The 144,179-nt window shown below is 42.2% G+C and overlaps 1 long non-coding RNA gene across 1 annotated transcript; it reads left to right on the top strand.

Moving 5' to 3' along the window:
- The first annotated feature begins 41,032 nt into the window (after nucleotides 1–41,032).
- On the top strand, nucleotides 41,033–123,800 carry LOC115093205. Its single transcript, XR_003857223.1, has 3 exons — nucleotides 41,033–41,150; nucleotides 95,471–95,591; nucleotides 123,433–123,800. It is a non-coding gene; the product is annotated as an uncharacterized LOC115093205 (long non-coding RNA).
- The last annotated feature ends 20,379 nt before the right edge of the window (nucleotides 123,801–144,179 follow it).

Below are 144,179 nucleotides of genomic sequence, written 5' to 3'. Positions count from 1 at the left end.
AAGTTAAAATTAGTGTTCCCTTCTATAGTATCAAAACTGATTAAATCACATTCTTTTATCATATAAAATATATATATTGTAATTGAATCTTATTCCCTGTGGAGCAAAAGGAGCAATATTAGTGCTTTCAGGATTATTGCACAGTTTGGTCGAACAGTCACAGGAGAAATAAAGTTCTGAAAGAGCCCTTATTCAAAAATAACTATTCCGTTCTGTGCCTCCTTCCATAAAAAAAATACAACAAGGGAAATAATATTATAGTAATTTGCAGCAAACGACCCTAAGCATTCTTTGTGAGTGTCCAAATCAAATTCTGTATGTAAAATGTACCATTATTTATGTTTTATTTATCTTTTTCATTTCAAATGCTAATCATAAAATTCAAAGTTCTCTTTAGTGACAAATGATAATACTGAATGTAAATTATATTGCAACTGCTGTTACCACAACCTGTTTCATGCATACAGTATGCAGGTAAGACTGTCTGTTACATTACCCCCACTAACTATGGGGGTCATTTTGTAAGGCTTATCGCGTGCAATAAGCCGCTATCGCACGGGAAAGGTCCCTTTTCGCGTGCGATAGCTTGCCGAGGGCGGAGTCAGGGTGGTAAGGGAGGAGTCGGGGCGGCGAGGAGGTGGACGCGGCAGTATCTTCGCTGGCGGCGATAAGGTAAGCACCGTTATCGTCGCCAGTAGCGCGCCCAATGGCGCCACCTTTCACGGTGGCGCTATTGGGTGCAAAAGCCGGCAGCGATAACACCGCGGTGGTGCGATGGCTGTCGGCTTTCGCAGGCCCGCCCCCCCCCCCTTCACCCCCCCTGCCCCTCGTTTTCGCTGGATTCACCATTCTGCGATAGAATGGTGAATCCAGGCCTATATCAAATAGGTCTGATCCTATTTCAGAATTCAGCCCATGGAAAGTAGTTTATTAAAAAATAAGGCCCAGTATCTTGCCAGAGGCATTATTTCACACAATTGTAGCATTATTTTAACAATGTTGTTATCTCATTAGTATAGACCCTTTTATGAAAGAGTTGTTAGGATCAAAGGAATCATCTCATTATAAAAAAAAACAGTGATATTTACAATATTGCATAAATTGTAGTTTAAGTTTCAAGTGAAAATAAGGCAAACAAAATGGCAAAAAGCCTGAATCAGTTTGCTTGTACAATTCTGCCCAAGGATTTACATTTTTGTGATCTCAGAAAGGAATCATTTTCAACAGAAAGTATCCTGAAAGCAAATCTTGTGTAAAATGCCCTAAGAGCCTTTTATTTGATTAAGTTTAATATTTTCAGGTAAAAATCTTTTTGCACAAGGTTGCAGAGGTTTTCTGAGGATTTCTTTTCCCCTTTTAGAAAATGAAATCCTTGGCAAATGAGGTCCCTTTTCAAAATTCTACAAACTGATATGTGGGCTTTTTGCAATTTTTTTCTCTACTTTTGACCAAAACGTAAATTTGGACCAACAAATCCTAAATAACATTCTTGAATTTTTTTCAAAGCTGAATCTGTGGAGGCCTTCTGGATTTCTGACAATCTGTGAATCAAAAGTGAAATACTCATGTAAACCCTGGCGGGATGTATCCTTCACTTAGCACCCACTGGGGGCACATAGAAAGAAAAGTAGAGATGGCCTTTTGGCCAACTCTTATCAGTCTCTATACAACTTATTCTCCCTACCGGATAGCTTTCATCTGAGTCCAAGAGTTCCAATATGTGGGGACAAACAATAGCTCTTATACCCTGCTTCTTTGCAATTAAGATCCTGTTTCTGTCTTTAGTTCCTAGCATCAATACTTTACACTGTCTTTGCATCCAATAAACACACAGGAGAAGAATGGTGCTTTCCAGTTTCTTTACTGATAGTTTGATAGATGATTGAATAATATTTACATTTTTTTTTCATTTGATTGATTAGCAACAATAAATAATAAGACAACAGACAGAATAAACTTGTGACTTCACGTCTTCTAGCAAAGTTTCTTAATCATTTTGGAAGCACTCCTTATTTATAATGAATTTTTCTTCTTCTCCCAATTACTGAATTTCCTCAGATTTATGCAGATTGAAATTGGTTCAATCCTACTTCATCTCCCATTTTATTTCTTTTACCTCTTCCCACTGAAGATGGATAGAAATTATACAGTCCCAATATTTAATTATAAATGAGTCCCAAATTTAATATTCTTCCAGAAATCCTCTTAGCATACTTTTAAGTTCTTATGCAGCACCTGTAGGGTACTTACTCTCCTTTGTATTTTCCTGAATTCTTTCCATTCCTTAGGCAGTGCCAGGTGGGCACTTCTCACTCCTTATGTAAAACTTCCTTTAATAACAACAACGTTCTTGATACCTTTAGTAGTACCTTCTTTGTTTCTCCTGGGATCTCTTTCTTTAGATGGAAGATGTACAAGCTGTATCTTTCTGTATTTATTTATTTAAAAGTTTTTATATACTGCACCCTTCTCAAAATTTTGATCAACTTCCCTCTTCCAAAGATTTGGTATACTGACTCCCAAGTACTTAGTGCAGTTAGTGTGGCTGTGTTTAAAAAAGGATTGGATAAGTTCTTGGAGGAGAAGTCCATTATCTGCTATTAATTAAGTTGACTTAGAAAATAGCCACTGCTATTACTAGCAACGGTAACATGGAATAGACTTAGTTTTTGGGTACTTGCCAGGTTCTTATGGCTTGGATTGGCCACTGTTGGAAACAGGATGCTGGGCTTGATGGACCCTTGGTCTGACCCAGTATGGCATGTTCTTACCATGGTTATCAGTTCTAAGTGGAAAAAATATTAGTTGAACCCAAATATTAGTTGAACCCAAAGGGAGAAAATTAAGCAAGAAGCAGGAAGGATGGAATAAAACTTCCTTGCCTCCAATATAAGAGATAGCTCAAAACAGTTAATGCAAAAATATGCTTCTCCTGCAGCAGGTTACTGTCACTGTGTTTGCTCGTTAGGAGACATAGCACAAGCAGGTCTTCCTTACCCCACATCCAGCCTCGAATATAGAGGCGCCCCTATCCACTACAATAAGGGGGATTGGGTCTCACAGGGAAATCTCAAAAATTGGCTTAAAAAGAGTTCAAAAATTCTTAAAGGTAGGTAGAAGAGTCAACAGGAGACCAACCCATAAATGGAAATTTCCTTACTCCTATCCCATAAATTAGAAGGAAAATTTAGAAGACAGGAGACAGAGAGCTCCTACTCCAACAAAATCCAAACTAAATTCCACAATGATAGCAGGTGCTGTGGACTGATAAACAGCTGGGACACACCATCTGTATGTTCTCCCCCCACCCCCTTCCTCATTCTCATGCAAATCCAAGGATCCACGGGCACATTTCCCCTCTCCAGTGTCCCAGATTTGCCTGTCAAAAATCTGGTAACCTTAGTAGTCAGAAACCTCCGGGGAACCTCTAGCACTGCAGCTGAGGCAGAGATCCTGTCAAGTTCACCAGGATTCAGAGAGCAGGTTAACACGGGGAGTTTTGGGAGGGCATTGGGGGAGAAGAGGGGCCCAGTTTGGTCCCTTTTACTCTGGGAATCTAGAGAAGCAAGTATGTGGGGCTCAAGCAGGTACCCTGGCATTTCATCACACAAATCTTTCTGAGCTATCCTTATCTCCTCAGACTGCCAGTTTTCTCTCCCTCCTCCCGCAGTCACGGTGTGCTTGTCTCCAGGGCTCAGAGGGAATCTGTCTCTCTCTGACAGAGTGTCAGGCTGCTCTGGACCTACAGAACTACTGCCTTGTACTACAAATTCTGGCTCCTTACAATGTCTACCAAGAAATGTCTCATGCTCATAAAACTGGCTGTCCAGCTTGGTTTCTTTAGCAACGGTTTCCAGCCATCAGGTAAAGCTGCTCTCTTGCTCCCTGTCTGGTAAATATGCTTGGGATGGTGGCTGACAGCAGGTCAGTGCAGTCTTAACTGTCTGTCAAGAACTATTTGGAGCAGAAACAAACCCAAGTAACAGGAATTTCCAAATTAGGGAGTGGGAAGACTACATATTTCCTTAGAATGGGCTGCTGAGTTGTCATTCTCTGCAGTCGCATATAAAAGATTACTACAGTAAAAGAACAAAGCTGAACAGTCTATTCCTATGTACAAACAACACAACTGAATTTGAATTTACTTTATAGCAATGGCTTATTCACTTTAGCTTGGATTTTAAAAGCCCTGAGCGTGTAAAATCTGGGAGATACACTCGTGGCCGGGCCCTGCACGTGCCGAGTGCATTTTCGAAAAGGGCCTAGCCACACACGTAACCCCTGGTACGCGCAGACGTGCCGGGTGATTGAAAAGGGGTGGTCCGGCAGGGCGGGGAGGGGGCAGGCTGGGACAGCGCTATTAGATGCTGTCCCAGGGAAGCACGCGCTGGCAGTCGGCCAGCACGCAGAGTTTACTTCTGCTCCAGAGGAGCAGTAAGTATTATAATCAAAAAATTAGGGGACAGGTAGGGTTAGTTTAGGGGTCGGGGAGGAGAGGGGAAGAGGGAAAAAGAATAGGGTTAGGGAAGTTCCCTCCAGTATGCTTCTTAATTGGAGTGGACTGGGATGGAACTGGTTTAGGCCAATCGCGTTGCCACGCGTATTATTCTAAATTCCCCCCTGTACGCGGAGCAGGCCACCCGTGTTAGAAAATTGGCGCATGTTAGAAAATTGGCATGTCCATGTGCGCACACCGGGATCCCTGCACAAATGGACACGCGCATATGCCTTTTAAAATCAACCCCCTTGTGTCTATCCTAATCTGGGCTGAGTCTGCTAAGAACTAGTGTGTAGATCAGTTAAGTTACAGCAGAAGATTTGCAACAGCTTGTTGTCAAGACAAGGCACACAGAGTCCTGTTATTCTGTCCCCACCCCATTTCCTATGTGCAACTTAAAAAGACAGAGAAAAATCTTCAGAGGGATAGCCATGTTAGTCTGGTGTAGCATAAATGACAGGAGTCGAGTGGCACCTTATAGACTAATCAATTTATTAAAGCATGAGCTTTCAAGGACAGCGTCCACTTCGCCAAATGCATGAAGTGATGTGCAAGAGATGGGTAAAATATATACAGAGCAGAGAGAAGGCATTGGATTAGGCAGGACATGGTGTGGAGAGAGAGTTAATAGCATTATGATATAGCCTACTGAAAAGACAGAATGATCTGATATTAGTTAAGTTCATAGATAGTTTTAGTGAGTCATGAAGCCATTCTCTCTGGTCAGACCTAGGGTGATGGTGTTAAGTTTCTTAATGAGTTCCAGTTCATCAGTTTCACCCTGGAGTGCTCCTTTGAAATTTCTCTATAGGAGAATGACCAGGAAGGTTGAAATGGTCTCCTACTGGTTTCTGAATGTTGCCATTTCTAATGTCAGATTTATGCCCATTTATTCTTTTTCTTATAGATTGACCTGTTTGTCCTACATAGACAGCAGAGGGACATTGCTGGCAAGTGACGGCATATATTACGTTGGAAATAGAGCAGGTGAATGAGCCCCAAAGCACTGACAACATCCAGGGCTCTTTCACCTGCTCTTCTCCCAATGTAAAATATGCCATCATCTGCCAGAAATGTCCCTCTGCTGTCTACATAACTAGCACATACATTAACCATTTGGAATGTGGCATGGTATAGGAAGTTTGAACTTCACGTGAGTGTAGCAGCCTCAGAACAAGGTTCCAGCCCTCAGTGAGCCCCTCATAGAATAGATTCTGATTTAGGCATAGGCTAATTTTTTTATAAGCAATAGAGCATTGTCACCATTGCCGTGCTGGTATCCAGGCCTGCTCCATGGCACCAGCCCCACACCAGCAGCATCCAGAGAAATTCAATACAGGATCTCCTGTAGCCATCATGAATTAGCAGGCCCTGCAACATCCCACCTCTCACCTGGGTTTCCATGGTAACAGAAAGCCTTTGTGAGAGAAGACAGCAGGGTACTCAGGGCATGTCAGCATACAATGGCTACAGGAAGCCCTGTGCTGAACTTTTCTGGTTGTTGGTGTGGGTGTGGATCTTAGAAGTGAGGAGGGGAGAAGGGGAGCTTGGCCTGAGAGGGGAGGATATGGCCAGGTGCAAATGTGGCGGAGGGGACTTTGGTGTACAGTTCCTGGATGTATTTAATCAGCTGTTGAACCACAGTACACATTCAAAATGCAACACACAGAGATAATTTTCCCCAAATTAGATTAAATTATATTAAATTATGTTAGATCAACCTAGAATCAACTTATTCTGTTATAGGGGATACAATATTACATGAAATAATTATAACAATTTAGAAGAGAAATTAATCTAGAGCAATAAATTGCATTTAAATTGCATTATCCAAACTCACATAACATAATTTACTTGAAGTAAATTCGTAAACTTGACTCACAAGAAGAGGCCCTAAAGGGAAAATTTTTATTATAAGATATAATTTTCTTTGCACTGTTAAAATATCTTGGATGCAGTCAGTTTTGTACTTTAGAAAACTCATTTGTTAACTTGTAATAGTAAGGACCACTTCCTATAAAAATCATTTAGTGTTACTTAAAAGAAAATCTATATTGACTTATTGACTAAACAGGACATAATTTTGATCACTTACACTGGAAAAAAACACCTACGAAAAAAACATGTTCAAATCAGAAGTGCACTGCAATTGCCCCTTACCTAACCAGTCATTACTGTCTTACCATCATTTACAACACATGATGTTCTTCTTAATGAAACCATTCAAATATCTAGGGCTTTTTGTAATGGTAGGCTTTTGTTTTTTAATGTTGTGCTATGTATTGAAAATGTTTCTGTGGTTTTCAATAATTGAATTACAAAGTAATAGAGGAAAAGGATGAAGAAAGAAACATTTGATTCCAGAACTAAATGGGGAGAAGAGGTTTTATACTTTAGTTGAAACCTGGTGAAATTCCCTGGTGACTCTTATTCACTACCCTCCTACCCAGCTTGACCCCAGCACTCATTTCCCCTCTCCCCAACTGACCCCAGCACTCTGCTTAACTGCAGTATACTCTGACTTCAGCACACTCTAACGCCCTCCCCAGCTTGACCCCAGCACCCCCATCCCTAATCTCCAGACCAACCCCAGCACACTATTGGTACAAGAGTATTAGGCACCATAGATGAACCTTGCACCCCATCCCATTCCCCAGTTTCATCCTCTGCACACACAATTAAAAATTATACATTTATAACAGATTTTACATGAAAAAGGACACTCAAGGAAACGTCTTCTGAGGCAAAAATATCACTTACAACATGTATATTATATTTATAAGCACTACCAAAGAAAAAATCCTGCAAAAAAGTAAAAAGAAAGTTGGAACTCATATGGTATTAAGCCTATTGTAAAGTATGCTGGGGGTGAGTTTGGCCCTCAAAAAGCAATGAGTAAACAGATTTAAAATTACAATATAATAAACCTCCCATACTAAAACAGCACTAACTGCCAGCACTCAAACAGTGAAACCTTACCTATTAAAAAGCAACACTGCAATATTACACTACGCACTAAAATCACTGATGCACCTACTATTAGGAAAACAGAACAAGTCAGGCTGCTATACATCCCTACACAGAAACTACACACTGGCAGAATATCTCACCTCGGTCACACATGCGGAATACAGTCTACCTCACCAAATACAGAATAAAGAGACCATAAAGAATAAATAGAAACATGCAGATAAAACTGAACTGGAAACAGCAACAAGAAGACATACTCTGTAGGTAGTGCAACAATGGAAAAACAGAAACATTACAGCATTACCATTCCTCATAAAATATCAAGAAATAAAATCAAGAAATATAAAACCATACTAATAAAAAGAATTTTAAAAGAATTTCAGAGCAACTGATAAATAGAATAACATCCAATACCTAAACAGTCATATAAAAATGTTCCAAATGCCAATAGAATAGTACAAAACAGCAAACACATAAAACAACACTTAATAATTCAAATTAATACGGATAAAAAAAAATTCCCTTCTCTCCATACCTTGGAAATTTTGATTTCCAGATTCCCAGGGATTGTTGTGGATTATCAGGGGTGAGGAAGGGTGTTGTTGCAGACACATTTACTCCTCTCTCTCTAATACACACACACATGCTTACACACCTACACTCACATACACCTGCTGTCTCTCTCACCCACATCTACTTTCTCACATCTGCTCACATACATGCACACATGTACACACACACATACACATACATTCTTTCACTCACACTCACTCACTCACTTTTTCCCCTCCTGGAACTGCAAACAGCAACAGCAGCATCTCCTCCAGCCCCTGCGGCTAATGAGTATGACTCCTTCTTTGTGCTGTGGGCTGACCCTACTCTGGCATACTGCTTTTTTCCACAGCACCTGCCCCACTGCTTTTTCTGGCCTATGCTGCAGGTAGTTCCTCCTCCTGATGGCCACACCTGTGAGGCTATTTCTTCTAGTGTGGGGTGGGCTACTCCTTCTCCTGCCCCTGATGGCAATGGCAGGGAGGGCATGTCCTTCTTCCTACCTAAGCGGGCCATTGTACACTACTTCTTCCAGACCTACTTGGGTAGGAAGGACATACCATCGCTGCTGCTGCTGCTGCTGCTGTCCCCAGATCCATGGCACTCTAGGTGGCTGCCTAGTCCATTTAGTGCTTCTACCGGTGCTGTCTGATCCCCTCCCATCACCTGCACCCAAGATAGTTCCTCCCCAGCTCAATTCCAGACTTTCAGCCCTCTTCTCCCCATCCCGCCTGACTGGGCCCAATCCAAGCATTCCTCCCTTTCTCCCCCTCATATCTGCTATAATCTGATATTGCAATTGTAGCAACTATAACAAAATATTAGTTAATTTGGGTGATTGGTCTTCAAGAATTATTTGGTGTTACAAACTCCGGAGTCCAGGAAACCCACCCGGGGAATGGCAAGGGACTGCAAGGCAGGACTTGGGACTCGGTCTTCTGCCTGGCCATCCCCCTCCCCCGCAGGTTGAGCTCTTGGGTTCTGGGGACTCTGTGGTGGCAGTACATAATAGTGGTGAATCCACACAGGCAGGATCACGAGTAGGCATGACAAGGCTAAACAGGCAAGGCTGAAGGCAGGGCCGGACAGATACAGCTGGGCAGGCAAGGTCGGACAGGCAAAGCTGGAGACAAGGCTTGGATAAGGTGGGCTGGGACAAAGGCAAGCTTGGCAGGCAAGGCAAGGCAGGCAGACTTGGCAGGCAGAACAAGATAGACAGGCTTGGCTGGCAGAACAAAACAGGTAGGCTATGGCAAGGCTGGATACTAAGCAGGACCTGGAATTAGATAAGACAAGAGTGAGAAGGCAAGGACAAGACTCTGGTACAGGCAGGACTGGACAGGATACTGGAACAGGCAGGATAAGACCAACAAGGCAGGGTAGGGCTGGATTTAGATAAGTCAGACAAGGGAAACCCAGAACAAAGAACACAGAAGTCTGAAGGCAGCAAGGCTCGGGCAGACAGAATAGGCCCCAAAGCCCCAAGGCAGGATACAAAAGAGAATATGCTGAAGGCCTCAAGACTGAGTACAAGGCAAGATAGGCCCAAGAGCCTCAAGGCAAGGCAGAAGGCCCGTAGACCACAAGGCAAGATAAGAAAAAGGGTCTGGACACAGAGCCAGGTGAGACACCATGAGAAGAGAAGGAGCTTTTGTCAAGGCAGGGTTTTACAAGGCTTCGACTTGGGTGTGGCAAAGGCAATGAAGGAGAACTTGACAAGACTAGTGATGAGGCATACTGAGGCCCTCTGCTAGTGGGAAGGTATCATGAAGGTAGAATAAGGCTGCATAGCAAGTAAAATCCTACCATTTGGTTTAATTTGTAAGTCTTATTGTTTATTATGACTTGATTATCACTTTTATCACTAATTCTCTTCACACTAGTAACACGCCGATATTCACTCAGTTTAGGTATATACACACACAGAATTCCTATAGCAGCCAAAAAATGTTCATTTGTTTCATTTTGGATTTTTATCTTTTTTTTTTTTAGTGTGGGCTAAAATGAACTAGTCCATACTAATTTTTTTTTTTTGTGTACACTAAATCAGTTTAGTGTGGTAGACCTTTTCAGGTCCTGCCATCTTCAACTCTACCTATCACAAAACCAATACTTAGCACAGAGAGGAAGAAAGATTTTTGCAGTTTTTCTAAAGTTTTCTCACAGTTTTGCCTTGAGCCTTCTGCCAGGCAGAATCCCCTACTCAGTGGCTCAGGAGGGAGCTGTGTGCCTCTTTGCTCAGTTCCTGAGAAGGCCGCAGTGACCGTGCAGAGAGAAGTGTCGATGAGAGATTCAGTTTTTTTTTTTACCAAAAGCGAAGGAAGCTGTTTCTGCTACCCTTTCCTTGCCCTGAGCTGGAAGCTATAAGGAATGCTTACAGTAAAAGGCCTTTCCTCCTGGAGGGCTGCATCTGTATCTATTTTGAAGAGGAGTTCAGAAGGAAAAAAATAGAAGAAGGACATCTGGAGACTCCCAAAGGAGTCTCCAGATGTCCTCCAGTGGCCAATCCAGGCCATAAGAACCTGGCAAGTACCCAATGGTCTCTGTATAGCTCCATGGTGAGACCGCACCTCGATTACTGTGTTCAATCCTGGTCGCTGCATCTCAAAAAAATATAACTGCGATGGAAAAGGTACAGAGAAGGGTGACCAAAATGATAAAGGGAATGGAACAGCTCCCCTATGAGGAAAGACTAAAGAGGTTAGGACTTTTCAGCTTGGAGAAGAGACAGATGAGGGGGGATATGATAGAGGTGTTTAAAATCATGAGAGGTCTAGAATGGGTAGATGTGAATTGATTATTTACTCTTTCAGATAATAGAAAGACTAGGGGGCACTCCATGAAGTTAGCATGTGGCACATTTAAAACTAATCGGAGAAAGTTCTTTTTCACTCAACGCACAATTAAACTCTGGAATTTGTTGCCAGAGGATGTGGTTAGTGCAGTTAGTATAGCTGTGTTTAAAAAAGGATTGGATAAGTTCTTGGAGAAGTCCATTACCTGCTATTAATTAAGTAGACTTAGAAAATAGCCACTGCTGTTACTAGCAACGGTAACACGGAATAGACTGTTTTTGGGTACTTGCCAGGTTCTTATGGCCTGGATTGGCCACTGTTGGAAACAGGATGCTGGGCTTGATGGACCCTTGGTCTGACCCAGTATGGCATGTTCTTATGTTCTTAAAGAGCTATTGGTAACACATACACAGAGAGGAAAACACTACTGCAGGGGCCAAGAAGGATAGCCTTCACCCCCAGAGAAAGGACCCACACTTTGGGGGTTCAGGATAGGGGAATGAAGAGTATGAAAATTCTTTTATGGCCCTTCAGGATATGTACCACCTGCCAAGAAAGGGTTACAATAATAAAAAACCATCTAGAACCTTGCCATACCATTCCATAACAGCAGTAACTCTCAGGACTCAAACAGCAGCAACCTTATCTGAAAAGGTAGCAAGACAAACATTACACCAGGCCCTAGAACACTAGTACGCCACCTACTGGGCAAACAAGCCAAACTGCTACAAATCCGTACAGAGAAACTACATGCTAGCCAAAATAAAAACACACAGACAAGATTGAAATGGAAAACTCAAGAAACCAGACTCTGAACAGTGGAATACTGAAGAAAATGTAAAATACAAATATATAAGAAATACACATTCCCAAAGATAGCATATTTCAATTGCTGAAAGTCAAAATCATTTCTTTTACTTCGTTGTCTGATCTTATTTTTCTAATCAGCTGGTCACGGTCTCTTTTTTTCCTTGTCTGTCTTTTCTTAATTCTTTTTTCAAGGTTTCTTTTAATCTTTCTGTTTCATTTCTGTTCTCCTGTCTTCTTCCCTTCCTCCCTCATACATGCTCCCACTCCCACACTCTCTCTCACATGCAGGTTCCCACTCCCACATACACACAGATTCTTACTCTTACATGCTCTCGCTCACATGCAGGCTCCCACTCCTACATGCTTGCTTTCACTCACATCCACAGGATCTCATGCCCACATACTCTCTCTTTCTCTCTTTCACACACACCCCCACGCAGACTCTCCATTCCACAAGCTCTCTCTCTCAAAAACACATACAGATTCACTCTCACATGCTCTCTCTATCACACACACACACATGACACACAGGCTTCTCACTTCCAACTATGTCCTGTCTCTCACATACACATGCACCCAGGCTTCTCACTCCCTTGCACTCTCTCATGCACACATACACACACACAGGCTTTTCACTCCCATTCTCTCTCTCATGCATATACACATACACACACACAGGCTTCTCACACCCATGCTCTCTCTCAAACATACACACAGGCTTTTAACTCCTATGCTTACTCCCACACACTCTATCAGGGCTCTCCCTCTTTCCTGGGCCTCCTTCTAGCACCACGCAGGATGAATTCCATGATGGCCCTGCATAGGGTTTCCTCTTCTCGGGCCGCACAGGATGAATTCCATGACGGCCCTACTTCAGGCCTTCTCTTCTTGAGCCACACAGGATGAGCTCCACAACGGCCCTGCGTTGGGCCTCTTTTTCTCAGGCCACGCAGGATGAGCCATGACAACTCTGTGTTGGGCCTCTTCTTCTTGGGCTGTGTGGGATGAGATCTGTGACGGCTCTGCAATGGGTCTCCTCTTCTTGGTGCCAAACAGCACTAATTGGGTGGGCCTGAGCACAAAATGGGTGGGCCATGGCCCACCCTGGCCCATCTGTGGCTATGCCACTGCATGCAGTATACCCTAATATCCACTGTTTTGGCTGTAACCACATCTGTGTGTGGGCCACCCCATTGGATTCCTAGAGGCACAAAGCAGTCATATCACTGCTATTAAGGGTTGAACTGGCATTCTGTGCAGGTTACCCAGTACTTCATTACCATCCTTTGTTTCCAGGGATCTTCTGTGTTTATCCCTCTGTTTTTTTAATTGTCACTGTTTTTGTCTACTTCCTCTTCCAGAAGGGCATTCCAGGCATCTTCTACCCTCTCCTTGAAAAAAATACTTCCTAATATTGTTTCCTTTTCCTTGAAAAAGGTTTGCTTGAGCATTAATACCTTTCAGTTATTTAAATGCCTGTATCATATCTACCTCGTCTTTCTTAGAGAATACAAATTGATAATTTATTGTGGGAAAATCATGGTCATAAGTAAAAGTAACGTACAGAGAATGTTATATCGTTGGTAGGGAAGGCTCACATGTATAAAAATAAGTCTTAAACTAATCTCATCACTGTTGCATACTTTGGTTTTATTGCCTTACAAGCTGTGTATCACATGAAGGAAGAACATTTCATTTATAACCACTACTTACGGTTTTTTTCAACTCTGAAACTGTAGATTCTACTTCACCCCTCCTAGGACAACTTGTCTTAACATTACAACACATAAATAGAGTTGTCTAGTGCTCTCTTTGCCTGTTATACATCTAGCTGCCAGACAATAGGGTTGTTTCAAAAAAACAATGCATAGCATGTTGGAAACTACAGGCTTCCAGGTCAGCTTCTTGGAACTCGTTGTAACGGAGCTGACAAGTTCTCCCACTGGGCTGCTAGTAATATGAAGAAATTCTTCATTTATTTTCTTGTGGGCCTACTGGGAAGGCAACAATAATCTAAACATGTGAGAAGGTAAATAAGCAATAGGGATTATGGACAGGAAAGGGAGAATGAGTAAAGTGAGATATAGAGAGGAAAAGGATGAATGCAAGACTGAAGAGAATTATGGAGGGGAAACAGTGAATATTGAGGGCCTTCAGTCTCATCTCATAGAGCTTGTGGTGCAGACTCCTTATCATTTTGCTTGCCTTTCCCCTTACCGTCTCTAGCTTCTGTATGTCTTTTCTGAGTTATGGCCTTCAGAACTAAACACGGTACTCTAGCCTTTTCTTCTGGGGCTCTCCTGGGTTTTTAGTATATTTTTCCATGTTTTACTGTATCTTCATATGCAATACATTATTGTCTCCATTGTGATGCCATGGTGCCAGCAGACAAAGTATACATTAAAGATGTTTTAAATAGCATTTTTATGCCATGCTGCCTCAGAGCTCCACCTTGCAGCCCCCCATTTGGATGATCATTATGTGACCTCTCTTTTTGTTCAGCTTTGAGGCCCTAGCAGACTATGCCTTTCAACTATATTTACATTACAGGGTGCTTGTAGAAGGAAGAATATTCAGATGATGGTATCCTGCTAAATCAGGGCAGCCAGATTCCTCACTGAGTTGCTCCCTTCCATATTCCCATTTCTCATCGACCACAATCCTCTCATGTTGCTTTTTCAAGACCCTTACTGACATAGAAAACAGATGGACAGATGTTTGTCTTCTTTTAGAAATCTGTTCTTCTTTAACATTTTTGCCTGGAGTAAAATTTAAAGTGATAATGTTAATTTTTAAGGCTTCAAAAAACACAAAAGGCACCTAGTCTTAATTGTAAACCAGTGGTGGCGTGCAAACAATTATAATATTTAAAGCAAAAATATTTGTATAAAGGCAGGAGCCGCATCTGCAAGCCTGGTGACGTGTCTAACCTGACCCGGTCGGACCGTCCGGTCTGTTCTTCATCTACGGCTCGTGCCCGGCCGTGAGGCCTGTTGATGATTTATGGTGACATTTAAGCCTTAAAATTATTTTATTCCTGAAATAATGTATATAAACAATGTCCAATGTCCCGAGAGTACTGTAAACCAAGTTCCCGATAACAGCCGGTGTTTCGCTGCCTGTCTGGCAGCTTCATCAGGGGTGACAACCTCCTTCAAGACGGACTTCCAGTCTCAATGATGTCTTCACAAAACACCGGCCGTTTTCGGGAACTTGGTTTACAGTACTCTTGGGACATTGGACATTGTTTATATACATTATTTCAGGAATAAAATAATTTTAAGGCTTAAATGTCACCATAAATCATCAACAGGCCTCACGGCCGGGCACGAGCCACAGATGAAGAACAGACCGGACGGTCCGACCGGGTCAGATTAGACACGTCGCCAGGCTTGCAGATGCGGCTCCTGCCTTTATACAAATATTTTTGCTTTAAATATTATAATTGTTTGCACGCCACCACTGGTTTACAATTAAGACTAGGTGCCTTTTGTGTTTTTTGATTTGAAGTAGAGGACCTATTATACGCTCTTTGCTGTTGGAATTTTTAAGGCTTTACATTGGCTTGCCCCTAGATGTTTAATACAGTTTTAGGGATATACTGTCCTTTACAGCTGTCAAGGTTTTCCAATTGTAATTTATTAGATGTTCTATTAATGAAACAAATTAGGCTTGCTGAGTCATGAGAGCATTTATTTTGTGTATCTAATCCAATTTTGTACAATGATTTACTAGGCAGCCTTGAAACCGAAACATCTGTAATAACATTCTGGAAACTACTGAAGGTATATCTATTTTCTCAGACTTACAGTGATTTAACTTGAGTGGGTTGTTTTTTTGCTGCAGGATTAGTTACTGGATTCACTGAAAGGATGATGGAGTGAACACAGTTTAATATATGGTATAACAAAGACATCAAAATTAAAGAGAACCAGAAAAAGTGCATGTATACAAAGTCCTCCAATATTAAATCAAAAATATTTAGATGGAATTACTACATCTATAATAGACACTTCCAGTGTAGTACTTTCATTTGCCTTATTTTTAATCATTGTTCTATGTCCATCAATAATTCACAAACTTTTTTTGAAACTTTTTCTGTGTGCATATAAAAATGTAAGGAACTATTTATTTTATTTATTTATTAATTTAAGGCTTTTCTTTACCGACATTCGTCAGGAACATCATGCTGGTTTACACTGAACAAGGGGGAACAACATGGAGAAATCAGTTACAAAAAACAGGGAGAAGCAAACTGGGAGATGCGAATGTGAAATGCACAATAGAAAGGAGTAAAAGCATTAGAAAGTTATCATCAAACTAATACAGAGGCATTAAATGGAAGAGAGTAACATTAGAGAACTATATACAGGTCATACTATACTATATACAGGTCATACAATATACAGGTCATACAACTTATATTTTTTTATTAATGCAATTAGTTGCCATTGGGAAAACTAACTAGTTCTTCGTTTTATCTCATATCTTTTGACTAGTTATCTGTCCATGGTAAAACCTTGATATTAAGTTGACTATAGCAGATACAGTTGGATAAACCAGGACCCAAGAAGGTAAACTTACTTGCCTTAGATAAGTGGTATGCCATTCAGCATTCCAACTGAGAACATGTAACAGCAATAGACATTTCTATCTAAGGGGGTAATTTTCGAAGACTTACATGGGAGTTGTGTGTGTAAAATTGTCATATACACACAAGTGCATAAGAACATAAAACTTGCCATACTGGGTCAGACCAAAAGTCCATCAAGCCCAATATCCTGTTTCCAACAGTGGCCAAGCCAGGACACAAGTACCTGGTAAGATCCCAAAGGGTAGATAGATTCCATTCTGCTTACCCCAGAGATAAGCAGCGGAGCTCCCCAAGTCCACCTTACTAATGATTTATGGACTTTTCCACCAGGAACTTGTCCAAACCTTTTTTAAACACAGCTATGCTAATAGCTTTCACCAATTCCTCTGACAATGAATTCCAGAGACCCTCATAATCTTGAGCCTTATATGTTTGCTAAAACAGCTGTTTCAAATTGCATCTCACATGGAACACTTAGCATAAGCTGTGCTCATAATTCTCTAATCATTGGTCTCTGGTAACCCTTTTTATAAATATATTTTTATATCAAAACTGTGATAGTGAAAAAAGTGAATTAAAAATTGGAAAAACTTTTCAATTTATATTGATCATGCTTGAATTCACACAGTGAAGTGGAAAAAGCCTGAAGGGTCAATTTCAAAATCTTCATCAGTTTCTCAGTGTTCCCAAATGAAGAAATGAATCTCAGTCTTTCAATGCAAGAACTCCATCAGTACAAACTCCAGATGGAAGTTCAAGGGAGCCTGACACACTGCATGTTTCGACTCTTCTTCAAGGGCAACAGGACTCAACTGGAATACTACAGAATATACAATATATTAGCTTGCTTGATATTTATATAATACATTGCATATTAAAAAACACTTTAAATGTTCACATATCAGGGGAAAAAAACACCACAATGTTCCACAAAGCAATAATTCTCCCCAACTATACAAAGTTTTATTGGCAGGTTATTTTAAATTGAAGTTATTGAGGCATTTAAAACCATTCTTGGCTACCTTTGATTTTCATAACTTTGTATAAGCATTTGTCTTAACTTCAGTTGACTATTGTAACTCATTATACATCAGGCTTCCCAAAGTTTGGCTACAAGCTTTGCAACCTTTACAAAACTCGGCTGCACGTTTGATCCTGGGAGTGTCAAAACATGAGCATGTGACTCCCATACTAAAGCAGCTACATTGGCTACCAATTAATCAACTATTTAAATTCAAAATGATTATGTTAGTTTTTAAGTCCATGCTGGAAAATGCTCCGACTCACCTGCCTAATATATTTAAAAAGTACCAACCAGCAAGAATGCTGATGTCTGCAACTGAGCAGCTTTTGGTAATACCGTCAATTCAGCCCACCTTCAGTAGACCTGTAGTCGTGCCTTTTTAACCTAGCAGATAGGTTAAAAATGTGCATGATATTAAGCTTTATAGAAAACAGCTAAAGGCGCTCCTATTTTGAGAAGCCTTTGACTAAATTTAGTATGCATTTGTAAAGGGCTCAAGCTGTCTGTTTTTATGTTTTACTTGTATTTATATATTTAATATTTATATTTAATATTTATTTATTATTTATTATACAATTTTACAATTTGTATTTCATGAATTTATGCAATCCGCTTAGTATGACATTGTCACTTAGGCGGAATATAAGTTTTTTTTAAAATAAATTATCTTGGAAAAGTTTAAATCTTTGTAGGTTGTCATACCTTTTAGTGCCCCAATAAAAATATCTGGTAGTACATTCGTTAAAGACAGTTGCCCACTTTTTGTTATTTCTTCAATTTTAGTGCAGAAAGAAGCCATTCCTTCCTTTAATATTGTGTACTGGAAAAAGGGAAAATTCACTTCTATGTGTAGGGTAGGAAAGGAAAGCATGTATGAACACAAATAAAATATATTACAGGCACATGTCTATAAAACAAGGTTATAAACTCTATAAAAAAAAAACTCAGTAACACTGAAAACTGTTCAATCTTCAGTCATGTGTTTTATGGTACACTGTATCACTCGAAGCCCTGGGTAGAATTTACAGCTGCATTGTGGATACCAGCCTGCAATTTATTGTTTGTAATAGTTTATTCCTAGGATATGAGAGCACTGCTAGTGAATTATTCATGCAAAGACTGTAAAGAGTCTGTGACTAGTTTAGAAAACCTGCATCTAATTTCATATCTGTTTATTCTCATTAATTTGATATAGTTACTGAGTCAGTATGTGTGCTTCAGTATGAAACTATCCAGTAATGCCCAAGAAGAATAAAGCATTATTATGGGCTACCTTAAACTGCATCTACAGTGAGATTTTAAGTCATTTCATTTCTTAAAACTTAATACTTCTTTGCAGCAGTTGCAGCTTGCCTATATGGACAGACACTGAATTGATAGTATCTAGCATAACTCACCGGATATCTACTTTGATAAAAGACAGTGTCACGTGTCTGGATTTCCAGTCTCTTCTCTTTATAGAATATATTAATGATAGCTTTAATGACATTTTTTTTATTATCTATGGGGGTTATTTTCCAACTCTCATTATGGCCTTTTTGCATGCGTTAAGGCGTTTTTGAATGCGAAAAATGCTTTAACGCGTGCGAAAATCACCATAACGCATGGTGCAATGCTAATTTGGAAAAGGGGGAGGTGATTGGGGTGGGATTTCAGTCAAAGTGGGCTGGCTTTGCAGTTTGCAAGGCCATATCGCACAGTTTTAATGCCAGAAAGCTGTGCGATATGCCCATAGCGCACTTTGCGATCTTTTCCCAGGCCTCTACCCTGGATTGCTTTACTCCTGTTCTTAGCAGGAGTATGTCTGGGTGGACTTTCTTTTGCCAGCTTAGCTCCCATTCTTTTACATAGGACACAAAGTGGTTCATTTTCAGATGGTGTCCGGTCAGCAAAATTAACCAGATAAACTTGTAGGGTCAACTTTGGCAAGATAGTCAGTGGGGCAGCCACACTGTTGAATATTCCCGACTGTCTTAAAGTTAGCCAGTTAAGTTTAACCCGATAACTTTAGGGTTGCTCTACAGCACGACCAGAGTTAGCCAGATAAGTTGTCTGGGAAAACTTGGAGTTAGCAGGCAAACATATCCGGCTAATTTATCTCAACCACAAAGCCCCTGGATCGCCTCCAAGTTATCTGGCTAAGTTTTATCTGGCTAACTACTTAGACAGATAGCTTGAAGGCAGTCAGCCAGTGGGAATTTTCAAATCTCACTATTTGTCTGACCAAGTGTAAACTTACAAGGCAAAAAACCATATGAAGAAAAAACACTGACAGTCCAAACTTACCGAGACAAATGGTACCGAATATTGACTTCAAAATGTATGTTTATTTAATTTTCCTCCTAAGAAATCATGAGTGCCAGACTGCATGTTGCAAATCTGTTATGAATCTGTTGCAAAGAGTTAGCAATCTGTTATCGATCTGTTAAGTGCTCTGCTAAGATATAGCAGAGAGATGTCAATCTGTTGACAAAGCTCTGTGATGAAGCTGGTAGTTAGCAATCTGTCAGAAAGCTCTGTTGATAAAGCTGGTTGTGGGTGGATCCTTGGACCAGTGGCAGGTGACCATGCCCTCGGGGGAAATCCCGAGAGGGACCACTGGTCAGGCTTGGTGTAGGAGACAGACACACACTAGTTCTTTTATTAGACAATATAGTAAACTACCAGAGGTGGCATTAGTGAGCTGGAAGCGCCCGGCTGGCCTGTAGTCCCTCAGGTACTGGAACAACGATCCACAGGTGGATGAGCTGTAGAGAAACTAAGAAAGTGAATAAGCAGTATAGGCAGAGTTCTGGAACAAGTCCTTGATGGTAACACTCACACAATAGTCTCTTAAGACAGCCCAGGAGATGGTATGCATTAGGCCCTTGAGAAGAGAGTACCTGGTCCAGGGAAAGCTCTGAGAGATAGGTAAAGACTCACTGATGTTAGGCAATATGTTAAACCACCAAAGGTGGCAGTAGTGAGCTGGAGGTGCCCGGCTGGGCTGTAGTCCCTCAGATACTGGAACAGCGATCCCAGGGTGGCTGAGCTGTGGAGAACTAAGAAAGTGAGTAGGCAGGATATGCAGAGTTCTGGAACAAGTCCTTGTTGGTAACCCTCACACAATAGTCTCTTGAGGCAGCCCAGGAGGTGGTATGCATTAGGCCCTCGAGGAGCGAGTTCCTGGTTCCAGGGAAGCTCTGAGAGATAGATGGAAACTCACTAATATTGTAAGCAGCTATGACTTCTTAGCAGAAGTAGTATCCAGGGGCAGGTCCGGGACGTGGGCCCTCGAGAAGCGAGTACCGGTTCCAGACTGTGACCTGAAAAGGAAAAGAGAGAGTGAGGCCCCCGAGGAGCGGGTACCTCTAGTTAAGTCCGAGGAGGCAGAGTAGCTGGGTTTGCGGAGAGTGAATCCCATCCACAGCGACCAGGAGGAAGTGAACCCTTGCTAACTCGTCTTGTTAGCGAAAACTGAGACCTTTAAGTATCTGGAGCTGGTGACGTCATCTCAGGGGGACACCCCCGAGGTTCGTGCCAACGCTGGTACATCAGTCGGGCCGCGCACATGTGCCCTTAGGCATCTGGTCAACATGGCGGCTTGCAGCATCTAGCCGGTCCGGGAACGCTGGAGGAGGACGGCCAGGAGACACCGCAGCAGTCAGTCTTCCATCAACCCTGAAGGGAATCGCCAACGAGGTTAGGTGGGTGGAGCAGAGACGTCGGACAGCGACGGACTCAACACTGCACTCCTCTCTTGTCTTTACCACTATCCCACCCCTTTGGAATGAAATCGAAAAATACCATCATGAAAGAGTTGGCAAAACTCCAGTTTTGGAACTCTTTCCTGCTGCTTTTAAAAATATAGTACCACAATGGCCACAGCATATATGCCAATTTTGTTCTGTGAGTGGGAGATCCAGCTAGAGGAAGGAATATGGTCACTTGACACAATTGAAAGACATCCAATACTCATTTCATACCTTTAACAATGGCTATAAAGAGGGTGGTGCTTTTTTTTCTACTTCATCTAACTAATATGAATATGCATGTAATGTATACTTTAATGGCTCTAAGACTGCATCTGCTCTTTCATACATATCAAAGGAGACACTGAGACTCCTGCAACAGAGTATTTGTCCCTGGGCAAATTTTGAGGAGATTACTGAGATAAGGGACCCGAGCAGAGTCAAGTTAACCAGAGTTCTCATCTCCCAGCTCTATGAGAAAATCCTTCCTTATTGGCCACCTTTATGGCTTGTCTGTTGAGGTGAAAGTGATGGCCACTCTGCATTATCTGGTGGGAGACACAACAGGTATTGATCAGTTCTGGGTTTCCAGATATTTCAACTCTTTTCTGGAGGCCATGCTTATTTACAAGCCTGATTATATCCAGTATTCCTGTCCTGAGCAGGAGAAAAAGGTGGTAAAAATGGAATTCTAAACACAAACAAGCTATGGGATGCCAGAAGATGTAGTCAAGGTGAATAGCATAGCAGGGTTTAAAAAACATTTGGACAAATTCCTGGAGGAAAAGTCTATAAAACATTATTATCCAATTGACCTACGGAAAGCTATTACCATTACTGGGAGTGAGCAACAAGAAATAGATTTACTTTTTAGGATCTGTTAGGTATTTGTGACATATACTGGCCACTGTCAGACAGGATGCTGGGCTTGATCAGGGCGGGATTTAATAAGTAGAATCCATAGGCAGCGGGGGGGGGGGCCTCACAAACTAACTGACTAGCAGTGCCTAGCCCCCTCCTCCTGCACAGGTTTCCTTTTACCAAGAGAACCCATGCGAGGTGCAGGGTGCCAGCCATGATGCTGGATCTGTTAGCACACAGTCATTTCACTGAATTTTTATGAAGTAGCTGTTGTTGCAGGCCAGTGTCATAGCAGAAGCAGCTCAGATACAGGCAAAGAAATGGCAGTAGAAGAGGACCGGCAGGCTCATCTGCATACTGCTCCCAGCATCCCCTGGGAGAGGACACCAGAGAGCGATCCAGGGTTTGAACTCCACAGGCCCAGCTTCCAGAGGCCCTGCACCCTTTGCAGTAGTAGAGGACCAGAAGGCTCATCTGCGCACTGCTCCCAGCATACCCCGAGAGAGGATGCCAGAGGTCACAGTGAGCGATCTAGGGTTTGAACTCCACAGCCCCAATTTCCAAAAGCCCGCACCCTTTGCAGTAGAAAAAGACCAGAAGCGCGCCAAATTAAAACCCTTCAAGTCTTTGAGTGAGGATTAATTTAATGGTGGTTGAAGAGGATTGGTAAGTATAATTTTGGGAAATCTTTGGACTTAAAAAAGTTTGGAGAAAGGTGAAATAGTGGGATATATTCTTTAGAGTTTTCATGTATCTGAGATAATAAGCAAGCCAGAGATAGTTAATTCTAGAGTCTGTCTTTCCCACCAACCCACTCCTACTCAACCCTTGATTTCTAGGCAAGAGACACTTCCTCATTAAAAATCAATTAGGCTCCTATCTAAATCATACTATTGCACCAGCCCTTATTGAGAATTTAATCATCCTCTTATGGGACATTAGCAGATTAATTAGTAAATATACCTGTTAGATTAATTAGTAAATATACCTGTAAATTTAAAGTACTCTAATTCCAACTTAACTGGGAACTCAACAAAATTAAGATGAAAGCAGCAGTCCAGCAGCATGAGGGGGGCTTTCCAGTCTTTTGCACTGATTGTCACATACATGATTTTTTACCCACCAGTAAGAGACTGTATGTGTGCAAAGAGCTCCTGGCTCTCAGGGAATGAGTCCAATCTCTGGAGGCTAGAGTGGCAGACTTGGAGAAACTGAGGCAGACAAAGAGGTATATTGATGAGACCTTCAGGGATTTACCCAAGGGAAGTCTTGCCTTACAAATCTGCTACATTTTTTTGAAGGGGTAAATAAGCATATGGATAAAGGTGAACCGGTAGATGTGGTGCATTTGGATTTTCAGAAAATGTTTGACAAAGTCCCTCATGAACGGCTTCTAAGAAAACTAAAATGTCATGAGATAGGAAGAGATGTCCTTTTGTGGATTGCAAACTGGTTAAAAGACAGGAAACAGAGAGTGGGGTTAAATGGTCATTTTTCACAGTGGAAAAGGGTAAACAGTGGAGTGCCTCAGGGATCCGTACTTGGATCAGTACTTTTTAATATATTTATAAATGATCTGGAAAGTGGTACAATGAGTAAGATGATCAAATTTGCAGATGACACAAAATTATTTAGAATAGTTAAATCACAAGCATATTGTGATAAATTGCAGGAGAACCTTGTGAGACTGAATGATTGGGTGTCCATCATATGGCAGATGAAATATAACGTAGACAAGTGTAAGGTAATGCAAATAGGGAAAAATAACCCATGCTGTAGCTACACAATGTTAGGTTCCATTTTAGGAGATGCCACCCAGGAAAAAGATCTGGGTGTCATAGTTGATATCAATTGCTCAGTGGTAGTTGTGGTCAAAAAAGCAAACAGAATCAGGCTGTTACAGTACAGTGCGCTCCGACGGAGCACACTGTTAACCCGTGTTTGGCCACACATTTTCGATGCACTATTTTTACCTCTGTAATAGCGCGGCCAACCTCCCCGAAACTAATAGCGCCCGCAACATGCAAATGCATGTTGATGGCCCTATTAGTTATTCCCGCGTAATACAGAAAGTAAAATGTGCAGCCAAGCCGCACATTTTACTTTCAGAAATTAACACCTGCCCAAAGGCTGGCGTTAATTTCTGCCGACACCTGGAAAGTATACAGAAAAGTAGAAAAAACTGCTTTTCTGTACACCCTTCGACTTAATATCATAGCAATATTAAGTCGGAGGCCCCAAAATGTAAAAAAAATCAAAAATTAAAAAAGAAAATTTTAAATCAGCTGGCAGCCCGCGGGTCGGAAGACGGACACTCAATTATGCTGGCGACGTTTTCCAAACCTGTGGCTGTCAGCGGGTTTGAGAACCGACGCCGGTAAAATTGAGCGTCGGCTGTCAAACCCACTGACAGCCGCCGCTCCTGTCAAAAAGGAGGCGCTAGAGATGCGCTAGTGTTCCTAGTGTCTCCTTTTACCGCGGGCCCACATTTGCATACTCGATCGTGCGCCCAGGAGAGTGGCCTGGGCGCGCGTTGGGAGAGCGGGTGCTCGCCTCGGAGCGCCGGCTCTCCCGCAAATTTTACTGAATTGGCCCGTATGTTAGGAATTATTAGGAAGGGAATGGAAAATAAAACAGAGGATGTCATAATACCTTTGTATCGCTCAATGGTTAGACTGCACCTTGAATACTGTGTACAATTTTGGTCGCTGTATCTCAAAAAAGATGTAGTTGCACTGGCGAAAGTACAGAGAAGGGAGACCAAAATTATAAATTGCATGGACCAGCTCCCTATGAAGAAAGGCTAAAGAGGTTAGGGCTGTTCAGCTTGGAAAAGAGATGGATGAAGGGGGATATAATAGAGTTTTACAATATCATGGACTTGAACTGATAATGTGAAAAGGTTATGTAGTCTTTTGGATAATACAAGGACTGGGGGTACTCCATGAAGTTAGCAAGTAGCACATTTAAAACAAATCAGGGGAAATTCTTTTTCACTCAATGCACAATTAAGCTCTGGAATTCATTTCAAAGGATGTGGTTAAGGCAGCTAGTGTAGCTGGATTTAAAAAAGGTTTGGATAGGCTCCTGGAGGAGAAGTCCATAAACTGCTATTATTCAATAGAGAATAGCCACTGCTTGCTGCCGGTATTAGTAGCATGGGATCTGTTAATATTTGGGAACTTGCTAGGTACTTGTGACTTGGATTAGCCACTGTTAGAGGCTGGATACTTGGCACGATGGACCCTTACAAGTAAATTTTAAAAGGAGTGTACCTGCAAAAATACGCTCAATTTTATATTGTGCATGCAAGTACACATGTACCATTTAAAATAGTCCTACGGCTCATATATGTTGGAGCCTTTATATACGTACTCACGAGAGAGAGAGATAGGATCTTACACTCTATATATCTCCCACTCAGGTGGGTTTTGGGGGGGCAGTGCTACATGGCAGACCAATGTAACACCACCATCCCAAAAATACCTACCCTGAGTTGAAAGTGCCCCTCTTACAGTGGGAGATATATAGAGTATCAGATTATCTCTTTAAAAAAGGCTTTCTCTCTCTCTCTCTCTCCCCCAGTGTTCTGGATCCCTCTGGCCCAAAATCTCCAGACTTGCACGTCATCAGTAAAGTTACACAGGTAACATGGTACCCATTGCCATGGTCAGCCTTGCAAAATATGGGGGTTACACACATAAGCCTTGGCCCCACCTGCCTTGTTATTGTGTACACACACATTTCTCTGCTTCTTAAAATTCACATGGCCCACATATGCATCTATTGGACCATCTTTGCACAAGCAGCACTTTTAAAATCTACCTGTTTGTCTGACCTAGTAAGGCATATCTTATATTCTAAATCCAGGCCTGGACTCAATGGACATTGGTCTGACCCAGCATGAAATATCTCATCTAGTTGTTTAAAAATGTATATTTTACCTACTTCAAGAAAATTGCACAAGGTTGATTACACCATGTATATTAATCAACTGGTACACATTTAAATAATTCTAATAGCTAAACCATTTACTAAAACATTTCGATGCATACACTTGAATAAAAAATAGAAATCTTAAAAACATCCAAACAATGAAGCAATAATCCATCTATTCTTTAACTTCCCATCAATTTGTAATCTCTGGATAAGCCTCATTAAACAATTGCGTTTTCAGATGTTTATGAAATGTCTTCATATCAGGTTCTAGTCACCTTGCCAATGGTAAACTGTTCCATAGAACAGGCCCAGCATATAAAACATTTGCAGCTGCCATTCTTTTACCGGTGGCACTTTCAATTTCCCTTATATTCTTATGGGGAAGCCAAGTTTCCTGGTTCCTGCTATGATACCCATACATAGGGATGGTAAACTTTCAAACCGGCACGCTTGTGCACATACATCAGCCCGCGCCCAGGTATGCGGTCAATTTATTAGATAGCCTGGCTGTGTGCACATGTGCCCCTAATTTTTAGTGGGTGTACACATATGCATGCAAATCCCACTTCTACAGTGTAAATAAAAAGATTTTAAAAGGAGTGCATGCCGATGCCATTCCCAGTTTTACCAGTTCATCCCCAGTTTTCCCAGTTAAGAGATAGGTCCTCCCACGCCCCGTGGTTTGATAGCCTTCACTCTTCCCAGTTAGCCCCAACCCTTAAAACCCCACAGATCTGCCTAGTTTTCTTTAAATTTTAATTTACACAGCATACATAGCAGAGGTAAAATTACGCGGCAGAGGGCCTCAGCTTGCATCGGTTCACGTCAGTATTTACAGGCGCATTTAGTTTCATGGCCCGAAATGCTCATGCCCTGCCCAGACCACGCCTACACCCAGCCCTTTTTGAAAACTTCCAAAATGTGTAGGCTGCGGGAGATACGAGCATATCTTAGAAGCGAAGAGGGGCACTTTCAACTCAGGGGAGGTTTTTTTGGGGTGGCGGTGTTACATTGGTCTGCCTAGGGCAAAAGGGTCTGTAAATCCTTATATCTCAGTGCGTGTGAGCCCAACTTCTTCATGCCTCCCTCCAATCCCTTCACTTGCTCCCCCGGTCCCCCCATATTCCCTCTCTAATCCCCCGACCCTCTGGCGTATGCTAGTGACTGTCCCGCAGTGGTGGCTGAGGTGTTAAACAGTTAGGGAGTTTCAGATGGAACCAAAGGAATCACCAGGTAGAAATGTCAGGAAAGGGGAAGAAAAGAAGAAGAGAAATCTTCCTTCTGGGTCTCCTGTGAAATGGAAAAGGGGTCCCCAGAACCCACCCAGTACATCTCTCAGGAGATAAGAGGGAAGGCAAACTCCTGAAAATAAGAAATCAGATGCAGCCCAACTGAGATCTCGTTTATAAAAAAAAAGCTTTTAAAAAGTTCAATTGTATTAATGACCCTCAGAAATCATATGCAGAATTAGCAGCACCTTGACATTAAACCACCAGTAATAACTGTTAACACTGGTTTTGGTTTTTTATTCCATATATATAACAGCAAAGCAGATTAAAAGAAGAACCAGTTCTTGTAACTACCTAAAGAGCTCATTATCAGATAAGTTATTCCTTCTGAAAGGAACTTTGCTTTATTGCAATTAACTGTTTAATCATTGCTCAATGAAAGAAACTGAGTCTTTGTGTGTATATGTTGTGTTTTTCAGATACTGTGGATTACAGCTGTTTTCCAGACAGTAAGTATTGAAGTTGCGTGTATTTATTTATTTATAATTTTGTCTGTCTGAATTCTCTCAGCTTTTCTCTTTCTTTTATATATGTATGTTCCTCTTTCTCTTTCTGTTGTGTTTACACTCTCTATTACTCCGTACATATTTCCTCTTGTGCACTACTTCTCACTACAGAAATGTCTCAGCTAGTTTGATGGTCCAGCTAGACTGTGTGCAGTCTCTAGGTACTTTGATGGCACACTTGCTGGTTTTTCCTCCCCTCCACTGATGTTGGCTATCGATGCTACGGAAACACCTATAAGGGTCATAGCTTGAGCAGCTGGAATAACCACACGATCTATTGAGCGTCATATCCAGGCTTGAGTTCGTTCAGGGCCGGCACATCCTATTAGGTGAACAAGGCGGATGCCTCAGGTGCCAACCCCTAGGAGGCGCTGAACAGCAGCCATGTAGGGCCACGAGTGGAGCCTATCCCACTCGCGGCCAGTGGCATAGCCAGAATTGATTTTTTTTGGGTGGGCACAAGGTTAACATGGGTAGGCTGTAGGCATGCAGGTCTGAGACCTACTAGTTGTATTCTTATTGATAAATAATGCCATATACTGGTTTTCTAACAGCAATAGCCATTATGTATCATGCATGAAACTTTAAAATATTTTACCTCAATTATTTCAAGCACTTACCAGCATTAAAAATTCCTTATTAATCTGTATTTATTGTATATTTTATTCCAGTTTATAAATGCACAAGTATATCATATAAAAAGAGCTAAGAGAAACAGATAAGTATGAGAAAAAAATGTGTGAAGCTTGCTGGGCAGACTGGATGGGCCGTTTGGTCTTCTTCTGCCGTCATTTCTATGTTTCTATGTTTCTATGTTTCTATAAAAAGCATGTATATCATGTAAAAATCAGATCCAATCAATCATGTAATAAAACAAAATTAATGTATTATTTCATGAATCCTCTTTGCAGAAAGCCAGAAATCATCATAACTACAATAAAATATCATTAATCATCAGAACAGTGCAGAGCAGAGCTAGGACAAGTCACATTACAACTAAATTGAAAAAAAATATATTCAAATTCTGGTGTCACCTCAGCAAAAAATATCCCTCCACTGCTATTTTGTGAAGTAACACAAACTCCTGCAAAGAAAGAGACATCTAGTACCTTACCATACCATACAGTAACAGCACTGACTCTCAGGATTCCAATAACAGCAACCTTATGAAAAAGCAGCAATGCAAATACTACACCAGGCCCTAGAACATTAATACATCACCTACGGGAATAACAGAACAAGCTGGACTACTGCAGAGAAACTACATGGCGAGCAGAAATACTGCACTTCAGTCACACACACACCTTTACCTAATATAGAAATAAGAGACTGTAAATTAGAAACAGAAACATACATATAAAACCAAAATAGAAAGCCAGAGAAACTAGACTTTCAACAGTGAATACTGAAGAAAGAGCAAAATACAAAAATATAAGAAATGCACATTCCCAAAGATGGCATATTCAAATTGCTAATATCAAAATACATTTTTTTTTTTACCTTTGTTGTCTGATCTTTATATTTTTTTAATCAGTTGGTTATGGTCTCTTTTTCCCATTTTTCCCTTGTCGCTTATTTCCTAATTCCTTTTCAGTGTCTCTTTTCTCCTGCTATCTTCTTCCCTCACACTTACACACACGCTTTCTCTCACAGACCCTCTCACACACATAAGCTCTCACTCTCATATTCTCTCTCCCCCCACACAAGCTCACATTCTCTAAACACATACACAAGCTCTCACTCTACATGCTCTATCATACACACACTCACACAGGCTCTCACTCTCTCACCCCCCATCCCAGACTCCCATTTTTATGCACATACAGACCCACACCCAGGCTCCCATTCTTATATCGTCTGCAGTTCTCCTAGCCCGCGCTACCAGCGCAGACCCGCCGGGGTCCAGGGCCCGGATCGAGCACACATGGTCCACCGTTACAGACTTGACCCTCCGTTCGGGCCTGCACCCCTCCTCCTCGCGGCCGCTAATCCCGCCCGCTGACCAAGTCACCAGAGCGACCGGATTCCTCATTTAAAAAGACTCACAGTTGCAGGTACCTCACTCTCATCTGCCAGTCTCCTAGCCCGCGCTACCGATGCAGACCTGCCGGGGTCCAGGGCCCGGATCGAGCACACGTGGTCCACCGTTGCAGACTTGCCCCTCCATTCAGGCCTGCACCCCTCCTCCTTGCGACTGCTAATCCCGCCCACTGACCACGTCACCAGAGCGATTATATTCCTCATTTAAAAAGACTCTCAGTCACAGGCGTCGCGCACCTAAGGAGCGCGACAAAGGGGCCTGCCCCTTTCTGCGCCCCTTCGTGCAGTCCCTTAGTGCTGCTTGTATTCCATGAACTATACTCAGCTTCTCCCATTGATTCAACACTGTTCCATCTCTCTACAATCAATCCCTATCGTCTCTGAGCCTTGTTATCTTGAGTATACTGTAAGTAATGCAATTCTCTTCAGCAACATCACCTTTGGTGAGGAACGGTACCCCTGATCAGGCCTCCTCATCTGCCCTCAACCAGGCCCCCTGGCCCATTCAGCCTGATGTGCTACACCTCTACTTGGTGTGCTACACTTCAGCTGCTTCTCCAAACCACCTGCAGCTTCCACCTGAGGCTGATTACCTAACGATTTGCGCATTTGGCACTGACCCAATGGGGATAGTCCAATTCCTTTCACAGCTGGCCCTTGCTGGGGCCCGCTTCGAAACTCCTGACTCAGCTCATCACCCATCCGTTAGCTCCACTGGAGGAACTGAAACTCCTTACAAGCCTTCTAGCATTGCTTCTGTAGTTTGTATATTTCCTTTCTCCGCTCTCCAACATGATTACATACACCATACTCCGCATCCATTACCCCACCCACCGATATACCACCCCCCCCCATATCCAACCCCACTGCACACCACAAATGTTGTGACCGTCGCTGCCTGATGTCTCCACTCTGCCCACCTTACCTCTTTGGCAACTCCCTCTTTGGTTGATGGACGTTTGGCTGCCACGGCGTCATTAAACGCCTCAAGGAAATTGGCATCTCGGACACTGCCCTTCTCTGGTTCCAGTCTTACCTACACGACAGGAGCTATACGGTAAAAATCGGTCGCAATGAATCCAAACCAGTCAGGCTATCACAAGGAGTACCACAAGGCTCATCTCTCTCCTCAACCCTTTTTAATATCTACCTCATACCCCTCTGCCTTCTGCTCTCCAAACTGGGCTTCCAGCACTTCATATATGCAGATGACGTGCAGATACTCATACCTATAACCGATTCTATCCCTAACGCAATGAAGATTTAGAACTCTGCTTTGTCTGAAATAAACAAATTACTCACTGACAACTTTCTGGCACTCAACACCAACAAAACCGAACTACTCATCCTCTCGCCCCCCAACATTCCCACAATAAGCCTTCCTCCCCCCTTACCACCATGCTGCCCTCCCACACAATTTGTACGCAGCCTAGGCATATGGATAGACAACCACTTTAACCTCAAAAAATTCATATCTACCACTATAAAGAGCGGATTCTTCAAACTCCACACCTTGAAGAGAATAAAACCACTATTACACACTTCCGACTTCCGAACAGTACTGCAGGCCATGATCCTATCTAAACTGGACTACTGCAACGCTATCCTCATAGGCCTTCCAAAAAATACCCTCCAACCGTTACAGCTCCTACAAAATGCCGCCGCCCGCATTCTCACAAATACTCACCGTCATGACCACATCACCCCAGTTCTTCAATCCCTACACTGGCTCCCAGTAACCTCCAGGATAATCTACAAATCCCTCACCCTCATACATAAAGCCATCCACAACCAAAACATGCACTGGTTCCCCGAACATCTCCATCTCCACAACCCAACCAGACCAACTAGAAAGCAACACCAAGCCAAACTCCCTCACCCTCCCCAGCTCCCTCCCCCCCTGCTCCCTCCCCCCACCCTTCCCCAGCACCTTGCTGCCTCTCCCCTACCCCTCCCCTCTTTTCCTACAAACAGCCTTTCCTTGAAAGTGCCACTGCCTTAACGTTCTCCTATACCCCTACCCCCTCCTCTCCTTTCCCCCCCCTCGCTCCCCCTCTCCCCTTCTCCCTGCCCCTGCATTTAATTTTAATTTTGTAAATAAGTTCATATGTTAATTTCTTAAGTGTAAATGCATCCTTAACATCCTGATGCATACCTACTCTTAACATGGATAATCATCATCCAGTTCGTTTTTCAAAGTTGTATCCCTGCTCGTTGACTCTCTCTATCCTGGTTCCTAGTTCATTGTAATATCGTTGACTCTCTCTATCCTCGTTCATTGTAATTTCCTTTCTCAGTTAATTGTGAACCGACATGATGTGTCCTACGAATGCCGGTATATAAAAATTGTTAAATAAATAAAAAAATAAAAATAAAACATGCCACGATCAGAGAAAGATCATTCATCATAGCAGGCACGTCTCACTGGAACAAAATGCCACCCCACCTACGCCAGGAACCTTGCCATAAAAAATTCAAACAGAATCTTAAAACCTGGCTCTTCAAACTAGCATACCCCAACTAACCGTTTACTCACAAAGATACATTCCCGATCCTCACGCCCCCCCCCCCCCCGACTGACACGCCTCCATCGAACTGAACAACCATCTCCTCCTGTCCCCCTCCTGTTCCCCCTCCTCCCACCCTCCCACCCCTCACCCCCTCCACTATCCCTCCACCTCTCTCTCATCCCTTACATCCTGTCACCTTGTTAATAGTTAAAAACTCTTTCATCCACTCTCCTTAAGAGTTAATTATGTAACCTTCTCTACTCTACTCTCCTTAAGAGTTAATTATGTAACCACCTGTCTCAAGTTGACTTAGTTTTCTTACTGCTTGCATTACATTAAATTATTGTAAAGCTGGTTGCTATGTTACGTTACATTGTGAACCGAGGTGATGTTTTTAACGTGCCCCGGTATATAAAAAATCTTTAAATAAATAAATAAAATAAAAATTTTGCCGACCTCCTCCGGTGTTCCCGGACCGGCTAGACGCTGCCTTCCACCATGTTCTCCTGAGGCCTAAGGGCATGCGCGCGGCGTGGCCCTGACTCAAGTACCGGCTGCGGCGCAAACCTCAAGGGTGTCTCCCTGAGATGACGTCATCATCACCAGATCTTTAAGGTCTCTTGTTTTGCTAGCTAATCGAGTTAGCAAAGGGTTTCCTTCCTAGCTGCCTCCAGGTATCGCTGCGGATGGGATTCGCTCTCCGCTTACCTTGCTACTCTGCCTCCTCGGACTTTACCAGGGGTACCCGCTCCTCGGGGGCCTTGCTCTCTCTTTTGCTTTTCAGGTCGCAGTCTGGAACCAGTACTCACTCTTCGAGGGCCCATGTTCCCAGACCTGCTACTGAATATAACATCTGCCAGGAAGTCACCACTGCCTACAACACCAGTGAGTTACCATCTCTCTCTCAGAGCTTTCCCTGGAACCAGGTACTCACTCCTCGAGGGCCTACTTCATTCCAGCTCCTGGGCTGTTCCAAGTGACTATTGAGTGAGTGTTACCATCAAGGTTCTGTTCCTGAACTCTGCATACTTTGCCTACTCACTATCTCAGTTTCTCTACAGCTCAGCCATCCTGGAATCGCTGTTCCAGTGCCTGAGGGACTATAGCCCAGCTGGGCTGTTCCAGCTCACTACTGCCACCTCTGGTGGTTCTTTAAAACAGTTTAATAAAAGAACTAGTGTGTGTCTGTGTCCCAACTCTGAGCCTGACCGGTGGTCCCTCTCGGGATCTTTCCCCGTGTGCATGGTCATCTGCCACCGGCCCAAGGATCCACCCACAATTATCACAAATAATAACAGCAAATCCCTGATACCAGACTTGATCTCCCCCCTGACTCAGTTCCTTGACCTCACCCCCCTATCTATCGTACTCTTTAATGCCCAATCACTAATGAAAAAAACTCCCATCCTCAGAAATTCCTTCTGGACTGTGCCATTACTGAATCCTGGCTTAAGGACACAGACACTATCCTCTTAAATCAGCTCCCCACACAAACCTATGACATCTTCTCTATCCCTAGGCCCAATAAAAGAGGTGTGGTCTCCTAGTGGCCAAAAAACATCTCAAACTTAAACTCCTAAACATCAACATCACCCCCCACCCCCGGGCCTATTTGAACACAACCCCTCTCCCCTCATCGAATTATTATTATTATTATTATTATTATTTATTAATTTCTATACCGGCTTTCACGACCAAAGGTTGCATCAAGTCGGTTTACATTTAACAAGTCGTGTAATAAACATAGAACTAGGGTAATTGAACTGGTGCAGAAAATAATAGTTACAATGAACAAGGAAATTACCAACTGGGATAGGAGGAGAAAAGAGAAAAGGGACAGGAATATTTGCATAGTAAAACGCATTTACAGTGAATATTTACATAGTAAGCAATAAAGGATCTGTGTCAAGAGGATGTCAAGAGCTAAATGTAGTCAAGGACGGGGAGGGGTATGGGCTGGTGGGGTTTACACTAGGATAGAGGGAAGAGGGAGGTTAGGGGTGACAGATGGTGGTTGAAAGGGAACCTGGATCAATCTGAACTCTGGTAGGCTTTTTTGAAAAGCCAGGTTTTTAGTCTTTTCCTAAAAGTAGGTAGGCATGGTTCCTGGCGAAGCTCTGAAGGGATGGAGTTCCATAGGCGCGGTCCTGCTGTGGATAGAGCTCTGTCTTCGAGAGATTTGTGTTGGAATGTTTTGGCTTTTGGAACATGAAGTGATTCTTTGTAGTGTTCTCTAGTTGGTCTGACAGAGGTGTGTTTCTTGAGTGGTATTTGTAGATTTAATGGTGCGAGTTGATGTATGACTTTGAAAATGATGGTTATAGATTTGTACATGATTCTGTAGTGAATGGGAAGCCAATGAAGGGTTTTCAAGATGGGGGTGATGTGGTCGAATTTTCTAGAGTTGGTCAGAATTCTGGCGGCTGTATTCTGCACCATCTGAAGGGGTTTTGTATGAGCGGCAGGGAGACCTAGTAGAATAGAATTCATCTCTGACCACCTTAATATTGACATCCCTGCTATCATATTAGACTTCAACCTCCATGTGGACTCTATCCCCCCTCCTCCTCTTGTGAAACACTTCTAAACTCCTTTAATGCCCTCAGCTTCAGACAATTCATCACCTCCCCCATACACAAAGCAGGACACACACTCAACCTAATTTTTGTTACCTCCAGTATACACTCCCCCAATGCACCTACCTGTACTCCCGTCCCATGATCAGTCCATACACTCATTAAAGCACTCCTCTCTATAAAGCCCTCATCCACACATAGCCCCACACACAGTAATACCATACACTTCAGAAACCCTGTTCCAAAAATAACTTAATCTCCTTCCTTAATCTCTCCAACACCCTTGACAATCTAGACCTAACTAATCCTGATGCCACACTCTCCATCTGGAATATCTTCACCAACAACATTGCTAATGAGCTAAGCCCCCTTATCAGTAGAGAAATACATCATTCACACTAATCCAAGAAACCCTGGTATACCCCCCTAACTAAAAAAACTTAAACATGACCTCAGATTGAAAGAGAGAATATGGCGCAAAGACCCCACCCCTAAACAATCAGCCATATACAAACCCGCCCTTCACACCTACAGAAACTCCACCCTCAAGACCAAACGCGACCTAAAAGGTTTGGATAAGTTCTTGGAGGAGAAGTCCATTAATGGCTATTAATCAAGTTTACATAGGGAATAGCCACTGCTATAAATTGCATCAGTAGCATGGGATCTTCTTAGTGTTTGGGTAATTGCCAGGTTCTTGTGGCCTGGTTTTGGCCTCTGTTGGAAACAGGATGCTGGGCTTGATGGACCCTTGGTCTGACCCAGCATGGCAATTTCTTATGTTCTTATGTTCTTACTACGCAGCCAAAATTCATGATTACCAGTACAATGCCAAAGCCCTATTTTCATATGTAGCAGATCTCACAAAAACAGGACCCCCCCTCCCATCTCCGATGAGGAATCCAAAAGCAAATGTGAAGAACTTGCCCATTTCTTCAATATAAAAATAGCAAATATATTGCTCCGCTTCCCTACAACCACCCCTCATATGAACCCTCTCCCTAAAAACCCCAACACCAATCTAGAATCACTTGACCTCACTTTATCTTCTAAAATCGAATCCATTCTGAAGAAAACTAAACCCGCAACTCACCCTTCTGACACAATCCCCACGAAATCCCTCTTATCCATCCCAAATACTATTGCCAAACCCCTAGCCGAAATAATTAATTGCTCCCTCTCCCTTGGCAAAATCCCAGATTCCTTAAAACAGACCATAGTCAAACCCCTCCTCAAAAAACCTACCCTCGACCCCTCTGATCCAGCCAACTATCATCACATTTCAAATCTTCCCTTCCTAGCTAACATCATGGAAAAGTTGGTTAACTCCCAACTTTCAGACTACTTAGAAAACCATAATATACTATACCCATCCCAATTCGGCTTCCGTAAATTCTTCAATACGGAAACCCTCTTAATCTCCCTCACAGACACCCTCCTTAAAGGTTTAGACCAAGGTCAATCCTACATTCTTGCCCTGCTTGATATCTCTTCTGCCTCTGACATCATAAGCCACAATATCCTTATGAACCGTCTTTCAGAAATTGGCGTCACAGGCACAGCCCATCTCTGGTTTAAATCCTACCTTGATAAAAGAGACTACATAGTCAAAATTGGAAATGCGGAATGCACACCCATCCAATTAACTCAAGGTATCCCCCAAGGCTCTTCCCTATTCTCCACCCTCTTCAATATATACCTGATGCCCCTCTGCCAACTCCTCTCCAACCTTGGCCTCAAGCACTTCATATATGCGGACAATGTCCAAATCCTCATCCCAATACAAGAATCCCTATCCAAGTCCCTCAAGACTTGGGAAAACTGCCTCTCATCTATAAATACCCTCCTTACCAATCTCCACCTGGCCTTAAACACATATAAAACTGAGCTACTCATCATATCCACTCACCATAACATAATGATACCCCCCAGCAGTGACCCCCCCCTCTCCCCCCCTATCTCCCTCCTGCACATTGTACGGGATCTCGGTGTCACCATTGACCAACAATTGAATTTGAAAAAATATATCAATGCAACCATAAAAGGTTTCTTTAAGCTCCATGTTCTTAAAAAACTTAAACCTCTCCTCCATTTCCACGACTTCCGCACAGTCCTCCAAGCGACTATTTTCTCCAAAATGGACTACTGTAATTCTTTTCTTCTAGGCCTCCCTAACTCTACCATCAAACCGCTCCAAATGCTACAAAATGCAGTGGCTAGAATTCTTACCAACACCCGTAAAACTGACCATATTACCCCTGTCCTCAAAGAACTCCATTGGCTCCCTATCTCCTCTCGTATACTCTACAAAACCCTAACTATTATCCACAAAACCCTACACACTCATAACATACATTGGTTCGATGACTCCCTCCACTTCCTCTCTTCCAACCATCCCACTAGATCAGCCTACAAAGGTAGACTATATACACCCTCCCCCAAGACCACTCACCTCACTTCCACGAAAGAATGAGCCCTATCTATTGCAGGTCCTGCCCTCTGGAATTCCATGCCCCCTGATCTCCGCTTAGAGCCATGTACTCAGAAATTTAAGAAAAAGCTAAAGACCTGGCTTTTTAAACAGGCATACCCTGAATAGGGCCCCCCTTTTCCCTCCCTCCCTCCTGTTCTTCATTTCTCATTATTTTGATCTACCCTATGCCCTCCCTCTTCCCCTCCATTTCCCTGTACTCCATTGTTAGCCCTCACCCTTGCCCCTTTTCTCTCGTATTTTGTATTTTATCTTTTATTATCTTGTTCATTCAACCCCATGTATCGTACAGTACACCTCGTATATTATATATTATTTCTTGTTATCCTGTACATTATATCTCATGTATATTAGTTATTCCCCTGTATACTATATATCTCTTGTTACCTTGTATAATGTTTCCTTGTACATTTCCCCCGTTATTTTGTTCTACCCTTTGCTCCCGTTTCCTCCTCCCTGTTCTATGTATTTCATTAAGTTCTCTGTAAACCGATATGATGTATCCACGAATACAGGTATAGAAAAGCTTTTAAATAAATACACACAAAGACGCACACCCAGGCACCCATCCTTATACACACTTCCATTCTCACCCATACATGCACACATTCAAGCTTCCATTCTCATCCACATACACAGATTCAAGCTCCCATTCTCAGCAACACATAACACACATTCAAACTCCCATTCTCACCCACCCACACACACAGGCTCTCACACAGATACACATACATGCACACACAAACAGGCTCTCAGACACACACAGGCTCTCACTCATTCACACATACATATAAACTCACACACATCATGGTCTCCTGTTATCATCGGGTCATGTTGAGATGAACCCCACCACACCCCGAGAGCCTTCTTCTATCTTCGGGCCATACTGCCCACCGATCTTCCTGCTTGGAGAGTGGAGGGAGCGGAACCTGTGTGAGGGTGTGCATAGCTTCCACTCCCTCTCTCACCCCCCCAAGCAAGAAGATTGGTGGGCCATACGGCAGCAGGCAAGGCTGCAGGCCGCCAACTGATTAGGCTCTGCCGCCGACTTGAAGCCTCCTCAAGCACACCCGGTCACGCGGGATGGGATCTCGCGGAGGCCTTGCAGCTCCGGTGCTACTCTTCACCATCAAGGGAATGGGATCCCACAATGGCCTTGGAGCTCCAGCACTCCTCTTCGCTGTCACAGGGATAGGATCCTGTGACAGCATTGCTCTAATAGGCAGAGGGTTAAAGATTCAGCCATCCTGCTGGCATGCCCTGAGAAGCATACACTCAGTGGGCACGAATGTGGTAGGAGCCGGAGCTAGACCGGGGGGGGGGGGGGGGGGCCAGCACAATAGAGGGGTGTGATGGGGGCGTGCGACAGGGGAATGGGCATGACTAAGGGGGGAGGGCGCAAGGCAGAAAGCTTGCCTAGGGCACCTAATACCCTTGCACCGTCCCTGAGTACATCTATGACTAAACTTTAAATAAAAAAAATAGAGTCTTGCTATCTATTCTATCACCAAATTGATCTTCCACAGGTGTTCTATATTTGAGTTCCCTCAAACTGTGGTCTAATAGCATTAATGAACTGGGCTAGCTTAATAAATAAATGAACAGATAATCGTTAGCACCCTACTCTGGCTAAGGCACAGAGGAATTTCTTCACAAACAGGCTTATTCAATCAGGGTGCTAATCCTTACACGATAAGATGGATTTTCCTAAGAAAGATACTTGTCACTTTGACTGATGATGACATATCACTCTCAATTAGGATTCCAATAAATTAGAATAAGATCTCAAATTATATTTGGTAATCCCATATAGCATCAGAACTTGGAGCAGACCATTCTTTCTAGAGTCTCTTTACTTACTTGGAGCAGTCCATTCTTTCTGGAGTCTCTTTACTTACTTGGAGCAGACCATTCTTTCTGGAGTCTCTTTACTTAAACAGAGATTCTTATCCATGAGAGGACAGAAGTAGTTGGAGAGTATATTATATCTATTCAGGAGCTATATCTTCTATTGTGTCTGGAATTATTCCTACTTCCTTTGTTGAAGAAGAGATCAGTATACTTATGTATCTCCAGATAAAATAAAATAAAAAACACTACTAGTTGTGGTACAAAATGTGTAGACAAACTCACTTCACCAGGTATTTTTCCTTTTTATTCAGCTCACATCTCTCTATCGAGGACTGTCAAATTATCATGCATTAAAGGCACTGCTATTAAAATTAATCATTAAGCTAACTTACTCTGGCTCTTACCTGAAACACTTTGAATGATAACAATTTAAATATATTATTCACACACACATATATATATGACTCTCACACTCAAAAATAAATGTGTGCTTTCCTCGCTGTGCTTTACTAATACATTTAAACTTTTTTTTAGCAAGCTTTGGTAAAGCGGAAGCATAAAGCCCTTCTGCTCTGATGCTTTGCCAACTGTCACTCCGACGGAATTTTTACTGTAAGAGATTATAGAGAATTCTTCCTCCAGCTCTGACATCAGCTTAAATAGTTCTTTATGAGCCTTTAGGGACAGTTTTAATTGACTTTTTCCCCATGGACACTTCCCTTTTTTATATTACGTTATAAGAATGCAGTTGTTGGAAAGTTAAAACCTAATTATGAACTTGAATGTGACCCTGTTTACTCTACCAGTAAGGAACACATAGGTATCATTCCGCTAGCCTCTTCGCAATGCCCCCTCAGCTCTAGCACACAAGATGGTGGGGGACACTTCATTTACATAGATACTGACAGCATTCCAGGACAGCCTTGCCCTGAAATGGAGTTCTCAGTGTCAAAAATCTGAAGTGAATCTGAGGTGTTATTTGACTGATTCCCAATTTACTGAAAAATTTGACTCCAAAATCAATTTTATTTCCCAAATTGTCCTTTCTGACCAATTTAATGTGATCCACAGCTTTTCTCAAAGCCACACATAACATAATCTTTTGGTGAAAATAAAGAAAAGGACAGCAGAATAAAAAATTAAAATAGTTCCCACATTTTTCTTCAAACCACCCATTAGTTAAGGCTTTCCCAATCTCTCTCATCTGTTTCATATTGAATTTTCCTTTGTTAGACCATTTCTGAGCTTTCCTTTCCCTCCATTTTAGACATTTTTAATTTGAGCCAATTTAAAAGTTTTTAAACCCATTCAAAGTCACCTTGGGGGTAACAGTGCTGCTCTCACTTGATCATCTTCAGCAATAGAAGATGGAAAATATGGAAAATATAAAGGGGTATTACACCCAATATTAATAGGGGCCATCAAAGTCCATTTGGGGCCCTAAAAAGCATAGGGGCCACCTCAGTAGGCTGCCCTGACATGTACATAGCTTTTTGTAGGCCAATCTTTTAACTATTTAGGGAGATTTGGCTACTTTGGAGGTCAGATCAGATGACTTCCACCCAGAGCACTGAAATTAATGTGGGGGCTCAGACAGGGTCCCTCATCCAGAATCAGGCATTTTTTTTTTTTTTTTCACTGTTTAATTTGTTTTTTATTTAAAATTGAAATCGCTCCCCATTTCAGCCCTCGAACCAGAAGTGCCTTTGCGGGTCACTTCCAGATCACAGCCCACATGCTACCGGCACCAGGGACTTTCCCCTCTGTCCCCAGTGTTGCCAACCTCTCTTATTTCCTGCGAGTTTGGACTTTTTGTCTAGCGATTTGCTTTTTTTTTTTTTTTTTTTTCAATTCGCTTGTTGCTTATTATTGGGCGTTTTTTCTGTCAGTCTGGGGTTTTTGGGCTTGGTGGATGGGTCTTGTGCCCAGCTGTCCCTGTGATTGGCTGCTGCTGCCGATGAGGCCTGCTGTCTCCCATCAGAGGAGCACGTGGGCAGACAAGCACTGACGGCAAGCAACAGCGTCTGGTGACTAAGGAAGATTTTATGCAGCAGGGCAGGCTTGAATAATGAAGGGAGTGAAACACTCAACTGGCAACAATCAAAAAGAAGAGGTACCTGGAGGGAGAGGAATGAGTGTGCTGGGAGGGGGAATGAGTTTGAGGGGGCCAGACATGTTTGGAGGGGGGGATTGACTGTGGGGGGGGGGAAGGGGGGCAAGCATGTGCTTGAGGGGAGGGGGGGAATGAGTATGTAGGGGCCAGACATTTGCTTGGAGGGGGAAATGAGTGTGTGGAGGCCAGACATTTGCTTGTGGGGGGAGGGGGAATGAGTGTGAGGGGCCATTGTTTTTTTATTTTTCACTTTGAAGGAGCTACAGAGTTCAGTGGCTGAGACTGGAGTGGTGGTGCACTCGTCAATCATACAACTGGCCTGCATGGAAGGGTGGTTAAATAGAAGCCATTACTGAATAATGAAATGTGAGTTTGGAAATGTACTTTTAGCGCATACTGGGCCCGATTTTCAAAAGGTTCCGCGTGTAAATCTGCTGAATTTATGCGCATAACTAGCCTTATGTGCGCCGGGCCTATTTTAAAAAGGCTCGGCGGCGCGTGCAAGTCCCGAGACTTGAAAAAAGGGACATGGAGGGGGCGGGTCATGGGCAGTCCGGGGCAGGGTCAGCAGCTCCTGGCACAGCGGCCATTTGCTGCTGGGTCAGAGCTCGCGTGCCGGCAATTAGCCGGCACCAAAGGTAAAACTAGAATTTTGGGGGAGTTAGAGTAGGGCTAGGGGGGAAAGGTTAGGGGAAGGGGTGGGAAGGTCAGGTTAGGGGGAAGGGAACGGGGGAAGGCTGCGTAGCTTGGAGCGCACAAGGTGCTCAATTGTGCACCCCCTTGCGCGTGCCGACCCCGGATTTTATAACTTGCGCACGCCGGGTAGCGCTCGCACATGTACGCCCACACGCAACCTTTTAAAATCTACCCCACTGTCTGGAACAATAATGTCATGTAATCCACAAAAATCTGATGGACATTTTAGGGGTTTAAATACTATTGCAAGCCACTGTATTTCCTCTATTACACTCACAAAAGTATTTTTTTAAGTGTTTTGTGTGTATAAATACCTTCTAATAAAAGTAGTTTTCATCTCATGTGTTTTGGGCTTGTTTTTTCAGCAAAATAGTGCTTGTTCTTTCATGATTACCTGGCAACCCTGTCTGTCCCCGACACTCAAATCTATCCTCTCTAAGCAGCACAGCGTCCCCAGCGCTGCAGTAAACAGTCGATTTGGGCTTTTCCTTTCAGCAGTGATGATCGCAGCCCTATGTGTCGACTCCTTTCTGCCACCTTGGACGGGAAATGCTTGCTGCTGGCTGCTGATACAGCTGCACTGATCGCAGCTGCTTCAAAACAGCTGATGCTTCTTCTTGCTTTCAGCCGCATTGTGGATGGCTTCCTCCACCAGCCCCCCGAGGCTAAAAATAAATGCTGTCTTAGTTCCAGAGGGGTTATAACGGCCTCCCTGTTTACTAGCTACCACAGCACCAAGTTATGGGCTGGCATAGCCCCTCCATTAAAAAAAAAATCTCTCCCTATCTTTTATTATTTTAAAAATATTTTACCTGCCCAACTTCAATTTTTAATCCCAGGGTTACACTACCCCTAGTTTTATTTTTCAACCTCATGGGTTACACCTCATTCACTCTCTTGGCTCTTTCACCTTCACCAGCCAGCAGAGGAAGCAGGACCTGGGATGATGGCATGATAAGCAGGAAGCCAACATACACAGGGGTGGCAGAAGCAGTGGGACTGACAAGCATTCACTCTGAGATCCGTATTCGGTAGACCAGTTAGTAGATAGGTTATCTGGCTAAAGTTGTCTGGGTAACTTGTCCCATATATTCAGCGGGGGAAAATGTCCTGCCAAATATACCAGCCCTTATCTTTAAGTGTCTAGAGAATTTCCGAAGTTTGGGTAAGCTGTTTGGATACTTACTACCTTGTGTATTTCAGATGCTCTTTTGTCCATTTTTGTTTTCTTATTGGTGTTTTGTATCTCATTATCGGCTGAATTTTAAGAGGCCCGCACGTGCAAATACTGGGGGTTATGCATGTGGCTGGGCCCCGTGCGCACCGTGCGCATTTTCTAAAGGGCCTGGCCACGAGTCCCATTAGCTGCTGTCCCGGGGAAGCGCCGGCGAGGCTTACTACAGCTCCCGAGGAGCAGTAAGTATAAAAATAAAAAAAACGGGGATAGAAAGTGTTAGTTTAGGGGCTGGGGAGGAGAGGGGAAGAGGAAGGAAGGATAGGGTTAGGGGGAGGGAAGTTCCCTCCCAGTCCGCTCCTTAATTTTAAAATCCGGCTTGCATGTGTGTTCAGGAATTGTATTTTATAACATGCACGGGCCGAGAGATCAGACATGTTCTCTGAGAGCCAGGTGCTCTTTGAACTGGGTGCACATATACAACCTCTCACTGGCAGGTAAAAAATCATATATGTGACATTTGGTGCAGAAGAATGGAATGCCCTGCTCTTGCTTCTGAATAGCTGCCTTCATTTTAATTTTGTTGAGGGGTGGGTGGGAGAGGTATGGGAGGGAGAGAAAGACAAACATTCACAAACTCTAAGCTTTTTCCTACCTTTTGGCTTGCTTTTATAACACACAAACTCTATGCTTTTTCCTATATTTTAGCTTGCTTTTTATAACAAACACGTACATACACATACTAAAGTACTAGAGATGTGCTTCAGGTTGGAATCTCGTGTCTGGCTTCATTTCAGCCACCCCCCCAGGAATTTTGTTTTTCCCGCACTAACTCTGCCACATTGGTGCTCACTATCAAGAAAAAATTCAATCGTTTTTCAGTTCTCCCAAACCATTCCGAATTAGGTTGTAATTGCCTAATTTGGGAAAAACAATTGCACATCCCTATAAAGTACATACCTCAATAGTCTACCTCTCCCCAAAACTTTTTAAGTTGTAAAATTTGCCATAGCAATACTTACCAATCCTCTTCAGCCACCAGCAAGATGATACTTTCCTCTCAGTGTTCCCACCTGGAAATGGATATGTCCTAGCTAGTCTTTACTTTGGTTCTCATATTGCCTGATCTCTTTAGCACTTTTTCCAGCAAGGAATTCACATTTCTGAAAAACGTATCTATTGTCAATGTTTCCTTATTTTAGAATTACAAAGAATTTGTATTTTAATTTGTGTGGCTTTAAGAGAGGCATTGTTGGGCAGATTAATGGCAGTGAAATGTGATGTTATAGTTGTATAGTTGCATTCCAGAGGAATTTGCTATTTCATGTAATATATCACACAATGTGAAAAAATATGGTTATTTCATTAATCTGAATTTCTGTGAGGTTAAAGCTTTTTAACACCTTCCATAACCTGATTTCAAATAACATTCCCAGAAGGCTAACGAGGCTTAAATTGGATTTCTGACTTTAGCACAGCAGCAATGGTAAAACGGCACAATTCAGTCACTATTCTACCTTCCCAGAGTTGATACCACAAAGGAATTCTCGCCTTACCCTCAATCACAAAATTGTGAAGTTGCTTGTATTCAGTCTTCATAGAAAATTGAAACATCAAGATATGTCAATTGGAGCTGAATCTGGTTATTAAACTGTGTGGCAAAGTATGCCGGCTGTGCACTAAACAGAGCCTTGCTTTCTCCTGTCTTGAAAGTAATTGCAAGTGTGCTTGCACTTAATTGGGTAATTGATTGCCTGCTGGGTGGAACTGCTTGTTTTATAAATCTGCTTCAGATGAAAAGCATGGAAGAAACAGAGTGTGAGGGGAAGCTCTCCAAAGAGGAAGAGTGAGAGAGAATGAGCTCTTGCAAAGGCAAAGAAGCACAGTATGCTCCTGCTAGTATTGTAAAATACTTTGGGAAAAGGATATGACTATTAATTTTGAAGACACCAAGGGGACTTTCTCATGCTGAACAGACTTGCTTACAGGTCGATACAGTAAAGTGCGCTCTGTCGGAGCGCACTGTCAGCCTGCTCTGGACACGTGTTTTCCCTTACCCCTTATTCAGTAAGGGGAGGAAAACACGCGGCCCACCCGCGGCACCTAATAGCGCCCTCAACATGCAAATGCATGTTGATGGCCCTATTAGGTATGCGCGCGGGATCCAGTAAGTAAAATGTGCAGCCAAGCCGCACATTTTACTCTAAGAAATTAGCGCCGACCCAAAGGTCGGCGCTAATTTCTTCCGGCGCCAGGAAAGTGCACAGAAAAGCAGTAAAAACTGCTTTTCTGTGCACCCTCCGACTTAATATCATAGCGATATTAAGTCGGAGGTCCCCAAAAGTAAAAAAAAGTAAAAAAAAAAAATTAAAAAAAAAAAAAAAATTTGAATTCGGCCCGCGGCTGTCAGGCCGAAAACCGGACGCTCAATTTTGCCGGCGTCCGGTTTCCGAGCCCGTGGCTGTCAGCGGGCTCGAGAACCGACGCCGGCAAAATTGAGCGTCGGCTGTCAAACCCGCTGACAGCCGCCGCTCCAGGCCAAAAGGAGGCGCTAGGGACGCGCTAGTGTCCCTAGCGCCTCCTTTCCCTCGTTTGCACCGCGTCGCCTAATTTGCATGCTGGAGCATACTGGATAGCTCGCACCGGCGAAGGGCCGGTGCGTGCGCCGGGAGAGCGGGCGTTCGTCCGCTCTCCCGCGGTTTTACAGTATCGGGCTGTTAGAGAGAGAGAGAGAGAGAGAGAGAAAGCATACTGACTGATGAGCAGAAGTTGAGCAATCGACTGTTATTGCTACTGTTAGAGGATTCAGTTTGTTTAGTTAATTTGTTTTACATCTCATGGCTTCAGCTTAGTTCAACCTTGTTGGATCATATAACCAATTGGCTCAATGGGTTACACACAAACAAAATTAATTTGTAATACTAGGGCTCTTGTTTCTTGGGAGAGGGAAGACAACTCTTCTGGGCCTTCCAGTGGCAGACAGAGACTCTTTACACTCTCCCTTTAACACTGCAAGTAATAACACATTCAGTCATAACACATATTGCCAATCCTGCAGAGGACTGGCAATGCATTTAATTTACCATCCAAAACAAGGCTAATTCAGAAGGTGTTGAGTTGCAGCTTTCTTAGCAATAAATCAGTTCCAGCTGCTTGCAGAAGCAAGTAACTACATTCAACTATTCTCTCTCCTAAAATGCAATCTTCTCAGCTGTTGCTTTAAACAAGACACTCTGCTTAAAAAGGTACAGCCTTGGAACTAGAGAAAATGGAGTCCATGAACTAACTTCCATCAGGGGGATTCAGATGCATGCTGCTGACAACTTTTAAAGACTTTAGAACAGTAGTTCCCAACCTCTCAGGGAGCATAGAGTGACTCCTATTCAACCTCCACAAGTTTTGTGGCCCCCACATGCTTCTCTTATTTTCACCTGCAGTTATATATGGAATATGTATTAATGTAATGAAAAAGAAATAATGATATACACACCAGAATCGTTCACAAAGTATAAAACTTAATATTAAGTAATGCTTACTGATATAAACTGGTGCGGTATACTTGTGGGGGGGGGGGGGGGGGAGAGAAAGAGAGATACTGGTGGGGTTAGACTGGAAGAAAGAGATAGAGAGAGGCTGTCAGGGATTCCCTGGAGGGAGAGAGAGACTGATGGGGATGGACTGCGAGAAGAGAGAAAGACAGAGGAGTGGACTAGGGAGGGACAGAGACTGGTGGGAATGGACTGGGGAAAAAGAGATGGGGGAGATGGACTGGGAGAGAGAGACAGGGATTGACTTGGGGGGGGGGGGGTGAATGAGAAGAAGAAGAGGTGTTTGAGACAGTCCCATATCACTAAAAGGGATGGGTAGAGAGAAATATGGTGCACAGCCCTGACTTGATACCTTTTCATTTTCTTTCTTTATAGAAAACTACTTTTCCCTCCTACCCTGCATTCCTTCACCCATGACCCCCTTCTGAGTGTCATCCCTCTCCCCCAGCCTCTTCATATGTCCTTGCCCTCTGTCCCCTATGTCCCCTTCCATATCCTCTCCTTCCTGCCTTCCCTCCTATTTATTTATTAAAGTATTTATTAACTGCCCCTCCAAAAGAGTCCAGGGCAAGTTACAATAAAATATACATAATTCAGATAAAACATACAAACAATGGCCCCTTCCCTCGTGCATCTTTCTTGCCCTCTACCCATGTACCTCTGTTGTGGAGTTAGGAGAAGTACAGAGAAAGGTGACCAAAATGATAAAGGGGATGGAGCAGCTCCCCTATAAGGAAAGACTAAAGAGGTTAGGACTGTTCAGCTTGGAGAAGAGATGGCTGAGGAGGGATATGATAGAGGTCTTTAAAATCATGCGAAGGCTAGAACGGGTAAATGTGAATCGGTTATTTACTCTTTCGGATAATAGAAGGACTAGGGGGCACTCCATGAAGTTAGCATGGGGCACATTTAAAACTAATCGGCGAAAGTTCTTTTTCACTCAGCACTCAATTAAACTCTGGAATTTGTTGCCAGGGGATGTGGTTAGTGCAGTTAGTGTAGCTGTTTAAAAAAAGGTTTGGATAAGTTCTTGGAGGAGAAATCCGTTACCTGCTATTAATCAAGTTGACTTAGAAAATAGCCACTGCTATTACTAGCATCAGTAGCATGGGATAGACTTATTTTTTGGGTACCTGCCAGATACTTGTAGCCTGGATTGGCCACTGTTGGAAACAGGATGCTAGGCTTGATGGACCACTGGTCTGACCCAGTATGGCATGTTCTTATGTTCTTAGGGAAAAAAGCCTACGGAGGCTCAGAATTGCCCCTACATAGAATGGATTACAATGAATCATTGCCAATTGTGCATTGAGTGAAAAATAATTTTCTCCAATTAATTTTAAATGAGCTACTTGCTAACTTCATGGAGTGCCCCCTAGGGCACAATTAAGCTCTGGAATTTGTTGCCAAAGGATGTGGATAAGTCAGTTAGTGTAGCTGGGTTTAAAAAAGGTTTGGAGAAGTTCTTGGAGGAGAAGTCCATTAACTGCTATTAATCAAGTTGACTTAGGGAATAGCCACTGCTTTTACTGGCATTAGTAGTATGAGATCTAATTAATATTTTGGATACTTGCCAGGTACTTATAATCTGGATTGGCCACTGCTGGAAACAAGATGCTGAGCTTGATGGACCCTTGGTCTGACCTAGTATGGCAACTTGTTATGTTCTTATGCACATGTAAATAGGGGAACTCTAGGGGAACTGCCTTACATACCCCTTTCCTCAGCTTGGACCCATCGGGCCAAGAGTCCCAACTTCCTCCTGGATCCCTTCCAGGAGAGTCCAAGGCATTCCATTCCTCTTCTTCTGGCTTCCCACCAGCTATGCTTGGGAATGAGGACCTGGTGACATACTCACTCCCATCTCTTAGGGTTACTTTCCACAGCATCACAACCACCACGCAGTGTGCGATTCACACAGTGCACAACCCCAGTTCTTTAAATGAGTCCTTTGTCCTTTGATGGATCTGGGTTTGAATTCCACCCCAGTGGAGCTTTATGGACTGACTGGAGAACCACAAATGCTGTTTCCTCTATAACCAGCTGCGCCCGCTTCTTGGCATCTGATATTTCTGATGTAGAGACCCTCCTTGGCTCCTCTGTATGCTTAGTTGCTGGAGTCTGCACAGCACCATCCTCTGTGGATGGTGCTGTGTGGACTCTTCCTCCAAGTTCTCCACAGTGGACTCTTCCTTCAAGTTCTCCACAGTGCCTCCCTCTAGACTATTTGGACTATCCATGGTTTCCTCGTCTGTAAACCTCTGCAGCACCTCCCTCTGGACTCTCTGCAGTTTCCACCTCTGTACACTCTGGCCACTTGCCCATGCTGGTTGCTGGCTCCTCCGCAGCCTCACTCACTGGGGTCTCCGGAGCACCACCATAGATGCCTGGTCCACCTTAAATTCCTTAAGGAGAGTATGCTCTATGGGCGGGATCCTGCGGGGCAGGTGGGGCTCCGAGGGCATAACCAGAGACTGGGGAATAAGAGCTGGGATCCTGTTGGGGATAACCAGCCCAGGCTCAGGTCTCTAGGAGGAAGGCAGCTCCTGTAATGTAACACTGTCCAAACACTGACCTGAGACGAAACAGTACAAACTATGAGTAGAGAGAGTACGCTGTCTGAAGGTTAAGGCAGTCAACTGTTGTGTATATGATTGAAGCTGTGAATAAAGGTTATGTTTTAAGAAAGTCTGGAGTCAGTCTAGTTCACTTCTCCAGGCCTGTGGGAATCACCGCTCGTTCCAACAGTCTCACAGTCCCCTAGAGATCCATGGACCATTCACTGCTTCAGAACATCTTGCTGTTTGTTTGTTTATTTACATTCAAATACAAACAGTCCTCTACTCATATCATCATCCTCAGCCTATAGCTCATAGAACATTTCTCCAGACCTAGTTATCTCTAGATATTCAGCTATTTCTGAGGCTCAGGGAATTTTTCAGGATTGGGATCCTAATTAAAAATCTATTATATTGTACAATATTTCTTGTACATATAAGACTAGAAAGACCCAAAATAGCCTTGGCATCAAAGTAAATTTCACACTTTCTTACGGCAGTAGTAAAATTAGATCATTCATCCACTGCGGTTCATTTATTAAACTGGGTCTTTTCATACACACTATAACATTTTTCAAATGCTATTGTTCTACACATGAAAATGACTCCTGCAGAAAAATAACACCTGAAATTGATCTGTGCCCTTTTTTTGTGAAAAGTCCTGCAAACCCAGTTTCTTGTGGTTTATCTATGTGGTAATAGTTAATGCGGGGGAGGTTCTATCGTTACGCAGGATGAGGCAGCTGCCTCAGGTGGCAAAATTTTGGTGTGGCAAAAAGTGCTTCCCGCCCCCCAAACATTCATGCTGCGGCCACCTCACTCTGCATTCAGGCCCCAAACCAGCTGCATTGTTTGGGGGTGGGAACCCTGTGGGCAGAAGAAAGAAACTGCGGCAGTGCGGCTTCAATGATGTGCCCACAGGGTTCCCACCCTCTTCAGTCAGAAGAAAGAAACTGCGGCAGTGCGGCTTCAATGATGTGCCCACAGGGTTCCCACCCTCTTCAGTCAGAAGAAAGAAACTGCGGCAGTGCGGCTTCAATGATGTGCCCACAGGGTTCCCACCCTCTTCAGTCAGAAGAAAGAAACTGCGGCAGTGCGGCTTCAATGATGTGCCCACAGGGTTCCCACCCTCTTCAGTCAGAAGAAAGAAACTGCGGCAGTGCGGCTTCAATGATGTGCCCACAGGGTTCCCAACCTCTTCAGTCAGAAGAAAGAAACTGCGGCAGTGCGGCTTCAATGATGTGCCCACAGGGTTCCCACCCTCTTCAGTCAGAAGAAAGAAACTGCGGCAGTGCGGCTTCTATGATGTGCCCACAGGGTTCCCACCCTCTTCAGTCAGAAGAAAGAAACTGCGGCAGTGCGGCTTCAATGATGTGCCCACAGGGTTCCCACCCTCTTCAGTCAGAAGAAAGAAACGGCGGCAGTGCGGCTTCAATGATGTGCCCACAGGGTTCCCAACCTCTTCAGTCAGAAGAAAGAAACTGCGGCAGTGCGGCTTCAATGATGTGCCCACAGGGTTCCCACCCTCTTCAGTCAGAAGAAAGAAACTGCGGCAGTGCGGCTTCAATGATGTGCCCACAGGGTTCCCACCCTCTTCAGTCAGAAGAAAGAAACTGCGGCAGTGCGGCTTCAATGATGTGCCCACAGGGTTCCCACCCTCTTCAGTCAGAAGAAAGAAACTGCGGCAGTGCGGCTTCAATGATGTGCCCACAGGGTTCCCACCCTCTTCAGTCAGAAGAAAGAAACTGCGGCAGTGCGGCTTCAATGATGTGCCCACAGGGTTCCCACCCTCTTCAGTCAGAAGAAAGAAACTGCGGCAGTGCGGCTTCAATGATGTGCCCACAGGGTTCCCACCCTCTTCAGTCAGAAGAAAGAAACTGCGGCAGTGCGGCTTCAATGATGTGCCCACAGGGTTCCCACCCTCTTCAGTCAGAAGAAAGAAACTGCGGCAGTGCAGCTTCAGTGACATGCCTATGGGGTTCTAACACCCCCCTCAATGGGCAGAAGAAAGAAACTGTAACGACAGGGGCTTCAGTCATGTGCCCATGGGGTTCCTACCCCCCACTGGCAGGAAGAAGAACTCTGCGAGGAGGAGACAGGGCAATGCAGTGAAAGGGAAGGGGAGTGAATAAGCCAATAGAAGAACTAGGTGGGCTCGGCTATCTAGAGTACTACAGTTCTGCAGGCAGCACAGCAGTGCCAGGAATGCGAGGACTGAAACTACTTGCTCTTCCTGCTTGCATGGGCCCGGGAGAGGAAGTTGTATTGCGTGGGCCTGCGCAGGTGGGAAGAAGGAAGCACAATCGCTGCAGCCAGTATGAGCAGGAGCAACATTGGCCCATGTGGCTAGAAGAAAAGAGCAGGATTAAGGTCAGCCCACATCCCAGGAAGAAAGAGTAATCTCATCAGCTGCGTGAGCTGAAGGTGGAGACTGCTGCAGCTTGAGGGTTCCAGAGGGGGAGAAGAGCATGTGTGTGCGTGAGCATGTGAGAGTGTGAATGAGCATGTGATCGAGAACATATGTACGTTGCAGTGTGTATATGAGAGAGAGAGGACAAAGTCTGTGTGAAGCCCCACCCCACTAATCCACAACAATTTTAGGGCAACTGGAAATCAAAACTTCCCATATATGAAGAGCAGGGAAATTTCTTGTATTCATATTAGTTTTAATTATTTGGTGTTATTTGATATGTCTGCTCTTTTGAAATATTTTATTGATTTTTATGTTTAATTATTGAATGTTCCAATTGTCAGTTGTTTTGAAATAATCATTTTCTTAGTATGTTTTTACTATTATGATTGAGGTTTTAAATTTCTTGATTATATTATTTGATATTTATAAAGAACGATGATGTTTCTGTTTTTTCACTGTTGTACTGCATAAGAAAAATGACTTGTGGTTTCCATTTCAGTTTTTGTTTGCATGTTTCCATTTGTACTTCACGATCTCTTTATTATGTATTTGGTAAGGGTCTGTCTGTGTTCTGCATGTGTGACCACGGTGAGGTTTTCTGCTACTTTATAGTTTGTGTGTAGAGGTCTATAGCAGCCTAGCTTGTTCTATTTTCTTAATAGGAGGTATATTGGTGTTTTAGGGCCTGGTGTAATAATTGCAGTGTTGCTTTTCATAGATAGGGTTACTTCTATTTGAGTGCTGACATTTAGTTCTGTCTTGGTGTGGGAGATTTTGTAATTCGGTTTACTCATGACTTTCTGAGAACCAGGTTCGCCAAGGATGCCAAATGTCCTTGCACCAACTCAGAGTGCTTTACACACAGATCTACACCATTCACCCATCTCCCATTTCTCCAGGAGGCAAATATTGGCAAAGGATGGGAGGCAGGTGGTAGGGTTCCTGGGAGTGAGACAGGGTGCCATCTTCCTAGAAATATCATTAGCACTCTATCTGCCACTCCTCTGGGAATCCTGACCCTGCCTCCCCCTTCCTCAGCATTTTAAATTGCCAAAACGGCTAGTCTCCTCTCACTGATTTCATCTGCACTGCACCTTTGGCTCTATTTCTTTCCTTGCCTTAGGTAGTAGATTGCCTTGAGCCACCCCTAAGTTAATGAGCTGCTTTGCGTTATTTTGCATTGCAATAGTTCATTAACTATTAATTTGAATAACATTTTGCATGCAGAAAACTATACGATGAAATGTTATTCTCTGCAAAGAAGAAAAACATTGTAAGCACAACTTTGCTCACAAAAGTATAAAGTAGTACATGCAACTACAAATAATGCACATTATTTCCAATTTTTATGTGCAAACCTATGTCTGCAAAGTTTTTCTCACAGTAGTAAATTGACCTTATTGTTTGCAGAAGCAAAATTAAATTAGACAGTAACTTGTCAACAAGTTGATTTCTGGAAATATTTCTAATACAGGGCCTGATTTACTAAGGCTTTTCTCCCATTCTGGGGCCTATGCAATAAGACATGTGCTGAAAACATATTGAGCACCCATTTTCCTAATGCACACGCAGTCACATCCCCTGGGCACCTGATGCAATTGCAACCAGTGCTCAATATGCGTGTCCGTTTTGATCCCACTTCTTTTTTTGCTATAATTCACTTCAGCAACCTCAGCAAAATATTAGGTACCCCTTGCTATGGACATCCAAATTGTGTGGTGATAAGAAAAGTATTTTTTTTTTAAATGAAGTGAAAATACACAATTTCCTAGCGGGTAGACAGATGGACTCAGGACCAGTGGGTTTATGCACCCCTGACAGCAGATGGAGATGGAGCAAGCTGACATCACAGCATACATAACACTGCAGTGACCCTAGCCTGCCAGTATTCTCTGGCTCCAGCAGATGGTGGATGTGCATCTCCCTATGAGCTTTTTGAAAGGAGAAATTTTAAATTCTAAATTCAGGAAAAGAAAGCCCCGCTCTCCCGTGGTAATAACTAAAGGTCCCTCCCTCAGTTGAGAATTCCGCAGCTGGAGACCATCTCTGTACTCAGCTGGTAAGTGCTGAATTCAGGTAAGGTTAAAAAAAAAAAAAGGAGAAAGTTTTACCTGAATCAGAGACAGTTAGAGAGGTTTCAGGGCTTCCTCCAGTCTCCATTCTCGGCGCACTGTGCCGACATTCGTTCCCGCTCCTGTTGGGGTTGAGCAGGTTGAGCACCCCCGGTGGTCTAGGCCCCACATTTAGGCTTTTTTCTTGCATGCCACGTGGTAGACTGTGGTGGCCTTTTTCACACGCTCTTGTGTGTGTTCTGCTGCCTTCTATAGGCCGGTGTATGCAGTGTGTCAGCTCTGCGCACGTGTTGTGCACTCGGTTTTTGGGCGTGCTTTTTACATGCACAAACTTTTGTATGCACATATCTTGGTGCACAGGTTGTGCATGCGCCTTGCTGTGCTTTCTTCTACGCACTTACATAAGAACATAAGACTTGCCATACTGGGTCAGACCAAGGGTCCATCAAGTCCAGTGTCCTGTTTCCAACAGTGGCCAATCCAAGTCACAAGTACCTGGCAAGTACCCAAACATTAGATAGATCTTGTGATTTATTTATTTATTTTTATTTAAAAATGTTTGTATACCGCTTTTTCAATTTGGAAATTAATCAAAACTGTTAACAAAAATATACATAATCTATTGTTTAAAACTATAAATACACTTAACTAAAAGCAAAATAAAAATATCCCCCCTCAGTCATCTCTTCTGCAAACTGAACAGCTCTAACTTCTTTAGCCTTTCCTCATAGGGCAGCCGTTCCATGCCCTTCATATGGCAGCCAGTCCATGCCCCTTATGTTTTGGGCACACTTCATTTTTGAGCGCGAGCCATTCCAATGCATGTTTACCGCAGCGATGGCGCCGGTAAGAAAGAAGCTAAGCATCTTCCTATTTGTGTTGCCTGTCATATTAGGGCTTCTCAGCCTGACTATGCTTCTAACCTGTGTTGGTGCTACTCAGACCCTCAGGGAGAGTTGTCTTCCTCGGAGTTTTCTAAGCCTGGCTCTTCCCATTCTGATGATGGGTTGCTCATGGCCTTGACAGGGGGGACGCCAGATCTTGGTTCTCACTTGACTGGCTCATCCACTGGCGAGGGCAGTTCTATGGGACCAGCTCCAGTTCTTTCTGGGCTTGGTCTGGATCTGGCTGCTTTCTCTTGGGTGGAATTTATTCAAGGCTTACAAGCCTTTCTTCAGGCGTAGTCCTCTGCTTCCCCCATTTCTGTCCGGTCAGACCCTCAGCCAGTTGCTCCTCTGTTTTCCAGTCCTATGCTTAAGTTCCGGGTTTTGCCCCGGCTCCTGTGGGTGTTCCCGACAGGAATCCGGATTGCACTGATGATGAGGCTGATCCTGATTCCCTGGAATATGGAGAAATTCCTCCATGGCTGGAACCGTATCAAACCATATTGTGGTTCTTTCATAGAGATGAACTTCCGGCCCTGATTTCCCAGACCTTCAAACAGTTGGGTATTCCTGGTTCAGATGCTATGTCAGAGCCGAGGAAGAATCCCATTTTGGTTTCCTTATGTAAAGCCTTTTGTTTTTTCCTGGTGGTGGATGCTATCCAGGAATTGATTGATCTGGAATTGGATGTCCAGAGGAAAATTTTAAAGGGGGTCGGACATTGGAAGGCCTGTACTCTCTGGATCCGACTGTGAGACAGTGTTTGTATTTTCCCAAAGTTGATTATCTCATATGTATCGTGTCTAAGCAGACGACTATCCCCATAGAGGGAGGAGTGGCCTTGAAGGATGTACATGATAGAAGGATTGAGGCTATTCTTAAGCAAGCCTTTGAGGCAGAGGCGATGAAATTACAGATTGCCTCCTGTTGTGCCCTAGTGGCAAGATCTTGTTTGCTTCTCTCTCAGGAGGTTGATGAGTGTGGAGGGAATTCCAGAGTGGATATGGAGCCTGCTGCCGCCTTTTTAGCAGACACAGGCTGTGATTTGGTCTAGACCTCGGCCAGAGGAGTAGCTTCATGATAGCCGCCAGGCATCAACTCTGGTTGTGAACTTAGTCAGCTGACACAACTTCCAAAGCCAATCTTACCATGATGCTCTTTAAAGGCTCGCTCTTGTTGGAGAAACTGGCCAGTAAGTTGGGCAAGTCTCCAGTGCCTCGGTTGCCGGAGGATAAGAAACAGTTACAGCACCCTTTTGGTATGAGGGATTGTTTCTGGGGTTCCAGGCGTTTTTGTCCCTATAGAAGGACAACCTTTCAGTGCACTTGGCCTTTCGATAGATCTCAGTCCTTTCATCCCTGGCAGTCCAAGAAAGGAGTGGGCTCAGGTTGTGGACATTCCCGAGCTTCCCAATGAAGGTTTGCCAACCCACCTTCCAGAACAGGAAATAGATGACTTCTTTCTCTCTTTTATCGGAGGTGGGTTGAGATCACATCAGACCAGTGAGTCCTGGAGGTGATTCAAGAAGAATATGTGCTGGAATTTCGCAGTATTCCTCAGAATATATTCATGGCGTTCCCTTGCTATTCCATGCAGAACAAGCAGGAAATGGAGTTCACGCTTCAAAGGCTCCTCAGACTGAGGTTCCTGTGCTCTCATCTCAAGAAAGTACAGGATGATATTCCATTTATTTTGTTGTGCCCAAGAAGGAGGGCTCCTTTTGTACCATCTTGGATTTCAAGAGGGTCAACCATCACTTGAAGGTGACTCATTTTCGAATAGAAACCTTACGCGCCGTAATAATGGTAGTGCAGTCGGGGGAATTTCTGACCTCCTTGTATCTGTCAGAGGCTTACCTTCATATTCCCATCTGATTGGAACACCAACGCTTTCTACACTTTGCGATGTTGGGGTGCTATTATCAGTTTCGGGTGCTGCCTTTTGGTCTAGCCACCGCTCCCAGAACATTTTCCAAGATTACGGTGGTGGTAGCAGTGGCCTTGCGAAAAGAAGGAATCCTGGTACACCTGTATTTTGATGACTGGCTGATTCGAGCCAAGTCTCAGGAAGACAGCCGCTTGGTGACACACAAGGTGATCTCCTTTTTGCAGGAGCTTGGTTGGGTGCTGAACCTGACCAAGAGCAATCTTCAACCATCCCAGTCATTGGAGTATCTGGGGGTCCTGTTCGAGCCGGGACAGGACAGTTTTCCTACCAGAAATTCGGATCCAGAGATTGATGTCTAAAGTGCATCGGTTGATGAACACCATATGCTCGACGGTGTGGTCCTACCTACAGATACTCGGTTTGATCGCAGCTACCCTGGAATTAGTGCCATGGGCAATATGCGTCCTCTTCAGTGCTCTCTGCTATCTCGTTGGAACCTGCAGTCTCAGGATTATGTGATTTGGCTCCACTGGCCAATGGAAATCTGCTATCGCCTCTAGTGGTGGTTGCAGGAGGATCATCTAAGAAAGGGAGTTCCTTTCTTCTCTCCGGCCTGGTTGGTACTCATGACAGATGTGAGTCTCCATGGTTGGGGGCTCACTGGAGTTCACAGCCCAGGGGTGCTGGAATGCCGAAGAGTCCCGCTGGAACATCAATCACCTGGAGGCCCGGGAGGTACAGCTGGCATGTTTGCAGTTCAGCCACAGGATGCGGAATCAAGCGGTTCATGTAATATCAGATAACATGACGACAGTGGCCTATATCAATTGTCAGGGAGGAACCAAGAGACAGCAAGTATCGCAGGAATTATACCAACTGATGGAATGGGAAGAAGGTCATCTGCAGTTGATCTCGGCCTCTCATATTGCAGGAAAAAGTCAACATTAAGAGAGGACTTTCTTCTTCTGAAGATGGCAGCATAGACTGGCTGTGCAGCATTTGTCATCTGCTTTGTTTCTGTCTTACATTGTTTTTCCCCATTAAGATGCCTCCTAAGCATAAGGGGAATGTTAGGGTCTTTCTTCCAGACCCTTTCTCCCCTCCTCGGCAACCTAACATCACTCGCTTCATGAGCCTACCAGCAGTCTTGGGATCTGAAAACTCTGATGTGCGATGCAGCAAGGGAGAACCATGTTCATCTGCAGAAGAGGTGTCCCTCAGCCCTGACCTTTGTCCGCCTCTGGTGCATCATGACTCCCAGGAGAGTGTTCCCGTGGCGCACAGTGATGAAGCACTGTCTGCTGCCACAGTGGAGGAGGTGCCTCCTAGAGCCTTGCCAGCTGGCTCAGCTTTTCCTTCCCGACCCAAGAGAGGCAGTGGTTCTTGTCATCGGTCCAATGAGGCTGCATTTTTGATGGGCTGTTTGACCTCAAGGTTGGCATCCTGTTTTTCCCTGCCTTGTCCATCCTCTGAAGCTGCGACTGTTGAAGGTGGGGAGTCTTTCGTCTTTCCATCCCACCCGGAGGCAGTAACTTTAGAAACCTTGTGGGACTTGGTGGCTGGCTTCGAGAACTCTTTGAAATTGTTCAATTCCAAGTTGGACTCCCTTTCCTCAAATTATCATCAAAAAGTATTGGAATTGCAGGAGCAAGTTATTTCTACTTCTTCCAAGGTTTCCGTAGTTCAAGGCAAGATTAATTCTATTTAAGAATTTAATGTTGCCACTGTGCAGGATTGAATGGTGCTTTCCAGACGTATAGAATTTCTTAATAATGCAAGGCATCTTAACTTGCGTTTTTTAAATTTCCTCAAAGTTGCTGGGGAAATTCCTTTTTCCACGTTGAAGAGGTTTTTTCATGAAGTTCTTGGATTTGCACCTGATCACTTGCCTTCTGTTAATTCTTGCTTTTTCCTTCCTAAAAGAAAAACTTCTGAGATGGCTGCCAATGCTGTAATCCAGGATAACCTTTCTAATTTTCTTGAAAACTCTACTTTGGAAGTCTTGGACAGGAGTACCTTACTTGTTCTATTCTACATTAGATTTGAATAATGTGATGTGTAATTTCTTTAGAACTTTTCCTCTTTGTTCTACAGCCAACATGTTAGGATTTTTCCTGATTTAGCTCAAGTCATCCAAGTTAAGAGGCAAGGGCTCCTGTCCCTTCAGCAAGAAATTATTTCCCTTGGATTTTCTTTTATACTTCATTATCCTTGTAAATGTATTATTAAAAGGGGTGAGCAATGTTTTATTTTTTTTTCATATATAACAATTAATTATGAATCCCCACACCTCTTCTTATAAACCTGTTCTTGCGCAATATTAATTGACCGTCATAATAGGCGTCATTGTGTGACAATCCATGCCAATTCAATCACTCTGCCTTATATATAATCATAGGTCAGTCCATACATATATTTTTTTTAAATTTTTCAGTGCTTAAGTGCTCCGTGTATTAAAATCTTCTTTTAAATATTCACTTCAGTAATCACTGTATCAATCTTCATTATATTTTAACAATTTAAAGCAATCTTCATAATGCTTCTTGATACTTAGCTTATTGTTAGATGTTTTTCTGCTAACAGCCCAAGTTTCTTGGATGGTCCATGCAATGTGACCAATATCACATTGCCGTATCTGTGCCCGACACTGTACAGGTTTCGGACGGTATCGTCCTTCCTCAAGGGCAAAATTCTGCGCCACAAAAAATGAAAATCAGTACTGTTGAATAAACAATGTCACCAAAACACAATGATGTACCAGCTACTTACTCATTACCGCTGCATAATGGCTCTTAGCGTTTTTTTGTGCATCTCTTCCGGTTTGAGTTTCCCGCCTCCATTTTTCAGCCTGAATAATTGCAATCAGTCATAGAGTCCCGTAAAACCATTCACCTCCTCCCCTGCATCTCAAGTATCTTAGTGCTATTAGTATACTGCTGCTGGTTAATACTATGTTATGTTATCACCATTTCTTGTTAAATTTTTTTCCCTTAGTTAGCTCCCTTTATTTTTCTTTCCCCCGTTAGTTTCTTCTCATTTTTCTGTTTTTTTATTGTAATGGATATCTTTAATTGCTTTTTCCTTTATTGTCATTTTTATTTACTTTTCCTCAGATTTCTATTTGTGTATATCTATTCATTTCTGGTACAAGCAATTCATTTTGTTTGTAATTTAAAATCTCATCAAGGAGATTCTGGACCCAGGAGAGTGGGTGTTGTCAGCCAAGGCATTTCAGCTGATTGTGGATCACTGGGGCCTTCCATTCTTAGATCTGCTGGCAATTTCTCGAAATGTGAAGGTTCCTCGCTTCTACAGTCGCAGGAGAGATCCGTGGTCCCTGGGAATAGACATTCTTGAACAGATCTAGGCGGAAGGCAGCTTGCTTTATGCATTTCATCTGTGGCCCTTGCTGGGCAGGATAATATGCAAGATCAAAGGCCACGGGGCTAGTACTCCTGGTGGTGCCAGACTGGCCCAGGCATCTGTGGTATGTGGATTTGCGACGACTCCTGGTAAAGGCCCCCCTTCTTCTTCTGCCACACATGGATCTGCTTCAGCAGGGACCAGTTCTTCATGAGGATCTGACTCAATTCTGTCTTATGGTTTGGCTCTTGAGAGGGCTCACCTGTTAAACCATGGTTATTCCTCTGCGGTGATTGCCACTTTATCCCACACTTGCAAGTTCTCCACTTCCTTGGTTTATGTGCGGGTCTGAAGAGTTTTTGAGGCCTGGTGTGAGGAACGGGTGTTCTTCCTCATTCAGTTAAGATCCCTCTCATTCTGGACTTTTGCAGGATGGATTGAATAAAGGCTTGGCCCTTAATTCCTTGAAGGTGCAGGTTGCAGCTCTTGCCTGTTTCAGAGACCTGGTGAATGGTGTTTCCTTGTTGTCTCATCCTGATGTGGCCCGTTTTTTGAAGGGAGTGAAGCACCTTAGACCTCCCTTAAAGTTACCAGTTCCATTGTGGAATCTTGATTTGGTGCTGGACTTTTTGGTGGGCCCTATGTTCCGAACACTGCATAGCCTTTCCTTACCATTGTTGACTTTGAAGACTGTGTTCCTGGTGGCTATATGTTCTGCGCATCGGATTTCTGAGCTGCAGGCATTGTCTTACCGGGAGTCATTCCTTCGGGTGACTCCGGGGGCGTTACAGCTGCATACTGTTCAATCCTTCTTGCCCAAGATAGTCTTGGACTTTCATTTGAATCAGTCCATCTCCTTGCTATCCCTGGATAAGGTCAGGGATGCAGAGGACTTTCGCCTTTTGCACTCCTTGGATGATAAGTGTCTTGTTGTGTGGTGTCTGGAGGACTTTGAGTCATTTCAAAAGACGGATCACCTGTTTGTTCTCCATGGCGGGAGTAAGCAGAGTGCTCTGACTTCACGGGCTACCATAGCTGGTTGGATTGAGGAGGTGGTCACAGTGTGTATGTGTATGCTGGAATGCCGTTGCCTACTCAGGTAAGGGCTCATTCCACGAGGGCTCAGGCAGTGTCAAGGGCAGAGGTTAGTTTGTTGTCTCCCGCCGATATCTGCTGAGCTGCGACGTGATCCTCCTTACACACTTTTTCCAGGTTTTATTGTCTGGATGTACAGGCCTGGGAGGTTGCAGCCTTTGCATGTACGGTGTTGACCTGACCACAGGCAGCCTTCCACCCTGTCGGGGAGTATCTTTGGTACATCCCACTGGTCCTGAGTCTATCTGTCTATACACTAGGAAATGAAGAAATTACTTACCTGATAATTTTGTTTTCCATAGTGTAGAAAGATGGACTCAGCTTCCCACCTTCAGCTGCTGCATGAATCCTCCTGTGGGGCTCTGGGTCCCAAGGGATTACTGGTAAGTGTTCATCCAGTCTCTAGCTTGAGGTACCTAGATTCTTGTGTGAGTTCAGGGTTTATGGTTGGTTAAGTACAATTCTGGTTATCTGTTGTTTGGTTGTTTTTATTCTTTATTCAATTTTCATTCAAAAATTCTTTAAACAAAAATATACATAAGTAATGATGATACCAAATAGATATCTTAGGTATATTAATACATATATAAATCTCAATATCTTGTATCTCAATTACATGTCCAATAAAAGGGGGAGAAAACATATATTACTTCAACATAAATATCATTTTAAGGAGAGAGAGATATTTAACTTTCTTTTGGACCATCTAAACTACCTCCTTCATTCTGTTTATCATGCAAAAACATCTCCAAATGTAATGGGTCAGATAAACTATACTTATTTCCTTGGAAGGTTACATAACAAATACTGGGAAATTTCAAAAAGAAGCTAGCCCCAATTGCCAACAATTTTGCTTTCAAGGTTAGGAAGTGTCTCCTCTTAGCCTGCGTGGCTCTTGAGACATCTGGGAACATAAATATTCTCTGGCCACAAAAATTTAAATCTTTGTGTTTGAGAAAATCTCTAGTTTATCCTTGTCAATTTCCAATTGAAGAGAAACCAATAAAGAAGCTCTTTTCTGTATAATATCTATGAATTCCTCGAGGAAAGTAGAAACTCCAATAGTTGAAGTCTCAACTTTTTCCTCATTTTGCCTTACCAACCTTTCTGGAAAATAAAAGATCTTAGATATTGATGGTATATCTTTATCTTCATATTGTAATATTTCACACAAATACTTTTTAAACATTTCCATTAGAGATAAAAGTCTCGTCTAAGGAAAATTAATCAGACGTAGATTTTTATATCTCATCATATTTTCTATTTTCTCCAATTATTTATGTATGGAAAGACTATCTCTTATATGAATATTTTCAGTATCTTCCAGTAGTTTTAGTTTGGTTGTAACTTTCACCATTTCACCATTCAATTTAGACACATCCTTTTTCTGTTCCTCTATCTGTACTCTATTTGAATTTACAATAGTTGACAAGGATATATTCATTTGAGAAACGTTATCATTCATCTTAGACATCATTTTCCAAATGTCCTTAAGTGTAACGTCCTCAGGTGGATCAGAGGGCCACTGCTCAGGCCTCTTTGAAACTCCTTCAGGATTAGATGGTTGATCACTTGTTTTTGAATCTTGAGAATCTACACAATCACTTCCTTTTTGGGGGCTGTGAGGTTCTAGATGCAAAACACCATCTGGTAATGTTGCCGAAGGTTGTGGGGGGAGTGGTGGTCCCGCGCCAGGACTCAGGGAGGCTGAAAACTGCCCCCCTGAACTGTCCTCCAATGGCGAACCGACCCATCGAAAGACATGGTCGTCCATTGGCCCTCTCGGTGTTATAGGAGATATGGGAAAACTTTAACTTTTCTTTTCCTCCCCATAGAACTGGAAGGGTATAGACTAGCAAAAGTTCACCAATATTCAGATTCTTGTACTCACTTTACATTTGCTTCCACCGACCTTCCGATCTTACCGGTCTTCCCATGCTAAGCCGGGCAAAGCCGCGCGCCCCTTGGGAACGCACGGCTTAGGCGTGCACCGGTGGCGGCGGTGCGCCTCTTGACTGCCGATTTTGTAGGCAGTCCCTCCAGCGACGTCACTGGTCCCGCCTCCAGTCGGCACTCAGCTGTTCTCTCGGGTGGTAATAGTGCAGGTTACAGCGCTGTTAGGGTTCCAGGAACACTAAAGAGCCTCTCTCTCTCTTCTTTTCTCAGGCTCCCCCTAGTTATCTGTTTTTATTCATGTTTTTAATCAAGTTATTTGCTAGTCTGTCCACAGTTGCTTTTGAAGTGAATACTAGCAGGCTGGGGTCACTGCAGGGTTATGTATACTGTGATGTCAGCTTGCTCCCTCTCCGTCTGCTGGCAGGGGAACATAAACCCACTGGTCCTGAGTTCATCTGTCTACACTACGGAAAATGAAATTATCAGGTAAATAATTTCTCCATTATTTTTCTCCATCAAAAGCAGTAAATTAAAGTGTTCCAATGATACTAAGGGGGAAGACACAGAGAAACTAGTTTTTAATGTTTTTCATGAGCCCTTGACTGCAAGCTGACTTTACTCCACCTCCAAGGCTGGAGTTAAATTTGCCATGTTAAAATGTCTGCTTTACTACATCAGGGGTTATAACTTTACTGCATCGGGCGTTATAGCTAATGTCCTCATCTAATGCAATTAACATCTGACGGGGCTATAGGGTTCACAATTGTTAGGGCATGCATTTTGGACATGCTAATCTCCTTATTACATCCAGCACTAGTCTAGTGCATCCAAAATGCGCGTCCAACCGCATTCAAATCCGTGTATTAGGCTGGGCACAATTTATTGGATTGGCCCCTCTGTGTCTATGGGAAAAATACTTAGCAAATAAGTTCCATGTTTGAAGATGAATTTTTAATTTAATACATATTCATTTATAATTTCATATTCTGTAAATAAAAGGAAAACAAACTTTTAATTAAAATCATCTGCTAGTAAAAGATTTCTGGTGATTGAACCCACTTACTGGATGTGCCAATTAATACCATAGATAAAAAGAGATTTATTTATTTATTTATTTTTAGGTTTTTATATACCGGAAGTTCCTGTATACAATACATATGTGGTGAAGTGAATCAGAATGGCTTAGGCAACCAAATCTCACAAAAGTTAGGATTAGCTTTTGTCTATATTCCCCTATCCGCCCAGTCCTTGAAAATCTCATGCCTTTTCATTAGAAACAAAACATTATCCTAGTACTGGAGAACAGGCAGATATTCCTCAACTGAGTCAAGGAGGCCATTCCCAAACTTGGAAATGAGTTTGAGAATATGCCTATTCTGCAGGACCTAGGTACCAATAATTTCAACACTTGAACACAAGACCCCCATGATTTCAGTAATGGAACCAAATTAATAAAATGGTTGCTTGAGGCTTCAGAGAAAAAGATAGGAAGCATCGCAGGGCCTTATTGTGATTTATCACACAAGCTTAACTCATTTTTTTTCTTATTTTATTTTGGATACAGATACTTTTTTTTTTAAAACCTACTCATAGAAAATTGCCATATAATGCAAGAGGGATGGTGCCTCTCAATAATATCTGGCTCTGAGGAGGTTTTTCTTCTCTGCCCTCCCCATCTCTGATCCAGCATGCTTCTATAAGAAGCAAGAAAGGAAGGGGCCACCATATTTGAGGCTGGTAAGTGATTACTATAGATACTATTATGGAACAGTGGAGTTGTCATGAGAAATAAAGAAGTGTTTATTGAATTGAATTTGGATGTTTACTTCTTCCACACTCTGTTCATTGAACTGACTTTGAAAAAAGCCACCATTCACATGGAGAGTGATGTCACTTTGACGCCTTCCACCGCTAAAGCCATTTCCATTTTGATGCCCGACCATGCACTGGATTCTACTGTTGTGCTAAGGATCAGGACCAGGTCTCATGGCTGGGCCTCTGTTCTGGGCCTAAGCCTTGCCACCATGACCTAGGCCTCAGCGCTGGGATCGGATCCTCAGGGCTGAGTCCCAGTGCAGGGCCTAGATGCCAAGACTAGGCTTCAGGGCCAGGCTCTGGTGCTGGGCCTAGGCACTGAGCTTGGAACTGAGCCTAGACCTCGGCTTCAGGATCAACCCTTTGCTGTTTGCTTTGACTGTTTGCTTTGACTGTTTGCTTTGACTTTGCTGTTTGCTTTGACTTTCTTGGAATTTCACTTGGACTTTGCTTTGCTTTGACTTTCTTGGAATTTCACTTGGAAAAATTGGGATTCAATTACAGTAAGATTGAATTATATTGACAACTGTCCATAAGCTACATGGGAGCCCAACATCTGTCTAACTGCTGGGTACACTCCAACCATGCTGTGGTTTGAACTACACAGGGCCAGCACTTCCAGCAAGACTACAGCACCCCATATGATTGTATTTGCAAGACAGTTGAAACCCACTCAACAGTTTAATAGGTGTCATGGGCCCTCTCACAGCTTAAAAGAAACATTGACCTCTAGTCTTCTCCAAGTCTAACTAGTCATGTAAACATGTGAAGGAGTAGAACTAAGTTACTTTCAATTTCAGTTGAAATCTTGTTAACATATGTGACTAAGAAAATTATCAATGCAAATAAAATGCACTTCAAATTCAATTGTGGGAAAGTTAAATGAGGGATACAGTGTATTAGTAATACACTAAATGGAAATAGCTTTGGGAGTTAGGCACCTAACTCAGACCCTTTGAAAACTGACCAGGGCTGAGTTCCTAAATTTAAGCCCCTAAATTTTAGGGATCTAAATTTATGTGAGAAGAGTGAGAGTGTATGTGTGAGTGAATGAGCATGTGTGTGTGTAAGCAAGTATGTGAGTGAGCATGTAAGAGAGTGTAAGTGGACGTGTGTGTGTGTGTGTGTGAGAATGAACATGTGTCTTAATAAGCATGTGTATATGAGAGAGAGAGGACAAGGTTTGTGTGCAGCCCCCTTCCCCAACTAATCCATGACATTCTCAAGGTAAATAGAAATCAAAGGTTCTCATATATGGAGAGTGGGGGAATCCTTTTATACTTATTTGTTTTATTTATTGTGTTATTTGATGTACTTGCTGTTTTGAAGTATTTTATTGATTTTTTGGAACTTTTAAAAATTGTTATATTGGTTTAAATAAAGAATGTTATTCTATTGGTCAGATGTTTTGCAATATTTATTCTTTTTATTAGTATGGTTTTACTATTATGATTGATATATTTGTTGTTATATTTCTTGATTTTATTTTTTTTTTATTTTATGGGGGAATATTGATGTTTCCATTTTTCTACTGTTGCACTGCATACAGAGTCTGGCTTGTTGCAGTTTCCAGTTTACTTTTTATCTGCATGTTTCTATTTATAGGGATGCAGTGAACAAAGCCATTTTGAATGAAACAAACCAAAAATAATCTCCTATGAAAATACCCAAAACTTTTAGGATATTTTCCTATTCATTACATTTTTTAAAACATAGGTTTCTGGTGGGATCAAGCCTCAGCAATGGGCTCCAGCACCAAGGACTAGGCCTGGTCCAGGCTAGGTGCCAAGGCATGATCCTAAAGCCATGATCTGGCCCCAGTGTTAGGGTTGATCCTGAAGCCGAGGTCTAGGCTCAGTTCCAAGCTCAGTGCCTAGGCCCAGCACCAGAGCCTGGCCCTGAAGCCTAGTCTTGGCATCTAGGCCCTGCACTGGGACTCAGCCCTGAGGATCCGATCCCAGCGCTGAGGCCTAGGTCATGGTGGCAAGGCTTAGGCCCAGAACAGAGGCCCAGCCATGAGACCTGGTCCTGATCCTTAGCACAACAGTAGAATCCAGTGCATGGTCGGGCATCAAAATGGAAATGGCTTTAGCGGTGGAAGGCGTCAAAGTGACATCACTCTCCATGTGAATGGTGGCTTTTTTCAAAGTCAGTTCAATGAACAGAGTGTGGAAGAAGTAAACATCCAAATTCAATTCAATAAACACTTCTTTATTTCTCATGACAACTCCACTGTTCCATAATCTTCAGGGTGAAAGAAATAAAATGGTCCCCCGACACGGACCAAAAGTTGCGTCAGGAGGGACAACACAATATGTTCATACACGCTTGTAATTAATAATTCCTCATATACAGGTAGATTTGCATGCACTTACTCTATTGCATATAAATTTATCTCATATGGATATCCTGAAAGCCTGACTGGCTGAGGGTCCCCAGGGCAGGTTTGGGAACCACTGCCTTAAAGGTATAAATGATGCACATGAAGGAAAGCTTAGAACTAGGGATCATGATTTGAAACTCCAAAGGGGGAGGCTGGAGCAATGTCAGGAAATATTTCTTCATGGAAAGGGTGCTGGATGCATGGAATGCCCTCTTGGAAGAGGTAGTAAGAAAAGAATAGTAATGGAATTCAAAAGGGCATGGCATAAACACAGAGGATCCATAATGGCTAGAGAACAGAAATGAAATAAATGGATAACCTATTGCTACTGTTTAGATGCAGCATTTTTGAATGGTGGTAGCTTGCAGAGTAGCAGTTACTACCCTTAGCAGAAGGCACAGAGCGGGAGGTGGGGAAGGAACATGCATTGAACAGCAGTTATTTCCCTTAACAGAGGGCAGTACGTGGAGGGGTATAACCTACATGGAGCAGTAGTTCCCACTCAAGCAACTTGCTGGGCAGACTGGATCAACCTTTTTGGGTATTCATCTGCTGTCCATTACTATGTTACCTCAGAAGTCTGTACTTTGAATGTCCTTGTTCATGTAAAATCTATTATGCATGCATAAGGTTCACCTAAGGTACCCATTACTCTTTCCTAGCATTTCAAATCATCAAAAGGGCCAGAGAACAAACGAGACCCCCCCCCCCCCCCCCCATTTTGCTCTCTCGCTGATTTAACCTGTGCCGCACCTTGGGATGAGGGAGGGGGGGGCTTGCCATTTCATCCCTCACATCCGGCAGCAGATTGCCTTGAGCTACCCCCCTGACCTCAAAAAATATAAATAATGCACAAGAAGCAAAGCTTTTTCAGCAGAAAGGTCACACTCTAACAAGGGGTCGCAATCAACATTAGGAAAGGTTTCTGCAAATAAACCGTTGTGAATGCATTGAACAACTCTCCATTAGAGGTGGTGGAAGCCAAACAGTTTCAGAAATGAAGAGAGCAGGCGATATGCACAGAGGAAATAAAAGGAAAGCCATAGATTAAGGAAAGTCTACAATATTAAAAAAAAAGGAAAGGAAATTAGGCAGCTGGCCCCTCAGTCCGTCCTTACCTGCATCATATTTCATGTTTTACCTAGGAAATGCACTGCTGTCCTCAAAGTGTGCTATGGCATTTGTAAAATATTAAAGGACCAAAGCATCCCACAGATTTAAACATGTAGCTTGGCTTTCTTATTTAGCAGTCAATCAAAAATGTAAATCTCAGTAAAGGCCAAATAAACTGTGATTTCATCAAACTGTGTTAAAAGTTGCATTGACACTAGTGTTTCCCACTGTCTGGCAAATCACAAGACTTGAATTTTATTAGCTATTTTCTAATCATATTAAAGTAGAATCAAATATTGTTCTTGTTATTAATATCTCCATGGAGAAGTATCATTTGTACTGTCATCTTCCTCAGCACTGTTGGTCTTTGCTGCTAATATTTCCTGATCATCAGAAGCTGGTTTTGGGAATCGAATGAAGGTCTCCTGCATGTCAGAATACAGCATTTCCACTAGGCCTTCAAATTGGCCCCTTATTCTATGATATTAAGAATACAAAGCAGCATAATATAAAAAAACAAGTACTTAATAAATGCAGTATATAAAACACAATATGCAGTATAAACTGCCAGGTGCTTGTTACCTAGATTGGCCACTGTTGGAAACAGGATACTGAGCTTGATGGACCTTTGGTCAGTCCCAGTATGGCAAGTATTCTTATGTTCTTAAACTTGCATGAATAATCATAAAATAATTTAGGTAATAAAAAGTGTATGATATAGTAAGAAAACACAAGATGAGATTTGCCTTCCTCGGATAATTATTTCAATAATATATTATGGAGTTCATGAGCAGTATATATTGTCCTAGATTCGGAAGAGATTCTACTAAAGGCTAATTTTCTTTATCCTCATCACTCAGTATTACATCAGACTAATTATATTATCTCACTGTTGATTACTAATGTCCTATTTATAGAAACAAGCTCTCAATAAACTAATGATACATGACAAGAAAACAGGCTTCTTAGTCGTGTTGCTTGCTTTTGAATGCTTACTATAAAAAAGAAAGAAATGCAGCATCACTTTCTTGACCAAGGATGACAAATATTTACTAACCCAGAGGTCACATTACTGTTTCATAAAATTTTCCAGGGGCTGTGACTAAGTCTTGTACTGATGCTTATGGCAATAAAACGAGACAAACACATCTAACACACTATATTTTTATTTGATTTTATTTTTTATAATCTGCAATTCTAATACAATTATTCAGTTAATACAATTCAATACAGAGTAGCTACAAAATCACATATTCTACTGTATACTAAGGGGTAAATTCAAGGACAGAGTCTATTTACTAAAGTGTGTTATGACAAACATTAATGTGTATATAAAACACATGTTAATGTATTACAGTGCTATAATGCATGTTAACACTTGCATTATTTAACACACTTTAGTGTTTTAATCCATGCTAAGCTTAACGCGGACTTAATGGAGTCAATTTTCAAATTGGTCCCGTGCAGAAAAACACCAGTACATTTAACATACATGTGTACATACAATTTTAAAGGCAAGCAGAGTATGCGTGCACTCGGGTGTTTGCATGGGAAAGTGGGAGTATTTGGGGTATGTCAGGCGTGGTTTGGATATTTGCATGTTCTTTGCTATTTCATAAAGAACATATACATGTACGGCATCAAGAATGTGTGAACACGTTTATTCCTGCTATTTAACGCACAAAACTCAAACTTTTCTTGTCTTTTTCATCTGGTGTTTGGTGTGCAGGCTTCTCACGGTGAGTGGAAAGGGTAGTGTAAGAGGGTATGGGAGGCTAAATGGGAAATTGTTGACCTTACCCATAAGTGTGGCATCTCGTGTTAGTTTTGTTTTTTGTTTTTTTATAGTTCAGTTCTGTCTGATCCAAGCTTTGCTTCCATTCTTTGGGGGAACATTTCAGTGGATGGTACTGTGTTTCTGAAAGTGTGTGTGCGTGTGTCTGGTGAGTGGGGCCCACTGGGGCTAACTGGGGGTGTATGTGTGAGTCACTGGGGCTAACTGGGTGGGTGGGTGTGTGTATGTCACTGGGACTAACTAGAGGGGTGGGAGCGTAGTAAATAATTGATGGACAAAATGAAAACTATAAAATTATGGATAATCAGAGAGCCAGATATGAGGAAGAAGAGAAAATAGAGGAGGAGGAGGTACCCTTAGAGAGAGGATACAGGACAAGGTCATAGTTTTTGGATCTGTCTGAGAAGCAAATCTTGCGCAGGTACAGGTTTAACAAGGAAAGCACTCAATACCTATGCCAGCAGTTAGAGCAAGACCTGTGCCCTTCTACTCAGAGGCCAATGCTTGCCAGTACACCATGGACCTGGCTTTCTTTTTGCCACCGGCACCTTCCAGACACCTCTAGGGGTCATCACTGGAGTTTGCCACCTCCATATGTATAGATCATTTTCTGTTGCATTTCTCAGGAAAACACATCAGTATATACTGTTTATCTTTCTCTCAGAGCAGATAGCAACAACAACAAAATATGACTGATTTCTATCAAATTACACATTTCCCCTTAGTTTTGGGGGCTATTTATTTCACTCACATCTTTATAAAGTCACCTGCAGGAAATGAGGTTACCTTCTGCAACCACAAGGGCTTCCACTCTTTCAACATGCAGGTGAAATGCAACGCCAAGGGCTCATCTTGGACATAGTGCCCAGGTTTCCAGAGTCCTGTCATAATGCCTACATCCTTTCACAGTCAGGAATTCACGGCCACTTACAGAATGGTCTCATCACTGGAGGTTGGCTTCTAGGTATTTATGCACCTCTCACTACACCTACACTGCAACAAACCTCTGCCCTTTAATCTCCCTCTGTCTCTAGATAGTCTTATCACTTAGAGGCTGGAGCAGGTCTCCTGGGTCAATCATGAGACAACATCACTGCTTACCAGCTTGGACTATCTCACGCTCCTCTTCTCAGCTTTCTTCCCAACAGGTGATAGAGGATATCCACTCAAAACCTGGCTCTTGGTTGCCTTGGCACACCCACATACTACAGCAGATGTCCTTTACAACAGGACCCACAGGCAGACAAGGGCACTCATTCATAGAACTTTTGGCCTACTCACAATACATTTCTGCTGCCTGGAGAGATCATAGGGATGTATTCTCTACAACTCAACAATGATCTGTGACATCTTTCTTGCCTGCTGCATGCTCCATAACCTTGCCAAACCCCAAGGTCTCCTGAGGGACAAGATGCTCCTTTTACAGTGCCCAATGATGATGAAAAGGAGGCAAATGGACAGAGTAAGGAGGAATTGCAAGAGATACAGCACCAGATTCACCAGCAGGTTAAAGATGAAAGGAACACTCTGATACAAAGAAATTTTTAAAGGTGGAGGTGCATTTATTTACAACTGAAAAATGATATTTGTGCATTGTGAAAATATACTTTTTTCCTGGGTCTTTTTCAGGGGGTCTCAGTTAGCTTGCCTGGTGCTTCTACACAAGGGTGTCCAATCTGTACATAGTGTGACTTCAGAGGCCATAGATACAGAAGGCTGTGGCAAGGGTGATAGCTGCAGGAGGGCACCAGAGCCAAGAGAGGCAACTGAGAACTCCAGTTTGGAGGACCAGAGGTTGAAAGCCTGGCAGTTCTGGTGTGCTACACCTCTTCAGAAAGTGTAAATGATGAAGCCATACCCTTGCAAACAAAGATGGGTGATTGGTGGGGGGCTTTGTGTTCCATCTGTGTCATCAAAGCGGAAGGCAGCATTGGTGGAGGCATCCTTTGAAGTGGTGGAGCCGTAGGTACAGGAGGCATCATAGGTGGTGTTGGACATGCAGAGGGAGCCTCCAACCGGATTGGTGGAACTACACCTGGTTGAGGATGAAATCAAGGTAGTGATGGTGGTGGAAATGAAGGAGGAGGCTGCATTCAGGGGCCCTGTGGCTGCCAGGGAGCATGCCATGTGGCTGGCATGGAGGCAGTCACTGAGGCATCTCCCTCCAAATAGAACTCTTGGATTGCAATTCCTCCCACAGCACCTGTCCAACACCCTGCAGCTCCTGTCTAACCCCTGAAGCTCCTCCAGATCTACTCTTTTCTATATAATACCACTTTCCTGAACACCTGCCCATAAAGGATGTTCTGAACCTACATGGCCTCTTTCACAAGAAGGTCCACTTCCCATGACTGGACGTTAAGCTTCCTAAGCAGGGGTCCTTTTCCTCCAGGTGTTGTATAGTTAGGAAGATAGACAATGAGACCTGCACTTAAACATCCTCATTCATGCGTAATGATTATGTAATTATATTTATACAGGAGCAGGCTTTAAGCACAGAAAATTCATATACTTTAATAAAATACATGGAAACTGAACATGCATACAGAGCCCCTTTTTAAGTGGTATACACATATTATTTTCTTAAATATCTGTGTAGAGGTGAACAACATGCTAAATATTGGGTGTGATGAATCCAAGGCATGTGTGGCTGATGAACTCATCATCTGAAGCTTTTTCCTATATTTTATTGGGCCTAGCTCTTCTTCACCTCTACAGCAGTTATTTTATAAGAGACGGTGAGGCCCTTCATTCACCACAATACACTGATCTATGTTACTTTATGGCCTCTGTGTATTAGAAAACCTCAGAGTGTTTGTTTCCAGAGGGTCTCCTTTGCTCTATGTAACCTACATACTCCATTTTTGGTTATTTATGTCAGAATGGGAAACAGTTGAGGGAACTGACAGTTCTGACCTTGCTTCAAGTGATATCCTTTATTCACTGAAGGACTGTTGTGTGGGTCTTTCTCCATTATAGGGAGTGAAGGTGGGTTAGGGGATAAAGTAATTGTAACATTTAGGAGTCCTGGATAGCTCACAGCTGGAGCTTTTAAGAAAAAGCCTTCAAATACACAGGAGCCCTGGTAGAACTGCTATACTGACAGGCTGACCTCCCTTGACATGTAGAGCTTCCAAAGATGTTAGTGTTGGCATGGCAATGAAGTGATTTCACGCTAGAAGCAAAGACTTTGTGGTGGTTAGCAGGCCCTTACATGGGAGGAGAGCCAGTGTATGCAGATAGAAAATGAGGATTGAGTCTCTAGTTATATCAGCCACCTGTTGAATTCTAGGTTGGCCATCATCACTATAGGGTAAGTCTGAAATTGAGTCCTAAACTTTCATTAACATCACAAGCTTTGAGGAGCTAGTGGTTGATGATTACAACTTGATGTAGACATCTTCTGTTGAAAGAGCTCCTACCTGCACATCTATATGGCACCTCTTCTCTGCTGGAAGTTTTCCTGTTGGTGAAAGGCCACTAAATTTTAGCACCTTGTCTCCCCATTATATGATAGTAGTAGTGGAGAAGCTATGTATCTCTCTAAAGGCTATGCCAGAGTTTATGACTTGGCTGAACACAAATCTCTGGCAATTTGAGGAGATAAGATCTAAGTGATGACTTAAAGCTCTCTAGTGTTGTGGCCATTAAAGCAAGGACATGCAGAGAAGCTAGGTCTAGAATGGTGACCTAAATAATCTGGAGCTTAAATGAGGCAGCTTTATGAGTGGAGGACAGAAGTTATTGGAAAGAGCTGCATGCCTAACTACATGCAGGCCAGTGTATGAGTGTAAAAGTGAAGTATCTGAGTGGAGGACAGAGGTTATTGGAAAGAGCTGCATGCCTAACTACATGCAGGCCAGTGTATGAGTGTAAAAGTGAAGTATCTGAGTGGAGGACAGAGGTTATTGGAAAGAGCTGCATGCCTAACTACATGCAGGCCAGTGTATGAGTGTAAAAGTGAGGTATCTGAGTGGAGGACAGAGGTTATTGGAAAGAGCTGCATGCCTAACTACATGCAGGCCAGTGTATGAGTGTAAAAGTGAGGTATCTGAGTGGAGGACAGAGGTTATTGGAAAGAGCTGCATGCCTAACTACATGCAGGCCAGTGTGTGAGTGTAAGAGTGAGGGCATTAGAATGTCCAAAAAGGAACTTGACTCAAGAGTGACATGGCACCTAGCATGCAAAAGAAGACAAATAAAATGTAAGAAATATATAAAAATTATAAATTAAAAGTCTTGGAAACACAGATACACAATTTATACAACAAAAAAGGGCTAGGGAAAGGACATAGGGATATAACTATTTATAAAACATAAAAGCATGAGAAATCTCAGGAGGACTGGTCCTGTTAGCCTTAGGGGACAAGGGGCAGTGGTGGTCGCCGCATGCCCACCAGTTCAAGAGCGACCATTAGACCCTTGTGAATTTGCACTAGCAGCTCCACCACTGCCACCAACCTTCCGAGGTCAGCTCACACCTCGTTGAACTCTCCTCCCATCCTTTGGATTGTAGTACCCATAGCTGCAAGAGACTGTGCTTTTTGGCTTGAATCAGGTGCTCCAGCTACAGAGCCAGCTTCTGCTGTCATGGGGGGCTAACCAGATGCAGGGGGAATCTGCCTTGTAAAATGCTCACCTCCCTCCCCCATCAATGGCCAGGCACCTTCAGGTCCTGTGTCATAAGGACCAGGGGAAAATGGGAAGGAGACCCTGTGGGGGTGGTGACTGAAAAGGGAAAATAACCTCTCAGAGGCCACTCATTGTGTGTGTGTGTGTGTGGGGGGGGGGGGGGGGTGTCTGGTTAGTGTGCAGGTGGTAATAGCCTGTTATCAGTCAACAGGGGTATTTTGGAATCTTTCTGCTCTGTTCTCTTTTTACTTAAATGCATCTGGTCCAATTTAGCATTATCCCCCAACTGATACAACTGTCCACCTTGTCTCTTGAAGATGCACAGCTTTTATTAGTGGTAGCTCTAAATAATGCCCACCTGCTGTCTGTAGTGCACGCTTTGGAGTACAGACCTTAAACAAATTGGCTAAAAGTACAGGAGCTTTCCCATGTATTGATTTAAATACTATGGTTAAAGTTTTAAATTTCACCCTTTGCTCAACAGGTAACCAAATGGAGCTGGTAAAAATATGCTTCTGGCAAGAAACCCCAGACACCAGCCGGGCAGCAGAATTCTGTAGGAGCTGTAAAGCTCACATCCATACTTTAGTGACCCCCAAATAAATGGCATTCTCATAGTCTAAAGCAGTTAAATTGAAAGCTTGAACTATGGTACAGAAATCAGGTTGTTCTAATAATGGTCTAAGATGATGTAATTGTTTTAATTTAAAACAGCCAGTCGAAAGTGCTGATTTAGGCTACTTTTTATAAGTTAACAGAAGGTCAGACACAAAACCTAAGTTGCGAACTTGTTCTCGGAATTCACTATTAACCCCCTCTATTAAAATTCCTGGAAAACTCATAGGTCAGGGTTTCCTTGAAAACCATAATGCTTCAGTTTTTGATGGATTAAGAACTAAAGCACTTTCTGCCATCCAAGAACTAACCGCAGAGAGACAAGAAGAAATCAATTAACAAGTATCCTGCACATTGTCTGAAACTTCAAAATAAAGCCGAATGTCATCAGCAAATATTAAAAAAAAAAGATGTATGAAAGGAATCTAACATTTTACACAATGGTTGACTATAAATGTTAATAAGGGTAGGAGATAAAACCGACCACTGTGGCATCCCAACAGGCACAGAAAACCAATCAGAACACCAAGACCCAATACTAACCTGCTGCACTCTCCTAGAAAGAAAAGAAACAAACCAATGATAGACTATACCAGTCACCCCTAGGGATTCGAGTCTAGAAAGCAGTATGGCATGATGAACCAGGTCAAAAGCAGAAGAGAGATCCAAATAAACAGCAATAACCATTGATATTTAGTTCTGTTTAGGCATTTAGTGGTGGCATTTAGTGTTGTTTTAGTATGGGGAAGTTTACTATATTGTAATTGTAATTCAGTTTTCTATTAAATCGTCCTGCCATTGTGAATTTGGGAGCATCCTTCTAGCTATATTTTCTATGCAAATGCGTAATTAAATATTATGGGGTCAAATATGTTTTCTTTTACCCCACACAGCTAAATAGTTTTCTTAATGATAAGCTTAAACAAGTATCGTCTACCCTTACATACAGCCCACAGTGTATCGACTAATTGAAATATTGGGCTCGATCTCCTTAATGTAATGGCTTTATAATGATATAATGAAGATTTTGATTCAGAACTTTGGTTCATTTAGCCAGTCCCAGAATCCTTAGCAGGCTGCTTCAGACTGAAACTGCTGGGATATAGTGAACCTCTGACTGACCTCAGATTCAAGACTTTGGAAGATCTGGGAAACCTGTAAGCTCTGCAAAGCCTATAATTAAAGGCCAGGAGGTTATCACTTTTCAATTTAAAATATTTTTTCCTTATTATTTACATAGGCACCCCTTCAATAGTGGTCTGACAAAGATGTATTGAGACTATTAATGTATGTATATGATATTTTGATTGATGTATTCTCAATACTCCATTTCTTGGCAAGTTAATATTAACTTGTTAATTTGATTTAAAAATCTGATAAATAAAGATTTAAAAAAAAAATGGTTATTGTTCCTAAGCTATTATATAAGCTGCATATGCTCCCTATTTGGCTATCTACTGCTGATTTACGGCGGCTACAGTCCAATTTCCAAAGCTTTATATGGGCTGGTAAGAGAGCATACATAAAGTACCAAGTCCTGATGAGCTCTAAGGAAGGGGGGTGGGACTTGGACTCCCAGACTTCCGGAGATATAATGTTGCCTGCCAGATGCGTTTTGTGGGAGAATGGCTTTTAGATTCCTAAACTTATTGTCAGCAAGGCTTGCTTACTAATATGTCTGCCTCATGGTCTCCTTTATATCTTCTGCAAGCCAGTCGGCAGACGATTCGGACCATGGACACCCCAAAAGTGCTTCTTCAACCTTGCTGGCAGGCTTGGCGGTGGCTATGGTGACAATGCAACATGGAGGGCTCCTACTCTTTATTGCTGCCACTATTTATTTATTTATTTGTTTGTTTGTTTTTATATACCGAAGTATTAGTGTTGGCCTTCACTCCGGTTTACATTTGAACAACATTATACATGTGAACTTAATAACAGTATACAGTAGAACTAAAGAACAGTATACAGTAGAACTCAAGAACGTTATACATAAGAACTCAAGAACGTTATACATAAGAACTCAAGAGTATTATATATGAAAACTCAAGAACGGTATTATACCTATGAGCTCAGGAACATCATATCTGACAAAGTGTGAGGATTGTGGTAACTGAAAATATTAGAATTTAAGGTTAGCTGTGGCAGGAGATAATATTTAAACAGTAAATGACGGAGATAAATTAACAGGGAAAGACGGAGTAAAGAAGGGATAAAACTGATATGGTTATACTGACATGGTGATCAAGGTGGTTGGAGTTGTGAGTCTGGGGAGGGGGGCAGAGCTGTGTGTAGTTGATTGTTTATCCTATCTCATCCTTAAAGGCTTGTTTAAAAAGCCATGTTTTGAGTAGTTTTTTGAAAGATATGGTATTTCATTCGGTTCTTAGTTGAGTTGGAAGGGAGTTCCATAGGTGAGGACCAGCTATTGAGAATGCTCTTTTCCTGGTTGTGGTGAGTTTGGCAGTGGTTGCAGATGGGATTTCGAGGCAGTTTTTGTTAGTTGATCTTGTGGTCCGTTGGGAGTGTTGTCTCTGGATTAGGGTGTTGATGCTGTCATCGTCATTGTGGTGTGTAGAATTGTGAAGATTGCTGGAGTCTTGTATTTGATTCTTTGTTCTATTGGGAGCCAGTGTAGCTCTTTTAGGATCGGGGTAATGTGGTCAGATCTTTTGTGACCTGTGAGAATTCTGGCTGTGGCATTTTGTAATATTTGAAAAGGGTGTAGAGAAGATTTGGGTAGTCCTAACATGAGCGAATTGCAGTAGTCTATGCTTGAGAAAATCAGGGCTTGGAGTACGGTTTGGAAGTCTGAGTGGTTTAGCAGTGGTTTTAGGTGCTTGAGGATTCCACTAGTGGAAATAAAAACTTTTTGCCTGGACTCAGTTGTAGTGCCATATTCCAAGCTTGGGCCCATAATGGTCTGCCATTTATTTTCCCAGTGGTAAGAGAGTTTGCCTCCATGGCTCACTCAAACCACATACCATCAAAGCACTTCTTTGCATATCTGCAGATGCGACATTATCTCCACTCCTTTCACTGGACACGAGAGTGATTTCAGCGAGAATCCTCCTTTGCTAAAAACATATTTGACACTGCATACTCTCGCAACTCTATTAAGGGCTGGAACACCTTGAGCAGGCAATATGCTACAACCGAGTTCTTAGACACGCACGCTGCTTACTGGTCGGTCGGCGGTATGGATGGAGCCAGTCACTAAGCCCTTTATACAGTTCTGTTTTAAGACTTTGCACTTTCACATTCCAGATTTGGGACTGCACAAATTGCAGTTCAGAATCCTTCATCGTGTTATGGAATCATGAGAGTAGCATTTGAAAATGTAAAATATTAAACTACAAATGCCACTTGGTCCAAAATGTCTCCCATCTCAACACCCTTTCCAAGATGTTCTATCTTTTTCCCAATATTTCCCCCCTCTATCATTTCCCACTTGTGCTATAACAATCTCATACATAAAAATGTCATTCATATAATGTTGAAATTAGTCGAAAATAAATTGTTGCATTTAAGTACTATACAGTCTCTTATTCCTAAACAAAACTTATACAAAACCTTTCAGGAGCATATGGTTTCTGCAGAGTACTATTTTTATTTACCCCACTCATTCATTCTTTAAAAGACTCAAAATACATTTTTGTTAGACAGAAAAGGAATTACAGATGTATACTGAATAGCATTATTTACAACCATAAATTAGCAAAAAGGGAGCAGAATAAAATCCACAATGATAACATGTAAAATTAAACCACAGAATGAAACATCAAATTTGTATTGAATTTAAGTTAGTTGTTAATTGTTGTTACCTTGGTAGCTTAGAGGTCCATATCAAGTCTTGTACCAATTTAATCTACATTTAATTAGCATACATCAGCCTTTAAATACTCGTTAATGAGGAAGAAAATCACACAACATATGGTTGCCAAGGAGCACATGATAAATTGCAATATGTCTCTTCCAGTGCCTCTGTGGTAAAACTAATCAATATTCACACGTGACTTTTCAAGCTAAACCAAAATCTTTGATGTGCTAAATTCATCCTTTCAGTTTGGAATAATGCTGCTCACAATACACAAAAGCGTCTGCTAATTGTTTACAATTGCAGGTTGCCTGAAAGCTTTTATTCCCATTGTGTACCTAAATGTCTAATCCACAAAGCTGTCAGGCCCTGTTTAGATTCCATTATTAGAACTCCCATAGAAACAATGCTTACCTTCTGTAAATAGACTAATGCACCAACAGCCTGCATCTACACTATCAAAGGTCACCATCTTGCTCTGGGCAATCAGATCAAGTTGTTCAAAATGTAAGCTTTCAGGAAGGTAGATTACGGGATCACTTTCATCAGTAATTCAGTTAATAAAAAGGTATCACCTTATATTCTTTTAATGCTTATTGACTTTGATTTCTTTGACCGGTAATTTAGAAAGCAAGATATTGCCCATTTTAACATGTATGGCAGAAATCAACATTAATAAGATTCTCAAACATGCACCATTCTCTTCATTGTCATATTTGTATACTGTTAGTCTTAGTCATACTATATAAGCTTTGATCCGTTTTCTAAGTTCTGGCATTTTGCATCAGTTGATAATTGTACTGCATGGGAGGAGAGGAAGTTATATATTTTCATCTGGAATCTAAAATGTATACCAGAACTGTATTTAGGAATCAGTATAGCATTTATTTTCAACTTTACCTGCCTTTTCCATAGTTATGCCCCTGGAAGGTTCATGCATGAAAACCAGGATTACATAAAAGACCTTTTTTGGTACCAGTGACTGGAGAGCTAAAGGGGTAAGTATTAAGACATAACAACATAATGCCATGCTGGATCAGACCAAAGGTCCATCGAGCCCAGCATTCTGTCTCTGACAGTGGCCAGCCTGGGTCACAAAAGTTGAATCAGTTCCATGTCACTCTCTTCCTGATTCCAGACATCTTCCTTCCCTACCTTCATTGTGACTCAACAATTGTCTGTAAAATTCCCTTTACTGCTCTGGGTTTAATTCAATATTGTTAGCACTGCTTTAATATCATTTACACCTAAATTCTTTTGAAAAGACCACAATTACTTTTGGCAGGTGTGTTTCATTTTTAAGATGCTATCATTTAAATAAGGATGACAGTGAGAAAGGAAATTTTAATTTAAAAATACGTATGCCATAAGAGCACTTTGAATAATGTGGAAAAATAAGAAATTTAATTATGTAGTTGCTTTCAAAGTGTTCATCATTTACATAAAAAAGGCAGAGTTGTACTAGGTTTAATTTTCTTACTAAATGCAGCATTTCTGTCCTGCACAAATAGGTTATTGTAAGTCACCTGTTTAACTATTAATGGATCTAGCTTCTGTAAAGAAATTTGCAAAAGTTATTTTTCCTAGCGTCTAACATATAAATCTGCCAGTGGTTTAATGGAAAAATACCAAAGTACCTAGCTAAATTACTAATCTAAATATTTAAATAATGCAAATTGTATATATAGTGCATTTGATTCAGATACAAAAAATGTTGACTTTTATTGTCAGGCAACCAGACTATTAGATTAAAAAAAAAAAGATCTTCCTATCATCAGCTTAACCAATCAATGGATATAAAATTCATTCTAACACAGTCAAATCAACTTTGATTCATTATTTCATGACTTATCTCGGGTTTCTGTGTGTCTGAATATTCTCCTGATAATAAGCTGACTTCTCACTAAAACAAATGTAACATATATGATATATTACATATGAGGGCCTTTGAAATAAAAGTCATCCTTACAAACTTTGCAAATTGATAAAAAATGTAATGTGCACATGAAAATAGCACTTAAAATGTGATGCAATTTATTTTACCCACTGCATACTGAAAAAAAAAACAAACAACTCAACCGAAAATGTGGACGTTAACACAAAAAGCGTAGCATCCACGGGTTGGGTCTTGAAATCCCCTGTGCTGATTAGCCAAAAAGGAAAAAGGGGATTTCTTCTCTACCTGAATCTGGCAGACTACACATTGCCCACATCCCCAACCCCAGCTTCTTCAGCAGCACAGGGCCCCCTGAGAAGAGCTTGACCCTCCAGAATGGGAAGACTTCATTCCAGTCTCTAGAGGAATGAAAGGGGGGTTGGGGAAATCAGGGCTTCATGCATGGAGGGGGCTGGGGGATTCAGGACCTTCTTGGAAGATTCAGAGGGAGTGATCTGAATTTGGATTTTAGATTTGGTACTTTCCAAACCCATGCAGAGGGATAGCTACAATTTAGCTGCAGTAACTAGTAATGGGGGATTGGATAATGATAAGGGGGACTGGATAGTGGATACTAATAAGGAGGGAGTGGATGGAGCTCAGGGAGGATTGAGGCAGATAAGTGAAAACTTCCAGAGGCAGCTTGACAGTTTTAGACATTAGCATGCCTTGGAGCAGATTTAAAATCTGCTCCAAGGCAGATGTTACGTTTTTTTTTTTATGCTTTCAAGTGCATGATAAATAACAAGTGGAGGATTTTACATGTGCCTGCTATAGCCTAATGTTGATATGATGTTTCTGTATTTACATATGGTTACATGTGTGTTGTCACTAACAGCCTGAAGAACTGGTTTAGCATAAATGCTAGGCTGTACTACTTGACCTTAAAGCTGAATTTTAAAAGCCAGACATTAGCATAATTTGGGGGATGTGCAAAAATGCAGAGTTCACGCATGCCTAGCAGATTTTAAAAGCCTCCGAGATACACAGGTATCTCCCAAAGCTTGCATATCTTGAAAGATTTAAAAGGGGTGGGGTATGGTCTGGGAGGGGCATTGGCATTTTGTGTGAATCTGAGATGTGCACGTAAATATGTACGCAATCTGGCATTTTCGAGATTCCCTGCCATGTAACTTTACTTCTACTATGGATCATTAGAACATAGCATAAGTTATACCATACCGTGTTAGACCAAGGGTCCATCAAGCCCAGTATCCTGTTTCCAAAAGTGTCCAATCCAGTCACAAGTACCTGGCAAGTACCCAAACATTAAATAGATCCCATGCTACTAATGCCGCAACAAGCAGTGGCTATTCCTTAAAAGAGAAGCTTGGGAGTGAGCGCCAAGGTGGTGATGTAGATTACAAACTGGTTGACTTTTAGAAGACAGCGTATAATGATAAATGGAAACTACACTGAAGAGAGAACAGTGTTAAGCAGAGTGCCACAAGGATTGGTGTTGGGACCGGTTCTGTTCAATGTCTTTGTGAGCGACATAGCAGAAAGGATAGAAGGTAAAGTTTGTCTATTTGTGGATGATACTAAGATCTGCAACAAAATGGACACACTGAAAGAAGTAGAGAGAATGAGAAGTGATTTAAGAAAGCTTGAACAGTGGTCAAAGATATGGCAGCTAGGATTCAATGCCAAGTAGTGCAGAGTCATGCACCTGGGGTGTGGTAATCCAAAAGAGCTGTACGTGATGGGGATGAAAGGCTGTTGTGCACGGAGCAAGATGGGGACCTCGGGTGATAGTGTCTTGCGATCTGAAGATGGTGAAGCAATGTGCAAGGCAATAGCTAAATCCAGAAGAATGCTGGGCTGCATAGAGAGAGGAATAACCAGTAAGAAAAAGGAGGTGATATTCCCCTTGTACAGGTCCTTGGTGAGGCCTCACCTGGAGTACTGTGTTCAGTTCTAGAGTTCAAAAGGGTCAGAGACAGGATTGAGGCGATCCAGAGAAGGGCGACCAAAATGTTGGGGGGTCTCCATCAAATGACTTATGAGGAGAGGTTGAAGGATCTAAATATGTATACCCTGGAGGAGAGGAAATGCAGGGGAGATATGATACAGACCTTCAGATGCCTGAAAGGTTTTAAGGATGCACAATTGACAAACCTTTTCTGTTGGAAAGAATTCAATAGAACTAGGGGTCACGAAATGAAACTTCAGGGAAAATGACTCAGAACCAATGTCAGGAAATTTTCTTCTTGGAGAGGGTGGTGGATGCCTGGAATACCCTTCTGGAGGAGGTGGTGAAGACAGAAACAGTGAAAGAATTCAAAGGAGTATGGGATAAACACTGTGGGTCCCAAAAGGCTAGAGGATGGAAATGAAGAAAAAAGTGCATGAGGGTAACTTGCTGGTCCGGCGGTTACTACACTTAACCAATAAACCTTCATACTGTTGACACAACTCCATTATTGCTTTCTGCTTCAACAACAGAGGGAAAAGAAGAAAAGGGGAATTGGCTTCAGACAGCAACCAACAAGGACCCTGACATTTATGGTCTATGGAAACAAATAAGCATGGGGGTAACTTGCTATGTGGCTGTTACTACCCTTAAACAATAAGCCTGATACATTTGATGCAACTTCAACATTGCTCTCTGCTTCAATGGCAAGAGATAACGGGGAATTGGACTCAGACAGCAATAAACAAGGGCCCTGACTTTTACAGTAAACACGAATCAACCAACCTCAAACCCTCTCTCACTAATTCCTGCTGAATATTTATCATACTATTACCATTCACAACTGTCATATTTATTCATTTGATTACCTATGTACCGTTTCATAGTCTTATTTTTTCACTTGCTATTCTAATGTATCAATAGGCTGAAATGTAAATATTGTGCTGTTCAATTTCTCCCCTTCCATCCCAAGTTTATTTTCCTTGTTTTTTGTAACTTTCCCTCTCCCTTTTTCTGATTCACTGTATTTAAAGTTCAAGGTTCTTATTGAAAATATTGTTTTTTACGTTACGTTATGCTTTACACTCCTTGTTATTTGTAAACCGGGTTGATGTGATGCCTATCATGAAACTCGGTATAACAAAAACAATAAATAAAATAAATAAATAAATACAGTCTGAGAAACTGATAAATATGGGGGGTGACCTGTATGGCACGGCAGATACTACCAAAAGCTTGCCGGACAAACTGGATGGACCGTTTGGTCCTTTTCTTCCATCATTTCTATGTTTATAATTAATAGTAATTTATGGACTTCTCCTCTAGGAACTTATCCAACCCTTTTTTAAACCCAGCTACATTAACTGCCTTAACCACATCATCTGGCAATGAATTCCAGAGCTTAATTGTACGTTAAGTGAATTTTCTTTAATTTGTTTTAAATGTGCTTCTTGCTAACTTTATGGCGTGCCCCCTAGTCCTTGTATTATCTGAAAGAGTAAATAACTGATTCACATTTACCCTTGTCTTTTCATGATTTTCTAGACCTCTGTCATATCCCCTTCAGCCTAACCTCTTTAGCCTTTCCTCATAGGGAGCCTTCCATGCCCTTAATCGTTTTGGTCGCCTTTCTCTGTACTTTCTCCAATGCAACTATATTTTTTTAAGATGTGGTGACCAGAATTGCACACAGTATTCAACGTGCGGTCTAACCATGGAGCGACACAGAGGCATTATGACATCCTCAGTTTTATTCATAATCCCCTTCCTAATAATTCCTAACATTCTGTTTGCTTTTTTAACCCCCACAGCACACTGAGCCAATAATTTCAATGTAATATCAACTATGATGCCCAGATCTTTTTCCTGGGTGGTAACTCTTAATATGGAACCTAACATTGTGTAACTATAGCATGGGTTAATCCCGTCTGTGATTTAACTAATCTGAAGAATTTTGTGTCGTCCTGCAAATCTGATCACCTCATTCATTGTACACCTTTCCAGATTATTTATAAATATTAAAAAGCACAGATCCCTGAGGCACTCCACTGTTTACCTTTTCCACTGAGAAAATTGACCATTTAATCCTACTGTTTCCTGTCTTTTAACCAGTTTGCAATCCACAAAAGAACATCATCTTTTATCCAATAACTTTTTATTTTTCTTAGAAGCCTCTCATGAGGGACTTTGTCAAACTCCTTCTGAAAATCAAATAGATCACATCTTCTGGTTCATCTTTAGCCACATGTTTATTCACCCCTTCAAAAAAATGTAGATTTGTGAGGCAAGACTTCCCTTGGGTAAATCCATGCTGGCTGTGTCCCATTAAACCATGTCTCTCTATATGTTCTGTGATTTTGTCATTTATAAAAGTTTCCACAATTTTTCCTGGCACTGAAGTCAGTCTTACTTGTCTATAGGAAGACATGTAAGTTAAAAAATAAAGAAACATAGATCAGTGGGGTTTTAATGGTGGGAGCTAACTGGAGAGAGTGAAGGCTATTAAACTAGGGGAGTTTGGAGGTGAACTGGGGACAAAGTGGTAAAATTGGGAATAGCGTCGGCACGCATTCCTTTTAAAATCCCGCACTTTACACAGTAAAAGACAGTTTTGTGCAAACATGTGCACTGCCGTTTAAAATACGGCACACGTGTACATACTACAAACAATGCCAAAACCGAAAATCCCTTGTCCAATAATACTTATTTTTCAAAAATCACAAGAGGATGTTACTGTTCTGCTCACTAGTTTATCAATACATATACCTCATCATATTGATTAAATATTTTTATTTCATAAATTCTGTATTCACAATGTTTTCACTGTATTCAAACCAACATACACACCTCATTCACACTAAAAATGTACTAGTACATATAAAAACATCACACTTATTTCATACCCCAAATGTGCACATCCCATAAGTCCAAAAATGAATGCTAACTTCTCATTAACGTTTTTTCTTTTTTCTTTTTTTCTTTGTTTTCTCTAATGGTTCAGAGCTCAATATCCCATAGTCAAAATTCCAACAATGGCTGTCAAATATCTGAGTTCACATAATGTTATTACTCCAACAACCCAGTTCATAGAATGCAGTGATTTCTATGGGTCCACTCGATTCCCATGGTGGAAAGTAGAATATAAGTGTTTCAAAAGCCCGACGCCATGGCGTTTCGGCGACGTCCCGCCTGCATCAGGAGCACTTCACAAGAATATCAACATATTCAACTCCACCACAATGATTTTCCAATCGCTGTGTCCAAAATCGCTTTTGTATAGGCTATCCTTCAGTATCTCAGACCCGAGCCTTGCATCCCATGTTTATAAACTATCGCCATTTTCATTCTCAGTCCGAACTGTTTATTAAATGTTCAATTCCCACTGCCGCTGTATATGCCACTTTATATCCACTGTCTTTGTCATAGATGCACTTAATCTCTTGTGACAGCAACCGCTGCAAATGATTTACTACTGGTTCAAATTCTTACAATTTTTAAAGCACCATCCGAATCATCCGCTCTTATCCAACCAACCTTTCTACCAATTGTATCTCAGCATCACGTGTACATAGCCAGGCTATTGTATAACATACATGCAAATATATGCACAAGTTATAAAATAGCCGTGTCCCATGGGCGTGGACCAATGTATGCATGCCAATGTGCATCCATGTGCCGGTTTGAAAGTTACCGTCTCTGTGTGTAACCTATGGTTTAGTGCATAAGCTTCTGTTGCAAGTGATGTGTGAGCCCTTCTTGCCCATGGCACAATTGACGCAACCTCAAGGACAAAGCCCTAAGGTCTGTGCCGACGGCAGGTGAATGAGTCTTTGCACAGGCTAGACTAAGGGAAAGTCCAAAAGTCAGTAACGAGAACAAAAAAGAATAGATGCCTCAATCTTTTCCAATGTTTATTAAAATAGAGACGTATTTTAATAAACATTGGAAAAGATTGAGGCATCTATTCTTTTTTGTTCTCCTGACGGCTATCATAGATCGCCTACCTCTTTGTTCAAAAGTCAGTAACTACAGACAGAGCCAAAGGGCAGCTGAAGACTGAGGCTAAAGACTTAGATGAAGACTAAGGCTGAAGATTTGGCTGCGGCTGAAGACAGACTTGGACGACCATTACTGAGGTGATGAGGGAGCATCATCCAAGGGCACCATAGGCTTTTTCTGCAGTAGGCCCTTTAAAAGAGCACGTTTTGGGCAAGCACGTGCTGAGGAGGAAGCCCTGTCAAAGCAAATCTGGTGGCATCCCACCATCCCGTGTCACCTGGCAGTGTCCTGGGGTGATTACAGTTGCTTGCAGGATCATCCCATGAGTGGCGAATGTAAAAGCCCCATAATGGTTCCAATTCAATTTGTATAGAATCATAGATGGTTAGAAAGATAAGATAGAAAGAACCACAAGATGTTGTAGAGACAGTGTTCAAGGATCCTTGAGGGAGGGAGTGTGGTTTCCATGAGGAGGGTGGGACCTGTGATCCTAGGTGTAGACCCCATACTCGCTGCACTCTAAGGATCATGTTACTGGAGCAGAGGTCCAGAGCAGTAGGAGCAAGGGATGGCATCTGTCCAAATCAGTCCCTGCTATTACTATAAAATGCTACAAATACCCACAGAGAGAAAAATTAGGAATCCTAGATTCAGGCCCTGGGAAGTGGTGATCTTGGTCCAGGAAGTGCCAGAAAAATTCCCACAGATCCATAACAACTGACAAAGGCAATAAGCAACAGAAAAATAAATCTCTTTTCACCTCTATTTTGTGCTTGAAGCTCATAGATGCACATTATGCTTATCTATCAAATTTTCCTTTCATGAGTCAATCAGATTTTCTTCATAATTTCATTTACTCAGTAGAATAAACTATTAGAGCTGTATTCTAAGACAGAGAATTATAAGTTCAATAGTGTAGTGAAGCATTTAGGGTAGAGAGAAGCTGGAGGAGGAATGCCATACACACAAGGTTTGTAACTGTTAACTTCATAGCAGTTACCTTCTGCTATTTTGTACTTCCAGATCAAACAGAACCAGGCTCTGCCACCATGAGCCTTTATTCATGACTACCCAAGGATTTTTTCCCCCTATTTGATATCTCTCCGCTAATGTACCTATATCCTGAGCCAGAGACCATGTTCCAGGGCTTCTTCAGGAACCCTGTGGTCAAGGGCCCTGAATCTGGCCAACAGATGTCACCCTTAAGCAATGACACCATCTGAATTCCATCAGAGAGTTGGCATAGTTGTTGATTTTATTATATCCTGAAGCATTAACCACAGCTCTCTCCCTGCTAGAAGCTATGAACACTGTCTCTGCAGAATCCCCAGCTCTAGCTCTCTTAGAAAGTAGAAGACCCAACTCTGGGATTGAACCAAGGACCTTCTACCTGGGTAGTATGTAGCCCTGCCACAGGGCCAGCTCCTCCACATTATTCTCAGCCATGGATGGCCCAAGGCGGGCATCACACATGTCTTCCTCATGGTATCATGTCAGTATACCATAGAGTGAGTCCTAGCATCTTCTTTGTGCCTGCATTCTGTTTTGACTTTTTGTTTTGTAATTAACATTTTGGGGGGAAAATATCAGTATCACAACAGACATATCCAACCAAATCCACTCAACAATAATGAGCAATCAATACAGACAAATATATACTCATTTTCCCCCAGTTCCCAGTTTTCAATGGCACCCAACCCCTCAGCTACCCATTAGGGTTTCCAATTCTCATAGGCTTCCATATTGCTAGAAAAGTGTCCAACCTATTCTTCCAGATTGCCGTAAAATGTTCCATCCTGCGTATATCATCCAAGCAATGATAAACCTCTGTCATTTCTGGAACTTCTAACTTCTTCCAATTAGCCACAATCGAACATCTTGCAGCATTAAGAACTTGAAAGATTAACTTATTTATCTGCAGTGAAGCCTCTTCTAGATCAACATTAAAAAGAAAAAACATCTCCCAAAGCAAACTATATTGCATCAGAATCCCAAAGCAAACTATATTGCATCAGAATCTTTATAAACTGCTGAATGTCCCTCCAGCACAATACCACCATATAAGTCCCATGGTGCCTTCCTCTCCACCCTCTCCAACATCTCGCTATTGTGCAATCTAGAGGGGACTAAGAAACCATCTATAGTAAACCTTAAGGGAGTTTTCTGTTAAGTGCACAGATAGAGAGGATTTAGATACCCCCCACTCATATCTCCTCCCAGTATTCCTCCTCAATTTCCAATTGCAGATCCTTTTTCCATACTAAAGTTTTAGTTTAACTATTGGCTTGTGCAACAATATTTTATACAGCTTAGACATCCACTCTTTAACACATAGTCTTGGAGCACAGCACTCCCATTCCTATTTTATCCTTACCCTCCACTCTTTGTTTATCATTTATTCTATTGTCTTATCTGAAAATATGCAAACAAATCAGAATTTGACAATAAAAATGTATCCCATAGTTCAGCAAAACCTACCACCATCCCCTGTGAAACCAACTGCCCCGAAGAAACTAGCCCTTGGTTTTCCCAGATCCAAAATCCCCCTACTTCCATTTTATTATAACATATAAGTGAAAGAGGGGAATACACCCCCATGAAACCAAATGAGAATAATACTTATCCCATATCCTGAAACCTTATATTTCTTTACAATCCATGGAATAGCTTGAATAGAGGTCTCACCCATCAGTCTCTGCTCTGTGATTACCCATACCCCTTTGTTGCTGCTCCACTATCACTCTCAGCTGGAATATAGCATAATATTCCATATGAGGTACCCACAGCCATCCCATTCCTTTTGGCCAAAAAAGTGTGTTACTCTTTACTTTCAGGTGTCTCTAAATAAAATTTTAAAATTTCCTTTGAATTTGGTTCAACATATTCTTAGGGACCTCAGTCAGAAGCTTTGAAATAAATAAGATAACCTAGCCAAAGCATTCAGCACTTCTATCCATCCTAACCACAATATCGTATCCTCATTCCAAACTTCAAGATTTCTCTATATCTTACACAGCAAGGAGGAATTGTTTATTTCCAATAGTTGATGTCTATCTATAGTCATATTTATTCCCAGATACCTAATCTATTTAGTCACCCATCTAAAAGGGAACAGCCCTTGAAGTTCCCTATTCGCCATCTCTGAAATATTAATATTTGATTTACAACGGTGTAATTTAATTTAAAGCCTGAAACTCATCCATATCTGTCCATCTCTCCCAAGATAGCCTGTAAAGGCTCTCAAGGCTTAGATAACATAAATAGGATATCATCTGCATATAAGGATTTAAGGTAATCCTCTGACCCAACTCATATACCCCATATATCCTGAGAAGTTCTAATATAAGCCGCATTGGCTCAATCACCAGGGTGAAGAATAAAGGGGTCAATGGGCATCCTTGCCTCGTTCCTCCACTCAGCCCAAAAGACTCAAATCCTAGCAATAAGGAAATTATACATTTGCCTCAACCAATTGCAGAAGTTTTGCCAAACCCAACCTTATGCAGTACCGTACACAGGAAAGGCCAATGTACATAATCAAAAGTCTTTTTGGCATTGATCTTTAGCAACAAAGCCTGTTCCTGATCCCTTTGTGTGGCCCATACCAGGTTGAGAATCCTGCATATATTATCTGCTGTATGTCTTCCTGGAATGAATCTGGACTGAGCCTTATGAACCAATCCAGGAATCATCTCCAACAAACTAGGGGCCAGCACCTTCATCAAGATCTTGATATCTATGTTGAGCAAAGAGATTGGCCGATAAGAGCCCAAAAAAAATGTTTTATCCTTCCCTTCCCTAGGCAAAACAACTATCCCTGCTTCTTTCATGGATGAGGTCATAACATTCCCAGCTAATAAAGCATTAAATATTTTGGGGTAGATTTTAAAAGGTGCGCACGCTACCCGGGGTACACACATATATGCCCGATTTTATAACTTGAATCTTGTAAACCGTTATGATGGCTTCACCGAATGATGGTATATAAAACTCAACAAATAAATATATAAAACTCAACAAATAACATGTGTGCGCAGGTGCGTGCATGTTATAAAATTGGGGGTCGGCACGCACAAGGGCGTGCACAATTGTGCACCTTGTGCATGCCGAGCCCGCTCTGAGCCATGCTGCCTTCCCCCTTTCCCTCCCAGGTCGCTCTGAAATTGAAGTGGCCTCAGAGGGAACTTCCCTTCCCCTACCTCCCCTGCCCTTTCCCCCCTACCTTTTTCATCTTCTTTTTTTTGTTACAAAACTTATTTCAACCCTGGGGCTGAAGTAAGTTGCGCGCACCAGCCGACTTCCGGCACACGATCCCTGGCACAGTGGCCATGCAGAGGCCTTTGGCCTCGCCCCCACTTCACCCCTGGACCGCCCCTTTTTGCAAGCCCTGGGACTTACACGCATCCCAGGGCTTTATGTGCGTCACCGGGCCTTCTGAAAATAGGCCCGGCGTGCGTATGACCGGTTACGCACGTAACCCTTTGAAAATCCAGCCCTTTATGTACTAATGCCCCAATGATGAAAAATAGAAGGCTTCAATAAAAGCTGCAGGGAACATATTAAGAAGCCTTCATGCTGAGAACACCCATGTTTATGTAGCCTAAGAAATAAGAAAATAATTAATCTGCTCATATATTACCAAATTTCTTGTACAAATTAGCCATGAAGCCATCTACTCCAGAGGCTATGTCAGTTTTTAAGGATTGAATAGCCTGCAAAATTTCAAATACCAAAATTTCCTTGTCTAACTGTTGTTGTTGGTTGGATCAAGCACTGGGTGTTACTTCCATGATATTGTTATCAGTCACATATAAATCCTGATAAAATTGTCTAAATCTCTCCCTTATCTGCCCTGTAGTATACATCAAATTCCCCCCGGCATCCCTTAATTATTTAACTTGAGATTGTACCAATTTCTTCTTTCATTTCTTGCTAAAATCTTAGAGGCCTTGTTGTTAAATTCAAAATGTACCTGCTTTGCCAGCATCAATTGATGCTGTATGGTTTCTATATAAATATCCTTTAATTCCTGCTTCTTCCTATCCAGTTGTAGCCATATGTTTTGGGACCCCGTCTTTTTATGATGACCTTCTAACATCTTAATATTATTAAAGAGAGGCTCAATTTGCTTGCCCCTCTCCTTTTTCTTCCATGAAGTCCATGACATGAATTTCCCCCTTATAACAGCATTCAACCCATCCCAAACCATATTTGAGTGTACCTCATCGTACCTATTGTTGATTATATATTCCCACAATTCTTCCTCTATTTTCCTCACTACTGTTTCATCTCAAAACAGGGCATCATTAAGTTTCCATAAAGTTTGCCTGTCAGGCAATCCCCACACCTTTAACTACACCGGCGCATGATCTGACCAAGTGCAACTCTCTATCTCAACTCCCTTCACCTTCCCCATCAGGGAGCTCTCTATTAATATATTGCAATGCAAGAATAAGACCTCAGTGAATGAGAGTATAATGTATAGTCCCTAGAAGTAGGATTCAACACCCACCATACATCAATAAAATTTAAAGTTTTGATCATATTTATTAATTTGCTTTTCTGTTTCTTCAAAATCACTCCCATTGACAATGAGTTATCCAGATCCATCCTAATAATCAAATTAAAATCTCCTCTGATAAATAAGGCACCCATGGCAAAAGATAGCAATTACACAGTTATTTTCTCATAAATAAACCGTGCTCAGAGTTAGGGGCATACAAGTTCAATAAGGTGATCAATATACCTCAGAGTTTTACATTCATAAGAAGGTACTTACCCTTTACACCTTTTTGAATGTTTTGTAATTTGTATGTTTGCTTATAATGATTTCCTAATTAGGGAACCCACCCCTCAACATTTCTTTCCACTCCAGTTTGCTGCCAATATCACCTTATCAAAATCCTTATGATTAGGTAGCCGTTCATCACGTTTACAGAGATGTATTTCTTGGATGAGAACAATATCTGCATGTAATCTATGGACCAATTTAATTACCAACTGTCTCTTCATAGGTATATTGAGTCTGTTTACATTAAAGGACAACAGAGTAAACTCAGCCATCATAGCACACCTCTTCCAGCCATTACCCCAAGAAAACACAACCTCCCCCCATAACATCCCCACTCATCATCCCACCTCTTCCCCTCCCTCTCCCCCTCCCTTCCTTCCCCTGTTCCCCCACCCATCCTCTGCCCTCCCCCCACCCCTACAAAAGCACTCCAACCCACATCCCTCCACTCCCAGCAAAGAACCCAACAGAGGAAATTCTTACAGACCAGATGTCCCACCCAATTTCATGTGCCTAACAAAATGCAATATATCACTTACAGAACAAGCAAAATGTAACTCACACATAAACCCCACAGCCCCAACTTTTCAATTCATCCATTATCATTTATGATATATGATGTCAGCGAATCTAGCAAATTAGAAGATTAGATCCATCCAAATCAATGCTTGCCAGTTTCCAGTTCACTCCTTTCCTACTGCCTTAGCTTGCTTTGCACCAGCACACACTGCCACATAGAAAAGTCACAACCACTGCGGACCTGAGCCCCAGCCAGCAGACCAGATTTTTCTTAGGTTGCTGAGTCTCTCTCTCATTCAAAAGACCAGCACTTTGCAGTGTCTCTCTCGCTTCCATTACCATTTTTACCTTGTTCACGGTGCCGCAGATAATGAACAACAGCCATTTACCGTATTTTTCGCTCCATAAGACACACTTTTTTTTCCCCAAAAGTGGGGGGGAAATGTCTGTGCGTCTAATGGAGCGAATGTAGCGTCTCTCCCTCTCACGCGCCGTCTCCCCCATCTCCTCCCAACTCAGTCCAATCAGTATGGCGCAGGTCAAACATCAGCTGTTTGAACCGTGTGCGCTACGGAGGCCTCTCCAGTTCAAACAGCTCCCTGCTGGTCTGCTGTTCCCAGGGTGCCGCCGACCTTCTCAGTAAGATGCACCCCGCAGCACCCCGGGAGCAGCAGACCGGCAGGGAGCTGAAGCTCTGCTGGCAGAAGTCAATACATGGCATCAAAGTTAGTACAGGCCATTTCCTTCTCATTTGTTTAGATATATTAGATGTTTCATGCATTTGACCTGCGCCACCCTACTGATCGGGCTGAGTTGGGAGGAGGAGGAGGGGGATGGCAAGCGAGAGGGAGAATCGCTACATTCACTCTAGGGGGAGTTCCGTACAGAGCCCGTCATGGGGACAGAATTTTTTTTTCTTATTTTCTTCCTCTAAATCCTAGGTGCGTCTTATAGTCAGGGGCGTCTTATGGACTGCAAAATACGGTATATTTCATATTGCCTCCTCATAGAGCATCGGTTACCTCTCTCATCTCCCTCCTGCATTCCAGCATCGCTGCAGACAGATCAGCATAAAACTCAATTTTATGTCTCCCAATGGAAGACACGCTATGTTCTGGCCTTCTCCATTATTATTTCTTTTATTGGATACTCCCAAAAACAAAACTATTATATCACTGGGGAAGTTTTGCTGCTTAGGGCCTCCCAACCTATGAGCATGCCTGATAAAAATCACTGGCCCTTCTATTTCTCCTTCTTGCCCATTATTCAGCAGTCTTGCAAATTTGCTGCACCACCTCCTTGCTATCCTCATACTCACTCAGTTCAGGGACCCCTCAAATACACACTTTATTCCTTCTCATGCAGTTTTCAAGATCCTTCAGTTTTACACCCAGTTCCTCTTTCTGTTCTCGTAACATTTTTGTTTCATTCACCAGCTGTGCCAGCTGGGTCACTTGATCCTCCATACACTGCTCCACCTCTTCCACATGATTACCAATCTTGGTTATCTTCTCGCAGCTCAGGTATGGCTTCCAGCATCTCATTCTTAACAGATGCTATATCTTTTTTTTTTTTTTTTATCTCCCAAAACCATGCTTGCATTTCTTCTTGCACTGTATCTGCCCCCTCTGTACATGTGGTGCGCACATGTTTTGCTTTCTCCTCTGAACCTTGATGGAGCGTGCTCCCGAATGGCTCTCGTGTTGTTTGCGTGCCTATGCATTGCACCACTCGCTGCAAAATAGCTTTTTATCTCTGCAGCCTTATTTCAAGTCGACACATTTCCCAGCTTATTCATGCTGTAAATCTTTGGGGTTGGGGGTTTGCTGTGCACTGAAAACCTTCAAAACATGAAGTTTATGCCAGTGTCTGGTCAGTGCTCCCAATTCAAGCGTCCATCTTGACCTATGATGGCACTTTTTCTCTATTTTGATTTTTTGTAAACTAAGACATGCACTCACTATGCTGTGCCATTGATGGGTATTTTTTTTTTTACCTTTTATTAAGTATTTGCTCATTTTGAAACATGTAAAATTAACTATCATAACACTTCTGAGGTAGATTTACTCAGGTTGTTATGTATACAAAATCGATAAACATCAATTACCGTTACCCAATGTATCTTTCACTAATGTTTAAGAACAGACAAGAAAGAGATAAATTGTTTCTGAGCAGCTTAGCATATATTTGGTCCTGAGAAACCATGCATGAGGTTTTAGCTAACAAATGAATATATAATAAAAGTAGAGGAACATTTTCAAGCATTGTGCAAATATTTTCCCCATGGATGCTAAGGGAGTAAAACAATTTATACATAAATAAATTTACCCAGAAAATAGAAGATACAATTCTCTGCAAGGTCTGAAATGTATCATAATAACAACAGTTCTTCTTTATTTTAACACAGGATTAGTTCTAAGGAATAAACAAGGTCTTAGGGATGTGCAGCAGGAAGTTCTGTCCTCATCGTTTGGAAATGATGAATATATTTTCTCCAAATTAAACCAATTATGGAGTATTAAAATAAGGTAATGTTGCTGCAAGTTTTATAATAGAACTTATGCATCATTTTCTCCCCATATGGATCTTAATGTCAAAGGTCATTACATGTTACTGCAAGGTGGAAGCCTTGATAAATTGGTGCTACTGCTCACAATCATTTGTATGGTTTGTTTTATTCTTTCATTTGTTACCCATTAAAGTCAATGAAGAAAGCAAGCAGCCTATTTTTGGGCTGCAAAATTGGGTTTTTTTATTAATTTGTAATGAAACTTGTGAGTAACTATCATCTGAAGTGTGAAGGGCACTCCAACGCATCAAGTGGTATTATTTCTTTCCTCTCCTTCACTGTTTTTCTGATTTTCCCCTTACAGAGCTCACTGCAAATCTGGCTGGCTAACTCCTGTATATTTCTGAACTATTTGCAGTTGTATTCAGTCCTCACTCAATCACATCCAGCTATCTGAAATAAGATGGCAAAACATTTTGGCTCAAATTGATTTCTGCAGAATTGAGACAATTTGTATCACAAATATTCCTAAATTTGCTTTAATGTAATCTATTTTGAAGTGTCTGAAAGGTGGAAATAAATACAAATAAATAAATATATCTCAAAATAATTATAAAGATAGGGGCGGATTTTAAACCCCCTGCTCGCGTAAATCCGGCCGGATTTACGCGAGCAGGGCCCTCCCGCGCCGGCGCGCCTATTTTGCATAGGCTGCTGGCGCGCGCAGAGCCTCGGGACTCGCGTAAGTCCCGGGATTTTTGAAAAGGGGCGGGGCCTAATGACGCGGCGTTTTGGGGGCGGGACACGGCGTTTCAGGTGCCAGCCCGGGGGCGTGGTCGAGGCCTCTGGACCAGCCCCTGGGTCAGATGACAGCGCGCCAGCAGTCCGCTGGCGCACGTAGATTTACGTCTGCTTCTAGCAGGCGTAAATCACGAAATAAAGGTAAGAGGGGGTTTAGATAGGGCTGGGGGGGTGGGTTAGGCAGGGGAAGGGAGGGGAAGGGGAGGGCAGGCAAAAAGAAAGTTCCCTCCGAGGCCGCTCCGATTTCAGAGCGGCCTCGGAGGGAACGAAGGCAGGCTGCGCAGCTCGGCGCGCGCAGGCTGCCCAAAATCGGCAGCCTTGCGCGCGCCAATCCCGGATTTTATAGGAACGCACGGCTACACGCGTATCTTATAAAATCCAGCGTACTTTTGTTTGCTCCTGGTGCGCCAACAAAAGTACGCGATCGCGTATTTTTTAAAGATCTACCTCATAATGAATATGAAGAGGATAAAACTTCTGAAGACATTCAGTCATAGTGTTCTCTTTTTACTTCATTCTTGCTGCTATCAAAAAGACTTGACACCATGGATATCCATAATAATGTAATGAAGAGCAATACATAATTTTTATTGCTTATACCAGGTTATACAGTTAAGACAAATAGGAGAAAATATTTTTTTTTACTCAATGCATAATTAAACTTTGGAATTTGCTGGAGGATTTGGTGAAAGCTGTTAGTGTAGCTGGGTTTAAAAAAGGTTTGGACATGTACCTGGATGAAAACTCAATAAACAGTGAACCTGGGGAAATATACTGCTTATTATCCCTGGGGTAAATAGCATAGAATCTCTCAACATTTTGGGATCCTGCCAGGTATTTATGAAGTGGATTGGCCACGGTGGAAAGAGAATACTGGGCTTGATGGCCTTTGGTCTGACTCAGTATGGCAAATCTTATGTTCTTATGTATCATTTGAGATTGTGTACCCTCAATAAATAAATAAGCAAAATTTATATAACTGGGGTAAATTTTCTAAGGATTAGTTGAGAAGTATATGGGTAAAATGGGGGATTTCACAGGTCAGCAGACTGAATCTGCCAAAGCAGATTTTCAGCAGGCTAAAAGCATGCACTTATGTTCACCAAGGGCCGGATTTTAAAAGGGTTACTCGCATAAGGTACGCGTGTAACCCTTTTAAAACGTCCCTGCACGCGCCGAGCCTATTTTGCAAGCCCCAGGACGCGCATAAATCCCGGGGCTTGCAAAAAGGGGCGGTCGGGGGCGTGGTCAGGGGGCGTGGTATCGGCTCGGGGGCATGTTCGGGGTGTGTGGGCAGTCCGGGGGTGTGGCCGAGTGCCCCGACACAGCAGCCTGTGTCGGGGCCTGCCGCGCCAGCAGACAGCCGGCGCGCGTAAGTTACTACTGCCCGGAGGCAGGCGTAACTTTTCGAATAAAGGTGGGGGAGGTTTAGATAGGGCCGTGGGGGTGGGTTAGGTAGATGAAGGGAGGGGAAGGTGCGGGGGGGGTGGAAGGAAAGTTCTCTCCGAGGCCGCTCCGTTTTCGGAGCGGCCTCGGAGGGAACGGGCAGCGAGCGCAGGGCTCAGCGCACGCAAGGTGCACAAATGTGCACCCCCTTGCGTGCGCCAACCCCGGATTTTATAAGATGAGCGTGGCTAAGCGCGTATCTTATAAAATCCAGCGTACTTTTGTTTGCACCTTGTGCGCGAACAAAAGTACGCGCGCACATAGATTTATAAAATCTACCCCAAAGTGCATGCTTTTAGCCATAGTAATTTGCTGGGGTCTAATTTACACAGGGAACAAAAGCACCCATATACATTTTTATTTTAAAAAAACATCCAGATATGCTCAATGCATGTACTTCAAGCTACTATTATAGACAACTTAATTTTTTTTTTACTCAGAATTTATTACATTTTTCTCCACATAAACCACCCAATTTTCAAACACAAACTGAGGGTACTTTGTGTTTGAAGATCAAATTGGTTTATGTGGGGCCTATTGACAACCTGCCCCATTAAATTGATTTACCGTATGAACTCCTGTCCCAGCAGAGATACTCATATGTCTCTAGGATCTTGATGAAGTTATTTGACAAAAATATTGTCACCTTGACACATTCTTCACGTAGCACAAATTTGGTCTCTTCAAGCTCTACTTTGGGAAAAGATCAGTAGAAACTGCTGCTGTACCTTTTTTGAGAAACAATGCAGAAAATAAGCTCTGGAGAGTTCTCTGCACCAGTCTTAGATTCCACACTGTTATTGTGTGGATATTAAATGTCAGTCTCTTGTCTCTGAAAATATGGCTCACCCTTCAATAACGTATCATTCAGCTGCACTGCTACAAATGAAACATTTCTCCATCTTCAATGAAGTTCAGGTATGTTTTCTTTAGTAAAAAAAAAAAAATCTGTTCGTAAGCTGCTTTGTTTTTTGAAGATTCCCAATGATTTTTTTTTTAAATATCACGCTCTAATTTTAGAAGACCGTTCTTCAAGCCTATTTCCTTGACAGTTTATTTTCCATGAATTAAAAGCTGTGAAAAAGTTTTCCAGGAATTAAAAGCTGTTAAAGATGTTAAAATAGATAAGGCTCTGCTCCAGCCCTGCTCATCGCTCGAAAGATCATTGATATCAAACATTTTTGAAGGTTATTTGCATTGAATATTTAAATTATTAGCACCTCTTCTTAAAAATTACCACACAGGTTTTAGAGATTTATAAGGATGTGCTTTCATTTGAAATGACATAGGCAATGTCAACAGCATTCTCTATATTGTTTTATGTTGCTTTTTAAATGAAACCACAAAAAAACTCACAACATGTTGAGGGGGGTTTCATTTTGAGTTCACACTAATTTGAAATAGCGCACAATAAATCAAATTGATGCATATGACCTGAAATCATAAGCATTATTTTGAGTTTGTGCACACTAAAATGAAAACAAAAATTAAATAAACTAAAAACAAAGGGGCAGGTTTTCAAAGGGGTATGCGCGTAAGATACGCACGTACCCCCCGAAAACCTCCCCTGCGCGCGCTGAGCCTATGTTGCATAGGCTGCTGGCGCGTGCAAAGCCCTGGGACGTGCGTAAGTCTCGGGGCTTTCCTGGGGGGGGCGTGTCAGGGAGTGTGTCAAGGCCGGCACATCATCAGGGGGATTCTGGGGGTGGGGCTGTGGGCGTGGTTCTGGCCTGGGGGCGTGGCTGCAGCCTCCAGACCAGCCCCCGGACCGGAACATGGTGCGCTGGCAGCCGGCCCGGTGCGCGAGGCAGGCGTAACTTTTGGAATAAAGGTAGGGGGGGAATTAGGGCTGGGGGGGTGGGTTAGGTAGGGGAAGGTGGGGGGAGGCGGGAGGGAATGGAGGCAGGCTGAGCGGCTCGGCGTGCGCAGGCTGCCGATTTTGCGCAGCCTTGCGCGCGCCGACCCCCGGATTTTAAAAGATGCGCGCGGCTACGCACGTATCTATTAAAATCCGGCGTACTTTTGTTTGCACCGGTCACGCAAATGAAAGTACGCGCGGGCGTAGTTTTTTAAAATCTACCCCAAAATGAAAATAAAACAAAATGAAATTTTATGCTATGCACAGCTCTAGAGCTTTATTTAACAGTCTTGTATATAAACATCAAGGGTAACTTTCAAACAACTCTTCGCAGCCCCAAATATGGAGATCTACGACAGTATTTTATAACCTGCACGTATGAGGCACCCCCCCAGTCATGTGCGTGTAGGTATGGTTGCACAAGAATACCTGCAAGATATGGAAAGTGTCCGTTTCAATGCATTGAAAGCACATACTTTTCCTACCTGTTTTAAAAACATACGTATATTTACCATGTGAAAAAAAATTCATGACTTGTTCGCATGAAACCCTGTTTATGAGCATCAGTCGTATATTTCAAAACACGTGTGCACAATTGAAATCATTTGTTCGCCAAAATCTCCACCAGTTCATTAAGTCCTTCTCCAGGCCATTAAGACCCTTCTAGTTTTCAATCTGAAATCCCCCAAGTTCACCCAGTCCTCCCATCCAACCAACAGTAAACAATAGATGAGACTGATATCAATTGTGCAAGATAATTAACAGGTGAAAAAATACCCAAATAAGTTGGCAAATGTACACGTCTCTTGTAAAATAGCAACTTGTGTGTGTACGTCTTGGGCCTCCCCTGAAATGGCCCTAGACTGCCCCTTTTTTTCAAGCTGCGTATATGCTAATTTTATGCACATAAATATTTTGAAAATTCACTCTTAAGGGTTCACTGTATGCAATATTTTCCCCAAGTTTTAGTCATATCTGGAGGTAATAATATAACTGGTAAACCAGCATATTTAATAACTTTAATGCCATGACTACACTGGAAGTCTTCATCTATCTTTTTTGAAGCAGCTGTTGCCTCCAGCTACTTTGGGCTTAACTTTGTAGCTTAACTGCAGCTACCCTTTCTTCAAAAGTACCCAGGGATTTTTCACCCACTCTATAGCCTTCCTCCAGTCATCGCAGTAACACTCCTTGACTGGGATTCATGCACCAGATTCTTTCGGCAAACATGGGTCCTTAGTCTGGTCACTAGGTGATGCCCTTGCATAATGACTGAGACTCCCTCCCGTCCACAAGAGCCGTGAACAAGCCTAACTTTATATAATATGGATATATGGACATAATAAAATGTAATGCCAGGATCTTTTAAACCGGCGTGCGGGCACACATGTGCGTGCATTCGTCAGCCTGCGCCCAGGGACACAGCCATTTTATAACATTCATGCGTATATGCACGCATGTTATAAAACAGCCAAAACGTGCACATATGCATGCAATTTTATGTGGACACATGCCTATGCATGCAAATGCCACTTCAACAGCATAAGTGGAGGGATTTTAATATACACGCGTGCAAACACCATTAACAGTTTTCCCAATTCATTTCCAGTTTCACCAAGGTAATGAATAGGCCTTCCAAATCCCCCTAGTCTATTTGCATCCCTTTTCCCTTGTTAGCCTTGACCCTTTAAACCCCGCCAATCTGCCAATTTCCAAGAACGCTCATGGCCCTGCCCCGCCTCTTTTTGCAGCTTGTCATTTGTGCGCATAGTGAGAGATATGCACCCTCACAACACTTCATTCTTACCTGGAGGAGGCCACCTCCCTCCCACATTACTCCTCTGCCCATACAAACATCATTAACTACAACGAACTCAAATGCTCTACCCGATACCCTTCTGGCGAATAGTGAAACCCTAAGATGCCCTGGCTAATTTGGTCCATAGAGTGATTCTGTAAATAACTTTATTCTGGTTTCTTGTTATGTTTTTACGATATGCGTTTTACTTATTCGATTTTATTATATGCTTAATGTATTAGCTCATTGTTTCATGTTCTATGTAAGGCCTAGGGCACCCATGTAAAGCCTATAGAGTTTTTCTGTTAAATGTAAACCGAAGTGATTTGTATCTGAAACAGGAACTCCGGTATATAAAAATCAAAAGTAAATAAATAAAATAAATATGCATGTACACAGGCGGCTTTTAAAATCTGCTCGGCGTACACCGGCCCAACATATTCACATATCTCCCAGTTTACGCGCGTGTTGGGCTTTTAAAATTCACCTTTAAAATGTCTACTGTAATATATTTTATAGCATATTTAGAAATATAACTATAGTAGCAGGTAAGATTTGTTTAATTCTATCTATCCTATATAGAAGTCAAGGCTTATTAAACTGTACAATCTTCATGTAAGTTTCCTTAAAATGAGCCTGCAATTAATTCCATTTTTGTTTTATTCATCGTTTAATTTTCCATCAAATGAGTTCACAGGCTTTTCTTTCCTTTGTTTCAGTGTTAGAGGTGAATTATCCATCAGACACAATGCATTGGTGCCTTATTGCAAAGTTTTCCTCAAATCAATGGCTGTTATTCACAATAGGAAGTCTGTTCCTAACACATTCAAGAGAACATTGCATGAAAACCGTATTGTGCCTATCCAATTATCATTAAACTCACTACCTGCTGTTGGTCATTATGAGGGCAATAATGAAAACCATTTCCACTGGTAAAACTATGTTTTCTCCATGTAAAGTGCCTCATCGCTCTCTACGTCGATAGCAGGGGAGAGGGACGGGGAGGGGAATTGGATTCAGATGACAGTCAACACTGGGCCCTGACATTTATGGTCCAGGGTACTGATATGCAGACATTAGGGGGAAAAAACAGAGGAATGCTTCTACGGCCAAGTCCAAAAGCAAAGCGCTTTCAAGCAGCATTGTCCAACTCAGTGGTTCCCAACCCTGTCCTGGGGACCCCCCCAGCCAGTCGGGTTTTCAGGATATCCACAATAAATAAGCATGAGAGAAAATTTGCATGTTATGGAGGCAGTGCGTGCAAACTTTCTCTCATGCATATTCATTGTGGATATCCTGAAAACCCAACTGGCTGGGGGGTCCCCAAGACAGGGTTGGGAACCACTGGCCTAAATAACCAAAGAGACTGCTCACACTGTAAAAATGTTGCTAGCAGTTATTTTGTTATGGGTTTGACAGTTGCTTGGCTTTGATTGTAAGCATTACTACGCTTAACATGAGGCTTGGGGTAACCTGCACAGAGCGGCAGTTACTACCCTTAACTGAAACTTGCTGGGCAGACTTGTTGGACCATTTGGTCTTTTTCTGCCATCATTACTATGTTATTATGCTACTATGTCTGTTAAATAGACTGATTATTGCCTTCTCTCTATGTGGATAAAAGTGCATGCATTGTTTTAAGGCATTCCTGAAGACATAGCACTTGTACTTTTGTATAATCAAAACAACAGGCATTGTTTCTGATGGAAAAATTATTCACACAAAAAGCAGCTGCAAATCTCAGCAAATAATTTTCCCAGGGAAAATAATCAATGCAAAACTACCGGTATAGTTTTGCTTTGATTATTGGTACAAACCCTGCGGGTAAAAACTACCCATGAGGTATGTAACAACTCAAGTAGTTGGATTTCTTTTACATCTTTGATGGCAATTTTCAGTAGCTCATCTTGCTGCAAACTCCGTGAGAAGTTTTCTATTCATGGACCTGGAAGGCAATTTTCAATGAATACTACATAGATTTCCTTACAAATTTTGAAAATTCATACCCTGTGACAAAAGCACATGGACTTTGTATCTTCCTTTTTCTGCGGGCAGAAGGAAAAAAAGGAGGGGGGGTAGTATGCATGCATATTTTAAAATTAAATTCTACATGTGAACTTTACTTTCCAAACTAACCCTTAGATTCATCAAAATGCATTATTAACGCAAGGATAACGCCCATGATATGAAAAAGGGATGTGTTTAGGGAAATTTTAGAATTACCGGCGTGGTGCAGTAAACTTATCATGGGTTGTGATAATTAATTCCTATTTTCACATCTTGCGCTGAGAGAGAGAAAGAGAGAGACACTATCTATAAGGTCTTCATAGTAGCTAAGTATTTATATGGACTCTATAACATGGTACCATCAAGCTAGGGTGAGATAACATAGTACAAAATTTCATCTTTGTGAGACTTTCCTCACTCCAAATGATGTCAAATCTTCACCAAGGTGTACTGTGCTGTTCCTACATCTCATTCTACATGAGAAACTGGCCCCTAAACCACTACCAACACCTCACCTCAACCAACTAGATGGCCCTCCTACAGAGATATAAATACTTCACTTCTATGAAGGTCTTTTAGATAGTCTCTCTCTCGTCCAGAAATGGACTTAATGCTAGGAAAAAACGTGTAAAAACCATGTGATATTGTCCCTCATTTTCATAAATCCCACCCAAGTTCCTCCCTGATCCTACTCCTTCAAAAATTTGCATTCACACCTTGCGCTACCATTATTATCGCATGCGTTAATGCCGTAACACTTTTTGATGAATGACCCGGTAAATAGCTCCAAGAACATTCCTTTGTAATGTGGCTAAAAGTACATCACTGTGACTCCTGTATTAACTTTCAGATGTTCTGAAAAGGCCAATTTACCCATGTAAGTGTTTTTGAAAATTTTCATCTGGACATTTATGTAAGGGCCCAACTGTTTGTTGACTTTTATGGTGGGCATAAAGGACTAAATCTTAAAAACTATTGATAATAACTGGCACTTGTTACCAATCTCAGAAAGAGATTTATCAAACTCTGATATTTTATCACTAGAGGGGCAAAATATCACAGGGGGGTGCTCCCGTGATATTTTGCCCCTCCCCAACAAAATATCACAGTGATATAGGCGCATTTTGTTATCCCGAAAATCTCTGAGAGAAAAAAGAATGCAGCAGAGACTGCAAAAACCCACAAGGGTGGCTCAGTTTGTATGGGACCGCCATCGTTTTAAGGGCCAAGTAGCCTGAACCACCCTCCCAACCACTAAATCAACAGTGAGGCTTCTGTAAGGCTTCAATGGGGAGGAAGGGGCCTCGTAGGCCACCAGGGTCTGTTTTGAGGTGAGGGGTAGGAGTAGGGGATAAGGTAAATTGTTAAAACCTCCCCCAGGGAGATTTTAATACTTTCAGGGAGGTATTAGCTTTGGGTTGCTTGGCTCTATAAGGCTCATCCCAAGGCCATCGGGTGCTTTATAAGGATATTTGTAAATAGTCTGCTTCCAGATCCGGCAACCCACTTGCAATGGCTCCCTGCTTGCAGATAAGTCAACCTATCTAATTCAGATAGTTTTGAGAGTTTGTGCAAATTTGTCATCAATACTGGAATAATATATATTTTTCTGCCTCTGATTAAGAAATGTTTGATGCTCCAAGGAAATTAAGAGAGAAAAGAAAATTTGGCCTTCCCACATTCTTTTCCTGTACTGATTTTCCTAATAATAAATGTGACATTGAAACTGATATCCTATGACAGGGAAAAAAAACCTATATGAAGCAGCAACGGCAAATTCTTTATTTTAGTACATACTTAATTGAAATTATACATAATCACTTCAGATACAATTAATGTTTGGTCTCCTGTGGTGCAGTTTACACTGATGAAAAACCTTTGCAAACTGGTAACATTTGTTCAGTGCAATTATGGTATTGACTTTGTATTATTGCTCTCCAGGCAGGTTAGTAATTCATTTTTCATGTCATCTAAACACTCTACAAAAGCTATATCATTTGAGAAATACGCTACGTATATATATTCTAAAGTGGTTCCCAAATCCTGTTGAACACCCCCCCTCCCCCCCAAATCAGATCTGGTTTTCAGGGTAACTAAACTATAGAAATTAGCCTGGTTATTTGGTCAAATGCATGCAAATAAACTTCATGAATATTTGCCAGTATCCTGTCCAGTGAAAAACAGACTTGTTAGAGGTGCCCAAGGACTGTTTTGAAGAAACATAGGACCTTCCACTAGTGTTTGTCAATATAGATGCAATACTCATAATAATGAATTCTACCCCAAAGTACTTGGGGTAGAATTCAAGGCTGGTCCTGAATTCATGGTCCACGCAGCTGGCAGGCAAGCACATTCGGGCACAGGCTGGCTGAAACAGGAACACTCTTGACTTAGAAAAGGAACACTTGGATGTCCAACACATACCAGGAACTGAGAACCAGCAACCCATGCTTGTCTCTGGGGTAGGCTTCTGGCCATTCCGTAAGCCCTTTCGGACTAACCACTTAGGAACGGCTTGAGCGTAGGTCCAATGAAGGCTTGGAACAAGATAAAGGCTCAGGACTTGAGACAGTGCAAGGACTCTGAAGACTTGGAACAAGACGAAGGCTCAGGGCTTGGAACATGACGAGGACTCTGAAGACTTGGAACAAGATGATGGCTGGAACAAGAACTATGGAGACCAGGGACAGGACTCAGAAGACTTGGATTGAAGACTTGGATGCAAGAGCAAAGACTTAGATGCACAGAAGACCAGGAACAGAAGACCTTGAAGAACCGGTAACCTTGCTAAGGCCTGGAGCAATAGGAGAAGTGGTCTTTTAAGGCTCGAAGCAGTGATGTCATCAGGAGGGGCCATGGTCCCTTTAAATTCCAAGCAGGTGCGTGCATGTGTGCCTAGGGAGGTCAGGAGAAGCAGTGGTGTTCAGCAGTGTTCCAGGCTGCGAAGAGCAACAGGCGGTTTCTCTCCTGTCATGGAGAGTGGCAGCCAGGCTCAGATGGCATCAGGGTCAGCAGCGATTCAGGCCACTCAAGAAAGGCAAAGAAGGCGTCCACCGCCATCAGGAGTCAGTGGCATCAAGGCCACACAGGAACCGGAGGCGGCGGCGGGGTGAGTCAGGCAACTTATGGGGCTCTCCCGCGAGCGGAATCGTAACACAAGCTAGCCTACTTTGCTTATGCTTGTACCTATTTTCATCATGGGTCTGCTCTCTATTTTTTGAATGATGTCCTTTTTAACTGCTTCCTTTCCCTCAGCATTAAATCTTCCTTTGATCATTTTTAATGCATGGAATATATTTTTTTTAACTAGGCTTCCAAAATGGCATTTTTAAACAATTTCCACACACATACAAACTTTTAAAGCTTACAACTACTCTTTTCAGTTTTTTCCTAAATAATTTCCTCATTATATATGATTATATATATAAAAACAATCAACTTAAATGATGCCAACTCAGCCACAAACTCCTGGATAACCATCAACACAGACATAGCCAATACATTATGTCCCACGATAAGAAAGGAAATCAAGCAATCTACAAAGCAAAGAGCACCATGGTACACCCCAGAACTGAAAACCTCAAAGCGAACACTGAGACAAACTGAAAAACAATGGAGACGAACCCCCACCTCAAACCTGAAAGACAAATTCAGAACACTACTACATAACTATACAACAGACCTCAACACAGCAAAGCGCAATTTCTACACATCAAGAATACATGATTACCAATATAACCCGAGGACCCTCTTCGCCTATGTCAAAGACCTAACCAACCCCATCCAAATTGACAATACGCCAAACTCCAGCAACATCTCAAGTGAAAAACTAGCACAATTCTTCAAGGACAAAGTTAACAACATCATCGCCAAGATTCCCCAAAACTACAATGACCCAGTTGACATCCCCCCTCCCATCCACACCTGGTCACAATTCACACCCGTTGCTTCCACAGAAATCGAGCCTATCATCAGAAAAACCAACCCTGCATCCCACCCTCTAGACCCCATCCCCATCAAAACCCTAAAACTCATCAGAGAGATTATTGTCAAACCAATAACCTACATCATTAACTTATCCCTAGAACAAGGAATCTTCCCAGAAAAACTCAAAAACGCCATCATCAAACCTATCATCAAAAAACCTCAACTCGACAAATCCGACCCAGCAAATTACAGACCAGTCTCCAACCTCCCATTCCTAGCAAAAATCATCGAAAAAACAGTCAACAATCAACTCACAGAACACCTTGAAACCTATAATGTTCTACAGCCTGCACAACATGGTTTCAGAAAATTCTTCAGCACTGAAACCCTCCTCCTCTCTCTCACTGATACCATCCTCAGAGGCCGCGACAAAGGCAAATCTTTCCTCCTGATACTTCTTGATATATCCGCCGCCTTTGACACCATCAATCACAGAACTCTCCTCACCAGACTTAAAGAAATTGGTCTCCAAGACACCACAATCAAATGGTTCAACTCCTACCTCTCAAACAGATCCTACATCGTCAAAACGAACTCATCTGAATCCTCTCAAGTGCCCCTCACTCATGGAGTCCCACAAGGTTCTTCACTATCCTCAACCCTATTTAACATTTACCTCATCCCACTATGCAAATACCTTTCAGAGGCAAACCTCACCTACTTCATCTATGCAGACGACATACAAATATTACTCCCCATAAACAAGTCCATCCAACTAACCATGGAAAAATGGAACAAACTCAGCTCAAATCTATCCCACTTGCTATCCCAATTATCACTATGCCTCAACCAAGCCAAAACAGAAATCATTCACATCCACGATGACCGTCCCTCTCATCCACTCAAGTGCACCCCCTCCGACCACCCAGGAAGCTCAACCAACCCGGGAGTGCCACAAATCTCACCCACGCCGTCCACAAGAAACCTAGGCGTAACAATCGACAGCCAACTCAACTTTAAACGACACATCTCCAATACAATCAAGGATGGATTCTTCAAACTCCAGACACTAAAAAAACTCAAACCCCTTCTCCAAGAGCACGATTTCCGAACAGTCCTTCAATCAATTATCTTCACAAAACTTGACTACTGCAACTCCCTCCTCCTTGGCCTACCAGAAACCCACATCAAACCCCTCCAAGTGCTACAGAACGCTGCCGCCAGAATCATCTCTAACAACAAAAAATCCTCCCACATCACACCCACTCTCAAAGAACTCCACTGGCTACCCATTACACAAAGAATCCAGTATAAAACCCTCACCCTCATGCACAAAAAAATAAACAACAACAATATGAACTGGCTAAACAACGGAATACAACCTTACCCTACTCAAAGAACTCTCAGATCCACCAACACTGGCCTCCTAGCCGTACCCAATCTCAAATCTGCACACCTCAACGTCACCCGCAAACGAGCCATAACAATAGCGGGCCCCACCTTATGGAACTCCCTCCCTACCTGTCTCAGAAATGAACCTTCATTGCAAGTCTTCAAAAAAACACCTCAAAACATGGCTGTTCCTAAAAGCTTTCCCACCTGACACGTAACCTGCCCAAATGCAACTGCAACACACCACGCCCCCTACACAAGCATCTCGCACCACCATCTTCCCTCCCTTGCACCACCTTCCTCCCACCTATCCCCCCCTTCCCCCTTTCAACCCTCCTTGCCAACCTTAACCTTAAAATATCCTCATCAACAAGTCATTTATGTACATATGTTATATACTATATCAAATGTTCCATGTAATCCTGTTATTTCTGTTACAATTCGTTATATTTTATTACAATGTTATAATTTATTATATTTATTACAATGTTATAATGTAAAATAGGGCTGTTACTACCCTATTCTTTTAGTTATCTGGAAACCGATGTGATATCTCGATCGAACGTCGGTATATAAAAGAAATAAATAAATAAATAAATAAATATCATAGTCTCCCTTTTTTTAAAATTATATGTTACTGTAATAGTTTTACTTAATGTCCTCTTTCCCGTGATTATGCCAAATTTGATTGCATTAGGATCGCTATTGCTTAGCAGCCCAACCACATTATTTATTTATTTAGTTATTTATTTATTTATTTATTTATTTATTTAAAAATATATAGCCTGTCTATTCACAATACTAGGCAGTTACAACAATACATACACATTTTATTATCAGTAAGATTAAAACAATCTAATACAGATTCATAAATAAAACAATACTTTAAAATAACTAAACTTTAAAAACACACTATAAAAGCATTCTCATATAAATGCCTAAAAAACTCATTAAAAGGATCATAGCAGTTATCTGCCTCAATAGTATAAAAATCTAAAATACTTACTCAACCATAAAACATAGCTCAAGAAACTCATCAGAGCAGTCTTAACAATTCTTGCTCAAACATAAAAGATAAAACATGGCTCATAATAACTATTGTTCACAAATACAGTTCTTTAAAATGCCTGATGAAATAGATAGGTTTTTAACATTATCTGAAACATCACTAATGCTGATGCTTTTTTCAGTAGCTCTGGTAATGTGTTCCACAAACTAGGCCCTGCTACATAACAAATTCTCTCTCTGCTTTCCTCAAGGCAAACTTGGAGTAAGGATGGGACTGATAACAGATTTTTAGAGGACAATCATAAAAGTATGGGATGGGCAATACATTTTTAGTAAAGAATTAAAACAAGGAGGGACCCGATTATTTAAAGCTTTGTGCACCAAAGATCTAGATTTGTATTTAATCCTCCAGGATATCAGGACCTAATGAAGCTGCATGAATGCTAAGGTTAAGTGTTCACAAATATTGGTTCCTGTAATCAGGCAGGCCACTGCATTTTGCACCAATTGCAATGCTTTAGTTGTGGATTGAAGAAGGCCTAAATAAAGAATATTATAATAGTCTAATGTGGAAATTACCAGAGCATGTACTAATGAATGAAAATCATTCTCATTCAGGAACGGTTTTATATGTCTTATCAGCCTTAAGTTGTAAAAAGCATTTCGTACCACAGAATTTATCTATGATTTGAAGGAAACAGCTGAGTCAATTATTACACCTAAGTCATGCACCTTACTGTAAATATTAATCTCATTTCCTAAAAATGATAAATGAAAAGGAGGCGGATTAACTGACAAATTTTCAAAGGCCTACGCACGTAAAACTCAGGGTTTATGCACGTGGCTGGGTCTTCCGCGAGCAGCATTTTACAACAGTGCGCTCCTTTTATTTATTTAATTTTTATTATGTTTTTATTGGATTTTTCATACAGTTTTTCCAACAGAATTACAAATCAAACAAACCATGATGTTCCAAGTAACATGTGGTATCTGTTAGTAGTCAGCAGCCCCCCCCCCCCTCCCATCTCCCTCCATCCCACCCTTAGGATCAGGTATGTATTGAGTCATTGGTATCCTCCTTACTGCATGCCAAGATCGGTACAGACTGTTACATATTCTTGCTGTGAAGTCGAGAGAGGGTCTCAGTATTTACCCCAAATATTTTTGCATCTGACTACCGCGTTCGATGATTTAGAGTAAGCCGTCATATAGTCAAATTGCAATAGTTTAAGGAGACGTTGCTTCCATTGTTCTACTCTCGGTGCCTCCAATGAAACCCATTCTGTTAGCACGCTCTGCAGAGCCACCAACAATGCCTTGCCCAGGAAAAGTTTGTCATATTCCATAATGAATGCTAGTGGACCCCGAAGGAGGCGTAATAAACAAACTTCCGGCGTCGTTGGTATCTAGATCTTTAAAATATGTCCTAGATCTCTCACCACTTTCTCCCAGAAGCCTCGGACCTGTGGACAGTGTCAGTAACTATGCGTTAAAGAACCTTTAGCTTGGTTACATTTCAAACAATTATCTGTTACACATAGTTTTGCAGCATACATCCGAGTTCTAGACATATACATACATCTTAAAACCTTATAGCCAGTCTCCCTCAGGATTACATTGTCAGTAATTGATACACAGTCTTGCAAAATCTGCTTAATATCCGCTATTTCTAGTGTTAGTCCTGCCCGTGTTTCCCATTTGTTTTTAATGTCTTTAAGGGTTACTTCATTTCATATCTCCCTTAATGCATGGGATAAAATAGAGCAGGAATTTTTGTTTCTTTCCCAAAACCCCAAAGAGGTGAAATAGACCATTCGATTTACACAGCCCATTTATATAATGTCGTGCTTGGAGGTAAGCGTAGAAGTCCTTCGAGTCTATTTTGTATTGTTCTTGTTGTTCCCCAAAACTGCAAACAATATTTTGGATCTCATCCCACAGCTGATGTACGTGTACTAAGCCCCTCTTTTCCCAGTGTTGAAACACAGCACTAGATAGGCCTGCTATAAATTGTGGATTACCTCTAAATGTTAGATAGGGAGAGCAATGACCCACCACCGCTAGTCTTACTTTGCAGAAATATTTCCATGCATTTCTGCTTGAATTTATTAATAATCTATGTTTATAGTCCTGGGGAACGTACGATTCCAGTATTTGAAAAAGATTTTCTGGTCGGTAGGGGGCTACCCACTCTCTTATAAATGCATATGGAGTACATGAGCTGGTGCCCTGAATCCAATCTTGGATATGTCTAAGCATACATGCCAGATTATACTCTCTCCAATTTGGACAGGACAAGCCTCCCTGCATATATGGTAGCATTAGAGACTTTAAAGATACTCGTGCCCTTCGCTCCTCTCATAGATAATGTCGTACTATCCTATTTATCTGCACGATCTCTTGTTTGGTCAGCCATAGTGGCATTTGCTGTAGAACATAGAGCCAGCGGGGAAGTTCCAGCATCTTCCGTAGACTGATTTTGCCCATCAATGACAAAGGTAAAGCAGTCCATATCTGTAATCTGTGCTCCATATGTTTAAGTAGTGGTACTATTTTAGCCTTCTGAATGGATCTGACCTCCCTAGTGAGTAGGATTCCAAGATAGCGCATGGTTTGTCCTTCCCACCGTAAGGGAAACTCACCCTCCCAATCTGCCTTTATATCTGGGCCCAGATCCATGGCTTCGGATTTGTCTTTATTGATCTTTAGACCTGCAAAGGTGCCGAATAGGGTTTGATGCATCAAGACACGTTGTAAAGATACCTGAGGTGTAGTCAAATAAACTAAGACATCATTAGCGAACGCTGATACTTTAAATTCTTGTTTCCCCCAAGTGAACCCCTTAATCAAAATGTCAGACTCTATTTTCCTATGGCTATGATTGCCAACCTCGGGTTGTAATACAACAGCATTATACTGTCCACTATAGCTCTGTGAAGACCATATCTTTCCAGTACAGAAAATAAGTAAGGCCAGGACACCCTGTCAAAAGCCTTTTCAGAGTCAACCCCCACTATCATTGCTGGGGTGCCTCTGGCCCTAGACACCAGCAGCTTAGTAATGTTGGTACTCATTGCTCTTCCCCTCACGAATCCTACTTGATTGCTGGTGATAAGGTCTGGGAAAACCCAGCTTAATCTATCCGCCATAATCTTGACAAACAACTTGGCTTCATAATTTAACAAGGATATTGGTCTGTAGGATGCTGGATAAGCAGAATTCTTACCCGGCTTTTCCAGGACAGTAATATATGCCCGTGTGAGGTCTGAGGGGAAGTGTGTTGCTGGGCATCTTGATAAAATTTAAGAGGATCTGATGTAATTTGATTGATAAGAATTTTGTAATATTCAGCACTGAATCCATCCGGACCGGGTGCCTTTCCTCGTTTGCTAGATTTAATGGCATCAATAATCTCAAGGGAACTAATCAGTGCATTGAGTTGTTTCAATTGCTCCAGAGACACCTTTGGATGAACGATATCTCGGAAGAACTCATCTTCCTCTGCCACACCCCTCTTCTGATTGTCTTTGTACATTTGCTCATAGAACTTTCTGAAAGCTGCGCATATGGCAGAGTTTTTTTGGATGGGGTTCCCTCATTCGTCCTGCAGCTTTGCAATATAATTTTTCCCCCAAGCCAGTCTAACCATATTCGCTAGGACCTTCCCTGCTTTATTGCCATATCAAAATAATTTATGTGCCCCATATAACATGGAACTCCTAGCCTTTTTATGCAACAACTCAGAGAGTACAGAATAGCATTGTATTCTGCTTGGTTCTGAGCATTGTTTTGGGTGATCATATCTTGTTTGGCCTTTTGGAGTTGTCTTTCTAATTTTTTGATGTTACTATGCATTGTTTTAGATCGAGCAATCATATATGCAAGGATTTCGCCCCTCATGACAGCTTTTCCAGCTTCCCAATATAGACTTGGATTTCCTCTGTGCTGCGAATTATGACTTTCATACTCTTTCCATGTATTACGAAATTTAGGATTATCAATTATGTACCCCGGAAACCACCATATCCGGGCTCCTGATTCTTCCTCTCGAACTTTTATGTCCATCCACAGGATGGCATGGTCTGAAACCTCAATAGGGCCGATATGCGCATTTTCGATTTTGGGGAACAAGATATCAATCGTTAGGATGTAGTCAATGCGAGACATCGTGGCGTGCACTCTCGAAACATGGGTATAATCCCTTTCAGTTGGGTGGAGTGTGCGCCAGATGTCCATAATATTTAATTCATTGCAAAGGAATTTGATACCCTTGGGTTTCCCCACTTTCGTCAGGATAAACTTGCCAGATCTGTCTAGTGTCAGATCTCTGGCACAATTAAAGTCCCCCATTAAAATCAATGGACCTCGCAGTACAGGGATTATTTTTGCCACTAAGGTCTGAAAAAAAGAGTGCGTATACGAGTTAGGTGCATACACTGTACAAAAAGTATAATCACGTCCCCACAATTTCCCCACCACTATAAGATATCGCCCAGTAGGGGTGTGCATTCGGATTGACCGCATTAGTAAAACGCAACTCATATTTTTTTTTTACTTAAAAAATTGATTCGACATAAACGATCGGATTTCCCACATATCGAACATAGATATGTTCGATATGTGGGAAATCGCGATTGTTGAGCCAAAATAAAAATATAAACCCCCTCACCCTCCTTAATCCCCCCCCCCGACTTACCACAACTCCCTGGTGATGGAGCGAGGAGTGAGGACGCCATTTCTGCAATCCTTGGCGAGAAGCATGTGACGTCGGCGGCACGTCGAGTGACGCCGGCGTCACGTGATTCCCGGCTCGTTCTCACCGGACGGCTCGTTCGGCCCAAAAAGAACTTTTGGCCAGCTTGGGGGGACCCCCTTTCGGACATAAAAAATATGAACATAAAATTTTGCTCTGCACATCCCTATCGCCCAGCATCATCAGAGATCTGCTGTTGTAATTCAAATTGTACATTTTTGTGGAGCAAGAGCGCCACCCCCGCTTTTCTCTGAACTACAGGTGCGAAAAACATTGGCCCACCTGTTCCGACTCGGAAGGTGGACCCTTGGTCCGGCGAGGGAAGAAGTTCTCTCGTCGGAAGGTGAGGCTAATCACGAAGGTCGCTGGAGGTAATTGATGAAGGTCTGGATGCAGGCGCCTCCTGCAGGTCGTTTAATCCAGATAGCTGGCGCCTCCAGCAGGTCATGGAAACAGAAGCTGGCACCTCCAGCAGGTCGTGGAACAGAAGCTGGCGCCTCCAGCAAGTCGAGAGAGAAGAAGAAACCAGAGTCGGTCCAGGGAACAAGAGCCAGCACACTCCGCAGCCAGTCCAGGGGTCAAGAGCCAGAAATTACCACAGCCAGTCCAGGAATCAAGAGCCAGAATATTCCGTAACCAGTCCAGGAGTCAAGAGCCAAGCAGGAATGACAGCCAATCCAGGGATCACAACACAGAGGAGCAAATCAGGAACCACAAGCAGGAACACCACCAGAGCCACGAAGCCAAGGCAAGGTCTGAAGGTTTAGACCTTGCCTTAAATAGTATTCAGAAGATGACGTCTGCAGGAAGGAACCCCCCTAACTTCCTGTAGGGGTTCCTTTAAGGCCAGGTTCCAGCTGCCCGCGCGCCCCTAGGAAGCTTCAGGGGCGGGGCTACCACGCAGAGAAAACGCCGCGGCCATCTTGGAAGGCAGCACTGCCGCGGGAGCGGCCTGCTGACTCAGCCTCAGCACCCGCGGTTGGCCCTGCCGCCATGGTAAGTTACCGGCCCCGGTCGCGGTCTGCCATGGCCGGCGGTCATAACACCACCCACTTTCGTTTGAGTTTTTTACTCTCTTCTGCGGTTAAATGAGTTTCCTGAAGGCCAACCACACCTACTTTTTTTTAAAGTAGCGTGCTACGAATCTTTTGCCTCTTAACTGGAGACCCAATGCCTCCTACATTCCATGAACTGCAGCGAATAGAGGTCATCCTGTTTGTAGGTCCGTCCTTTATTGCCATAGGTCACTTGCCCATTTATTACCCGATGCCTGGACCCCCAGGTATCCATATTGTGTGCACCGTCCCTCCGCATCCATGCCCAACTTCCATTGAAATCTGTGAATTACTGATCCTGTGTGCCTACCCTCCCTCCCCCCACCCTCCCACCTCATCTCCAATCTTCTGCCCCGCCCTCCTCCCTCTTCCCCTCCCTGCTCCCTCTTCAGCCCCTTATCCCTACTCTCTATCCAATAGAGATACGTCCACCCCAGTTATTCTGGGGTCGAGGTCCGTAATGTGTGCGTTCGGGTGCCAACCTTCAATGTATTACCACTAATGGTCCTCTATCCCAGCGGTCTCACACAACACTTACTGTAGAAACTAGAAATACGTATCAGTGGGGGTCTGAAACAGAATAATATAGAAAAAATATAGCATTGAAATATGAATAGAGAAAGACTAAAATTCATGTCCCGGCAAAGAATGTCTTCATTCTGCCCTGTAATACAAACAAGAAAGGAAAAGCATGAAGATAAACATTTAAGATAGCCTTACTGGTTGCCACATCACATGTATGTATAGGTGCAGCTTTTGCGTTGCTTTTCTTTCCAGTGCCCAACGCAGTTTGGTACAGGGCATACCATACATTTTATCAACAAATAGAACACAGAACAGGAACCATTTAACTTTCGCCCAGGATATGGAATTCTCTTGGCGGCTTTAAACCCGGTGGTAAAACACAGCTACAAGCATTCTATAAAATTAAATCCAATGTCAGACCAATATTGCAAGGCTGCTTAACCCTCAGGTCTGTCCCTTCTCATTTGCAAGCCATTCTTCTGCCTTACGCGAGGAGTCAAAAGAAGGAACTTTGCCCTCTCGCCAAACCTTTAGAACCGCTGGATATTGTAGCACAAATCTGATGCTTCTGTTGTATAGTTCCTGAATTGTGCTGGAGAAAGGTTTCCTCTTCGCTGCGACTGCTGCAAAATAATCTTGAAAAATAAGAATCTTTTGGTCCTGGAATTTCACTCCTTTGGCCTTCCGGTAAGCCGCTAAGATAAGTGCTCTTTGTGCCCAGTCCAAGAATCTGGCAATTACCAGGCTAGGCCTTTTCTCATTATCTTGCTTAGGGCCCATTCTGTGTGCCCTTTCTATACATAGCTTTCCAGGCATATCTGGTAGGTGTAGTTCCCGCGGCAGCCATTCTTCCAGAGTACGCTTTAGCTCACTGTCTGTGATCAGCTCAGGGATCCCCAAAAATTTCAGATTATTCCGGCGTGTCCGGTTTTCGAGGTCTTCTAGTTTATCCTCCACCATTTTTAAGGCTGCCTCGATCGTGGTCATCTTGGTAGTGAGCGCCATATTTTCTTCTTCTACTACTGACAGTCTGCCCTCGGCAATAGCGATGCGATTCCTAAAATCTCCTAGCGTTTCATTTAGAGTCGCAAAATGCTCGCTGATAGCTTCAAAGTTATGCTCCAGGGCGGCTACCACTGCTGTAGTAAGTTTTTCCACCACCCCCCCCCCCCGATCATCCAGCGCTGAATTTTCTATGGGACCACGATCGTCCGCCATTTTACCTTCTGCCCCGTTGGTTTTGGGCTTTTCTTTCCTGATGATTTTGGAGGTCATTCCCAGCCTGCGTTAGCGGTTTGCCTGCACGGGAGTGCTGCCGCTGCCTTCTGCTTTCCCATCGGGAACATTTGCTGCCAGGGTTAGCTCTTTAAATGCTCGATTGCAAGGGTTGGCACCCGGAGCCTTGGAGAAAGCATCTCCTCCGGCTCAACGCATCACATCCAGCAGGAAAAGGTTATTCTGCCTGACCTGCAGCAGAGACTGCAACCTCGGAATGCTGAGACTCCACTACTACACCAGCCAATCCCTTGTCAACAACCCTCCCCCTTGCGAGGCAGAAGAAGAGCAGGTCCGGACACAGCCCGCACTGCTTCAGCAGCTGCAATCTTCCCCCCCGAAGCAGTCGATCCAGTACCCCGACTGCAAGCATTAGAACGGGAGCCACATCCTCCCAATCCGACGCGGGAACTCCCACCCTCAACACTCAAATGCACCAGCAGAACCAATTTTCCTCCCCTGCTGGCCAACGCAGCGCTCCAACTGCTCCCACCAATATCATCTGCCACTGTCACTCTGGCCCTGATGATGCAGCCTCCTCCAACTCCATGGCTCAGCACAAGCAAAAAGAAGCAAAAAGAACGACCTCCAATCAAGAACAACGTGATGAGGACAAAGGATGAGGTGGCAACTTGACTGCGCAAATGATCAAAACCGCCCGACTCTTCCCCTTCCCTGTAAGCCCTGTGCCCTGGGAGCCAATCAGCTGCCACCGTTGAGTGGTTTGAATCCAAACCACAATAGCACACTACCCTAACCGACTAGACGTTCCAGTCCACCATCCCCCAATAGGCCCCCCTGCCCCCTACCCCCCCCCCCTGCTCACGAAGTGAGCCTGGACCCCATATTACTACAGGCAAGCAGGTACAAGACCTGCCTACCCATCCAAAACCTTGACCTGGAATGCACCTAAAATGCTCTCTTTTTGTGTGTATACATTTATGTGTGATACCAATAGTACGCACTTACGACATACTATTGCAAAACAATGCTTACGTGAGTACATGCTATTTATACATGCAATCTTCAATTTTAGGCACATAAACCTTTTGAAAATAACTCTCAAAGCAAACATTTTCACGTATTGTAAATACAAATGATATTCTAAACCAGAAAACTAAAGATCTTTGTGCAATAGAACCTAGAAATAGCAGAAATTTATAAGCTGTTATAATATATGGTCATCCCATTCTCTCACTTTTGCTGCTCTTTCTTAGAGTACTTGCTCACTATTAGCATCATAATTCCCTTTCAGCGTTCTCTTTTTCTCACTGTCTCCAGGTATCTCATCAGCCTCTCATCAACATTTGTTTTCAAACATTTAAAATGTTAAACTCATTAGAACTCCTGAAGTGGTTGAATTCCACCTTCTCGTGATATAAGCTTGTACAATTACGGCTTATTAGTTGTTCAGTGCTTACATCATATATCATAATCATTCACTGCTATCAACTGTGAAAGCATAAGAACACCTGAAATTTAGAGATAAACCAGGCACTCCAAAGAGAATTAGGAAACCAAAATATTCATTATAAAACCCAAGAAAAAAACAGAATTTTTGTTCCTATTAGAACCTTCATCAAAGCCTTCTTCAGGATTAGTGTGCATATGTAATATACTATATGTGTTTGTGTTTGTGTGTGTGTGTATTTAACACTCATGTTCTTGGGGTTTAGGCTCTCTTGGACAGATGGTGGGCTCCCTACCACCCAATGACCATTTTTGGTACCTGATTCTCCTCCTTGAATCTTTCTCCTGCACACCTCTCTCCTCTGGACTCCTTTGCATTCCCTGATCACTGGATCAGAGCACTAGATGGGCAGCTTTCTCCCTGTCTACTTTTTTCTTTCCACACTGGTGGATACATCTGGACTGGAATCTAACACTGTCATCTCACTGTTCCCATGAAGATCTCTGTTGAGACGCGGAACTTGAATCAGGGTCTTCTTTCCCCCATAAAAAGGCAGACCTAGGGTGAAAGGTTTACTCCCTCAGAGTAGAAATACTCTCCACCCCACTGATGAAAACAACAGGAACAGTTACTTTTAGTTAAATATGAAAAGCACCACCACAGGGAGTTGTCTCTGTGGCCTTCCATACTCACTATCACACTCCAAAGAACTGGGGAAGTAGGCAGATTCCTCCTTCCTCAAACTCCAAACTCCTGCAGAGAGATGAGAGACTGGACTTCTCTCTCTGTCTCAGCTCTAAACTCTCTGACCAAATGTTGTCAGGCTTCTCTGACCAAACCCTGAACACAGACTAGCAAAGGAACTATAGGATCCATTACACATATAATATATTTTTGAAGTCATTTCTGTAAAGCTCTTCTAAAAACACTGGGGTAAATTTTAAAAGCCCTGCGCGCGTAAATCGTGCCAGATTTTTGCGCGCCAGCACGCCTATTTTGCATAGGCCGCCGGCGTGCGCAAAGCCCTGGGATGCGCGTAAGTCCCGGGGTTTGCTAAAATGGGCGATCCGGGGGCGTGTCTGCAGTCCGGGGGCGTGTCTGGGGGGGGCGTGTCTGCGGTCCGGAGCGGTCCGAGTGCCCCAACACAGTGGCCTGTGTTGGTGCCTGGCCAGCCGGCACGCACAAGTTATGTCTGCCAGCCGATTTTGCGCAGCCTTGCGCACGCCAACCCCGGATTTTAAAAGATATGAGCGTATCTTTTAAAATCCGGTGTACTTTTGTTTGCGCCGGTTGCTTGAACAAAGGTACGCTCGCGCACTGTTTTTTAAAATGTACCCCATTGGTTTTATTCTGAATTTTTACTTTATGTAAAGGGGCCTATCTAATTGTAATTCTGTTTACTCATGGCTTTCTGAGGGCCAAGCTCACACCCAACACAATTTACAATAGGCCTCATACCATATGGGTTCCAAGTGTATTTTTCATGGGGTTTTCTAGCAGTGAATGTAAATATAATGTACATGTTGTGATATTTTTCTCTCAGAAGACTGTACTTTCTCATGTAAAATCTCTCTTTTTGGGTTGAGGAAGTGGTTAATAAGATATTTTAAAATAAGTGCATAATTTTTAATTGTGCATAGGGAGTGTCGGGGTGGGGGTGTAAGGCTGTGAAGTGGGAATGGTGGGAATCTGTGCCCACACCGATTCCCACCATTCCCCCATATCCCCAGGGAGCAGATGCTGGCAAAGAGTGGGAGGCAGACGGTAGATTTCCCAGGAGTGTGGCAGAGTTGCCAGCTCCCTAGAAATATTATCACTGACACTCTCTATCAGTCACTACGTTGGGAGCCCTGCCTCCCTCCTTTCTCAGCATTTGAAATCACTGAAAGGGCCATATTTCAAGGGGGAGGGGGGGCACTCACCCCCCAACCTGGCCCCCTCAGTTATTTGACCTGTTCCATGCCTTTGCCGGGGCGGAGACAACATCTCATCACTGGCCTCTAGCAGTAGATTGCCTTGAGCTACCTTGAGGCCAACGCCCTATAAAATTCTGAAACTAAGCTGCTACAATCAGCATGGGTCACCATAAAACATAGTACCAACCATAAAACATAGTACCAAATGCTTAGATGTCTAGCTGCGCTGGTGCTATATTTGTTCTGGTATAGTTTGATCTGCTGCTGTTCACTGCCTGAAAGTTTGTGCTCATGCGAAAAATAAAAATATTGGAGCATTCTGAATAAGACTTTTCACTTAAGCAGCAGGGGAAAAAAAATGTGTTCTCAACTGAAGCTTTGCACCCTGATAGAACTGATGACTCAGACACAAACAAACATGTTAATTAAGGCTGCTGATTACAAATTTAAACCAGCTAAAGGCTGAAACAGCACCTGCTTTCCAAATTAAATCCTGTTCAAGCATTAAGGGCTCCAGTTTTAAAGGATTGTTCCTGTTTCATTTCCAGACTCTGTAGCAAAAGAAAGTCGCCATAAAAACGATGAATTCAGTTTACCACCTGCATTTAATCTATTTTATACTGCATCATTTAGTCATTGTAATCAGAATTATGGTCAGATCTCCATTCCCTAAGTAAACTCGCTAGCAGTTCATGCTGTTTTCATGTTTAACATGTTCAAGTGTGATGCATGGGTGATAAAAGCTAGCAGTAACTTCTTCATATTTGTGATGGTGGGAGTGGCTGAATAGACACAATGAAATACAAACCTAAAAAAAAAAAAGTGGGATCTTAATGATATTTCTTTGCTTTAAACAGTATTTAACCCCCATCCCCCTTGTCCAAGCACTGCTGCTTTAAATGCAGAGTAAATGGAGAACAAAATCCTTTTTCAGGGAGATCATTATACAGTAAATTTGATGATAGTGCCAAAATAAAAATAATATTAAGAGGTTATAAGGAAAGTTATAATGTTAAAATAGTCTTACAAAATCTCTTGTTTTGATTTTGTGTATGTGTTCTTGTTATTCCATCTCAAACACACTATAGGTAATCTAGTATTAATAATTCTCTATTTTTAAATTTTTAACACATCGTCTTTAAAATGCTATACTAATTTTCAAAATAATATTTTTGATGTAGGTGAACAGATTTCACTTAACTCGATGTAATTAATACACTCAAAGTGCTACCCATTTGATCATTAGTCTTTTTGTTCTTCATTTTTATGGTGAAGCTTAATAGTGAAAACATTCTTCAATACAAATTGTTATCCAAACTTATCTTATGTGACGGCATTCTTTGTTACTTTTAAATAATGTGAGGAGCCCAAAAGCCCCCGCGAATCACGTTTCACCACTGTTGGCTGCATCAGGGTTTACTCCGACAAAGATACAACATCATTAGCGACATTGTTATATATTGTGGCAAAAAAACCAAATTACGATATCACTGACCCCAAACAACTTTTTATCGCACATCTGTCTTCTCAGGCAGCATAACATCTGCCACTTCAATATAATGCTAGTGTCATACAGCATTGCTGTCACTGATATACTGTAGTGTCAGCATTCTGATAGGTGGTTTTAAAATTCAATCAACCAATCATGAAACACATATTAACTTGAAGATGTTGACATCAGTTTGATTGGGTTGACATATTGATATGTCTGGATCCTATACTACTGAAAATGATGCCATTCAATTTTTTGATTTAGTTCATTGGGTTCAACTGTACTGAATCTAAAAATCCAACGTTGATCTATACTACTCAATTCCTTATTAGTATCGCCTCCTCTTGGATGTTTAGTTACCAAATCCAGAACACTAAAAATTAATTCGTCAAAATTTTGTTCCAAAGTCAGACAATGTGATACAAATGGAGCTTCCAGACTCTTTTATGTTTAAATCTGTTTATTAACAATTTTGCAAAAGTTAACACAATGGGCCTTAAACATATGGTACATATTGTTTCCTGATATACACCACATGAGGGGCTGCTTTGTTGGGCTTCATTTATTCCTATTCTCTTTTGTTTTAAACAACTCCTATATTCAGATATCGGTATTCTTAACTGTTGTGTTGTTTTACCAATATACAATTTCTTGCAAGGGCATTGTGCCACATACACCACAAAACAGCTTGCACATGTAGATGAAAATTTAAATGGAATAATCTGTCCTGTAACTGGATGAATATATTTTTTTAATTATTTTGGAAACTTTCAGGCATGACAGTGGTCACAAATCTTGTGTCCGAATGAAGGATGTTAAACTTGAGAAATTGTTTCCTTGTAAAAAGATGGACAAAGTCTCTCTTTTAAATTCTGACTTATTGTAAAGGCTATTCTCAAATCACTCTCTTTAAAGCACCATGCATTTTTAATATAACGTGTTTGTAAAGAATTTTCTTGATTTTATGAGACTATTCTGAATGTTGAAGCACATAAGCTACCATTTCTTCCTGTTTTGTATTAATTTTGTATTAAAGGATTAATTTTTGGATCATTGAGGTACCTAGCAGGACAATAACTTTTATGATCATTCTTTTACCCTGCCGTAGCAGCCTGTTACTAAGAATATCAGTGTAATTTTACATCACTTCCGGTTCCTCCTATTTTAAAATTTGAGTATCTGTGCTTGAGTTGCAGATGTCAAAGAACTTCCTCGGATTATGACCTTACTATGCTGGTGCCATAGATAATAGAATACAACCGGGACCCCCTGAAGCAGAACAGGATTTGAATCATGGCATTGTGTCGGGGCTTTGTGCATAACTACATTGAGCAGCTAAGTTAACTTTTTTAGTTTATTTTTGATACCATACCAGGATTATGGGCACTACAGCATATATATAAAAAAACATAACAAAAAATAAGTAAAAGGACTGCCAGTCCTCAAGAGTCTTTTGAGGTTATCACCATCACACTCTTCACATTAAGGTCCGACAAACCTAACAATATCAAGCAACTGTTATTATTCTGGGATTTATTTATGATGGTCTAATGTTTGAGTGAAATACGCTCTTTTTATATTCTAATATAATGTTCTAATATTCTAATAAATGTGTGAAGCTTGCTGGGCAGACTGGATGGGCCGTTTGGTCTTCTTCTGCCGTCATTTCTATGTAATACAGTAGGGGGTTTCCTGGGATAAAACAGATTAGGATGACGGTAACATATTACGCTTTATCACTGGTATCCTACTGAGGTTAATGATGCCAGAAACCAAAGATTCAAGTATCATTTTATTCCTAGCAAACCAAACAAGATTCACACATTAAAAAGGGTTATGCTATGACAAGTTCCAGTGCAGTTATTATTGGCCTTGTAGGAGATCATATAATAGTGCAATTTGCATAAAATGAGTCTCTTGGTAACAGGAGAACTGGAATCCTCTTGGGCTATAATGGTGTACGCTTGAAGGCAATAACTGCAATCATAATCAAGGCAAAAATATGTTTCCAATTTCATGATTTTGTGATAGACTTTACAATCCAATTAATATAGAGGGAGATACTTTGTTTACTAGCAGTGCCAGTAACATACATTCAATTACCGGCAAGATTTAAGAATTTTGCATATGCTGAACAGAAACTGAACCAAATTGAAAGTGGTTGCAGGATCAAAGATTTTAAGCCTAGCACAAGGAAAATGCAAGTGCTGCAAGATCTTCTCTGATGTGAAAGGCAAGCCTGCAGAGAGGCTCCATCTTTGTAAGCACCGTGAGGCAAGGACGGTATAAAATTTGTTGTACAGCATTTTGAATTAGGGCATCATATAGTTGCCAAAATAAATATTTTTAGTCCTCCTGTGGATTGCAGGAGAGGAACAGAAGGTAAGGATACTGTAACACAGAAAAGAAATAAAAATACTGCCAGAGAGGAAAGGGAAGAAAAAGCAACAGAAGCATTTTATTAATTAATTTGCTGCATAGATAATGGAAAAATTACATTTTTAGCTCATTTTAATTGCTCCTTCCATTGACAGCATTATTGAGTTCAGGAATGTAACCAAGTGAGAGGCTGTGGTGGCCTGTGCTCCCACCACCATCCAATTCTAGTGCCAGTCTGAATGCCCCTGTCCATTCATTTCTTTACAGAACAGAATTCCTTCTCTTGCTTAGCTTCAGCTGATGCTCCAGTGCGCAGTGACAGGACAGTAGTTTTACACTGCAAATGTCTAGGCTGCTGCAGATCTAGAGAGTAGCCTCAGCCTATGGGCTAAGTGAACCCAACAGCAAAGCAAACTAGACTGTACTAGCTTGTGTTTGGAGGGAAACCTTCATCCTTAGCCATGATGCATAGGAAGAGAGATGTCTCTCATGGGGTAATATTTCTACAGCTGGGTTAGTTTTATGCTTAAAAGTCTATGTGAAAATACAAATGAAAACTATAACACACTACAGCATTTACCAAACTTCATTTATAAAGGCTCTGGGAAATAGTTTGGTCTACTGAAAAGAAGTAGTATTCTTTCATTAACAATTGTATTTGCAAAGGTTTTGTTAAAAACTTTTAAAAAGGACCAATGATTATATTCTAAAAATGTATTTAGGGTGAGAATTTATACCCAAAACATTTTTTAATGATGCTCCTAAATTTAATAATCTGTAGGGATGGGCATGCGGGAGAAACAAAATAGAAAATGAGATGAAGCAGAGTTGCTTACCTGTAACAGGTGTTCTCCCAGGACAGCAGGATGTTAGTCTTCACAAATGGGCGACATCATCAGATGGAGTCCTGTCACGGAATACTTTTGTCAAAGTTTCTAGAACATTGACTGGCACACTGAGCAGGCCACTAACCCTGTAGCCACCATGGGGTCCCCCCCTTCAATCTTGTTTGTAGCAAAAGTATGAGCGAAAAATAAAATAATAAAACGTAAGCAAACCCGCGGGGCAGCGGGTGGGTTTCGTGAGGACTAACATCCTGCTGTCCTGGAAGAACACCTGTTACAGGTAAGCAACTCTGCTTTCTCCCAGGACAAACAGGATGGTAGTCCTCACATATGGGTGAATAGCAAGCTACAGGCTAACTCATAACAAAGGAGGCCAACCAGCACTCAAAATGTGCAACAGGCATAACAACTGTGGTGCTGTTGGCAATAATGAGGCAGCCTGAAATTCACAGCAGATCGAAGTAGGACGAGTTGGGTTTCTACACTGGGAATAAATTTCTTAGGACATACTGGCCAAAGACAGAATCTTGTCATCCAGCCTTGTCTAGACATTAGTAAGCTGCGAAGGTGTGGAGAGAGCTCCATGTCGCAGCCCTGCAGATGTCGGCAATTGGTACTGAACGGTAGTGCGCTACTGATGTTGCCATGGCTCTGACGGAGTGTGCCTTCACTCGTCCCTGCAGTGGAAGGCCTGCTTGCTGGTAGCATCTCCAAGTTTGTTTTTATCAAAAGAAACAAAGAGTTGTGTGGACTTCCTATGGACTGAGGTGCGGTCTAAATAAAATGCAACCGCGCGCTTACAGTCCAAGGTGTGCAGAGCTTGCTCACCCAAGTGCACGTGAGAATTTGGGAAGAAAATGGGCAAGACTATGGACTGATTTAAGTGGAAATCCATTACCATCTTAGGAAGGAATTTAGGGAATGTGCGGAGAACTACCCGGTCATGGAGGAACCTTGTATACGGTGAGTAGGTCACAAGGGCCTGTAACTCACTTACCCTGCGAGCAGATGTAATGGCTACTAGGAAAAGTACTTTCCATGTAAGGTATCTGAGTTTGCAGGAGTGCAAGGGCTCAAAAGGAGTGTGCATGAGCCGTGCAAGGACAACATTGAGGTCCCATGCTACGACCAGTGGCCAAAGAGAAGGCTTAAGTTGTAATAAGCCTCTCATGAAGCGACTCACCAGGGGTTGAGCCATTATCGGGGCATCCCCTACCCCTTGATGGCAAGCAGAGATGGCATTAAGGTATACTCGGATAGATGACGTCTGGAGACTAGATTCTGAGAGGTGCCAGAGATAGTCCAACAGATTCGATGTGGGGCAAAAAAAGGGATCTAAGCTCTTCTGTGTGCACCACAAGGTAAACCTCTTCCATTTAGAGCGGTAAGACTTCCACGTGCAAGGCTTCCGTGAAGCTACGAGGACTTGAGAGACGTCACTAGAAAGACTGAGTGGTTGTAGTATCAACCTTTCAACATCCAGGCCATCAGAGACAGGGTCTGGAGGTTCGGGTGGCATAACTTGCCGTGATCCTGTGTTATGAGTTGAGCGTTGTGCCCAGGCGATTAGGTTCCTGGACAGAGAGGTCAAGAAGTATGGGGAACCAAACTTGGCGTGGCCAATATGGGGCTATGAGTATCATTAAGCCTCAGTACTGTCATAGCTTCACAAGAGTCTTGCTTATTAGCAGAATCGGAGGGTACATATAAGAACATAAGAACATAAGAAAATGCCATACTGGGTCAGACCAAGGGTCCATCAAGCCCAGCATCCTGTTTCCAACAGTGGCCAATCCAGGTCATAAGAACCTGGCAAGTACCCAAAAACTAAGTCTATTCCATGTTACTGTTGCTAATGGCAGTGGCTATTCTCTAAGTAAACTTAAGCAGGTAATGGACTTCTCCTCCAAGAACTTATCCAATCCTTTTTTAAACACAGCTATATAACACAGCTATATAACAGGCCAATGTTCTAGGGACAGGCAAAGGCATCCATGGTGGTGCTTGTCGGTCCCTGTGCAGGGAGTAGAAGTGTTCCACTTTGTGGTTCTGACTGGACGCAAAAAGGTTGATGGTCGGCTGACCCCACTGGTGGAAGATTCTGCTTGCGACTGAGGGATACAGAGACCACTCGTGGGGCTGGAAATGTCGGCTAAGGCGGTCCACCAGTGCATTCTGTGTGCCTGGTAGATAAGTGGCTCACAGTAGTGTGGAATGCAACAGAGTCCAGGCCCAAATCTGCACCATCTCCTGACAGAGCAGGTAAGAGCCCATGCCTCCCTGTTTGTTCAGGTACCACATTGAAACTTGGTTGTCTGTTTGAATCAAGACAACTTTGTTGGAGAGGCAGTCCTGGAATGCATAAAGGGCGTACCGCATCGCTAGAAGCTCCAGAAAATTGATTTGAGAGGTTGCTTCGGCTGCTGTCCAAGTCCCTTGAGTTTGAAAGCCTTGGACATGGGATCCCCAACCTAGGTTGGAGGCATCTGTGGTTAAGGTTACCTGAGGAGAATTTCTTACAATTTTTGAACACAATTTTTTCACATTTTAAATAAAAATTTTTTTTTAAGAACATCATATAGAAACACCCTTAAATTTGAGCCCCATTCAAAAATAGAAATTCATAAATAGCAGAAGAACTCTGCTCGAGTTTTTCTTATATATAGTACTAAAAGTTTAAATGAGAACAAAACTAAGTTTTACGGTGAGTTGTCCCCCTTTTTTCAAAATTCAGACGTCAGAACGCAGTAGATGCCGGAGATGTCAATCACTTGGTAAAAAAATTAAAAAACAGAGTTACGCTGGTCCGCGTAGCACGCTCCAAACGAGCAACCAGATTGGTCACATTTCAAAACGTTGGAGTACTATAAAATGAGTATAGCCGCGATAGTCGGCAGTAAGAAGCCCGCACGGTATGAGCCACAGACAGTCTCGTGACTACAACAATATATAAAAAGAATTTTAAAATGAATTGTCTATAAAATGTTGATTTTACATTTACTATTTTGTTCTATAGAATCCACCCTGAGGAAGCGTTAAGCGAAACGTTAACGTTGGTGGGGACTCACAGCACAGACTTGTTTAAGGCAAAAAAAGAAAATCGCAACAAGTCCTAAGATAAGTGCAATATTTTTTAGGACAAAGAGTTATCATAATAATCTTGTCCTTTAGATAAAGATATATCAATCATGGGCTTCCAACTAACAAATTATTCTGGATAAAACACTCAGAAACACTGTGACAGTCAACGGCAAAAATCAGCCGCTGAAGCAGTTGAAATAAAAAAAAGTCTAGTCACTGCTGAAGTTATCTATACACATTGTTTGAGAATATTTTACAACTTGGAACTAGTTTGTTGCAATTATTGAACAAGATTTAATCATCTGCTTTCAAGATTACAAAGTTACTCATTTTAAAGAGTGGAACTGCTTTTAACAAAAATTGAGAAAAGAGAGACACATAGAGACCTATGATTGAACTCACTGGTTACAAAAACTTCGGTTAACAAACCTGTTTTACCAGTTCTGAGGTCCCTCTCTCAAAAAATTAAAAAACTGAAAATTAATAAAACAAAATTAAAAATTAATTTTCATATACATTAATAACCAGTAGTTTAATAAAGGTTGGTTTTTAACAGCACGTTTATCCAACATGATTTGTGTTACTTTTCACAGCTAGTTAATTGGTGGAAATATATTGGACACTAGCTGGTCCCTGTTTTTTTGTCTCCACCAGGCAAGGGACAGACGAAGCTGGCTGGTGATGTGCACCAGGGACGAAAGTGGCTGAGTGGCTTATCGCCACTGAGGTTTTAGAGTGCACTGTGTCATTCTCATGGCGAGGCATGCCATTGGGGTGACATGGACTGTTGATGCCATATGGCCAACCAACTTGAGTAGGTGGCCAGCCGAGATTCTTTTTCGACAGTGGACAGAGCTGGCAAGATTGGACAGTGTAATTGCGCGGTCGTTGGGTAAGAATGCCTTGGCTAGTGTCATGTCTAGTTCTGCTCCTATAAAGAAGAGATGGTGAGATGGTGTTAAATGGGATTTTAAGTAATTGATTAGAAATCCCAATGAGTTTAGAAGTCTTATGGTGAGACTGAGGGAGTCGAGGGCTCCTTGTTTGGACTGGTTTTTTATGAGCCAGTCATCCAGGTATGGAAAAATGTATACACCCCTGCGGTGTAATTGTGCAGCCACAACTACAAGGCACTACGTTAATAGTCGGAGCGCTGAGGCCAGGCCGAATGGCAGTACCTTGTATTGATAGTGCCTGTGACCCACCACGAATCGCAGATACTTGCGATGAGGAGGAAAGATTGCAATATAGGCATATGCGTCTTGAAGGTCCAGAGAGCAGAGCCAATCCCCCTGTTGTAGTAGAGGAAGCATGGTGTCCAGGGACACCATTCTGAACCATTCCTTGAGAAGAAATGTGTTCAAGGCATGGAGATCCAGAATAGGCCGGAGGCCTCTGGTCTTTTTTGGAATTAGGAGATATCTGGAGTAGAACCCTCTCCCCTGCTGATTTGGTGGAACCGGTTTTACGGCTCTGGCTGACAGAAGGGTCGAGAGTTCTGACTCGAGTAGTCCTGTGTGATCGTCCCAGCAATTTGTTTATGGTAGTAAACAGTAGATCAGATTGATGAACTAAAGAGTATCAAATCACAAGGGCCAGGTGGCATCTACCCCAGAGTTCAAAAAGAATTAAAACATGAAAATGCTAACCTGTTACTATTAATCTGTAATCTGTCATTTAAAAACAGCCATGATTCCTAAAGTCTGGAAGGTGGCCAATGTGACACCTATTTTCAAAAATATCTCCAGGTTGATCCAGGAAAATATAGATCAGTGAACTTGATAGTGGTGCCAGGCAAAATGATAGAAGCCATTATTAAAAACAAAATCACTGTCCAGATAGATGTAGCTTAATAAGGAAGAGTCAACATGGTTTTAACAAGGGGAGGTCTTGCTTTCCATACTTTTAGAATTTTTTGAAGGTGTAAATGAACATGTAAATAAAGGTGAGTTGGTTGGTATAGTGTATTTGGATTTTCAGAAGGCATTTGACAAAGTCCCTCATGAGAGATTCCTCAGGAAATTACAAAGTCATGGGATAGGAGGCAGTGTTCTGTTATGGATTGGTAACTGGTTAAAAGGCCAGAAACAGAGGGTGGGACTAAATGGTCAGTTTTCAAAATGGAGAAAGACAATTATGACCACAGGGATTTGTACTGGGACCTATGCTGTTTAACATATTCATACATTATTTGGGAATGACGAATGAGGTGATCAAATTTGCAATGACGCAAAATTATTCAAATTCATTAAATCAGCAGCGGATTGTGAGGAACTACAGAAAGATCTTGTGAGACTAGGAGAGTGAGTAACTGAATGGCAGATGAAATTTAATGTAGAAAATGCAAAAAGGTGCACATAAGGAAAAATAATCCCAGCTATAGATACAAAATGCTGGGTTCTGTATTGGGAGTCACTAACCAGGAAAAGTAGTCCTTGTGGACAATACTTTGAAATCCTGGGCTCAGAGTGCGGCAGCAGTCAAAAAAATAAATAGAATGTTGGGAATGATCTGAAAAGGAATGGAGAATAAAATGTAAATATCATATTGCTTCTGTACCTAGCCTTGATGCCACCACACCTTGAGCATTGTGTGCAGTTCTGATCGCCCCATCTCAAGAAAGGTAAGGCAGAATCAGAAAAAGTGCAGAGGAGGGTGACATAAATGATAAGGGGTATGGGTCATCTTTCCTGTGATGAGAGGCTATGCAGTCTAGGGCTCTTTAGCTTAGAAAAGAGACAACTGAAATGGGATATGTCAGACGTTTATAAAATCACAAGTGGGATTGAAAGGGTAAATAAAGGAAGCTATTTACCCTTTATAATAATACTAAAACGAACACTCTATGAATGTAACAACCAGCTAGGGATGTGAATCGTTTTATGACGATTTAAAACAATCGTCAGATATATTTTAAATCATAAAAAATCGTTAGAGCCGCGATACAATAGCAATTCCCCTGATGTATCGTAAATCGGGGGAGGGGGGAGGGTGGGAAAACCGGCACACCAAAACAACCCTAAAACCCACCCTGACCCTTTAAAACAAATCCCCCACCCTCCCGAACCCCCCAAAATGTTTTAAATTACCTGAGGTCCAGTGGGGGGGTCCCGGCGCGATCTCCTGCTCTCGGGCCATGGCTGCGTTAATAGAAATGGCGCCGATGGCCCTTTGCCCTTACCATATGACAGGGCAAAGGTAGCGCCGGCGCCATTTTGGTTCCTGTCACCCGACGTCACGAGTGCAGGAGATCGCTCCCGGACCCCCGCTGGACCCCCAGGGACTTTTGTCCAGCTTGGGGGGGGCCTCCTGACCCCCACAAGACTTGCCAAAAGTCCAGCGGGGGTCCAGGAGCGATCTCCTGCACTCGTGACGTCGGGTGACAGGAACCAAAATGGCGCCGGTGCTACCTTTGCCCTCACTATGTCATACGACCCGAATGACATAGTGAGGGCAAAAGTAGCGCCGGCGCCATTTTGAATATTGGCAATAAGGCCCGACTGCAGGAGGTCGCTCCCGGACCCCCGCTGGACTTTTGACAAGTCTTGTGGGGGTCAGGAGGCCCCCCCAAGCTGGCCAAAAGTCTCTGGGGGTCCAGCGGGGGTCCGGGAGCGATCTCCTGCACTCGTGACATCGGGTGACAGGAACCAAAATGGCACCGGCGCTATGTTTGCCCTGTCATATGGTAAGGGCAAAGGGCCACCGGCGCCATTTCTATTAACGCAGCCGTGGCCCGAGAGCGGGAGATCGCGCCGGGACCCCCCCACTGGACCCCAGGTAATTTAAAACATTTGGGGGGGGGGGTTCGGGAGGGTGGGGGATTTGTTTTAAAGGGTCGGGGTGGGTTTTAGAGTTGTTTTGGTGTGCCGGTTTTCCCGCCCTCCCCCGATTTACGATTTTTTAACAAAAAAAACCGTGACGATCAGATTTCCCCCCCCCAGCCAAAATCGATCGTTAAGACAATCGATCACACGATTCACATCCCTACAACCAGCAGATTTAAAACAAATCATAGAAAGTACTTTTTCACTCAGTGCGCTGACAAGCTGTGGAATCTGTTGCCAGATGATATATATGATCAAGGTGACCAGAATAGCATGGTTTAAAAGAGGTTCGGACAAGTTCCTGGAAGAAAAGTACAAGGAATTAGATCTACTTTATGGGATCTGCCAGGTACTTGCAACCTGGATTGGCCACTGTCAGAGATAGGACACAGAGCTTGATGGATCATGGCAATTCAATGGTCTTATACTAAGGCTATTCTTAATATTTGCATTGTGCTAAACAGAAATTTTCTCTGGAACTCATAGCAAATAATATGTACAGGCTATATAATCAAGTGGTCCCTAATACATATTTTTTAGTTTTCTGCCATGTTTTCTAGATACTTAAGGATCTTCTTTATTTCTGTATATTGTACATAATAATGTATCTTGTGGGTAGTGTCTTCAAATGGGTTACTTTTTGCACATATTATAACAGAAATGAACCTCACTCATAAGTCAGTACATGTTGGATATGATCTCACTGATACTAATGCCCTTCTTATTTGATCTGGAAAGAAATATGATGAGTGAGGTAATCAAATTTGGAGATGACACAAAATTATTCAGAGTAGTTAGATCATAAGCAGATTGTGATAAACTGGAAAAGTGAGACTGGAAAAGTGGACATCCAAATGGCAGATGAAATTTAATGTGGATAAGTGCAAAGTGATGTATATAGGGAAAAATAACCCATGCTGTAGTTACACGATGTTAGGTTCCATATTAGGAGCTACCGCCCAGGAAAGAGATCTAGGCATCATAGTGGATAATACTTTGAAATCGCCGGCTTAGTGTGCTGTGGCAATCAAAAAAGCAAACAAAATGTTAGGAATTATTAGGCAGGGAATGGTGAATAAAACAGAGGATGTCATGATGCCTCTGTATTAATCCATGAGAGGTCTAGAATGAGTAAATGTGAATCGGTTAGTTACTCTTTCGGATAATAGAAGGACTAGGGGCACTCCATGAAGTTAGCATTTAAAACTAATCTCTCAGTTCTAGAAATCTATGAATAACCATGTTCCTTGAGTTCAAAAAGATCCCGTGTGGGCCCCCAACCTTTTGTGGAGGCATCAGTCACCAATGTAGCTTTGTAAGGAAGTAGATGTAGGGGTGATCCCTCCTGAAGAACGTAGGAATCTAGCCACCAGCATAGATCCTGTTTCATTTGCTGTGAAATTCTTATTTTGATTGTCAAGGATTAAGTGAGCTTGTCCCATTGGGAATGGAGACCCCACTGCAAGAGCTGTATGTGAAGGTGGGTTAGAAAGACCAAATGAATCACTGCTGCCATGTCACTCAGAATGACTAGAACCAATCTGGCCATTGTCTGATCCATAGTCAACAGTTTGTACACAAGGAATATGAAAGTATTTGCCCAATCTGATGAGAGAAAAGCTCTCTCCTGTACAGAATATATCCAAACTCCAATAAATTTGATTTTCTGTGGAGGGAATCAGAGTTGATTGCCCAGGCTTCACTAGGAATCCTAGTGATTGTAGCAGTTGTATCAACTTTTGCAGGAAGGTTAGCACAACTTCCTTGGAATTTGCCATCTCAAGCCAGTTGTCCATGTAAGGGAATACTTGGATTCCCTGAAGCCACAGATGTGCTGCTACCTCAGCCATGTACTTGGTGAAGACACTTGGTGCTCCTGAGAGGCCAAAGGGGAACACTCTTTACTGATAGTGGGAAAAGTCTACCATAAACATAGGTAATATCAGTGTGAAGGATGGATGGGAATATGAGCATAAGCATCTTTAGATCCAAGATGCACTTCCACTTCCCCTTCTGGATGAAAAGGAGAATCATGTGGAGGGAATTCATTTTGAATTTCTCCCAGAGTATATGCTTGTTTAAGCTTCTTAAATCCAGAATGGGTCTGTCTCCCAGATTTCTTAGGGATAAGGAAGTAGCAGGAGTAGAAACCCTGGCCATAGCAATAGGGAGGAACAGATCCTGTTGCCTATTGTTGAAGTAGTGACTCCACTTCGAGGCAGAGTTGCATCGAATGAGATGAATCCAGATTGAAGGCTGCGCAATGAGGTAGTATGGGAAACCATGGGAAATGCAAGCAGTATCCAGACTCCACAATTTTGAGAACCCAATGATCTTTGATGATCTTGTGCCACTCTTTGAGGTAGTGCTGGATTCTCCACCCTACCAGAAGGGATTGTTGTTAAGTTTAAAAGATGGTCAAAAACTTGACCCAGGCTTTGGCTGGAATTTTGCGTCATTCTTGATTAATGGCGCTCACACTGTCGAGCATAAGTCGGAAATTGTTGCTGTGACAGAAGTAGAAGTGACATTCAGTATTGCTGGAACTGCCAGAAGGGGCAACTCTAGAAATATGGTCTTTTAGAAGCCTAGTAAATACATCTTGCTGAGGACTGCTGTTCCTGTCCCATAGATAGGGATTGGACTGCCACATGCTGTTTCTTAATTTGAACCACTGTTTCCCTGAGCTTTTCTCCAAAAGATAATCACACAGGCAGGGGAAGTACAATAACTTGTAATGGACATCATTGCATAGGCTTCTGGCTCTCAATCAAGTCATTCGGCATGCCCCAATGGATTCTGTTGAGGTGCATGCCTTAGTATCAAATGCCTTGTAGGTGCATCAAAGAAGATAATGTATATACTCTTCCGCATCTAAGAGTGGCTGAGGATATGCAATTATGCCATCACTGAGTGGTTGAGACATTTTGAGTTTCTAAACATCCATGTAAGTATTGAACTATGTAGAATTGGTGTGCGGAGATCTGCGCATTAAGGGACAGATTTTAAAAGGGTTATGTGCGACGGGCCTATTTTTAAAAGGCCCGACGATGCATGTGTAAGTTCCGTGGCTTGCAAAAAGGGGCAGGGAGTGGGCGGGGCATGGTCAGGCTCCCGGCACAGCGGCCATATTTACCACTGTGCTGGGGATCGCATGCCGGCAGTTGGCCGGCGCGCGCAACTTACTTCAGCCCCAGGGCTGAAGTAAATTGTGAAATAAAAAAAAAGCAGAAAAAAAGGTAGGGGGGAAAGAATGAGGAAGGTAGGGGAAGGGAAGGTGGGGTGGGTGGGTAGAGAATGGGGGAAGGCAGCGCAGCTCGGCGCACGCAAGGTGCACAATTGTGCACCCCATTGTGTGCGCCGACCCCTGATTTTATAACTTGCGCACGCATGTTATAAAATCCGGGGTCGGAACACGCAAGGGGATGCACACTTGTGCACCTTGCGCATGCCAAGCCCTAGGGGAGCCCCGATGGCTGTTCCCTCCGAGGCTGCTCCAAAATCAGTTCCCTCGGGCAGGCGTAGGTTGCGTGCGCCAGCCAAGTGCCAGCGCACGATCTCCCAGCCTAGAGGCCCTATGGAGGCCTCTGACCATGCCCCCACCATGCCCATGCCCCACCTTTTTTTTAAGCCCCAGGACATACGCGCGTTCCGGGGCTTGCGCGCGTCGCCGGGCCAATGCAAAATAGGCTCGGCGCGTAGGGCTTTTAAAATCTGCCCCTTATGTTCTTGCAAGAATGATCAGAAGAAAGATAAGTATGGAAGTAAAAATCTCAAAGGTTGATATTCAGCCATGGGCAGTACAGATAACTTATCCAGGTACCGTATTTTTTGCTCCATAAGATGCACTTGACCATAAGACACACCTAGGATTCAGAGTGGGAAAATTAAAAAAAAAAATGGTGTGCTAAACCGGCTCTGTTACTGGGCATCTATGTGTCTTATGGAGCAAATTAGGGTAGGGTATATATATTTGGGGAGGGGATTGTTTTTATTTTTTAACCTTTGCTTGTATTGCTGTAAATTTCCTCTATCAGATAAATGTGTAGAAAAAACTTTCACAAGATGGCGCCGGCCATCCATTGCTCCTACCATGTGACAGGGGCCGACCAATGGCACTGGTAGCCCCTGTGACATAGTAAGGGCAAAGGCTATTTCACCATTTTGAATACTGGCAGCTGACGGCCCAAGTGCAGGAGATCGCTCCAGACCCCCGCTGACCACCAGGGACCTTTGGCATGATTTGGGGGAGTCAGGAGGGTGAGGGGTTATAGTTAATTAAAATTTAAAGGTTTGGGATGGGGAACAGGGACAAAAAACATTGGTTGTAGTTAGTTGTGTTTTTTTTGTTTTGTTTTTTTAGTATTCGCTCCATAAGACGCACAGATATCCCCCCCCCCCCCCCCCCCGTCTTATTGAGCAAAAAATACGGTAAGTTTATCCGGTATCTTAGAGGGTAATTCAGCAGCATACTGTACCACAAATATTCCCAGATAAATCAACATTATGGGGTAAATTTTTAATACATTTGTGCATGTAAAATTAGCATATGCATGTGTTAGTATCTTGTACTCCTGTACAGAGTATTTTAATGCACAAGGGGAGAGTGGAGTAAAGGGCACACACATTTAGAGTATTTTAATAACATAAAAAAATACGTGAATATTTTGTCTCATGCACACATTTATGCATTAAAAAAAAGGGACAAGAGCTATACACACAAGTTCCTATTTTATAAGAGACTTACGTGCATACATTTGTCAACTTATTTGCGTAACTTAACACCTGCTTATTATCAAGTACCAATTTTTTCACACATAAAATATGCATGCATGTGTTTTTAAATGGGTAAGAAAAGTATGCATTTTCAGTGCATTGAAATACATGTTTTCAATGCATTGCAGGTATTTGCACGTACCATACATATGCGTATTTTATAATCTGTGCAGACCTCATATTTGCAGGTTATAAAATACCGTTGTAGATCTCTGCACAGCCGTTTACGCACATATGTGGGGCCATGCGGAGTCGGTTGAAAGTTATCCTCCCTATGCATAAATTTATCTGGACAAATTTAGGACTGAGCTGCTACTTGACCAGACTTATTCGGATAACTAGAGGAATGACATGGAATAACATTATTCGGTTAAACTATCCAAATAAGTCAGCCCTGCCCAGAGTGCCAATGACTTATCTGCCTAAGTTTTATTTGATAAAATCTTAGCTGGATAAACTGGGGCAGTAAATTGGAAGAAAATTTAAAGGCCATGGTTTTTCAGGCAAAGTCCCAAACTTAGCCAGACAAACCATCTGAATATAGACCTCTTAGGGGGTTTTTTTTCCATTAACTGTGAATGAAATAGAAGCTATAAATATAAATAACAAAGAACAATTGTCAATAGTGAGATACATTTATAACTGCAGTGTACAAAAGGAGTTTATTAGGTTTATTTATCAACCTGATCATCTGCATGCAAAGGTTTATTAAACAAAGTCAGATTGTGAAATTCTCAGTCAATGCAACACTAAATCATCTCTCAGTGCTGCGAAAATGCTTCAGTAATGAGTGGTCATATAAAATGTGTGTTAACATTAATCTGATAAAAAGTGCCTGCTGCATCATCTAAATTTAGTTATTGTAAACACAGTAGTTTGATGTCAATAAAAATAGCGAACTATTTTTTTCTTTACTTGAAATATTGAATGTTTTTATTTCTTCTTCAGTTACTCAAACTATTTCTGGACAAACAGAAATAATTAATGCCTGGCGAATGAAAAATTGATCTGAAAAGATGAACTAATATAAGATCTCTTTTGTTTACATTTCCTGCAGTTTGATATGGCTTGTGGAGCTTTGTAGAACAGGTCCTGCTTCAAGTGCAATTGAAGTAAAGAGTATATTACATTCAATAGAACTGCATTTTGTAGTTGGGTGACATTTAAAAATATTTTATCTCAGATTAAGATGTGTATAGATGTTATAGTTTCCTAAGCTTGTTCTTGCATGTGCTTTACACTTAATTGCTTCTGGCAAAGAAGAATTTAAGAACTATTGCAATGAAGTATCCTAGAATGGATTATGGGTAAAAATGGAAGCAATATATTAGGAAAACATTTCTAGATTAGAAAGAAATTGGTTTTTCAAGTATTTGCAGAAGACATCAACTGGTCTGACAGATAATACAGTAATGGGAACTTCTGGTCAAAGCTGATATTTCAGCAGCCAATTTAAGTATCACACATAATTATATTATTCTGCTTGGGACAATATTACTTGTGAAACAGTTAACCATGTCTCTAATTCAAACATGAATTTATTTAAAGCAATTGAGGTCTCTTACCCTAGGACAGTTCTTCTTTTGAGCCTGATTTATTAAGGCTTTTTTGCAAATTCTATGTCTATGGGGGAAAAAAACTCAGTAAATCTGCACTTTTTAATTTTATTGTTCCTATGACACAACTGTATGTTACAAATATTGAATGTTTGGATGAGGAATTAAGGAAAACAAAACAATTGGCAAAGAAAAAGCAAGACAATAAAGCTGAAAATTTCATTAACAACTTCCCAGTTTCTTTGAGCCTTTCACAGATGCATTTCCCACAATGTACTGCATCAGCTCACTCCGAATGAACTTGCAGAACCTGTCACATCTGTGTAAAACCCCAGCTATGGGAGGGGTCACATAAATAACTCCAGTTCTCAGCTGTGTAATTTAAAATGGGCATGTATAATACACCAACACAACTAAAGGTTCTCCCAGGGATGGAGAGTAGAAGTAGGAACAGAAAAACTGAAATAAAATGTAAAAAAAAACCCACAACATATTACGATTACAAGAAATATAAGCAAAATCAATGCATGCACATTCATTAACACATTTAGAATCTTATCCTCTATCAGAGATAGACACCCATGGCATTATAGCAAAAGGAGAATTTATTAGTATTTATCTCAGTTTTCAATTCAAACAAATTAGAATTGAGTTCCCAAAATCCCCATCTAAATTCTGGTCAGAACATTAGCATATGATTAGTACTCAGTTCAATCTCACGTAATTATTGAATATTCTGTATGAGATGGATTACTCTGCAGTTCAGCCGAGTGATGAATACAGTTGCAAGATGTTTGGGGAATCTGCAATGATTTACATAAGAACATAAGAAATGCCATACTAGGTTAGACCAAGGTCCGGCAAGCCTAGCATTCTGTCTTTGAGAGTGGCTAGTACAGGTCACAAGTACCTAGCAGGATCCCAAAGAATAGATCCAATCCTTTTTGCTCATACCCAGGAATAAGCAATGGCTTCCTAAGTCCACATGGACTTTTCATTCAGGACCTTGTCCAAATGCTTTTAGAATCCAGCTACGCTAACTGCTTTTATCACATCTTCTGGCAACAAATTCCATAGTTTAATTGTACACTAAATGAAAAAATATTTTCTCTGATTTGTTTTAAATTAACTTCATTGAGTAACCCCTTGTCCTAGTACTATTTGAAAGGGTAAATAACCATTCCCTATTTACCTGTTCCACCCTACTCATGATTTTATAAACATCTATCATATCTCCTCTCAGCCATTTCTTCTCCAGGATGAAAAACTGTAATCTCATAAGGGAGCAGTTCTCCTTTTATCATTTTGGTCATTCTTTTCTGTACCTTTTCTAGCTCCACAATATCATTTTTTAGATAGGGTGACGAGAACAGCATACAATACTCAAGGTGCAGTCACACCATGCATTGATAGAGAGGCATTATGATATTCTCTGTTTTATTTTCCATTCCTTTCCTAATAACACCTAGCATTCTGTTTGCTTTTTTTGACTGCCGCCATGCACTGAGCTAAGAATTTCAAAGTATTGTCCATAGTAAGTCCAAGATTTTTTTTTCCCGGATAGTGACATCTGATATTGAACCCGTCATCGTGTACCAATGGTTTGATAATTCTTCCTTATATGCATCACTTTGCACTTATCCACATTAAATTTAATTTGCCATTTAGATGCCCAATCACCTAGTCTCACAATGTCCTCTTTGAATTTTTCACAATCAGCTAGTGATCTGACAACTTTCAATAAGTTTGTGTCACCTCACTCATCGCTCCTTTTTCCCAGATCATTTATAAATATATTAAAAATAACTGGTCACGAAACATATCCTTGGGGCACTCCCTATTGAGAGAAATGACAATTCAATCTTACTCTTTGTTTCCTATTCTTTAGCCAGTTACCAGTTCACAACAGGACATTGCCTCCTATCCCATGACTCTTTAATTTCCTGATTAGTCTCTCATAAGGAACTTTGTCAAGAGCATTCTGAAAATCCAGATATACTGTCAACCAACTCATACTTTTCCACGTTTCTTAATCCCTTCAAAAAATCTAACAGATTTGTAAAACAGGAATTCCCTTTGTTAAATTCACATTGGCTCTGCCCCATCAGTCTGTATCTATCCAAATGGTCAGTAATTTTTTTTTCAGAATAGCTTCTATCATTTTGCCAGGTACCAACATCAGGTTCACTGATCTGTAGTTTCACAAATCATCTCTGTAGTTCTTTTTAAAAATGGGCTTTACATTGGCCACCTTCCAATCTTCAGGTACAACATGCCACACGGACCAGATGATCAAATTATGCCTCTCAGAAAAAAATGTCCAAAACCTCACAAAATGAAATACAAAACTTCCTTCTCTATTCTGAATAAAATCATGACAAATCTTCCAGTAATTCCCTAACTCAGTTTGCCTAATACTAATAGGACGTAAGGATTACCCTAATACTGTTCAGCTAACTAGAAATTAAATGAACCACAATTTATCTAAAACATACTTTAATTACTCTTGCCTAAAAAAAAAACAAAAAACCAATAAAAAGGATATGAATAAGAGAGCAGCCAAATAGCTAATTCCGTGTAGCAACAGAAAAAAAAAAGGAAAATGAGTTTAACTCAGCCAAAAAGGCTGAGATTCAGTAATTACATCATTCCCTTTTCTTTGAACTTCTCTCTCTCTTTCTCTGCAAAACAATAGAGACCTATCCTTTTATATGTAATTAGTTAAGTCGCAGTAGTGTTTGGTCCCTTGTTTTTTATTCACTAAGGGACATGATTATGTAATGTAACTCTTAACTAAGCCTAAAGGTCAAAATCAGCTATTCCAGATAAGGGTTAATTTTATCATCCATCCCCCCCCTCCCCCCCCCCCCCCCCCCCCCCCCCCCCCCCCTTCACTGGACTTTCCTCATGGTGGCAGAGTAGTCTAGCAAATAACACAGCACTGGCTCCCAGCCAATAGGACCCCTTGCTTGGAACAGGGAAAATAATTTTCAAACTGCATGTGGTGGCATTTATGCATGTATGTGGTTGTGTGTAGTTTTACCATAGCAATTTATAACATGTATATCACATACATGCATATTATAAAATATGCACATATTTACCAATGCACAAATATATACAATGCATTGAAACCACCTATTTCAAGGTTCTGAGCATGCATACTTTAACCATCTATTTTAAAAATATATTTTATTTATTTATTTATTTATTTATTTAGGGTTTTTCTATACCGACTTTCTTGATACAAATCAAATCAACTCGGTTTACATCGAACAAGCAGTAACTATAAACAACCATTAACCAGAGACAATTTGAAAGGAGAATAAAGTTACATTATAACAAGGATATGTTAACTTGGAGTAAGAAATAAGAAAGGGCACGAAAAGAGGGGGTAATATACAATGGAGAATATGAGGGAGGCAAGGAACAGTATTCATAATAACTTATAAATATTCTTATAGTAGTAATTTGCGTACATGAATTAGAGCTTGTTTGTATGTATAATTGTTAGAACAGGTTGAAATCAGACTGTTGGGTTGGGTGTCAGGGAAGGTTCGGCTGAACAGCCATGTCTTTAATTTCCTTTTAAAAGTAGGTAGGCAAGATTCCTGCCTGAGATCCGGAGGCATGGCGTTCCAGATGGTGGGACCTGTGATACTCGTGTAAGACAGAATATACAATTGTAAATCAGTACATTTTAAAACATATATGCATGAGAGAAATTATTAGTTTAACCATTTAGTCCTTCAGTTTGCCTAGTCCTTCTCCAAGTCATCGAGATCCTCCTGGTTCTTCAGCCTGACTTCCTCCCAGATCATCCAGACATTCAACCTAGTCAGTATTACACAATAAACACATTTAATATCACTTATAGATAATTAGTAGATATAAAAATTCTCGAGTAAATTGGAAAATGTACACACATGCATTTTAAAATAACTTATGCATATAAGTGTTGGCCCCATCCTGGAACATCCCTAGACCAACCCTTTTTTGCGTGCATGTATGTACACGCAAAGAAAAAATGTGTGTGTATTTTGGACTTTTATAAAATACGGAGTACGTGAATAGAGGCTAGTTACACACTTAGGGCTGGATTTTATAAATTAGCGCGTACTTTTGTTCACGCACCAGGCTTGAACAAGAGTACGTGGAATTTTAATAGATACGCGCGTAGCCGCGCGTATCCATTAAAATCCGGGGTCGGCGCGCGCAAGGCTGCCCAAAATTGGCAGCCTGCGCGCACCGAGCCGCGCAGCCTGCCTCCGTTCCCTCCGAGGCCGCTCCGAAATTGGAGCGGCCTCGAAGGGAACTTTCCTTCCACCCCCGCCCCCCCCCCCCCCCCCCACGCACCTTCCCTTCCCTTCCCCTACCTAACCCATCCCCCCGGCCCTATCTAAACCCCCCCTACCTTTGTCGGCAAAGTTACGCCTGCTGGAAGCAGGCGTAACTTTGCGCGCGCCGGCCAGCTGCCCCGCTCCATGTTCCAGTCCCGGGGGCTGGTCTGGAGGCCGCGGCCACGCCTCCGGAATGCCCCTGGGCCGAAACCACGCCCCGCGGCGCCGCCCCCTAAACGTCGCGTCACTCCGGACACGCCCCTCCATGCAAGCCCCGGGACTTACGCGCGTCCCGGGGCTTGCGTGCGCCGCCAAGCCTATGCGCGTACCCCTTTGAAAATCTACCCTTTATATGCTAATTTTTATGTGTTCTCAAGTGAATTTTCAAAGGAATTACATGTGTAAATGTAACATATAGCAATTTTGAAAAGCCATTTATATGCATAAAGTGCACTTACACGTGAATAACCTATGAACAAATCAATGGCATATATTATAGCAATTTTCAAAAGCCAACTTACATGGGTAAATGCAAATCTTTTTGAAAATTACCCCATAACGTTTGAAAATTCACCTTAAAATCTTTCCTTTGCAACTCAAAGGAGATTACTGATCATCAATAGCCCACCATAAAGTTGATTTTTTATTTTATTTATTTTATTTTATTTAATTTTATATACCGACAGCCGTTTGCACATCGTGCCGGTTTACAAGTAACTTACAACCATAAGATATATAGGCAGAAGCCTTTACAAATAACAGTATGTAACATAAATGCAGTAACAGAGCAAGAAACTAATGCAGAAACAGAGCAAGAAACTAAATAACTTAGGGAGGGAGGGGTAGGGGTAGTCATGACAAAGGGGGGGGGGCGGGGGGAGGGTGAGGACAGACACATGGGGATAAGATATGTACAAGGGATTCAAGCAATAAATTGATATGTATAATGGTTTTATACAAAGTTGTATAGACGTGAAAAAGTCTAACAAAAAGGGTAATTGTATAGACGTGATTGTAATTGTATAGACGGTAAGTTGTATAGACGTAATTGTATAGACGGTAATTGTATAGACGGTAAGTTGTATAGATGTGAAAACGTCTAACAAAAGGGTAATTGATTACCCTTTTGTCTTTCAAAACAG

The sequence above is a fragment of the Rhinatrema bivittatum genome, chromosome 6 (assembly GCF_901001135.1).
Source record: "Rhinatrema bivittatum chromosome 6, aRhiBiv1.1, whole genome shotgun sequence".
In the NCBI taxonomy this organism is placed as follows: Eukaryota; Metazoa; Chordata; class Amphibia; order Gymnophiona; family Rhinatrematidae; genus Rhinatrema; species Rhinatrema bivittatum.
This window is presented reverse-complemented; position numbering and strand designations above follow the sequence as displayed.